This window comes from Aethalodelphis obliquidens, unplaced genomic scaffold, assembly GCF_003676395.1.
Source record: "Aethalodelphis obliquidens isolate GAN/ISIS:26980383/991018 unplaced genomic scaffold, ASM367639v1 scaffold38, whole genome shotgun sequence".
NCBI lineage: Eukaryota > Metazoa > Chordata > Mammalia > Artiodactyla > Delphinidae > Aethalodelphis > Aethalodelphis obliquidens.
Window position 1 is genome coordinate 7,589,799 of NW_020837982.1, and position 142,679 is coordinate 7,732,477.

At 46.0% G+C, this 142,679-nt stretch overlaps 5 protein-coding genes across 19 annotated transcripts in view; 1 reads left to right on the top strand and 4 right to left on the bottom strand.

The window, feature by feature from the left end:
* Positions 1-8,234: 8,234 nt before the first annotated feature.
* On the bottom strand, positions 8,235-26,818 carry SPATA22 (spermatogenesis associated 22). Of its 2 annotated transcripts, XM_027130676.1 has the most exons (9): positions 26,586-26,816; positions 24,914-25,029; positions 23,060-23,188; positions 21,125-21,185; positions 20,890-20,985; positions 16,207-16,543; positions 13,392-13,524; positions 11,385-11,482; positions 8,235-8,556 (listed from the first exon to the last, which is right to left on the bottom strand). In XM_027130676.1, exons 2-9 carry the CDS (start codon positions 24,954-24,956, stop codon positions 8,365-8,367), a joined length of 1,089 nt encoding a protein of 362 aa, XP_026986477.1. In that variant the 5' UTR covers positions 24,957-25,029; positions 26,586-26,816; the 3' UTR covers positions 8,235-8,364. The 2 variants fall into 2 exon arrangements, with proteins under 2 accessions (XP_026986477.1, XP_026986478.1); XM_027130677.1 differs by lacking the exon at positions 8,235-8,556 and having other exon boundaries at positions 9,716-11,482; positions 26,586-26,818.
* A 4,077-nt stretch (positions 26,819-30,895) lies between these two features.
* ASPA (aspartoacylase) lies at positions 30,896-50,107 on the top strand. Its single transcript, XM_027130678.1, has 6 exons — positions 30,896-31,295; positions 34,389-34,584; positions 36,050-36,143; positions 38,678-38,785; positions 45,446-45,555; positions 49,330-50,107. The coding sequence occupies exons 1-6, from the start codon at positions 31,060-31,062 to the stop codon at positions 49,525-49,527; spliced, it is 942 nt and encodes a 313-aa protein (XP_026986479.1). The 5' UTR covers positions 30,896-31,059; the 3' UTR covers positions 49,528-50,107.
* Positions 50,108-54,205: 4,098 nt separating this feature from the next.
* TRPV3 (transient receptor potential cation channel subfamily V member 3) lies at positions 54,206-86,310 on the bottom strand. Of its 8 annotated transcripts, none has more exons than XM_027130687.1 (18): positions 86,177-86,310; positions 83,730-83,847; positions 79,021-79,125; positions 78,734-78,823; positions 77,655-77,809; positions 76,711-76,887; positions 74,033-74,173; positions 71,326-71,606; positions 69,044-69,220; positions 67,940-68,098; positions 67,129-67,224; positions 66,006-66,079; positions 63,672-63,837; positions 62,212-62,278; positions 60,209-60,483; positions 59,062-59,174; positions 57,815-57,894; positions 54,206-57,571 (listed from the first exon to the last, which is right to left on the bottom strand). In XM_027130687.1, the coding sequence occupies exons 2-18, from the start codon at positions 83,843-83,845 to the stop codon at positions 57,474-57,476; spliced, it is 2,370 nt and encodes a 789-aa protein (XP_026986488.1). In that variant the 5' UTR covers positions 83,846-83,847; positions 86,177-86,310; the 3' UTR covers positions 54,206-57,473. The 8 variants fall into 8 exon arrangements, with proteins under 8 accessions (XP_026986488.1, XP_026986492.1, XP_026986489.1 ...); XM_027130691.1 differs by having other exon boundaries at positions 54,206-57,568; positions 78,734-78,820; positions 83,730-83,878; positions 86,177-86,308; XM_027130688.1 differs by having other exon boundaries at positions 54,206-57,568; positions 83,730-83,878; positions 86,177-86,308.
* Positions 86,311-89,343: 3,033 nt separating this feature from the next.
* On the bottom strand, positions 89,344-118,771 carry TRPV1 (transient receptor potential cation channel subfamily V member 1). Of its 7 annotated transcripts, none has more exons than XR_003437991.1 (16): positions 113,096-118,771; positions 112,185-112,339; positions 111,958-112,110; positions 111,440-111,580; positions 110,996-111,294; positions 109,951-110,130; positions 107,239-107,397; positions 105,866-105,961; positions 104,397-104,467; positions 101,676-101,841; positions 101,205-101,271; positions 98,042-98,364; positions 97,010-97,137; positions 96,284-96,399; positions 90,054-90,282; positions 89,344-89,443 (listed from the first exon to the last, which is right to left on the bottom strand). XR_003437991.1 is itself a non-coding variant. In XM_027130681.1 (16 exons), the coding sequence occupies exons 2-16, from the start codon at positions 113,461-113,463 to the stop codon at positions 90,110-90,112; spliced, it is 2,595 nt and encodes an 864-aa protein (XP_026986482.1). In that variant the 5' UTR covers positions 113,464-114,725; positions 114,842-118,771; the 3' UTR covers positions 89,344-90,109. The 7 variants fall into 7 exon arrangements, 6 of the variants coding, with proteins under 6 accessions (XP_026986482.1, XP_026986484.1, XP_026986483.1 ...); XM_027130681.1 differs by having other exon boundaries at positions 89,344-90,282; positions 113,096-114,725; positions 114,842-118,771; XM_027130683.1 differs by having other exon boundaries at positions 89,344-90,282; positions 109,981-110,130.
* Positions 118,772-125,718: 6,947 nt separating this feature from the next.
* Positions 125,719-142,679, bottom strand: part of SHPK (sedoheptulokinase) — an 18,885-nt gene continuing 1,924 nt past the window's right edge. Inside the window, exons 2-7 of the mRNA XM_027130705.1 lie at positions 140,613-140,754; positions 134,771-134,954; positions 134,092-134,244; positions 132,655-132,830; positions 128,759-128,959; positions 125,719-126,534 (exon numbers count right to left, since the gene is read on the bottom strand). Coding sequence (XP_026986506.1) covers positions 126,122-126,534; positions 128,759-128,959; positions 132,655-132,830; positions 134,092-134,244; positions 134,771-134,954; positions 140,613-140,754 — 1,269 coding nt within the window. The 3' untranslated portion in view covers positions 125,719-126,121. The remainder of the gene's footprint in view (positions 126,535-128,758; positions 128,960-132,654; positions 132,831-134,091; positions 134,245-134,770; positions 134,955-140,612; positions 140,755-142,679) is intronic.

The following is a 142,679-nucleotide window of genomic DNA, read 5'->3' on the forward strand; positions in this document are numbered from 1 at the left end:
TTAACCCTCCTTCCCTCTTTCAACAGTATTTTCAGTTATGTGAGCAATCAAGGTGTACTAGTCATTATAATGATATAAATTTTGCTCACTATCAAGTAGAATTTCATTTTCTTTCTTATACAGCTTTATGTTTTTCCCCAGAGAGAATAGTTACCTCAGTTGTAACTTATCTACTTTCTCATATACAGTCTCATTGCGTTCTTGAAGTCCTATTGAGTTTACTTTTTTCCTGGCAAAAAGCTTTGTCTTTTTGCTCCAATTTGTCCTGGTTGCTTTCTAGGTTTACCTGTACAACCATTATACAGGGATTTCTGTTTTGCTGCTCTCCTGGGCTAAACCTGTGCTTTTCTGGATCCCATGAACTCCTTGTTCTTGATGTAACCCTTGATTTTGCTGGGGCTGGTACCTCCAGGAGCTTCTTAAGAAAGAATGGAGACAACCTTTTTGAGTCCTTTCATATCTGAAAATGTCTCTATTCTGCCTGTACACTAGATTACCATTTCGGCTGGAAATTCTGGATTGTAAATATTTATTTCCACAGAAATTTGAAGGCATTACTCCACTGTCTTCTAGCAATCAGAATAACCATTCTGATTCTTGAGCTTTTACAGTTGGTTATATTTCTTTTCTTGAAGAGTTTATGATCTTCATATACAATTGATGTGAAATTTCTTTTTTTTTTTTTGGCTGTGCCATGTGGCGCATGGGAACTTAGTTCCCCCACTAGGGATCGAACCTGTGCCCCCTGCATTGGGATCATGGAGTCTTATCCACTGCACCAGCAGGGAAGTCCCCTACACTATCCTCTTATTGTTATTAATAGTTTCAATTGATTCTTTTTATGTTTCTGAGTATACATTTATCTCCATATAACAAAAATTTTGTCTCCCCTTTTCTGGTGAATGGGATCTTCTTTTCCTCCACAACATCTTTTAAGTCTTTGACGCTAGAATATAGGAAAGCCATAGCCTTCTTTCATTTCTTTCCCTCTTTCTTTCTGTATACCCGTACATAACACATTCTGCACACAAATATATCTTTCTTCCAAATACCTTACTGAATTCTTTAGTTTTTAGTGGATTTTTCAGGTTTTTCAGCTATAAATCATTTTACCTGACATACTGATAGTTTCTTACTTTTTTCTTTCCAGTTAACTGACCTGCCCCCTCTAAAGTCTTATAGCTTGGTCAGGCTCTCCAAAACTTTAAATGAAATTGATGAGAGTAGGGGTATTAATATCCGTCTCGACTTTAACAGGAATTCTTCTGGTGTATCACACAGTTTGAGATTCATTGTGGTCTTCCGAGTCTTTATTGAATTAAGGTTTCTTTGAATACCTAGTTTACTGAGAATTTTTTTGTTTTTAAACTAAGTAATTGATGTTAAATTTATCAGTGCCTTTGTTCATTTAACGAACTGACTGTTGTCATTGCGCATTGTTTAAAAAAAATGTAATCCTGGACTTAATCTGCTCGTATTTTATTTAGAAATTTTGCATCAAACGCCTTCACAAAGGAGACAGCCCGGGCAGTGGGAGCGGGCGCCTGGTGCTCGTGGGAAAGAATTACTTAGTTTTAAGGAAGAATAAGAGGGTCCGGGACTGTTTGCTCTCCAGTGGACCGGGAGGGTCAACAGGGACGTCCTTTCTTCTGAGCTTGGGGAACACTACGAAGGTAGGAAGCAGATTTTAAGTTTCTAATAATGACGCTGAGATTTCTGCCAGACCGCCACTGGATGGCGCGCGCAACCAGCGGAACCAGCGGGCGTCGCTCCGCGGCGTTTGGGGAAGGATAATTAGAGCGCTCCTCCGAGCTTTTCATTAGCTAGTTCTGCAGGAGTCCCGCCTTTCCGGTCTCCTCATTGGCTGTCGGCCCAGGAGGGGTGTGCGTCTTTGGTCAGCCCCTCCCGGGGTCTTGAAAGGGGTGAAGGGCCGACCGAGAGGTCCGGATTTACAAGGACCTATCAACCAGGGCCTCCCGTTGGTCAATCAAACAGGAGGCCCTCCCCCGCAAGACTTCCCATTGGCTTCTGCCCCGCGCCTGTCGCTTTGGCTTTGGAGTGGCTGAGGTTCTCCTTAGCACTTTAGCCGGGCTTCCTTGGCGGAGCCGATGCGCTTCGGATGGATTTTATCCCTCTTTGGTGCTGTTTGCCTTAGACCCCCGGCACACAGGGATGGACGAGCTTCGGGAGACAGCTGGAACTGGGGCGGAGTTAGGGGGCTCATCAGTGCCTCCCTCAGTAGAAAACGGCTGGAGCGGGGGGGAGCGATGTCTTTCCTATGGGCTAGAGATCTGGAGTATGGGGTAGAGTCCTGAATGGGGAAGGAGATCATTGTGGGCTGCTCCTACCCTTTCCTGCCAGAGCTGGGAAGGCGTGTTCCTTCACTTGTGTCTATCCCTAATAAACACATTACACTCCAAACTCCATCTCAGCAGCTGCTTCTGGAGAACGCAACCTGTGACACTGCCTTGATGGCATCATCGCTCACCACTCTAATTATTTCAGACTGCCTAAAACTGCATATACCGTGCTGTTTAAAGTTCCTGTGCTTTTATTCATACCATTCCCTTTGCCTCAGTTTTCCTTCTTACTTTTTTTTATCAACATAACTCCTTCTTCCTGTCCTTCCAGACCCAGCTCAGGGGATATCTCCTCCTTGGCTTCTGTCCCTTGGTTTGGTTTGCCTATCTATGCTCTCCCACCTCCCTGTGTTTACAGGATACTACTTACCTGGTGGGTGCAGTATGAGGTGTGTCTTGCACCCAGAAGTGATGGACTCTAGAGCAAGAAGGGACCCAGGACTGCCTGACAGGGTGATTGTGGTTCTGCAGTGAGAGCAGCAATAGTGTAACTCCTTTGGGTCAGGTAGCAGTGAGGGGGTTATTTGCCTGCAGGTGGGAGGGACAAAGTATGGAAGGTCAGGTTGGAGACAGAGAAGTGCCCTGAGTTGCTAGTGAAATCTGGGGAAAACAAGGAACACTCATACCCAGAGGAACCAGCTGCTGCAGTCCCTTATCCTGGTAAAAATTCTTATTTAGACCTAACTCTTACCGAAAACAGTGCAGAATGCATTTTAACTTCACCCTCACCCAAGCCAGTGATATACAGAGACAAAGGATAGTTAAATAGGGAATCTCAGCTACAAACAGAAGTGCATACATCAGGAATCACCAGCTATTTCAAAAACATAAAATCATGAAAGTGTGATGATGAATAGAGAACTAAACAAAAGGAAGAACTTACACCCAAGGAAATAGACCAAACTGAGGAAGAACAAGACCTCCAGATAATTGTAAGAGTATCTTCAGAGAAATATCGCAGGGTAGCAATCCATGAAACAAGGACAGTTGTGTAAAAGAACCAGTTGGAGTTCTTGCAAATGAAAAATGTAATCGTTAAAATAAAAAAATTGAATAAATGTTCCAAGTAGCAGAATGTTCAGATCTAACATCTGAAGTGAGGTAAAAGGTCAGCCTGATGATTTTTCCTAAGTCATGGCACATAGGAATAAGGAGATGTGAAATATGAAAGGTTCGAGGACAGGGAGTTCACTTCCAGCTATGACTTTGGGTCAGAGGGTGGAAACTTCCCAGGTTCCATTCAGGTCTTTTATTTTTCATGCACAGGAAGTCCAGTTCTACATCCCACTGAGATGAGTCCTCTGACTTCAACTCCTGGCTTGATGGGAGGTAAAGTCCCAAACCCCTAAGCTTCCCAGTAGTCCCAGAGGCCACCAGTTCAACTCCTTGCTGCTAAGGGTTCACTTTCCACCTCTGGTATCTGATCCTTTTTCCTTCTAGTCTTTCAAAAGACTATTTTTAAATTAAAAATATATCATCCAGATCTTCTTTGTGTTTAGAGAGAAAATACATGTGTTTCCCACATTTTGATCAAACCCAATGGCAAATCATACTTTCAGATCATTTAAAAATTAAAAAAATTAATTAGGAATAATTTCAAGCATACACTATAATATGGTGAATAATTTTAGATGCATATGTACTCTCTACAAAAATTAAATTATATTATTTTGTTACCTTATTGTGTCACTTCTCTCTCAAAAAAAATTTTAAATGTTATAAATACCACTAAAGCACATTCCAGTTCCTTTCTCAAAGGAGCCATTTTCCATTTGATGTGAATCATTTTCATGTATGTTTGTATTTTAGGACAACATATCTCAAACTTTTGGTTTCAGGATACATTTACATTCTTAAAATTTTGAAGACCCCCAAGAGCTTTGGTTTTTGTGATTTGTAAACGTATTTATTAATTAAATAAAAAACCAATAATGTGCCTTTTATATGTTATCATAAGGATTTTATTATTATTTTTAATAGATCTTTATTGGAGTATAATTGCTTCACAATACTGCGTTAGTTTCTGTTGTACAACAAAGTGAACCAGCCATATGCATATATATATCTCCATATCCCCTTCCTCTTGAGCCTCCCTCCCACCCTCCCTATCCCACCTCTCTAGGTCATTGCAAGGTGATCTCCCTGTGCTATGCTGCTGCTTCCCACTAGCTATTTTACATTCAGTAGTGATATATGTCGATGCTATTCTCACTTCGCCACAGCTTCCCCCTCCCTGCTCCACCGTGTCCTCAAGTGCATTCTCTATGTCTACATCTTTATTCCCACCCTGCCACTAGGTTCATCAGTTCCATTTTTTTTTTTTAAGATTCCATAGATATGCGTTAGCATATGGTATTTGTTTTTCTCTTTCTGACTTACTTCACTCTGTATGGCAGACTCTAGGTCCATCCACTTCACTACAAATAACTCAATTTTGTTTCTTTTTATGGCTGAGTATAAAAAGAAAGATTTTTATTTGTAAAAGAAAATATTCCATTGTATATATGTGCCACATCTTCTTTATCCATTCATCTGTTGATGGACACTTAGGTTGCTTCCATGTCCTGGCTATTGTAAATAGAGCTGCAATGAACATTGTGGTACGTGACTCTTTTTTTTTTTTTTTAATTTAATTTTTTTATTTTTTCTGTGTGGGGTCTTCGTTTCCGTGCGAGGGCTTTCTCTAGTTGTGGAAAGCGGGGGCCACTCTTCATCGCAGTGCGCGGGCCTCTCACTATCGCGGCCTCTCCTGTTGCGGAGCACAGGCTCCAGACGCGCAGGCTCAGTAGTTGTGGCTCACGGGCCCAGTCGCTCCGCGGCAGGTACAAGACTCTTTTTGAAGTATGGTTTTCTCAGAGTATATGCCCAGTAGTGGGATTGCTGGGTCATATGGTAGTTCTATTTTTAGTTTTTTAAGGAACCTCCATACTGTTCTCCATAGTGGCTGTATCAATTTACATTCCCACCAACAGTGCAAGAGGGTTCCCTTTTCTCCACACCCTCTCCAGCATTTATTGTTTGTAGATTTTTTGATGATGGCCATTCTGACTGGTGTGAGTTGATATTTCATTGTAGTTTTGATTTGCATTTCTCTAATGATTAATGATGTTGAGCATTCTTTCATGCGTTTGCTGGCAATGTGTATATCTTATTTGGAGAAATGTCTATTTAGGTCTTCTGCCCATTTTTGGATTGGGGTGTTTTTTTGATATTGAGCTGCATGAGCTGCTTGTAAATTTTGGCGATTAATCCTTTGTCAGTTGCTTCATTTGCAAATATTTTCTCCCATTCTGAGGGTTGTCTTTTCGTCTTGTTTATGGTTTCCTTCAATCATTCTTAAAGTCCAAAAAAGCATTAATCATTTTTAAGACTGCTAAATTTGCCTGCATTAAAATTTAAAATCTCTACTCTTCATAGATGAGTAATTTGTAACTTTTTTAAAGTGAAAAGACAGTTACAAATTAAGAGATTGGCATCGTACAGAGCTATCCTGGAGTATCCAAAATATATCCCAAACTTCTACAATCAATTAAAAACAAATACAAGGGGGCTTCCCTGGTGGCGCAGTGGTTGAGAGTCCGCCTGCCGATGCAGGGGACACGGGTTCGTGCCCCGGTCTGGGAAGACCCCACATGCCGCGGAGCGGCTAGGCCCGTGAGCCATGGCCGCTGAGCCTGCGCGTCCGGAGACAGGTATATAAAAATATAAGTAAAAATATATAAAAATATAAGTAATTTTTAATTTTGTCATGAGGTAACAAGGAATCTAGTCTTGAGAATGTAATAGAATATCAATGTATTAGAAAAGATCATTGCACAAATTGGGGCTAGAAACTACTCAGGATATAAGACAAAAATCAGAGATGTAGAGACTTGGTTGCACTATTATTTACAATGGTGATAAATTGGAAACTAAATACCCAGTGGTTAAGTGAATGTTGGCAAATGCAAATGATAGATATTAGAAAGTTATTATAAATTTTTTTTTTTTTTTTTTTTTTTTTTTGCGGTACGCGGGCCTCTCACTGTTGTGGCCTCTCCCGTTGTGGGGCACAGGCTCCAGACGCGCAGGCTCAGCAGCCATGGCTCACGGGCCCAGCTGCTCCGTGGCATGTGGGATCTTCCTGGACCGGGACACGAACCCGTGTCCCCTGCATCGGCAGGCGGACTCTCAACCACTGCGCCACCAGGGAAGCCCTGTACTTTTTAAAGTTAATTAATTATTTATTTATTTGGTTGCACCGGGTCTTAGTTGCAGCACGTGAGATCTAGTTCCTGGACCAGGGATAGAACCCGGGCCCCCTGCATTGGAAGCATGGAGTCTTAACCACTGGACCACCAGGGAAGTCCCTATTTTTGTACTTTAAATTCTGTTTTATTGTCCTGTCTATTCATGAACCAGTACCATATTTTACATGAATAAATATGCCTTCATAATATGTATTTAATTTTTTAATGCCTGCCATTACTTTGACACTCTTTCCTTCAAATGGTGGAGCCTAATTTCCCTCCTAAATGTGGTCCATACTTAATGACTCACTTCCAGCAAACAGAATGTAGTGGAGGTGATGCTATGTGACTTCCTAGGCTAGGTCATATAAAGGATAGCTCTACCTAGCTAACTCACTATTGGATTACTTGCTCTAGGGGAAGCTAGCTACCATGTCATGAGGACACTTAGGCAGCCCTTTGGAAAGGCCCACATAGTAAGACACTGAATCCTCCTTCCAGCAGAAAGCACCCACTTGGCAATCATGTGTATCAGCCACCCTGGAGGTGAGTCCTCCTAGTAGATCCCAAGCCAGACCTGCCTAGCCAGTCCACTTATGAAATCCTGGCCCACTGAAACTGTGAGAGATAATAAATGTTTGTCATTTAAAGCCACTAATTTGGTGGGTAATTGGTTATGCAACAATAATATATGTTTAAGGCTTTATAATATTCGATACAACTATCCTCTATTCTTCTTTTTCAGAGTTTTCCTGACCATTCTCATTTTTTGATATCTATAAGCTTTAGTATTCATTTGGTTAATGTGTGTGTGTGTGGTTTGTATACATAAAGAGAGAAAGAAATTATGTTATAAATTAATTTTAGAAAAATCAACATCTTTGTCTTCCTATCAAAGAAAATGATTTATTTTTCCATCTGTCCAAGTCTTCTTTTGTGTCCTTCATTAGTATGTATTTTAAAGTTTCGTTCATATACTTTCCACATTTATCACTTAGTATTGGTTAGTCTTAGATATTTTTTTAAATGATATCTTTATCCATTTCACACTCTAATGGTTTGGGTCATATAAATAACACCTCCTGATGATTTCTGCATATTAAAATAGTTTTCTATTTTAGTGCCTTTACCAAATTATCTCATTTTACAGTAGTTTCTTGGTTGATTTTCTTAGGTTTCCCATATATGCAATTATATCATCTACCAATAGCAGTAATCATTATACCCCAAATATTTCTCTTTTGTCTAATGTATTCTATGGGTCCCAGAATATAAATACCATAAATTCAGAGATTTTTGTTACTTTGTAACCTGCTTTGTTAACAAACAAGCACATGAAATAGTGCTTGGCACAGAGCATATGCCCACTAAATATCTGAAGTAATTAAATGAACTGCATGGACTAGGAGCTCCAGTATAGGGCACCCTGACCTTGTTCCTGACTTTAGTGTGAATGTCTCTATATTTCCCCATTAAGCTTGATGTTGGCTTTTAGGCTGACTCAAATGTACTATTATCCCATGTTAAATAAGTATGTGCCTATTCTTATTATATTGAGCATTTTTATCTGAAATGGTTTTTTAGTTTTAGCAAATGCACCATTTTTATAATAACAGTAAAATTATTTTCAAAAATTCTTTCCACATTAAAAGGATTTAAATATTTTAATTCAACAAGTGAAATACAGAAGAACAGTAGCCATAAAACCATGGAGATGGTAATTTAAACAAGAACAGAAAAATGCTTAATTTATACTATTTAAACTTCATCACTACTTAAATTTCACTCATTACTTTAGTATAATATCTCATTTCAGCATCTACAATTTTAACAAATGCTTGGAAAGTTTTTTGTTCAGAAACAGATGCTGGTCTGACAGAAACACATTTAAAAATATTCTTTTTCTGGTCATAGTTTCCAACACACCTATGAACTCGGCCTCTAATCAGTCTTGGAAGTTCACGATCCTGTTTTTAAAAAAATAAATATCAATAAAGTTATTTATTACTTCATTTGAATTTCAGTTTTTTAAATAATATGATCAACTAAATATGAATCACTCCAAAATGCTGTAATTCCCTTACCTCATTTAGGGCCCCACTGCAACAAGACCATAATAGTTAGTCGTAAATGGGTGCCCTGACACAGAAGACCTTCACTTGGGTAGGGCTTCTTACAAGCTAGTGAGCTGCTTCTTCTTAAAAGACTGAATAATTCCCAATATAATGGCACATGAATATTCACTTCTACTAGACTTCCAGAGTTCTACTTTCAGTAGATGACAGACTAGGTAGTTCAGACCAACTTTCCCACTGAAAACAACTAGAACACCTGGACAGAATATTTATTTAAAAATATCCTCATAGACACCAGAGAGATAAAAGGCAGTGAGGAGTTACAGAGACCCCATCTGAGAGAGGATAGGAGTTCAGAATGGGGCCTGATATTTGGGGATGCTTTACCCCCTGAGGTATCTGCTAATTACAGTCAAGGCAATTTGAGAGTCTTAAGAGACTTAGCAGAGCTTCTGACAGCTCATAGGGCTAGAGAAAAAATGGACTCCAGGGTCCCCCAAAGAAAAGAGATTCTGGTAACCACCCCGCCCCCACCCCAGGCTTAGGGTTGGGAGACTCAAAAGGGTTGTGCCCTAATGGGACTAGTGAGCCAGAAAAAGACCAGCCAGCTCCAAATCCTCTCAGTCATGAATAAAATTATTCTGAGATTTCTTTCGCTAAACAGTCATAAAAAGCACTAACTATAAAGGAAAATGTTGATAATTGCTAAAGGACCATACTAAAGTGAAGATTTTCTTTTCCTCAGAAGCCACTCCTAAGCCTGAAAAAGCAAACCACAGAGTATGAGAAGATATTTGCAATGTACATAATAGAGAAAGAACTTGTACTCAGAATAGTTTTTTCAAAAACTCCTATAAATCAATAAGGAAAAAAAATAATTCAACAGAAAAAAATTAGAAGAGGCCTGAACAGATTTTTCAAAAGAAGATATCTAAATGGCCAGTAAACATCAAAAGTGCTGAACCTCGTTAGTCACCAGGGAATTGGAGAGAAATAAGATAGCACTAAACTTACCCACTAGAATGGCTAAAATAAAAAACAATGACTACTAAATGTTGATAAGAATTCAGAGAAACTACAACTCTCCTATGCTGATTGTGAGTACGTAAACTGTTACAACCCTTTGGAAAATTCTTTGGCAATAACTACTGTGTTAGAACATACAAATGCACTACAATTCAGGAATTTTACTTCTAGGTATATACTCAACAGAAAGGCATGCATGTGCACAACAAGAGACATATGTAAGAATGTTCACAGAGTATTATTCATAATAAAAAAAAACCAAGAAACAACCAAGATGCCCACCAACAGTAGAACAGAAAACTAAATTGTGATATATTCATACAAAAGAATATTGTACATAGAAATATAAATAAATGAACTTTAGCTACATGCAACAACACAGATGAATCTTACGTTGTGTTGAATGAAAGAAACCAGACATAAAGCAAGACGTACCACATGATACTATTTATATAAAATTCAAAAACAGGCAGAATTAATTTATGATATTAAAAGTCACAGTAGTGGTTACTTGTAGGCAGAAAACAAGAGGGAGTGAATGGGAAGAGGCACAAGGACGCTAGGGTGATAGCAATGTTCTATTTCTTAACCTTGGTAATGTTCACTTTGTGATACCTTCATAGAATTGTACAGTTATGATTTGTGCATTTTTCTGTATATGTTATATTTTAATAAAAGTTTTTTTAAAACTTAGACTAGAGAAAAATAATAAGCTTTCAAGATATTATAAAAATTAATAACATGACAGCTACTATTTCTTGATCATCTGCTATGTGTCAGATGCTATACATTCATATATTTTATTATCTAATCTCCAAAACAACCTTTCAAAGTAGGAATTAGTCTCCCCAATTTACAGATTAAAAAACTGATGCTCAAGAAGTTTAAGGAGCTCACTCAAGGTCATACAGCTAATAAATGGTGGAGTACAAATTGGAATCCAAGTGTGATTTCAGAATTAAGCCCAATTTCAGAATTAATGCCAAACTATTTTACAAAGCATGTAAGTCTTATAAAGTTTCCAGCCTCCTTTGTTACCAAGCTCTTCCCTACGTCCCAGCCCACTCTCTCTGCATTCCCCCAAGTTCATAACCACTACCCTTACCCCCATCACTTACTAACTCTACACTCTGGTAATTGTAAACTACTTGCAGTTTCCTGAACAATCCAGGCTCTATCTGAGCTTCATGTCTTTACATGTGTTGCTCCCTCACCTTAGACTGTGTTCCTCCAACCTCTTCCCCCACCTCCCAACACTTTGGCTTAATTCATTAGACCTTAAATATCTAAGACAAGACTACATTCTTCAAAAATCTTCCCCTGATCTGACCCATCCTCCCTATCTACTTCTATAGCACCCTGCACACACCACTTGTCATACCATTTATCATACCACAGTGTAACATTTATGTTTCCGTCTTTCTACCTGAGATTATAAACTCTTTGAGAGAAAGAGCCATTTACCACTTTTATTCCACTTTGTATCCCCTGCATCTAGCACAGCGCCTGGCATATAGTAGCCCTCCATTTTAGTTGAACAAATAAATAATTTTAAAATCATAATTAAAACCAAACAAAATGTTGAAAGTACCACTAAATCATTAACAGAATTTCTACTACAGTTGAATTATAGCCTGCATTTGTATGTTTTTGTTGGCATAGGCTTTGCAAAGAATACTTAAACAGATACTCACTATTTCATAAAATACACAAGGCAGAGTATTTTTCCCATCTCTCAGAAGAAAAGTCTTTGAACAATATGGGCCAGGTGTAACAGCTGAATCGAGAACAGCTAAGCAACATTGAAATAGAGGGGGAAAAAATCAGTGTTGGTAAAATGCAAATAAAGTTTAACAAAGAGAAGTTGATATTTAAATAGCTATTCCCACACCAACCTCTCATAGTTTTGTTTATACATTGATAAGAAAACATCTTAAGAGGGAAAGATATTTCTGAAACTTTTATTCTAAGGAAAGCAAAATTTCCGGCCCTTTCCAACCTAGGATCAGGTTATATGACAAAGTTTATACAACTGACAATAGCTGGCCATCTGAAGCTTTTTTCTTTGAATGTGTTTGATGGAGTGGTTAAATCCTCAGACCAGTCTACTACATTATAGTAAACAAAATACACAAGTATAACAAATAAACATCATGGTTTAATGAAAAAAAAAGCATTGAATTAGAATCAGAAGTCATGCAATTGAGTCTCAGTTCTTCAACTTACTAAATCGAACAACTGTTTAACCTCTTTCAAATCTGTTTCATCTATAAAATTCAAATGATAATTCATGTTTATCTCAAGAAATTACTATCAAATGAGACCATTATTCATTCCTTTAATAACCATCTATTAGGTACTGATAGTGAACATTTGTTACTTTGAGGTCAGCCTCCATTTCCCCTAATAATACCCAGATTTTCCTTTAGGAAATCTCTCCTATGCCATTCTTAGCCATATGATTTGGATGGGATTTGTCCCCACCCCTAGACCCAGGAGTAACCTGAGACTGATGTAAGCCAGTCAATGTACCCCCTTCCTCAGCTACAGAGCTCAGGGTTGCAGTGATGGGCCTGTTGCCCAGACAGAAATGATGATATGCAAGGGGTCATTTGCTAGTTTCCGGGAAAGAGCAACCAGAAGAAACTATCAAAGAATGTGACTGTGGTATAAGGAAGAATGTGTGGTATAGAGAATTTGGTAATCTTCTTAATGTCATAAGGGAAGAGTCAGAAGCTGCTGGAGAGACCATAATTGGAGCCTCAGGATGAAGCCAACACTAACAGGATAGAAAGATGGTTAAATCTCAAAAACATAATGCTGGATGAAAATGTAAACTCTGTATTTTAAAACACATAAAACAGTAAATAAATATATATAAATTTATGAAATCAGATGTATAGAGTAAAATTATAAAAGCATGGAAAGGAAAGATACCATAGTGATTATCTCTAGAGAAGAAGAAAAATGGATAGCGGTTTTCAACGATATCTATAACAATAGGTAGGTGGATATTTATTCTCTGTATTTTTCTGTATGTTTAAAATATTTCATAATTTAAATTAAATATTTTATTTAGCCTATGGAAATAAATATGTTTTGAATCTCTACTTCTTGTTTATCTCTTCAGTCTAAGTAAAATTAAATTCCAGAAACATTTTATAAAACTCTCCTCCCTTTTAAATACTAATTTAGAAAACAGGCTAATTGTAGGGTGTTTACTCATATCAGTAAAGGATTCTTCACAAATGTTCTTTCAGAATATTTGATTTATAATTTAACTTATATACAAAATTACTACTGGATTTAGTGTAATATAGTAGAAAGAACACTCTGTTGAGAATAAGAAGACTTGGGGTCTAGATCCATTTCTGCTGCTAACTAGCATTATGATTTTTAGTCAAGTCTATTTTAATTATTTGCCCCACTTCCTCACCTACCTCAAGGGTTGGGTTAGATTACTTTTAAGAATCTTTCCATTTTTGACATTATGAATTAGAATTCTTCTACCATGAATAATCAAATACATCTTATGTCACACAAATCTATGACAGATACAGGAACTGAAGAAAATCCTAATAAACCGTAATCTCCTTTTATAAAATGTTATTTTTCTTTAAGATCCCCTAGGTATTCCTATTAACATTCAAAATTATTGTCCAAATGGTATTACTGAAGTATTTTTGAAGTAGTATACCTACCTAATATTTCAAAAAGAAGTACAGTTTTCTGTGCATGTGCACACCAGTACTTCATGCTTTCAATAACTGCAGATATAATTCTTAAAGAATTCTCTTTCTCCTTAAGCTTTAACTGATACAATGATGCTTCCTTCTGAAAAAATGAAAACATGGCATTAGAAAAACCTGTCATTTTTTTCATCATACTCATTCACTTTTCTATGTAAAGATTCTAGGTTCTTATAATAGGCAAATGTGTAAAATATGTTAAAAGACTATGTAAAATATGTAAAAGGAACTATTGACAATTTTAGTACAGTTACTCCCCTAAATTAAAGGCATCACTAGTACTTTATAAAGGAGGAGAAACTAGAATGCACTTGGAGAAAATTAATCAAGAAGAGGATTATTTTTTTTCTTTTTATCTCTGTTTTATATGGGCATTTATTCACTCATTCATTTGTCGATTCTTTGAATATTTTTAAAGCATCATGTGCCAATCCTGTGATAAACACAGGTGAGTAAAACACAATTCCTTTCCCTAACGTGCTCACACTCTGAGAGGGAACCCAGACACATTGATTCATTCATTCATTCCAAAAGTATTTATTGGCACCTACTATGTGCCAAACATAGCTAATGAGGAAACAGTACTGAACAAAACAGACAATCTATCTACCTTCAGAGACTGTACAGTCTAATAGGGGATTCAGAAAATAAATACAGAATGTCAGGAATTGCTATATCCTATGCATTAAAAAAATAAACAGGGTAAAAGGATAAAAAGAGACAGGGATTATTATTTTAAATAGGTTGTTGAGTGAGGACTGAGTGAACAGCAAGTGTAAAAACCTTGAGATGGGAATGTGTTTGGCATTTTTAAAGATCAACTAAAAGGGTGGAATGGCCAAGATGGCAGAGTAGGAAGACCCTCAGCCCACCTCCTCCCACGGGCACACCGAAATTACAACTATTTACAGAGCAATTATTGATGAGAAAAACCAGAAGACTAGCAGATAAGAAATTCTACAACTGAAGATATAAAGAAAGAACCACAAGACTGGTAGGAGGGAGATACAAGGTATAGTCAAGACCCATACCCCCAGGGTGGGCAACCCACAAATGGGAGGTTAATTGCAATCACAGAGCACCAGGACCTGGCCTCGCCCACCAGCCTGTTGGATCAGTACTGGCATGCCTCAGGCCAAGAAAGTAGGCAGGCCTACAAGAAAGAAAGAGGAAGGAAGGCAGGGAGGGAGGGAGGAAAAGAAAGCCTGATGACATAAGGTCATACAAAAATAAAAGTTGAACTAATTAAAATTTTAAAAGATCAACTAAGAATACAGTGTGCTAAGATACTAATTTTTGGGGAGGGGGCACCTTCCTTCATGAGGGCAGTGGCATATCCAAGAACACTTGATGGAACATTTTTTTCCAACTACAATTACCTTCCCTCCTCTTCCCATACCTAACGAAGATATGAATGCTTCCTGTTGAGGATTACTGCCATAATGAGCCACTGTTACTAAGGTGACTATCATATCATTCTTGTGTACAAGGAAACAAGGTTGAGAACCACTGTGGAACATGCAATATTAGATTTCCAGAAAAAAAAATTTACCCTAGATGGCTTATTGAAAAAACTGCTTACAGGTGTATGGGCAGAATAAACATAGGGTACTTAAGCACTCAAAGACTAACAACAATAAGAAACTTCTACCACTCCTAAGCTGAAAGGACAAGAGGAGGAAATAAAATTACCAAGCCTGTGAAATCTGGACTTACAGAGGGGCTACATCATGCAGGGACACAGCTACCACCTGAGACACAACACTTAAGCCGGGGTGGGGGGGGGAACCCAACCTCTCTCTCTACCCTTTGATGTCCTGCCTGGGACTTCCACTCCCACTGGCTGACTCCTAACAGAAGCCAGCTAATGGATCCCAGAATGATGCACTATGTAGGACCATTCAGCCTTCCAGAACACAGACAAGGGCAGAGGATAAAGAATCTATTAGACCAGGTGGCGCAAGGGAAGATAGCAAACAGCCAGAACATATATGAAAGACATTTACAAAGAATGACTAGAATGAGAGGTGGAGAGAGGAAATAAGGCTGAGGCACAGGTATGGGGAAGAATATAAACCGAAGCAGAGTCATATTAGAGTGCGTTTAGAGAACTGTGAAGAGTCTGAAATGGCTGGAGCGTTGAAGAATTAGTGAAATATGGAATACGAAGCTGTAAAAGTAAATAAGACCAGATTACAGAGCAGAAGTCAGCAAACTACGGCCTGCAGGCCAAATCTAATCTGCTGTGTTTTTTGGGTAAATTTTCATTGGAACTCAGCCACACCAATTAATTTATGAATTATCTATGGCTGCTTTTAAGGTACAACAGCAGAGTTGAGTGGTATAGTTGAATACTTGCAAGAGAGACAATATGGCCCATAAAGCCAAAAATATTTACTATCTAACCCTTTACAGAAAAAGTTTGCTGACCCCTATTAAAAAAAAAAAGAGTGACATATGAAGAACTTGAAGAATTGCTGCAAGCAATGGATAAACTATCATCATCTCAATAATTAGCAAACAGTGAAATTCAGAACCTGGTAGGAAATTCTAAAGCAACTCTGAAAAGCAGCAGCCATTCACAACCTCTAAGAAAATGTTTTGGACACTAACATATACCTACTCCAACAGAACTGGGTATTTGTGCTAATCAAGTAATGTATACCAGGGGAGTGATTTCAAATGCTCTTATCTCTGTAATTTTCTAAATACTTATCTCATTTTTTTAATGTAAATACAAAAATGCAAATAATATTTAAAAGTTTACCTTGAGGGTGTTTTCTTCTGGAAAACCATCCAACATTTTTTTCTTAAATTGATTTTGTTGAAAATTGGGCTTAAATGCCTGTAATGAACTGTTTTTGTCTAGACTTCTCATTGTGGAGCCAGATATTTTTGACGAATGTGTTTGTGTGAGTACTTCACTTTCTCTTTGGTGAGATAAGTTAGTAGATTCAGATACTCTTAATTGTTTCCATTGTTGAGCTCCCAAATTCACTGGACATGAATTTATTCCATTATTTGTCATTAGATTTGTTCTTTTGCACTGAGGCTTAAAATCATTTCTATCCCAAGTTTTTAAAGTGGTATTTTTGTTGCCGTCTCTGTAGCAGAAATAGTTTTGTTTTTTAAATTAGTATTAATTTTGTTTCTATATACTTTTTCTTAAGTGAAAGAAAATTATTAATGAAAATTTGCATTTACATGGTAATTTGTGGTTTATCAACTACTTTGTAATTACTGAACAGTTAGAAATTCCAAATACATCATCACAACAACCCTACAATATATTATACCTCTCTTGGTGAGGAAACTGAGTCTTGAGGAGAAGTAACTTGCCCAAAGTCATATAGCAAGTTACTGACAATCCAAAACCCAGAGAATCCTAGTCTCCCAACTCAAAGTCCAGTGCCATAGAGTATATTTCTAAATTATACAAGCCTTTATATGACAGTGGTTATGAACCCTCAGGGGCCATGGCAGTGAAAGCACCAAGTCCTAATCACCAGACCACCAGGGAACTCCCTGCTTCCTTTTTTATACATTTATTTTTAAATTTTCTACAAAGTAAAATTTTCAAAAGTTAAACTATTGCTCGTCAGTGATTTTAAATCACAAGGAAAATAGATATAGACAGGGTAGACAGCTGTTTGATTAGAAATTTTGTACTTTTACTGTGTAGCTTAAAAACTCTACTTATGAATATGTTTCAGCATTTTACTAGCTACATTAACCTAAGTGAGCTGTACCAGTTCATCAGAACATGATGTTAATGAGGCCAAAATCAAAAGTATAATTTCTGAGCAGGCTAGTTAAGAGTTCCACAGGGAAAAACTAGTCTAAGTCACAAATGCTTATTCCTGAATAATTTTCCTAAAAATACCACAAGTACCACAAGCGGGCAAACAATGCAACCCATACCTTGTTAGGGAAAATAATCCAAGAAAACGTTTAGGTTCCCTAGACCAGATTATATGGGACCTGAGGCTTATATAATTTAGGGAGCTTTCGTAAGTAAATTAGGTACAAAATTCAGTATGAAAATAATGAGAAAAGAAATCACCACAAATAATTTAAAATTATTTTAAGTTGATAAATACCACAAACATCACAATATCCAGGAAAAACTTATTATCATTAAGTAACTGCCTAATACACCTCTATAAAATTTTTTCCTACATTAATCACCTCTTCATATGGCAACAATTTTATATTCAACAGAGAGAATAGAAACATAATTTTCTCCTTCCTCATGGCTGTGGAAATTACTTTTATTTTCATAGTTTAGGAAAGTTTCTTTTAGCTTTACAACTCCTTATCGGTAACAATGCATCTGCAACTTTCTCCAATGTTTTCGTTCAGGAGGTGCTCCTAGCCTGGGGAAATGCCTTGATATTTCTGTTTAAAAATTAATTAATTGATTAATGGCTATCTCTGGATCAGTGTGACTATGAATAACTTTCTTCCATTTACTTTTTTTTCTAGAATGATTATATTATTTTTATAATAAGAACAGTAGGCTATTATAGAAAAAAAATACTTTATCTTCCCTTAAAAGCAATTTATTGAGCTTTCCTGGTGGTGCAGTGGTTAAGAATCCACCTGCCAATGCAGGGGACACAGATTCAAGCCCTGGTCTGAGAAGATCCCACACACCGTGGAGCAACTAAGCCCATACGCCACAACTACTGAGCCTGCGCTCTAGAGCCCGTGAGCCACAACTACTGAGTCCACGCATCACAACTACTGAAGTCCTCGTGCCTAGAGCCCGTGCTCCGCAACAAGAGAAGCCACTGCAATGAAAAGCCCGCGCACTGCAACCAAGAGTAGCCCCTGCTCCGCGCAACTAGACAAAGCCCACGCACAGCAACAAAGACCCAATGCAGCCAAAAATAAATAAATAAATTTATAAAAACCAATTTATTGATCTATCTAAACTTATTTGCCAGGTTGTGCCCAATTTCCAGTTTCTAAAGTCTTCACCTCTCCTCAACTGAGATTTCTTAACCATCAAGTGCAATCCCAATTTCTCTAAGACCAATTATTTAATTATAGGAGCTTTAGTATGAAAGCTTGAAGATGTTAAATCAGTTCACCTTGCTTATTGTCTAGTATACTAATTCTGGTAAATTAAACCTATCTTGACAACTTGTCTAATAGCTTAATACCTATAAGAACAGTAGTCTACATTGCTCTTGCAAATTCCATGTTTCAAGAGATTCTAGACAAGGGTTATCAGGTAAAATACAGGATGCCCAGTTAAATTTGAATTTCAAATAAATAACAAATAAAATTTTAGTATAATTATGTCCCAAATATTACATGTGACATATACTAAAAAATTATTTGTCCGTTATCTGAAATTCAAATTTTACTGGGCATCCTATATTTTTATTTGCTAAATCTTGCAATGTTAGCCTAGATTCTAAACCTAAGCATAGAACCAGTTAAAAGATCTTCAGCAGATTACTAACTGCCTACTTGGGTTTTCAAATGTCTTCTGCTCCTGGATTTTCTGTTGTTATATTCCAACTGTCTGACAGATCATTTATTATTTTAAATCGGAATATCCAATACTGGCTGCCTATCCATATTACAATCCGTTACCTAATTCTCTAATGTCTATCAGAATGCATTTTCTCCTAGCACTTGCAGCTGGAACTATGCCTCCGAGGACCATCTCAAACCACTGAATAGGCCTAGTTTGAAGCAGTGGTACTGAAGAAAGAACTGACTGGTCCTGAGGAAACTAGCATGAGTAATAAAAACAATACTAAATTTTAAAAAATAAAAATACTGTTTTGTTGTATTAACCACTTTATTAAAAGTTTCCCCCTTTTTAAAAAATATGGTATCTTCATCTACTAAAAGTGAAGGTTAGGGCTTCCCTGGTGGCGCAGTGGTTGAGAGTCCGCCTGCCAATGCAGGGGACGTGGGTTCGTGCCCCGTTCCGGGAAGATCCCACATGCCGCGGAGCGGCTGGGCCCGTGAGCCATGGCCGCTGAGCCTGCGCGTCCGGAGCCTGTGCTCCGCAACGGGAGAGACCACAACAGTGAGAAGCCCGCTTACCACAAGAAAAAAAAAAAAAAAGTGAAGGTTATGTTAACTTCACAGGGTTGTTGTAAGGATCATTAAAATAACATAACAAAGCACTAACCAATGACTGATATATGATCTGGGGTTGGGGTTGTTTTCCAATACTTTGTTTCCAAAATTATTTCTTTCAGTAGTTTGCCACTTACCCAAAAATACTGAAGTCCAACCTAAAAATAATAATCCATGTCCTTTATCTATTCATTTTTTTTCGTATTATTTAGACATTAAACTTAAGATATTTCTGGCAATGACCCAAAAGTACCCTCACCATCTTTTTTTTTTTTTTTTAATAAATTTATTTATTTTTGGCTGCATTGGGTCTTCGTTGCTGTGCTCAGGCTTTCTCTAGTTGTGGTGAGCGGGGGCTACTCTTCGTTGCGGTGTGCGGGCCTCTCATTTTCGTGGCTTCTCTTGTTGCAGAGCACAGGCTCTGGGCGTGAGGGCTTCAGTAGTTGTGGCTCACGGGCTCCTAAGCGCAGGCTCAGTAGTTGTGGCGCACGGGCTTAGTTGCTCCGCGGCATGTGGGATCCTCCCGGGCCAGGGCTCGAACCCGCATCTCCTGCATTGACAGGCGGACTCTTAACCACTGCGCCACCATGGAAGCCCTACCCTTACCATCTTAACATATGCTTATGATTTCATTCTCTGTCTTTCTTTCTTATTCCATCCTATTTACCTTGGAGCTGATTATCTTACTGGGGTAAGGCTCAGCATTCTATTTGGTTCTCAATACCTAAATATATCCGACATTCTTTTTTCATTTTTTTTTTAACATCTTTATTGGAGTATAATTGCTTTACAATGGTGTGTTAGTTTCTGCTTTATAACAAAGTGAATCAGCTATACATATACATATATCCCCCCCATATCTCCTCCCTCTTGTATCTCCCTCCCACCCTCCCTATCCCACCCCTCTAGGTGGTCACAAAGCACCAAACTGATATCCATGTGCTATGCGCCTGCTTCCTACTAGCTATCTATTTTACAGTTGGTAGTACACTTAGATACAGTTATTCTTGACTCTTTAACTATTGTCAATTAGATCATTAATAATCCACAGCAAAATCATAAATTCATGGTGATAAATATTTACAAAAATTTCATTATAACATGAAGTATTCTTTGGAAATATAATCACTGCCAAATTTACCTATTTTTAAAGTTATATATGGCATGTTCTCTTCTTTTATAAAACACAGCTAATATCACTATAGTTAGTTATTAAGTATATAAATTTCCTAAATATAATTCTGTTTAAGAAAGGAAGAATAGATAGAGGAGGAGGGAAGGGACTATAGGAGGAGATGGGAAGGAGAAGAATGAATAGAATAAGAAAAATCGTAAGTAGACTCACCTCCAACCACTCTTGCTTCTTTCAGCATTTAATTGAATAGATTTAGACACAGAATCTTGACTTCTCAGGGGATGAGAAACTGAATGTGGTATTTGCCTTTCAAGGAAATATGTCTTATTAACTATTGATAATTTGTTCCCCGATTGAGAAATATAAAAATATAACATATATATAGAAGAATAACATCAGTCTGTAACAGACACATACATTCATTGGTATATATTTTTCCACATACCCTGTGTTCACTGTTTTCGTTAAAGGAGGCAGCTCTGGATTCATAGCTTCCCAGGCCCAATCTCAAAAGATACAAGTAATATAGGTAAGAGTAAGATAGGGAGCATTTTTTGAAATAATTCTTTCATATTTATTTAATATATGGGGGGAGGCAGTTGAAAGTTTGAAGGAGAAAAGGACTTGAATATATGGACATGTTCTTCAATAGTACTTTGTTGTGGAATTTGTCATAGGCTGCCTTATTAATTTTTTAGATGTCTTTCTTTCCCACTGTATTCTAAGCAAGGTAATAGTTTAACCTGTATCTCTTCCACAGTCAATCCTAGTATAGCACCTTGTATTTTGTAACATAAATTCAGTGTAATCCATGTTTCTTAATCCCAACCCACAGCAAGAAATACATCGAAACCCGGAATATATACAGGCATGGTGTGCATGTGTATGCGCGCACGTGTGTGTCTGAGGGAGAATATAACAATTTTACTATCAATTCTTATTCTTACTATATGATATACTGACACTTTCTATTCTATTCTTTTCTATTTTATTCTCTTCTATTTATCTTTTAAAAGGTTGGTTATTTCCTAACCTACTAATGGATCAAGAAAAAAAATTTGAAGAACACTGATCTAGTCCTATCTCTTGCCCAATATAAGAATCTTGTTATATCTCTGACAGATAGTAATCCTGGTCAGAGTTTGAAAAGTTCAGTACTTAGGAGAATGCACACTTCCCTATGGAACAACTCAAATTGTGATTTTTCAAGATCATCTATCATTCATGCTACTTATAAAAATATTTTAAATAGTAGAGAACTTTTTAAATGACAGAAGATGTCCACTTACGCATATCCATGTGAATTTTTAATTTTTTATCCATAAAAATGAGAATAATATGAAATTCATACTTCCAATTCCTCAAATGTGGAAGAAAACAAAATAACTATAGATGTAAAAGTAGATTAAGGTCTATGGTTGCACAAGGATTTTTAAATTCTAGTTGCATAAAATCCTATTAAACATTTTTAAGTGTGCCCCCCAAAAATGTAAATGTATATAACCAGCATGTACCAAGTATATTTCAGACTGTCTGCCTGTCCATGCCTTCTTCCACAGAGAAGTAAAAAGTAAGCAAACATTAAGACCTTTCAGCACAAACCACCACAGCTAATTGTTTCAGATATGAGAGGCTAACCATAAAGATAAATTAGGATTTCAGTGACCTCATTTAATATGAGCTGAAGCAGAGGCTCTCTGTCTCTAGATTTTGAATCAAGAGAAACAGAGGGCAGCCAATGATGGACCCTGAGAACTAGAACTAAAAGGTTATGTTAACACCAAGCAAAAGCAATTTAGTTCACACGCCAGTCGAAGCTATAAGGAAGCCAATGGGATGAAAGAGTGAAAAGCCAATAAATGAAAAATGGCAAAAATTATGTAAGAAGAGAAAAAAGACTAGGGGCAAGCACTAGAAATTCCTGGGCTTCTACCCTTCCTAAGGTCTACTTTCTTCCATTTTTCCCGTGTTCCCATTCATACTTATCCTTGAGTTTCTCCATTCTTTATCACCAACTATCACCAAATTTTTATAACTCAAGGAACTTGAGTTTCTCCATTCTTTATCACCAAATGTTTAAGTCACAATATCTATACGTGTTTTGAAAGAGAAAAAAAAACCTTTACAATATAGGTTACTACTTCATTAGAACAAAGGCTCCAGATTTAAGATACTCCATTTAAATGCTAAGACACTCTTGTAGACAAGGAAACTCAAACTACTATACTGGAATGTTCAGAAAGAACCAAGTAATCCCTATAATTGGATAGTGGAAAGAAGAAAAAAATAAACTTTCTATTTCCATTATAATATAATAGAAATGGTAATTTTCTATAATCCTATTTCTTATTTTCTGAAAATTTTCACCTTATTTTCTTACCTGTTGGTAGAGGAGGGAAATCATAACTGTCAGAAGCAGTACTGATACCTGGATCATTTTTAAGTGGATTGGATGTTAATGGCTGTCTATTCCTCTTTTTCTGATTGAACAGTGGTACAGGCAAACAGCCTAAATTGAATGTACCGATAAATAAGTACATAATAGGCAAATAGTCAGATCTAGTTATGGACTAATTACTAGTATATAATAATTCACGATTTGAATTTGTCTGCTTCTATACATTAATTTTATATTTATTACAGATATATTTCTATAGATTTGGAATTTTTTTACACTCTTTTTAAGATCCCGAATAGCCTTATTTGTCTCTCTAAAAACTCCTTTCTTGTTCTATGTTGACACTGCCTTAATTCCTCTTGTTTGGCAGTAATTCCCATCTCCTCCCTCATCCCCCTACCCTTTCCAAATCCACTTTTTGTTTTCCTTACTTCCCTCCTGTGCTTGCTTATCACCATATCAACTGGAGGGGACACTTCAAGTACAATAGAGGTAAGGGAGAACCAAAATTTGACCCATTTTGCTTTCCAAAACTCTAACCACTCTCTGACTATGGTAGCATACCCTTTAAGGCCATGGTTCTCAAACTCTACTTTGACTAAGATTTATCTGTGGTTATGCTTAACATGCCAGTTTTTAGACCCCACCCTCATAGATTTTATTTCAATCGACTTGCTTTGGAAACCAAAACTCTGCAATTTCAACAAGAACTCCAGGTGTCTGTAATGCATATTTTCTGTGGATCATTTTGAGAATGGCTTAGAGTGATAGTAATAAATCCAAATGAGAATAAATACTACTCTAAACCCTCCAGTTGAGGGACCTGGGATCTCAAGTCAGGTCAAAAGTCAGAACACTAAAACTAGAAGGGATCTCAGAGGAAAAAGAAAAAGCTTACACATTGCCACAGTGAAAAAACCTAGATAGGGCCCACACTTCCTAACTCTCAGTTCAGATATCTTGCCACTATACCATCCTCTAGTTGGTCCATCAACACTTACACTTACATGAGCATATAGATTCTGGTTACTGTCTGATGAACGGCTGGGAAAATGATGTGGGCTCAGACTGTCTGAATTTGAATTACAACTTCAAAGCATGTTTCAATTAAAATTTAAAGTACAAACTACGGCTGTTTCCTTAAACTCATTGTGCCAATATGGCATATAGTGAGAGGCAGAATAATATAGTGATTAAAAGAATGGAGTCTAGGTTCAAATCCTGGCTCTTCCACTTCATAAATTACTTATTTAACCTCTTTGTGCCTTTGTTTCTCATCTAGAAAACAGGGATGACAATAATAACTCTCTGAGAGTAAATAAATTAACATAAAATTAAATGCCCACAATACAGTACACCCCCCATAAATAATAGCTATTATTATCTTCATTGTGCATTATCATCATTTCTTTGGTTCTCTTCATTCTTGCCCTCTGTCCTTATACTAACAAATTGGGAAAGCAGAAATGGCAGGGGAAGCTATTAGGGAAACAGAAGCACTTCTGAAAATATTTTAAATAGTCATAAATAAAAATTAAAATATTATTAATTTCATTATTTTCAGCTTACAAAGCACAAAACAACTCAAGCACATGGGATTTGTAGAAAGAATACAAGAGTAAATCCAGGAAAGTCTGATTTTACTTCCACCTAAGCCACTAAGTGTTTCGTCTTGAGTAAGTTATTTTACTTCCTTCGACCTAAAAAGTAAAGAGGCTAGACTATATGTTCATTCTTTTCAAAAGTTCCTTCCAAAATGTTGCATCTATATACTATATAAGGTTTACATAGTATATACAAACTATAGAAATTTTAAAAATAAAAGTCAGTCAATACCTGCTGTATTTCGAGTTGAATTTTCATTTATGTTTCTCTTCATTTCCTTCGATATCAAAGTCTATAATTTTTTCTTTAGCGCTCCAACTTTACAACATGAAGTTGTTCGACTAAACCTTCAAAGAAAGAAATTTATACCTTGTATTGTATCAACATCAAAATCAAGTTCTCAGCCTAGTAATTACTGAAATTATGGTTTAAACCTATGGTTTCAAACCCGATAATGTAAACTCTCTGCCAGACTCTTTTGCTTTCTGAGTAAGAATTTACAGCATAACCCATTTTTCCAAATCTGTTTGAAATAAGACTAGTGTGGCTATAATCTTGCTTCCTAAACATATGTGGATTTTCACAGAGTCTACATAATTTATTTCAGAATCAAGGACCCACAGTGAGAATAATTCTGAACCAGATCTACAAAGAGGGAGAGGGACTCCAACATTGGCAAATATACTTACAAGGCCAGGGAGGAAACATGCACAATTGAACTAGCCATGTGAGAACGTATTCTGTGTCTCACTTTTAAAACACTGTGCAGGGCTTCCCTGGGGGCGCAGTGGTTGAGAGTCCACCTGCCGATGCAGGGGACGCGGGTTCGTGCCGCGGTCCGGGAGGATCCCACATGCCGCGGAGCGGCCGGAGCCTGTGCTCCGCAGCGGGAGGGGCCACGGCAGTGAGAGGCCCGCGTACCGCAAAAAAAAAAAAAAAAAAAAACCAAAACACTGTGCAGATCATCTGCTTTGGCCATTAGTTTGAGATCCCTGGATTACATAATGCCAAAGACTAAGGCCTCACTTAATATCCAGAATAATTGTACTGATAAGTTTCCACTCCGTTTCTATAACTTAAACAAGTGAAATAAGATTTTTTTGTTTTTTCTTTTACCACAGAATTTCTGTTGTAGTTTTTTCCATGTTTAGCCTCTTATATTTTGATCCCAATTTAATTCAATAAATACTTGCCTATTTCATGAAAAGGTAAGATTCAAATCTAAATAAGATCATTTCTGCTCCCAAGTTCTCTGCCCCATGAGACAAACAGACATGAACACCACTGAGTAACAATGCAAATCATACTGAGGTACATATTAATTTCCAAATATCGTTTCTAGAAATAAAACTTGGGAAACATGAGGTCAGGGGCTGCCCCTGCTTTGTTTCCACAGATTGGTCTTGAACCTGGATATAGTATGCCCTTTAGAAAATATTCTTGATGCCGTTCTAGGAACCAAAACAGGTTATGTGACCTTTTCTCAGCCCAGAAATACCAACGCAACACACATCCTGAGCTTAGAGGGGGACGACAAGAGACTCAGGCAAACAAAAGCGCCACATCCTCCCCTGGACCACTGACCCTGGGGGCAGGGGCCCTGAGGTGCCCCCCACTCCGGCTTCCCACTGGACCCTAATTACATTAAGGCGGGTGGTGACATCGATGTGCAGAAAGTTTGCTCAATGCGCACACACGCACACACCCTGCCCCAAAGACCGTTGCCTCAGAAGGAGGCCGTCGGGCCTACTTGGGCGCCTCTTGGGGAAAAAACATCAAGCTCCAGTCAGGGCTCATGTTCTCTCCCAATGATCTCTCCTGACCCAGGGATCGCGGCAGTTTGGTAACTAGGGCCCACACAGACTCTTTCCCTCCTTGGCCCTCCTGTCATACGACACGCAACTTTAACCTTCAGGTTCCTCGCCTCCGTCAACCGCCACCGCGTCAGCCACCACCAGCCGCCTTCCCGCCGCCGAAAAGACGCGGAAGTCGTGCTCTGCGCATGCACGGCGCCGCCGCGCACGACCGTCGGCGCAGGCGCAGAGGCCACCACCTGGGGGCTCGGCGCCGTGTCGTCGTCACTTCTGTGGACAAAGAGGTAAAGACACGCACCCCTTTTCCCTGGCATGGAAACATGAACGCGCCTCCCCTTGCGTTCTCATACTGTTGGGTACACTCCCTTTGGAGTTTTGCCCAGAGAGGGACAAGCCTGCTCAGCCAACCTTCGCCCCAGCTTCATCAGGAAGTTAGGCCAGAGCTGGTCGCCCAACCCCGTTCCCACACTCAAAAGTCATTTCTTAGGTCTAGACGTCAGTTTGCGAGATGCTGGTGGCACCCCAGAGTGTGCCTAGAATAGGGTAACTCAAAGGCCACAGGCCTCGGGCTTCCCTGGTGGCGCAGTGGTTGAGAGTCTGTCTGCCGATGCAGGGGACACGGGTTCGTGCCCCGGTCTGGGAAGATCCCACATGCCGCGGAGCGGCTGGGCCCGTGTGCCCTGGCTGCTGACCCTGCGCGTCCGGAGCCTGTGCTCCGCAACGGGAGAGGCCACAACAGTGAGAGGCCCGCGTACCGCAAAAAAAAAAAAAAAAAAAAAGGCCACAGGCCTCAAAGCCAGGCCAGAGGGGTCTTTCTTGGTCTGGCTGAGAGTCTGAGTGAGGTCAAGCAGACGGGGCATTGGAGTCGCCAGGAGGCTGAGAGAGCTAGCCTGGGTTTAGATGACAGTCCCGCAAGGCCAAGCGTGGTCAGGAAGGCAGGGCCAGTGCTGCACAAGCTCGGGAAGAGAAGGAGTACATACCTTAGAGACCTAGGACCCTGGAGAGGAAAGGGAAGGTGCAGTGACCTGGGCTCTGGCTCTCGGCCATTGGACTGCCCCTCTCTGGCCCTTTGATCTCTGGCATGTTACCCCCGCTAAACCTACATTTCCTTCCTCAGTAAAATAGCAATAATAATACTTAATTGCCCTGAAGATGCTAAAAGAGAAAATGAACAGTTCTGACACACAGTAAATGCTCAATAAATGTTAGCCCTTATTTAATAACAGTAGCTGCCATTTATTGAGTACTTACTGGAGGCCAGGAATAATAATTCTACTTCTGTCTGGGTTCAAAGCCCATTTTTTATTGTTACCCTACCTTCTGACCATTTGAAGACTGGGGTAGGTGAAGGGAAGAGTTACGAAGGGACCCAGAGATAAAGGGAATGTTGTTAGTGAAGTCCTAAGACTATGAGACCATGAGACTTGTTAGTAGTTTCTTTGAAGATTAGGCCAAATAAAAGAGAATGTTGGAAGATAGGATTAGAGGTAAATTGAGACCAGATAATAAAAGATCTTGAATGCCAAACTAAGGAATAAGTCTGAAGGAATAAGATCTTCGTTTAATTTGGAAAAGAGAAGACTTCACACAATAAAATGTCTGAAAAAACTTGTCTTCATGGTTCCAGAGAGGAGGTTTTTTAAAAAATGAGTAAAAACTTCAAGGAAGCAGATTTTGACCTGATATATACATATGTACACACACACATATGTAACACCATCTACCCCCCAAAATAGATTTCTCATTGAAAGAAAAAGACTTTAAACCCACTATGAGAAACATCCCGAGCTACATCTGTAAGGACTGCAGAAGTGGAATCTTTGCTAGCAGTTTATAAACCTAGCTGTTCTATCACTATCTTGTTCTGATTATCATTTATTTATTTCCACCTAGAAAGTTATTCTGGATGGATGACAGCTATAGGACCACAGGGGAAGAAAAAATTAAAATAGTAATAGTAGTTTGATTACATGACTGCTGGACAACCACACTGTGTATGAGACGCTTTATGTGTCGTATTGGAGAGAAAACCCTCTCATCCCCCAATCATACTATTTTGGAAACAACTCTGCCTTGAATTTGTTTCCTACAAATTTTCTGACATTGATCAATTGGACAGCCATGACTATGAAAAATTTATTCTCCCTTTGTTTTAAAGTATATTATTTTACTAATAAATCAGGCACCAACATCCCTACAAAACATTTGTAGTACTGGAAGTCAGGCTTATATTTTTTAAGTCCTTCAAAACATTAAATATTCAACCTAATTGTGAGATAGTGACAACTAGAAAGGGTCTCACTTTGTATACTATGAGTTCTCTGAATTCTCGGAAAGAACTAGACTAATAAGAATTTGTATTTTTTATAGGGTGCGCTTTGGGAAACAGGGAGTTAAAAATCTTTCGGAAGTTAACTTGGTATAAGAGTATGAAAAGCCTCTGTTGCTCTAGTTCTAAGGAAATGCTCTCCTTTTTTTCTAATAAAGCTTTCCACAGAAGACAAACTCTGTACACAATAAACAGGGTAAGTATAGGACAGAATTACTACAATTCATTAACTCTCAAAAAAGTTATTCATTTTGACATGTAAGGGAGACTTTATTTATGAATGTTAGATGTGCTTCAGAGTGCTGTTCTGTTAAAATTCCATAAAACAAGCCTCGAAATGCAAGTCATTTGTGCCAGCTCCAAGTACATAGCTGAAGCAGCATTTCCAGAGAGACTAGGGCAAAGGACAGAGCTAACCACAAATTGGCAGAAAAGAAACAAAACATAATCGAGTGTTAATAATTCACCATAGTTACTGCTCTTAAAACCAAAGTAACTAAATAATACGACTGTCATCTGTTTACATTTATGCTTGTTTTCTGCATCTCTACAATGAAGTGTTCAGTGTACACGGATGTGGGCAGAAAATCAAAGGCTGCAGGGCTTTATCTGAAATTAGAACAGTAATTTTAATGTGTACGTTTTGATTTTATTATTATGCTTTCTCTATCTCTGCATTATAATCTCTTAAAGGAAGAACACAAGTATTGGTTTATTAAATATTTTGAAGCATTCACATTTTGTATTTCCATCATGTGTTTGTTTGTAAGCTTGTTTGTTTCCTGAGCACATTGTAGTGACTGTTCATGTGAATTCGGAAAGAGCAAAATTAGAACTTTGGGGAAAGCCAAAAATAACAGGGAACACCCTTTTGTTCTGTGAAAAACACTGGACTTAGATTCAGCAAACCTAGATCTCAGGCCTAGTTTTGTCCTGGAAGCTTGGGAAATTTAACCAAGTTATTTAACTTCTTTTTTCTCTACCTCTGCAATGGGGATGTCAATACCTAACCCATCCTATCTCATAAAGTGGATATGTGAATAAACTGAGATAACGTATGCGGAAAAACATTATAAATTGAACTACTCTGCAGTTGTAATGAATTACTCTTGTCGTACCCCTTTCAAACAATCTCCCATTACTAGCACATAGTGTTTTCAGTACTTGAACATGTTTGACTTTCTGGATGATTGAGCATGAAATCAAATCGGATTTGGCTCAGAGTCATTTCTGCAAAGGGATGTAATCATCTTAATACAGTATTCTGGATAGTTTCCCCTAATAAGACCCCCTCTTGAGTAACACATTCCAGTGGAGAGTCTCTGTTGCCAGTAAATTAGGCTTTGTCCATATAAACTCATATAATCTGGTTCGTATATATAGCATGCCCCAAGACATTTTCAGGCATTACAAAGTCTTGAAAATTACTAACAGTTGTTTCTCCTTTAGTATTTGGGCAAAAAGTGAGGAAGATCCCTAAGCAAGTCGACTTAGAATTACTAATAACTTCATGAGAAAGAAATGAAAGCATGTATCAAAGTAGCTTTTTAAGACCCAGTGACCATTGATTTGGTTCTTGCATCTCTGACCATGAAAAAGCATTCTGAAAGAAAGGATAGTGGTTCCAGAGGAAGTCCCTGAAGATCTGCCATTGGCTGTTTATAGAGATGAAATTCAAATGCCCTCAGATGATAAAAAAGGGCCTGAACTCGTTTCAGAGAAGAAATGGTTTAAAGTGGAAACATAAATATTGAATAATAACAGGCATACTATAGACCTTTTCTTTATTTTTTATATTTTTGAGGATAAGAAAAGTGTAATCTATTTTTACTACTACAAATAGTCATGAAAGCACCATTAGATGACATTCTAGCTGAAGAGAAAACAGAAGTTTTGCATTAGTGTGAGATGTTAATTTATTATTGCATTTAGGTCTACCGACCATTTGAGGGAGTTAGAAGTTAAACAGCTGTATCTCTAGTTGGTCTCTGCATATTTTAATCCAAATATGGTAAAGGGCAGGGCTAAATAAGGGAGTGTTCGTATAATAAACAGGGCTCAGAACTTGTAACAGAAGATTAAAATACACTCCACCCAAGTTCTCGCGTGGTTAACTTTGCACTTTGGTTAAAGTCTCATTTAGATTTAAATTTCTAAACTTTGCTTACAAAATTAAGTTTTCTTTGATCTCCTCTCTTCTGAATTGCAGAAATCAGATAAAACTACTTGATAAAATGATTTCCTGTCACGCTGCTGAAGATCCTATTAAAAAGGTTGCTATCTTTGGAGGAACTCATGGGAATGAACTAACAGGAGTATTCCTAGTCAAGCACTGGCTGGAGAACGGCACTGAGATTCAGAGAACAGGGCTGGAAGTAAAACCATTTATTACCAACCCAAGAGCAGTGAAGGAGTGCACCAGATATATTGACTGTGACCTGAATCGAGTTTTTGGACCTGAAAATCTTGGGTAAGACTATATGTTGTGTTGTGTGTGTATGCATGCACACGTGTGTGGATGTGGATGTGTCTGAAAAGTAGTGTGTGTGAGAGCATATGTATATACGTTTGATATTCATGTTTGTACATATAGTCGCTCTTGTGAATAAGATCACTTTCACTTTTGTTATACGCCATTATGAATTACTCAGTTCTCTAAACTGGGCATTCATGGGCTCTTTTATAAACTTTTATAACCATCAGACTGTTCTTAACTGATGTTGTTTTTAAATGTATTCTACACAGACTGAGACAACAAATAACAAAGGTTCTTATTTTTAAGTCGTATCTTTAAAGAAGCAGATTTAATAGTCTTTTGCATTAAATGAATGTTTGGCCACTATGCTTGGATACATATTTGTTAGCTTCTAGGTGATTTACTACTATGTGTTTTGCAACTATGTTTAAGGTAGTGCAGAAAGTTCTAGTTAAGAAAAGTGTAATGTTTTAGTGAATATTTGTTTAATGAAAGAGTGAATAAATGTCTATCATCAGAAAACATTAGACTGCTCTGTGATCTGAGGAGTAGATGTACTACCTTCAGTAATGGATTACTAAGACCTGAATTTTCTGAATTTAAATTACTGCTGATGATACATTGCATACAGTGTATGCAATCATAAATTTGCCTTTTTTTTACATCATTAGAGCTACCGCTGTAGATATATAGGCTTCTAAGCTTTTTACCACTTCTTTCTTTCATTTACATAAAACTATTATAAATTCCTACTCTTCATGGGGCACTGTGCCAGGTACTGTGGGAGTACAAAGCTATGGACAAAGTGGTTTCTACTTTCAATGGGTTGGCAGACTACAAGCTAAGATATAAGTCATGCACAGGAACAACTAATGGAGCACCGCTTTATGTACTCATTTTCTATTAAATCCTAATTTGAGTTTAAAGAGTTACTTAATCTCATCACAGATCAAAAGATGGTTACTACATTTATACAAATTTGCCTCACTTTATGGAATAAATTCTTCTGGGGCAATTATACATTAGCCATAGCTTGCGTATCAGGCCATGTTCTCACCAACATAAATTTTAATTTCAAAAATGCTTTATCTTCATGACTGAGGTTATGTCAACACAATTAAGGTTTATCTATTCACCTAAAACAGCTGTTAACTAACTCATATTACAAGTAAGGATTTCTTGAAGAATAACTTTTAGTTGGCATGTTAACTTCCCAAATAACTCTGAGATGAACTAGAGTGAGTTTTCTTATTATGACCACTCAATAACATGCATTTCAATGAGAGTAGTCTCTTTAATTAAATTCACTTTCTACTTCTTGCATTTAACACTTATCAGAGGCTAGACAGTTCTCTCTCAGGGTAGTTATGGAAACTTATGAAATAGATAAGTTAATTACATTCTCTCATCTTCCCTCTCCCAAATTTTGCTGCTTTTCCTCTATTCGTCATCTCAGTGATGTCATGATTACCCACCAAATCACCTACGGAAATCATCTTAGAACCTTCCCCATTCTTCATCCCCTATGTCTAGTGGGTTACAGAGTCTCCCAATTATTCAAATATTGAATAGTTGTAGGTATTTTGCAAATCCAGTCTTCCTCACCATTTTTACTGCCTTAGTTTACTTGTTCTATAGGTAGTTAGAATAGCGTCCTAAAGAATCTTCCTGCATCCAGCCTTACTCCAATCCTCCCTACCATGTATTGTCTGTATGGCACTAGCCATAGGGATCATTCTAACATGCAAATCTTGTCATGTCTTTCCCCTGCTAAAAATTCTTCAGAAATCTCCTATCCAGAATAGAGTTAAGTAATTTAGCATATAGATGTCATTCCCTTTAGGATATCGTTCCTGCCTATTCTTTCAGCTTTATCCTTTGGGACTCTTCCCGTGGGACCTGGATTCCAGGCACAAGAGCTCAAAGTGTCTATTATCTTTCAAGACTTCAAGCCTTGACCATGGGCAACTGGGTGGCTGTGGTGTGATTTACTCATATGGGGGAGAATGAGAAGCAAATCAGTTGAGGGAGGGGAGAATTCATGAAGTTGTTGCATGAATTAACTTTTAAAGTGCATATGTATCCTTTAGGAACTATGTCTGGTTGCATGTAATAGAAATCTGAAAACAGTAGCTTAAACAAATGAGGGTTTCTTTTTCACAAGTAATAAGTCCAGAGGTAGGCAGTCCAGGGCTGGTACAGTGGCTCAATGATATCATCAGTGCCGCAGACTCCTCCTATCTTCCCACTGCACCGGCCTTGATGTGCAGCTTTTGTCCCATAGTTGAAAAATGGCTGCTCCACTTTCTTGACTGATTTCCAGGCAAGAATTACCCAGGCGCAAACTGTAGGTCCTTTGAAGATACTAACAAAAACAGTCAGAGAATGGAAATAAATGGAATTAGAGAGAAATGTGGTTGAATGCTTTAATGAGGAAAAATAAATTTAAATTATCATGTACATTAAGAAAAAAATGTATCCTAACCACTGGGGGTGGAGCAGGTAGAGACTCATTTGAGAATTCAATAAAAACCGTCAACCGTCATCCCAGAAAATGCATGTATGCATATACCTGCAAATTTTTGTATTTTTGCAGGGTCTACACACTCTTCTCGTTCCTGGACATCACTTAAGAATCCCTAATTAGATGATGTGAGCACCTAACTTTGACTATTTTTGTGCACTAGAACTAGCTGTAGTGCAAAAAAAAAAGAAAAATCGGTGCATTTGATGGTCTAGTTCCATTATAGCCTAGTGCACTTAACTACTAAGAGACTGTTGATTAAATTAATGGAAGAATTTTGTTCAGAGTTGAAGTCAAATGATAAACTGAAATGTCCTTCTTGTGACCAGCCACATAAATGAACTATTATTTGCAAGCATGTCAATGCAACATTACATGGAATCAAATAGAAGGAAAAAATGTAAATTTTCGATTATAAAGTTTTCAAATAAATTTCCAATTCCTTTACAGATTTTTCATATTAAAGGTTTGGCAACTGGTTTCTTATATACTGTGTTCTTATTGTATATTTATGTTACCTTAGCCGCAGATGTTGTTAATCTTTTTCTCTCTGCTAATAACAGCAAAAAAATGTCAGAGGATTTGCCGTATGAAGTGAGAAGGGCTCAAGAAATAAATCATTTATTTGGTCCAAAAGATAGTGAAGATTCGTATGACATTATTTTTGACCTTCACAACACTACTTCTAATATGGGGTGCACTCTTATTCTTGAAGATTCCAGGAATGACTTTTTAATTCAGATGTTTCATTATATTAAGGTAATGTCAATGTTATTAATTTACAAGTTAGCATAGGATCCATAATTTTAAGTCACTTATAGATGTGAAACAAGCAGAAAAGGGTCAGGAGGGAGGGTCCAAGGGAAATGGGGGGCTGCAAGGAGCGCCAGAATAGAGGTAGTAGTGACAGGCGGGAGAAAAGGAGAAGAAATGAGTAAAACAATAAATGCAATGAATAAAATAATAAAACATATGGACCATTGTGTCTATAAAATTTTAAATCTTTTATCAAGACAGCCACCAAATCATAGGCTATGTGGTAAAATTAATACCAAAATTTTAAATGGTATGGTTGAAGTTGCTCAATTACCATTTTAGGAAGCTCAAAATATAGTCATTTAATGTTGACTAAAGACCAATGGTAAAAAGATTGGCTCTCTTTAGTCCTGCCCTTGTCTTCATTTGATTCAGATACCCTAACATACATCTGATCTTTCAGTACATCATATAGCTAATCATTTTAAGGCTCAAAAATCTACAAGATGAAAAAAATCAGCAATCCATTGCTACACCTAGAGAAAAACTGCTAGAGAATAACAAGCCAACAAAAACACACATAATAAACTGTATGATTACTTTTATATAAAGGATAGCCTTCCTTCCGGAGAGCTGGTAAGATCTAGTATGATTTAATGGAAAGAGTGTGACCCATATAGCCAGTGCCTGGGTTCAAATCCTGGCTTTCTCTCACTAACTTTGAACAAGATATTCAACTCCCCAAACCTTGCTTTCTTCATTTTATAAAATTGACATCATAACAATACTTACCCCATATGGCTGTTATAAGCCTTAAATGAGATAAAATATTTAATGCACTTAGCTGAATGCCTGGCAGATAGTAAAGATTATTAGTTTTGTTTCCTTGAATTTTTTGGCGTTGACTAAATAGTAGTTCTGGTAAGAGATCATAATGCAGCTATTCTTTGCTGCTGATTGAAGGGAGAGCTGAATACTTTGCTTGCCAGGCACAGAAGCAGCATGTTATCAAAACTGAGAGGGCTGTCTTGAATTCTCATTCAGATAAGTGGAGGTAGGGGGAGTTAGCCGACATCTGTAGGGACCTAGCCCATAGGGGTAGAAAAAGAATTCTTTAAGAGACCAATACTAAGCTACATAGTAAGTGTAACCAGTGGTGAAAACAAAAATAACCAAATCCATTCAGAAAAAGAATTTATTCATATTCTTTGTTTATGGTTCTGGGGAATTGTTTAATGTACATTTTATCCAGAAAGCTATGTATTATCCAATTTTATATGTAATTCATTTATGTGCTTTCAAAGCTTTAATAATACCATCGGATTTTAGAGTGTGTTTCATAAAGCTGTCTTACTAATCTTAGTTGATGAAGTGAAACATATTGAAGACATTATTGACTCTCTAATAGCAAAGAGAACAAGGCATATGGTCTTTACATAATAAGAAAAATGTTTTAAATTCTTTTCAGACTTCTTTGGCTCCATTACCCTGCTATGTTTACCTTATTGAGCATCCTTCCCTCAGATATGCAACCACTCGTTCTATAGCCAAGTATCCTGTTGGTAAGTCATATTTCCCACTGTCACAACTAAACAAAATATGTCTGAGATGAAACTCTGAGAAAATTAATTTAAAGACTATTTATAGCTACTTGGCTTATCATTATGGCTTATAACTGTCAAGTAATAAGCAAAATATCGCAGGCAGTCTCTAACTATAGCAGATTTCCTCAATTTCATTGAGCAGCTTTCTACATTCCAGGAAAAAACACTGAGCTGAGGGAATTTGAATCTTTTATAATGGACAGTAAGCAGCCTGCCTTTTGCTTAAGGAAGACACCATCCTTATCCTCCAAGACTATTTACTATACAAACATTCTTTAAAAATATAATCTGGAGCCAGGGCAGTCACTATCTTGCTGGCAAGATGTGCAGAAGTACAAAAGACCCATGGAAAATTCTCTCCCAACATCCCTCTTAGCACCTGCTTTGCAGTAGGGTCTCTGGTAACCTGTGTTTGTTATCCATTCACTTGTTTGCCCTGTCAGTCACTGGGCTGTGAATTCATCTTTACCTTCTGGTAACTTCCAACATGCAGGTTTGCACTCTCATACACCCTCCCAGACAGACAGTCTCTTTTTCTATATTCCATTCTCTTTCCTGAGTGACCTATTAGCGTAATTGTTTGCAGACCACACTATAATCATTAAAGTTGCTGTCACGACTTAAAATCTTTTTTGTCAGATCTCAGGTGGTTTAAATAAGAGAAATTTAATTTAAAAACAAGTTGTCAAACAATAGAAGCAAATTTAAGGTTATCTTGGTTATTCAATTATTGATAATTTTGGTGCATAATCAAGGGATCAGTTGAGGCAAGCTAAAGAGCCAAGTATAGGTAATTATTTGAAACAAACCAAATGCTTGACAATAACGGATAAAGTTTCTTTTTCTCTGTGACACCATATAAAGCATAGGATTTCCAAGTCTTGAGAGAGCAATCTTGGTCTATTACATTTAGGGGGCAATGCTGCTCTTAGGTAGAACAAATATCTACTGATATGTTTGGCTCGTAAAAAGAGAGCCAAATCTTTCAAAGGTTTCAATATGGGGGAGTATTAAGATCATCACAAGTAATAGAAATATTATATGTTCTCCTTTCAACTTTACTATTTTATTTGGAATATTTTTTATATCATCCAGCCATTGGGGGGAAAAACACTTAAGATCAGAGAGACACTCTCTCCAACTCAATGCTTTGTAATACTCCTATGACTTTAGGTGCCGCAAGATGTTCATTGTAATTTCAAGCATCATATGCCAACATGACAATATCTAGTGGAAGAAGGGAGACTCCCAGGAACTCCCCTGCAGACCTTCCATTATGGCCAGTTCAGAACTGGGTCACATATCCATTCTTAAATTAATTACTAGGATTAACGAGATTACTATGATTGACTAAAACTATTCTACATTTGCTCCTGAGTTGGATACCCCAACCAAAATCAGGACTCTGTCAGCAAGGAGTAAGACAGAATGAATTTTGGGTAGGCAACCAACAATGTCTTCTACAGTATGCATACAAGACATATCCATGAACACATTTTCACACATTTGTACAAATCATTTATGTACTGATACATACCTTAACCGCACTTATATCATATACTTAAGTATATCCAGGAAAGCTAAGCACAAAAATGAAAATGAGGATAAAAGAGAATACAGTAAGATTTTGTGAATTGAGAAATAACAGAAGTGGATGAAAATAGAATAGGTGGAAAAGACTGTATATGAATTGGTGGAAGAGAGTGGATGATGCTATACTTGGTAAATGGTTTTATAAATGGTTAAGATGATGATTGGAGTGATAACAGTGTGGGAGACTTGGGCAGGAGGGAAGGGACTAGATAAGTGGTTTAGAGAAAGAGTATTTTGTAGGTTTATGGATGGATGCTTGACAGCCACAGGAAATAGACCTGATAGTACAGGCAGAATTTTATTGGGGTGAGAAGAAATGAATACAAATTGTTTCTACAGAAAATTAAAACCATTGCACTATCATGTTGGGATGGGTTGTTATATTAAAGGCAAGAATGTTGCTCTAGGGTCACATAGATTGTCATTTGACTTAAATCCATGGCTCATTTAGTCTAGATTTCTATTACTAAATATTATAGATGTGTTTTCTCCTACAAGCTAAATGTTCGGTCCGTGACAGTTTCTCTTTGTGGCCACTTATTATTTTGTCAGTATGAATTTGTCTACTCCTTTTACTATATTATTACTTTTTAATATTTTGATAATATTGAAGGAAATTTAAAGAAAAAAGACCCCAAAACCTTGCTGCTATAACACAACTCTTTGATTTTTTTCCATGTTCTCTCCCAGTCTTTATTTACTATGCATATAACTTGTACATGTGAATGTTCTGCTTTATTTTTTGGCTAACATTAGGTCTCAAATATTTTCCATGGTGCTGCATGGTCCACCTCTTTAATCATTTTTAATAATGGGATTCTAGATCTTGATATATGAGAATGCTCGATCTTATATTCTAATACTTAGATGAGTGTGACTGTCTCTCCTTCTGTACCTAGGTATAGAAGTTGGTCCCCAGCCTCAAGGGGTTCTGAGAGCTGATATTCTGGATCAAATGAGAAAAATGATTAAACATGCTCTTGACTTTATACATAATTTCAATGAAGGTAAGTAGTAGGCAGAAATTGTTTCTTTAATTGTTAGCTTGTGTGTGTAAATAAATCAGAAAAGGAAGATGAGATGGAGTACACATAATGACTTAATCACTAAACATTGAAATAGCAATGGAACCTAGGTTACATTTGCCATGTTTGTGACATCAGTTGCTTTTTAAAAAATTTAATCACTTCAGCCATTCGTCAATGACCAGTGTAGACACATTCAAGAAAAGCAGCTACCAAATAAAGCTCCCCAAATGAAATCCTCATTTTCCTATTAATCTCCATTTTTAAAAGCAATGAAATACAAATGTCCAATAAACAGATGAAAAGATGTCCAGTATCACTAGTGGTCAAAAAGTGCAAATTAAAATGCAAAACCATTTTCTCCCATTAGATTGGGAAAATATTAAAATCTGATAATATTAAGTGTTGGTAAGGGTGTAGGAAAAGGAGACATTCTCCTTCCCTGCTGGTATAAATTGGTAAAGACACTCAGAGGATAATTTTACAGTAACCACTTTCTAATATGCACAGATCCTATGACCCAGCAGTTCCACATCTCAAAGAAACACAAACACATGCACACCTACATGCCACATACAAGGGTGGCCACTGCAGCATTGTATGTAAAACAATGTAACATTGTAAAAACAATGGAAATGACCTGAATATCCATCAGTTGGTTAGTTAAATAAAATAGCGTGGAAAGATCTTCAAACTACATCGTTAATTGAAAGAAAGCAAGTTGCAGACCAAAACATACAATATACCAATTTGCTTCAAAATAATAATAATAAACACTTGCAGGGATATACATAAATATATATGTTAGTACATAGGAACAGTTCTAGAAGAAAACATATCAAACTGATAACAGCAATTACTGGGGAGAGGAGGGGAAAACCAGGTTGATTTTGTTTTAATTGTGTTCAGGAAGAATGATGTATTCATGTATTATCTGTGCAATTACAAAACAGTTAGATGGGGCTGGTGGTGAGATGGGTACATGGATCTCTATGTACTATCTGCTCATTCATTTGGTAAACCTAAAACTGCAGCAGAAAAAATAATGAAATCTATTAATTATTTTAAAAATAACTTAAAATTTGTAAGAATAATATAATAAATAATATAATAAAAGTAAAATCAAAGAGGCATCTTATGTAAATAATTATTCATACAGGCAGAACTGAAATTATTTGTTGAGGAATGGGCCATTACAGTGACAGAGCTGGTGAATAGTTCAGTGCCTGTGGGGAGTATAATCCCTTAACCTGTTTGTGCATCCTACTGTGATCACAGGAATTTCTTCCGTGCCTGGGAATCCTTTGACTCCAAAGTCACAAAGACTGAAAATCAGCATTCTACCACCTTTGTCTGAGGACAGGTTCTATACGGTCTAGTGGACCTGGTGTTGGGAAGGTCATCAGTTATTCACAAGAAACCATTCAAATAGTGAGTGTGAGACTATGATGTTAAGAAACAATGCACCCAGGTAGAAGGCCACAGACCTGACTGAAAAAACACATGGTTTTCAAATCACAATCCATAGATTCCTGCTACCGGGTAGGGATTTAGTAGCTGTCCTAGTAGCTCCGGGACAGCCAGCCCACCTCTGCTTCAATCAGAGCGGTTCTATCTGTTTTATCCTTGTAACATTTCATTTAACCAAAGGATTCTGCAATTCAACATTGTAAAACCATTATTAATTTAGACTCTCCAGTTTGATGGATTTTTAACTAACATGGAAAGAGCACCATTATCCAAACAATGCTGGCAAAAGGATCATAACCGTCTGAAGAAAAGTCTCTAGAAATGTATAGAAGAGCTCCATTTTGGGCTCTGTGCTACTCAAAATTATTATTAGTGACTTGGATAAGGACATAAGTGACATGCTTATATAAGTGGTAAGTGACAGGAAGCTATCAGGAAAATATCTGGGTTCAAAAGGTGTATCCAAAAAGTTCTGACAATATTTAACAATAATCTAGACCAAATATTTAAGGTTAAATACATCAGAAACAAAATTTTACTTTCATGTTAAAAAATCCCAGAATGAAGGAGGTGATAGTCTCTTTTCTGCTTGGCTAAACAACATTTGGAGACCTCTGAATAAATTCCAAGTCCATATTTCAGGAGAAACATCTACAAAGTAAAGGTTAGCCAAGGAGTTAGTTGAGCACGTTGAAGAGTTTGAAAACCATAATAGGAATGATCCCAAAGACGCACATAGAACTTCAGTTTACAAAGTACATTCACATGTATCCTCGTGTATGTGACAATATGAGTGGAGACTGATAGAATCAAAGATACTTAGACTGGCAACAAGAAGTCTTAAGGCCAATTTTATTTCAGTTTCAGAAGTGTTATATTGGAAAGGAATTAGACATGTTTTCTGTGACTCAGAGGCCAGAATAGAATCGGTGGGATAGTGTTACCTAAAGACAGAAATTTCTGGGACTTACCTGGAGGTCCTGCGGTTAAGACTCACGCTCCCAATGCAGGGGGCCCAGGTTCAATCCCTGGTCAGGGAACTAGGTCCTGCATGCCTCAACTAAAAAAAAAAAAAATCCCACGTGCTGCAGCTAAGACCTGGTGCAACCAAATAAATAAATATTAAAAATAAAAAAGAAAGAAAGAAAGAAATTTCTAATTAACGAAGCTGACCAACAATGGAACAGACCACATTTTGTGAGGTTGTTTAAAAGCAGGAGCAAGATGACCACTTGGTCAGAAAGATACGGAGAATATTCAAGCATCGATGAAACTTAGGCATTTGAGACTCCTTCTAGCTCTGAGATTCTAAGTAGCAAAAACATGCTCCTTTGTGTTCTACCACTTTCTCCTTTCCTCCCAATGGACCTTCTGGTTTAAAGGTATGACATCTGCTGTTTCCATCTTCATCTTGGAAGGTGTGGTAAATTCTAAAAATGGCCACAAATTCTTCCCTTCCCTGCTTCCATGTCCTATCAAGAGATGGAGTCTGTTTTCCTACCACCTGAATCTGGCTTGGCCATGTGACGTGTTTTGTGCCACAGAAGAGGTTTGAAAAGAACTTGAACATCAGGGCTTGCTCTCTTGCTGACCTTGGGAACCTTGCACTGTCATTATGTGAATCAGTCCACCCTAGCCTGCTGGATAATGAGAGACTGTGAGGCTGAGAACTGAGACACCCCAGCCAATAGTCCTGCAGCTCCGGCTGACAGCCTGTCAAATACCAGATATGAGAGTAAAGCTGTCTTAGATCATCCAGCCTCCTGCTGACCTGCCATCTCACCACAAATGCAATGAGCAAGCCAATTAGAAATCAGCCAGTCCAGCCTAGACCAGAGGAACAGGCCAACCAACTCACAGAGTCATGAGCTAAATTAGGTGGTGGTTGTTTTATGCCACTAAGCTCTGGCATAGTGCGTTACGCAGCAAAAGCTAACTGATACAGAAGTAATCACGGGGTATCTGCATTCCAACCCTGGCTGCGCTTTCCGCGCCAAGGGGAAAGGAAGATTTTTCTTTGGATTGCAACCATAGCACACTAGGGGCTCTACGCTGGATGAAAGTTCATGCTATTTATTAAGAGTTTGCCTGGTATAAATGTAAACTACTGCTTTTCCAAGTTTCTGGGCATTGGGTTGTTTAATGCTGCGTCTTTGTTGGTTGGACTCCACTGTTGGCAGACTGCCTGCATCCCAATATCTCACTGCTCAGGAGCTACCCAAATGTTTAACATACTTAGTTAAGAGAAGGAGCACAGTGGGGAAGTCATCTAACCAGTTGAACGTCCTCCTGAAGTTATGCAATCACAGAGTGTCAGAGCTGGAAGAGTCCTTCAAGGTAAACTAATGTGAAACCTTCATTTGAGAGGTAAAGAAAGTGAGCTTCGAGAAGTTCAGTGTCTTGCTCAAGTTTACACAGCTAGGAGACTAGAGCCTAGGTATCATGACTCCCAGTCCTAGCCTCTTTCTCTCCCACACTGGCTTTTTAAGTTCCGTTTTCTACCTCTGTCCTACCTCGGTGTACTTGTGGACAGTGTGTCGGTAGGCATAATTTGAGAACATCTTTTGGTTTAGTGTTGTTTGTGAACATCCTTAACTAAAATTTCATGGAACCATATAAGACCCCGAATAGCCAAAGCAATCTTTAGAAAGAGGAACAAAGCTGGAGGCATCACATTCCCTAACTTCACACCATATCACAAAGCTGTAGTAATTAAACCATATAATATTGGCATAAAAGCAGACACACAGATCAATGAAACGGAATAGAGGGCCCAGAAATAAACCCATGTATATATGGTCATTTAATTTACAAGAAAGGAGCAAAGAATATACAATGGGGAAAGGACAGTCTCTTCAATAAATGGTGTTGGGAAAATTGGACAGCCACATGCAAAAGAATGAAACTCAACCACCATCTTAACCACCATACACAAAAATTAACTTAAAATGGATTAAAGACTTGAACATAAGAATTGAAACTATAAAACTTATAGAAGAAAACATAGGCAGTGAGCTCCTTGAAATAGGTCTTGGTGATTTTTTGAATCTGACACCAAAAGCAGAAGCAACAAAGGCAAAAATAAACAAGTGGGACTCTGTCAAATTAAAAAGCTTCTGCACAGCAAAGGAACCCATCAACAAAATGAAAATACAATCTACTGAATGGGAGAAAATCATATATTTGCAAATCATATATCTGATAAGGAAGTACTATCCAAAATATGTGAAGAACTCATACAACTCACAGCAAAAAAAAAAAAAAACAAAACTGTGATTTAAAAATGGGCAGAAGATCTGAATAGACATTTTTCCAAAGAAGACATACAGATGGCTGACAGATACGTGAAAAAATGCTTTACATCATTAATCTTCAGGGAAATTAAAGTCAAAACTATAATGAGGTATCCCCTCACACCTTTTAGAATGGCTGTTATCAAAAAAATAAGAAATAACAAGTTTGGTTGAAGATGTAGAGAAAAGGGTACACTTATGCACTGTTGGTGGGAGTCTAAGTTGGTGCAGCCACTATGGAAAACAGCATAGAGGTTCTGCAAAAAATTAAAAATAGGACTACCATATGATCTAGCAATTCCACTTTGGGGTATTTATCCAAAGAAAATGAAAACACTAATTCGAAAAGCTATAGGCACCTCTGTGTTCATTGTAGCACCATTTACAATAGCCAAGGTATGGAAACAACCTGTGTCCATCAGTGGGAGAATGGATGAAGAAATTGTGGTATCCATATACAATGGAATATTATTTAGCCATAAAAAAGAATGAAGTCTCGCTATTTGTGACAGCATGGATGGACCTCGAGGACATTATGCTGAATGAATAAGTCAAGCAGAGAAAGACAATTACCATATGATCTCTCTTATATGTCAAATCTAAAAATGAATAAATAAAAATTTAAAACCAAGCTCGTAGATACAGAAAACAAATTGGGGGTTGCCTTAAAGCAGAAACAGGTAGGGATGGGAGAAATGGATGAACTGTCTGAGGGGTTTTTTAATTTAAATAAATTGAATTTTTTTAAAGCCACTCTAACCTATTAGACAGCCTGGAAGTTTCATTTTTCAAGCACAGTGTAACCATGAAAAACTCAGTAAGACACAGACAAATCCAATAAATAGAAGAAACAAAGAAATCAAAGAAAATAAGAAATCGAGTGTTGGACTCTTTGGTGTACTGGATTGGTTCAGGATTATGAAACCTAAACTTCTTATTGTTAATAGAAAGGGTACAAGTCCTTTATAATATATTGTCCACTTACTCCATAGGCCAAGGAAGTTAAAGGCCTCTGGGACCTGAGATCTTTAGTCATAGAGCCAACGCTCAGCATTTTGGTAATGCTGGCAATAATGAAATAAGATAACACTAGAGCAAGAGCTGTTATGGCCAATGACATGTGCCTCTAAGGGTGGCTTTTTCAGCTTTAGGTTAGGACATTCAAGCACCAGAAAGAAGGTCCTGTACAGTGTCTCAGTGTTAGTGGTGGCAGAGCAGCTCTCTGCCTGAAGCTGTACAAGCCTGTGGAATTTCTCTTAATAGCCCCAAGTTGGAAATGTGCAAGATGTCTATAAACCATAGAAAGAATAAATAAATGATGGCATTTTCTCACAGTGGAATACTATACTGCAAATAAAATGAACAATAGCTACATACCACAATAGGGATGAATCTTCCCCAAAAGTTGATCTTAAGAAGACAGACACAAGATGCATATATTGATTGATTATATTTGTAAAATATTCAGAAGTAGGCAAACCTGAACTATATTGTGTGGGATTCATGCACGGGTGGTGAAGCTGTAAAGTAAAGCAAATGAGTCGTTACCAAAATTAGTGGTTACTGCTCAGATGGGAAGGCGGTGGGAGCATGATGGGAAAGAGACATGCAGGGATGCTGGTATGCAGGCAATGTTCTTGTCCTGGGTGGTGGTTCCATGGCTAATCACTTTACAGTTCATTAAACTATATACTTATGTTTCATGTACTTTCTGAGTGTTATACTTCACAATAAAATGGTTCAAAAGCAAGAAAATAGTGTGTTCTCCCTGTAACTGTCTGTCTTCAGTTTTCGTTCTTCTTCCTTCTTTAAAGTATCAACTTCCCTTTTTTCAGGAGATTTTGTTAGTTGCTATTTATACATATTGTTTTTGCCATAGGTAAAGAATTTCCTCCCTGTGCTATTGAAGTCTATAAAATAATGGAGAAAGTTGATTATCCCAGGAATGAAAGTGGAGAAATTGCTGCTATTATCCACCCTAAACTGCAGGTAACATTCACTATTTCTTTTAAATGTTGAAAATAATGATGCCCTACCTTTGAGTAGAACTTTACAGTCCATAAAGCACTTTACATGCATGAGCTCATTTGATGTTCTCAAAAACACTGCAGTCTAAGGTATTCAGACCGTCACTCAGTGAATATTTACTGAGTAAATCCTTTGCTGGCTCTGGGGGTACATCAGTGAACATGGTTTATATTCTTGTGGAATTTATAGTCTAGATATACTAAAGTCTAAACTGTGATCTTGAAATGAAGATAACCAGATGCTATAACAGAATAATGAGGTGGGGATGGGGGTCAGAGAATGTGAAATTCCTGTTCAGGTGCAATGGGTAAGAATTATTATATCTATTTTAATATAAGAAAACAGAGGCTCAAAAATTATATCCTTCCCATAGTCCTATAGTTATTGATGACAGATCCAGAACGAATGTTCTTTGCAGTTGACCACATTGCTACCACCTCCCTGTGATCACTACTGTATAAGTTAGAGCAAAACAATCAGAACCTCTTTCTTTGGAATGTTTTCTGCCGCCTTTTCCTGACTCCTCAAAACCTCAATATCTGCTCCTTGTGTGGTTTGATCAATAATGGCATAGTGAAGGGGAAGAAAAGGCTCATAGGAATGTATAGGAGGTTTAAAACTGGAAAAGGCAGAGATAAAAGCAGAGAGGAGCAAAGATTCCAAAAAGCTAAAACATCCATCTCCATGCACAATCTCAGACCTCAGAAATGTGGAAGTGATCCAGTGGGTTGTCTAGTCTGGTACATTCATCCCTGGATGCACATTGCCTAGAGAGCCTTTTGAAAAATAACAATCCCCCACTCTGGGATAATCTGATCTTATTGGCGTGGGTAATTAGGGTAGAAAACCACTGATCCAGTTCAGACTCCCGTTTAATGACCCTAATGATAGTTATTCAGACTTACAACTTAATAAAGTAGCCTGCCCAAAAATAGACTCGTGGAGCAAATCCAGCTTTGTGCCTTAGTGGGATCCGGGTGGAAACTTGAAGAAGGAGCCTTGGGCAGTGTTTTAAAGGACAGAAAGATAAAGATTGGGGGAGAGAAAAGAGGAAAGCACTACAGGTAACAAAAATTGCACATACAAGAAACAGAGGCCAAAGTGATGATGTCACAACCGGCTACAACACAGGATTTAAAAAAAAAATTTATTGGAGTATAGTTGCTTTACAATGTTGTGTTAGTTTCTACTGTATAGCAAAGTGAATCAGCTATACGTATACACATATTCCCTCTTTTTTGGATTTCCTTCCCATTTATGTCACCGCAGAGCACTGAGTAGAGTTCCCTGTGCTATACAGTAGGTTCTCATTAGTTATCTATTTTATACATAGTTATCTCATTAGTCATCTATTTTATATATAGTATCAATAGTTACAAATGTAAGTTTTACATTCCTCAAGGATATCCATGAAAAATACAAAAATCATCCTGGAGAGGCAGAGAGGTAAGATTGATGGGATCACTAATAAACAGGGCTAGTTGTAGGTCTTGAAAGTCAGGAAGGATCATTTTGATTTGGTAGACAATAAGGAACGGCTCAGTATTCTACAGGAGGGATTGACTGATTGACTATTTCAATAAATATATTTGAAGGACTTCTCAGCTTGTTCTGGGCCCTGAGATTCAAGATAGGGTCTCTCATAGAGCTTCCATACTAATAAGGGGAGAACAGATCGTGAATAAGTAAACAATACATCAACCACATGATTTCAAATTGTAATAAGTGCTATAAAAGAAATAAACAGAATAATATAGGAGCAGTTAACAAAGGGTTCCTACTAGATGGAGTGGTCAGAAAGAGCCATCTCTGAGATGAGGGCATGGAAGCTGGAACCTGGAAGGTGAGAAGTCAGCCGTGTGGAAAACAAGTGCAAAGGCTCTGAGGCTGGAGCAAACTTGGAGTGTTTGAGGAACAGCAAGAAGACCAGTGTCAACGGAGAGTAGGAAGTGAACAGAGACCCTGGAGCCAGAGACTCAGGCAGGCACCTGGTTATGAGTCCAGATTTTATTCTAAAAATGATGGTTCTTAATCAGGGGTGCTCACTAGAATGCTCCAGGTTCCCTCTTCCCACCCCCCAATGCTTGGAGCCTATCACAAAAGCACTAATACAGTGCTTCTCAAGCTCCAGCCACATGAGAATCACCTGAGGAACTTTGTAAAATCCTCATTCTCCGGCCCAGGGATTCTGATTTAATTTATCAGGGTGGAGACAAGAAGTCAATTAGGTTCACCAGGTGATTTTCATGTGGCTCAGGCTTGGGTAGCACTGCCCATCGGAATCTCTGCAGGTGGGGCTCGCAGACAGTGGGGAGGTGTTGAAGAAACCCTGTCCGTCGTTCTGGGGCACATCTCTGACTGAAAACCACTGGTCTGGAGCAGTAGTGCTCAGCCACCCTGTCCTGTAGCATCACCTGGGGCTTTAAAAAAGATACAAACAGCGGATTATAACAGCGAGTAGCATGAGGGAATTGGAGGAGGTGTGTGATGGAATTATGCTTCTTGATTACATGCTTATATGACCCTGTGCTATACATTTGTCAAAACTCATAGAATCATACCCCAAAATGGTTGGATTTTACTGCATGTAAATTTAGAAAATAGTGATGCCTGAGCCCCACTCTTGAGATTCCCATTTGATGTATCTGAGATGGGGCCAGCCTTTATTCATCTATATTTTTCAAACATCCCAGGTAATTGTGACATGCAGCCAGGGTTCAGAAAATCGCTGTGGTGCAACGCTTCTCAAACTTAAATGTTGCACCTGTGAACCTCTGGGGATGTGTTAACATGAAGATTTTGACTTAGTAGGTCTGCGGTGGGGAATCAAATTCTGCTTTTCTAACAAACTCTCAGGTGATGCTGCTCCGCTGCTGGGAACTGTTAGAAACACAGAATCTCAGACCCCCACCCCAGACCTATAGAATCAGAATCTGCGCTTCAACAAGATCCCTATGTGATTTGCAAACACAGCAAAGTTTGAGGAGAACTGCTCTAGGGTTCCTTTGGGGTGCCAGCACTGGTGTTTGAGGGCTCACAGGTCCAAACCCTGGTGGGGACCTCTCAAACGATTCAGTTGTTATCCTAATGTGGGGACACGTATGGGAAATATCCACGTCGTCTTAGAGTTTTCCCAGCCCACACCCCACCTTCTCCCACCAGTTCTCACCAGTATAGAACCTCCTAGCATGCAGGCACAACGTCACTCATTTTTTATCCCCAACAGTAGAATGTCTTATACACAGAAGGCTCTTAATGGATATTTCCTAAATTTTGCTGAGCAGAATTTAACTTCAGGTAGCAAGAGTTAGGATATACACCTGAGGAGACACTCATTTAGTTTTGCCTTTTGATATTATAAATCTCTTTGGCAATATTCAAGCAAACTATAATCACATGTGTCAGTTATAAGCATAAAAAGGGGAACTATTAAAACCGCTGCCCAAATTAACTGCTCAATCTGTTTAGTCAGATAACTCACATGCCTCTACGCTATCTCTTTTAGAATAAGACAATGCTGTCATTTTAGTTGTCTAGAGCCTGACATAAACATTTTTTTAATTTATTTTTTCTTCAAGTATAGTTGACTTACAATGTTGTGTTACTTTCTGGTGTACAGCAAAGTGATTCAGTTATACATATATGTGTTCTTTTTCATATTCTTTTCCATTATACAATGTGTAAAGTAGGCGAAAAATCTAATGTAATTTATGTATTCTAATTGTTTCCTGAGAGGATCAAGACTGGAAACCATTGCACCCTGGGGATCCTGTGTTTTTAACTCTTGATGGAAAGACTATTCCATTGGGCGGAGACCATACCGTGTACCCAGCGTTTGTAAACGAGGCTGCATATTATGAAAAGAAAGAAGCTTTCGCAAAGACAGCTAAACTAACACTCAATGCGAAAAGTATTCGCTCCTCTTTACATTAGAAATCACTTCTAGCTCACTTGTTATAGGGTACGTTGAAAAGTTCTACTAGTTCGTAAGCTCCTGAAGAGCAGAATTGTGCCTTATTCATTTCCACAGCACCTAGCCCAGTGCCTTGCACACAATGGACATTCAGGTAAATTTCCTGAATGAGTGAATACATTAATGAATACCTTTTATAGATATCGTACTTTATGTGTGTAACTTATTCAAAGAAGCACATTTCTTATTTCTGTATAGCTTTTTATACCTTCTACTTTGATAGTTTAACATTCTTAGTAAACAGCCTTTGAATTTAAATTTTAACATTGAAATAGATACTATATACACAAAAAAATAACTTGAGCATATAATTAAATGTTGTGTGTTTTCAAGTAATATAAAAATGCTGCTAGAAACTAATGGTATTTTAAATTTTTTCACATTTGACTTAATGATAAAGTATTAAGGATCCAGTCTGTCGACTTTAGCAGTAGTTGTGTTATCTGTAGATTTTTCAATGCTCTTTTGAAGATGAAATGTGAACAAGAAATGAGGGCTGATTGTAAAGGTGACATTATGAATAAATCAAGAAACTCTGAATGGTCCTTTGTCCACTGACAGCCACCCGCACAAAGCATCGCAAAATATCACTTCTCTGGCATGCCCACTTGTTCTGGGTTGACCTCAGGGAGCGAAGAACCTCCTTCAGACCTCTCACACGCCCCGCTAGAAGCTCACGTTCCTTCCCAACTTGGCAGGCATGTTGCTCCCAGCCCTCCCTTCTTACTTTGAAAGAACATGCTTGCCCTTCTTCCCAGCCAACGTGTAAGGAAGTCTTTGGGCTCCAGTAGCATAGGTAGTAAAGGCAGAAAGAGCAGAGGGCAGCGGACACTAGCGGAAATGTGACCCAAAGCCATCTCTGGTTCACAAATGCATTCTTTTAAGACATTCCCCCCTGGCCTAAATGCCCAAGTGCCTCACTCCCAGGATTCTTCTCCTCAAAGGTCCTCGGGCTAAAACTCTGCCTCTCTCCCGCTCCGATCCCTGCAGGAGCCTCCCCTCCCTCCTCATGGCAGCCAAGTAAAGAACACTTTATCCCATGATTTGGACCCCATGGAACCCATGTTTATGGTTTCAAATATATTTACAAAATCACACTAACATTATCTGTAACGTATATATGTCTATATATAGACAGTTCCATTCTTGCAAAGCAAATTCCATTAAGCCCATTTCATTCCATATTCACTGCTCTATAGCACACAATTAAACTGTTTCTAAATTTTCAGCATTTATTTTTGCACTTTACCAAAACTATTTTCATTGGAATAAACTCTCTTCCTTCTGAATTCTTTACTAAAGATTCGATTTATCAATCACCTTTTGTATATAACAAGTTTTACCAAGCTTCCTTCTCCCATAGAACATAGAATGTTCCTTTGTGCTCTATGTCTAAGTTCAATTTTTCTAGGTCAGTTTTTTTCCATACGTATATTTTGGCAAAAATACTTTACTCTCCCATCAAATTTTAGTTAGTTACAAAATTTACAACGTGCAACTGAGGCCACTGCGATTTCCGGTTTTGTATTGATTATTTCTATCAAGTCTTATTCTCTCTGACTCAATATTTATATCTTTAGAGTTAGTTAGGTGTGATTTTTTTTTTTTTTTTTTTGCGGTACGCGGGCCTCTCACTGTCGTGGCCTCTCCCGTTGCGGAGCACAGGCTCCGGACGCGCAGGCTCAGCGGCCATGGCTCACGGGCCCAGCCGCTCCGCGGCATGTGGGATCTTCCCGGACCGGGGCACGAATCCGTGTCCCCTGCATCGGCAGGCGGACTCTCAACCACTGCGCCACCAGGGAAGCCCAGGTGTGACTTTTTTTAATCTATAACTATAACATATTGCTGTGTGGCTTTAGCCACTTTCAGTTTTATTTTAATTATTTCTAACAGTCTGCAGACTCATTTTTCCCATTTATAAAATGGGGATAATCATAATAATAGTGTCCCTCTCATGGGATTATTGTGAGGATTAAGTGGGCTAATGCAGATAAGTACTTAGCAGGGTGCCTAGTGAAATTCCTAACATAAAAGGCCCTTTCTGATTTGCCCTTCCCTCCCCACAACCTCTCTAGACTCATCTGCTTTCAGGTCCTCTCTGTTCCGGTGGGCTTTGTGTTGTTTTATTCCTGCATGTCTTCACACAGACTGGCCTTTCCACCTAGAATTTTCTCCCTTCCCTTCCCTTCCTCCATCCCTGCCCCTCCCCCACAAGACCTCGTGTTAGCAAATTCCTATTTTTTTCTTCCAAATGCAACTCGACTCTCATTTCCTCTATAAAGCCTTTCTTGACTTGCCCCTTTGACCCTCTCTGCTTCCATCCAAACTTGGGGACATTACCAGTGTCTTTTTCAGCACCTGTAACCTACTAAATGCCTGATAAAGTTCAGGTGAGTAAATGAGTGTGCTCAACCATTCCTTCTCTACTGAAATGTCTTCATATTCCATCAATGTCTCTGCCTTCTCTTTGCCTTCTTGCCTTCTTTCCCAGTCACTTCCTGAGTGTCCCCATCACTCCCAGGTAGAATTTACTCCATGCCACACTCTTCAGACTGTCACTATATGCCAAATGATGGCGGATGGAAAATTACACCCTTTTAAGCCAGCAGCCCTTTGGGGAAAAAAGGGAAATTTGGGCTTTCCTGGTGGCGCAGTGGTTGAGAGTCCGCCTGCCGATGCAGGGGACACGGATTCGTGCCCCGGTCCGGGAAGATCCCACATGCCGCGGAGCGGCTGGGCCCGTGAGCCATGGCCGCTGAGCCTGCGCATCCGGTGCCTGTGCTCCGCAACGGGAGAGGCCACAGCAGTGAGAGGCCCGCGTACCGTGGGGAAAAAAAAAAAAAAAAAAAAGAAATTCAATAATCCCGTTGTGTGAAAGCTTTGGGTGGTTTCCCCTCACCCTTGATAGGAAATTTCAAAGCCTCCCCACAGCTGGATGTGTCCTATGTGCTCTAGCCTCTGCCTACCTCTGCAGCCCTTTTTCCCAGCAATTTGGCCACAAAAACTTCTCCATCCTCAAATGCACCAAGCTCCCTACTACAACATGGTCTTTGCCCATGTTGTTCCCTCTTATTGAAACCCTATCCCACCACCACACTCCCTTTACCTGGATTCCACTTATTCTTAAATGTGACTCAGGCTAGGGTAAACCACTTTGTTATGTGAGCTCATTGACATTACTGGACTAGTGCGTACCAGAACACCTCAGAGAACCTGGATCGTTGGCCCAGGAAAAAGCACTGTGACCTTTACCTGTCATTCCATCTTTCTCCAAGTCTCAATTTCCCCACCTATTGAATGGAGACAGAATACTCATCAAACCGTCTACAGGGACTTCCCTGGTGGCACAGTCGTTAAGAATCCACCTGCCAATGCAGGGGACACGGGTTCAAGCCCTGGTCTGGGAAGATCCCACGTGCCACGGGGCAACTAGGCCTGTGTGCCACAACTACTGAGCCTGCGCTCTAGAACCCGTGAGCCACAACTACTGAGCCTGCGTGCCACAACTACTGAAGCCCGCGTGCCTAGAGCCCATGCTCTGCAACAAAAGAAGCCACCACAGTGAGAAGCCCACACACCACAACGAAGAGTAGCCCCGCTCGCCGCAACTAGTGAAAGCCTGCGCGCAGCAACGAAGACCCAATGCAGCCAAAAATAATAAATATAAAAATTAAACAAGCCATCTAAAAAACAGTGGATGAAGATAACCAATATGAATGAAAGCACTTTATAAATAGGGAATCATACAATCTCAAAGGCTGAAAAAATTGCAAAATATCTTTTGGAAGATAATTTTTCACAGTATCAAAAGTCATAAAACTGTTTATCCTCATTGACCTAGGCATCCCACTCCCAGAATATATACTACAACAGGGGCTTCCACCCTTTTTCTATCAGTCTACCCGGAATGTTTCCGTGGATGGCACAATCCTAGATTATAGACTGAAACCTGTTTGAGCTAGGATCTGGATTGTGTACAATTCCCATTTCCTTGCCACTCGAGAAGACATATCCCAGTGAAGGGTGTTACTCTGGGAATCGTTTGGATTAAGTAATTGACCAAATGCAGCACATCACTTATTAATACATTGTTTGCAAGTTCTGCAACCCCTCAAGACACAGCAGCATCTTGGCATTCAAGTTGAGAACTGCCATTCTTTCAAAATACCTCAAAAGAATGAAAAAACGCACATGCATATATGTTGGGCAATAATGATGGTAATAATATCAGCTCTTTCCTGTCCATTCCCTTATTGCCTCCTTATCAATAAAGGTCCTGTGAGGTAGACAGGAGGGATTTCTATGGATGGACCCCCTGCTTGGGGTCATATTACCTGAACCTATGAGGTTTTCAGGCTGTGATTCCTTGGGCATGTCACTTAAAATCTCTAGGTCTCCTTTTACTCAAATTACTTCCAGAGTTATTGAGTGGTTAAAATGGGGTACTGGACGTGATATGCTTTGAGATGCAAAACGCTGCACAAAGGTGGCATGTCTTAGTGTGCTGAGCTGGGACCAATAATAATATTTTAGGTCCGAAAAGTGGCCTTCCCTTTATCCACTCATGTTAAGCAACACCCTACGATTTCTAGTCAGTCTTCACAGTGGCACACCTAAGACAAGGATAAAACATGATCATAACAAGGCAAAATAAATATTTATTAGAAATCATAAAAGCATTTCTTCAATGGCACTAAGATGTTCTCACTGCATTTATGACTTCTTTCTTGAACACAGAGTTTCACACACACACAACACTAAAAACAAGAATGTAAAAGGAATTTGCAAGGATCAGGCACATTCAATGAGAACAAGGTGAAAATTCTGTGTTTGGGACCAAGAGCACAGTAAAAACATATAATATGCAGAGATCATATCAATGCAGAGATCAAGTATGACTTACAGGCCCAGATGACGGCCTATCTACTGGGGCCCTACCCAGAGCAAAAGGACTTAGCTCACCAGGCCTTGTGGAAGGAAAAGAAGGTCAATAACCCTGGGCTCCAGGGCAGGCAGGAGCCCTCTACAAGCATAATGACTTCACAGTACGGCCTTGAACTCCTTCTCCCACCCCGGCAAGGAGGAAAGTAAGCACCATTTTTCTTCCAAACAGATATATCACATAATTTCTAAAATAATGGATTCTTCCTGAGGCAGAGTTTAGTTAAAGGAAAATTTCCAGCCAAAACTGTTATCTGAGTGTGGGAGATTCCACCCCTGGAAAATGCCTTCCCCTTAAATTACTGAAATGTGAATCATTTAAGATGTCCTGATACACCTGTGGATTCAGTGTGGCGTGGTGTGTGGTTTTGTACACACCTGTATGCACACACTTCCATTTTAAACCCATCGTGGGGATCACAGGGACAGTGCAGACTGCCAGCATGAATCCTCTGAGCAAAAAGCTCTCGTCCCCTCACATACGTCAACCACAAAGGCAGACTCAAATTTACCGAATAACTGTGCTAAAAAAAAAATCGTGCAGGGGGATATCTGTGGTCCAGAATCAGAACACTCCAGCTTCGACAGCTCTGATACGACCTCCTGCATGACTTTGAACAAGTCCACTTTCCTTTTGGAGCTTTAGTCTCCAGGTGTGAAATAAGAGAACTGGTCCTTTTAAGCCAATGCTCTTTGACTCATTGCTTTCCTTGGTAAACCTACCTAGGCTGAGACCATCTAGGCTGAAAACCTTTGGGGGATGCCACTGTCAGGAAGAAGATTCAGTATAGAAAATGGTCCTGCCAGCAAATTCCATCCAGATCCACAGACAGGTCTCCATACATGTAAGAAGGCAAAGATCCAGGTATTGATTTCTGTCTGTCTAACGTCCCAGCTTTCGTTCAAGTGGGAAATGGAGAACCATACGGCTTTATCCGTTCATATCCAGATCAAAACATATCTGAATTCCCAGCTGCATGGTGTAGAGCATGGTGCCATCGATCCAAACGGCTGCCCTTCAAACCGGGACATCTGTTCAGGATGAATGCAAGCAGGTAATTCCAGACACAGGATGCTAATCTCCAGGCTAAAAGGACCTTCAAGTTCATTGGACTGTGATCTTTAACAATATCCTTAATAAATGCTCAACCAGCTTCTGCTTAAATATCCCCAATATCTGGAGCAGTTGCTGGACTGAATTGAACTAAAATTTTTTTCCCTGAAATTTCCAACTTCTGGCATTAGCTCTGCCCATCTGGAACACATCTGCTCCCCCTGCCTCTGGGACAATCTCCCCACATCTTCCCTTCTCTGGGGAACATGCCTAGCCCCTTCCTCCCCTGCTCACACTTGAGCTTGGCCTGACCACTACAGCTTAGAGCACTGGTTGGCTCCCTGGGTCATCCGAGAGCACAGGGGCTGCTGCAGATCTTACGGCTCTAAGGCTACATCCTCCACTCGTGGCATCTCTCCCTGACCCAGCCCATCAGGGCCAAGTTTCTACCCACCCAGGTAAGCTGGTGCACAGAGCAGCCCAGAGTGGAGAAGAAGGCCGAGAGTGGACTGCTTGGCCTGTACTCCTTAGTTTGCCTCAAGTCAGATTAACTAGCCAATAGCCAAGTTATCTAAAAGCTGAATGGTTTTTGTGCCACTTAAAATTAAAATTCATGGTTAATAGCGTTATAATTCCACCTCAAAAATTCCCACATGAATCTATTACCAGATAACTGAGGCAGAGTGGATTTTATGGTTCTTTAGGCTCCGGTAACCTGGAACATTTCTACTATCTCCACTTCACCTCTGCCCCCAAAGTGACTCTGTGTGATTTCAGGGGGGAGAAAAATCAGAGGATGAGAATCTAAAAATAAGCCGCACATCTTGGCAAGCACTCCTTCCTCAAATGCCTTCTCCTCCACTTCAGACTTCACAGTTAACAAAAATATTTAATACCAGAGCATTTCAGGTATTTTGTTAAATTCCTCCAGTGAGAAATACTGATGTATAAGAGTAACCTCTGAGATTCAAGACCATGTAAATAGAGCAGCTGCTATTTCCGTTTCAGTCGAAGCCATGATCCCAACTTAGAGGCATGCACTGCTGCAGGGCTGGGACAAGGAAAACAGCCAAGATCTTTCACCCAGATGGTAGTCCCTGCCTGGCGTGTCTCTTGTGGAATTTTATGTGCATAAAGAAAAGCTTTTTGTCCTTGCTCTGGCCACCCCGAGGCCAAGTATATAATACTTACCTCCAGCCCCAAATCCTAAAATCTATTTCTCAGCTTTAAAATCACATGCTTCATTTGAAGTAATTTTCATTTAAAACTGCAAAAGCCTTTCTCTATGGAAAAGAAAAACCCTGTGTTAATTATGCTACTAGAAACGTCTCAGTTGGAGACAGTTGGAGCCTTGAGTACAAAGGCCACTCATTCCAAGGGTGTTTTCCTTCTCCCCGAAGGCTCCAGAAGCTCATTCTCCTCCAGTCCCAGGACACCCGGCTTAGCTCAGTCCCCTGCACATTCTGGGATGCATCAAGCGTCCCTTAAGTTCAGGAGACCCAGTTACAATAAGGGAAATGGTAGAATGCGCAGGCTGGGGCTGGGGACCTTGGCAGAAGACTCCTCTCCCTGCTCCTTGGGCCCCCGCCCCTGCCCTGCCACCCTCTCTCCCAGCCAAATCGACCTGCCGTTGGTGAACGCAGAGACTTCACCCAGGATTCAGGGACTCCTGGGACTCCCAGGCTCAGGACTGCTGGCCGTGGGTTTATACAAACTCTGCCGAATAACAAAGTCCAGGGTGTTTCCCACTCAAACCGACAACTGCCCCTCGTTTCAGCCACCCGTCCAGCATGAGGGTGCTTTCCTCGTCTCTGCCAGGCTCCATTACTCCGCAAAGCCCGCAGCACCAAGTCCAGGACCCAGCCTCCAGCCTCAGACGGCCCACATGCACACGAGCTCTGGGTTCTGCTTCTACACGGAGGTTTCCGGAACTTCATCTATGTCGTCAAATGCATTGAGGGTAGTTTTGCTGTTGTTCCTGGAAGAATCTTGGATTTTGTTGAAATCTGCTTAAAAAAACCAAAAAACACTATTTTACAGAAACAGCATTCTGCAAGTTGTACCTCCAGGTCTCAGTCCACCACCTGCCTTAGAAGTTATTCCAACTCAGGTTAGAAAACGGTAGAGCTGGAAGGAATTAATTCAACCCTCCCATTTTACAGATGGGGAAAATCACGGCCCTCCGACTTGGTGTGCCTGGGGTCACGTGGTCAGAACGGAGTGGGTGTCACGCTTCCTGACAGCAGCGGTACCTGACCGTCTCCCGGGCCCCGGATCTTCGTTGAGGAAAGAGACGTGAGTTTTCCATTCAGTCCACTTCACCTCGTTGATCCTGCGGGTGTGATAATCATTCTCACTACTCCCCAAGTGCACCTCATCAAATGCAAACAAGTAGCACAGCGTTTGGGGAGTCCTCCACAGGGATCAAGGGCATTCCTGCCCCATGTGGTCACATCAGTGTTGTTAAGGCTTGAAACCTGCCCGAATCTCCATTTTCCCAGGCCTCCAGGATCAGTCTCCTCCCAGGGTGTGGGACCCAGAAGCTCAGAGAGGTGTAAAGGGGACATCTTCAGCCAGCAGGGGCTGTGCCTGACTCGGGGAGGCAGCCCACAGAGAAGGAGGGAAGGAAGGAGAGTGGGGCAGGCTCGGGCTGAGAAGATGTGAGGGCGTGAAGTCCAGCTAGGGTTAAGGTTGCACTAAGAGAAGATGGTTAGGGGACTTGCCCAGCAGTCCAATGGTGAAGACTCCTCCTCCCAATGCAGGGGTTTGATCCCTGGTTGGAGAACTAAGGTCCCACATGCTGCGGGGTGTGGCCCCAAATTTTGTTATAAAAAGAGAAGAAGGTCAGGGTTCAGAACCCAAAAGAGTGGGCAGTGTCTAAGGTACTGGATTGTAACTGGAGAAGATAGTTTGGCTGAAGTTCACATTCACAGAACATCTCTAGAGTGAGGGTGTCAAAATTAGACATATTTGTTAGGGTAACTATTATAGTTGAAATGATGGCTCCTGGGGCAGAGCGGGGCGGAGAGGGGTTTCAGTCATAGAACTAGGTCAAGGTTCAATTATACTCCAAGAAGGTAGTCTGCAGGGTCAGGCAGTCAGACAGGGGGTCGGAAGAGGTAGACCCATCAGAAAAGAGGGTCAGGGCACGTGCAAGTACTTTTTGAAAAATCAAAAAGCTTGACATCTGTCAAAAGTAGCTGTCTCACTTTCCGTTTGCCTGTGACAGAATGTGCCTCTCAGAAGGACAAATAGTGCCAGGCTGGCAAATCTCTTCTAAGGCAGACACTGGGCAGGGGGAGGCACCTCCAAAAGGGCAGAGTCTCCTTCTCCCTTCTGAGGCTTAGAAACCCCGAGAGAGCAAATTCCATCTTCTGAGGAGGCAGAACAGACCGTGGTCTGGCAAGCAGATGGCAGCATCATTTCACTAACATTCACCAACTCATCTCTCTTCACCCACCCAGAAAGCATCACCAAAGGGCCCTTCTCCGTTTGTTACCGCAAACACAGTCGGAAATCTTGCTCTGCCACTTTACACAGCTCTCCCATCTGGAATCTGCTCTTCAGCCATTCTGGTAACATTTTCTCGAACTCCAAGATCGTCCTGGCTCTCTGGGGACATAAACGAGCCTAAGTGCATCTCTCAGGAGCCAGCCCAGGAGCACGGCTCCGTGTGAGCGTTGGATGCGCCCACACGCCTGCACACACACACATATACACACGTGCACACACACCGAACAGCCCACTCCACCTGCATGGAAGGCTTCATGCATAGATCCTGAGGACCTGGCTAACCTACAGAATTCAAAAACGAACACCCAGTAAGTTTGGGGAAGGTGTTCAAATTGTTTTAAACATCACATAAACAATGTTTCTGGAAGTCCAGAGCTGCCTAACTGAAAATGTTAGGATCCTGGGATCCCACCAGGGAGTTTCCAGGAGGACACCATGTGGTCCTAGCCCCATGTCAGGCTTAGAGTCCCCTCAGCAATTTTCCCGGCAATAATTTGTCCCATCTCTCCTGAATACTAGCAACAATGCAATTAAGAAGGCCCTGATCATTAGTAACTTCCTTGTGTCAAATCAAAGCTTTTTTCCCTGTTGTTGCCCCATATACCCCATTTCTGCCTCTTGGACCACAGAAGGAAGCTGCTCTCCCTTTCACAAGTAGCTCTGCAGATATCTGAAGGAACTATCACGCTCTTCTTACACCATTTATGTAGGAAGTGTAACATGCCTGGTCACTACCTCTGGATCATCCTGTGGGTTAGTATCCTCCGTGTGTAAGGCCCATAGCATGTGAGGAGTACTGGAGGAGAGCAGAACTGTCACCTCCTAAGGTCCTTATACCTAAGGACGTTGTCCTATACCTACTCCTCTTAATGCAACCTAAGGCCACGCTTCAACATCCACATATCACACCATCGACTCTGAGCACAGCACACCCATAAGCCTGAGCTCCTCTCACACGTGCTGTTGTCCAGCCACACTCCCTAGACCTTATACCCCAGAAACCTAGCTTCTTCAAACCTGGCCAAGCACAGGGAGCTTATGCAGATTTCCAGGCCCCACCCCAGATCCACTGGTGCCATGTGCTGAACTGAGTCCCCATGAGGGCTCCCATAGAAAGACTCTGCCAAGGTCACCTGTAGGCGCCAGATGCGCTCACTCTCCTTGGAGATGTTCTCCACAGTCTCCCCCATCAGGGCAATGAGCATATTGAGGAGGAGGACGAAGGTGAGGGTGACATAGATGATGAGCAGGATCAGGGAGAGGATGGGGTACTTGGAGTTCTGCTGGATCTTCAGGTCACCCAGGCCTATGGTGAGCTTGAAGAGTTCCAGCACCGTGTCGCTGAAGCTGCCATAGGAGGTGCAGTCCTCATTGTCTTTGGAACACTTCTCGATCAGCGAGGCCAGGGCTGGGAAGACATAACAGGGTGTTCTCTGCAGCCTCTCTGTCTGGTTAATTACCCAATAAACCCGTGCATGCCTGCATGTACACCGATGCCCACACACACAGACTGCAGGCCTGCTGCCTCCTTCTCTCCAGCTATTTAAATTACATCTCCAGCCTCAGCTCCTCCGGAAGCTTCATCAGGCTGGTGCTCTGCCTTGACAGAAAGGGCAGAAAGCCCTTTCTGCCTAACAAGGCCCAAACTCTTCTCTCTACCCCACCATTCAGCCCTTGATCTATCACGGGCTTGCACAGTCGATGATTACAATCTATAATCTGTCTGTCTCTGGCTCCTCAACCAGGCTTTGAGCTCCCAACTTCCTGTAGCTTGGGTTGTATCCCCCAAGACTGGGAAGTCCTGAGTCTCTTCCTAATGCTCTGTGGCAAGACCTCTGGTCAAGGCCTGGGACTCTTTCTTCTCTTCTCCCCAACGCACTACAGCAGTGGCTCTTTACTGAATGAATGGACGGATGGATGAATGAATGAATGATCAAATTAATCAGGGAGGAAATGGATGGATGAATAAACAAACAAGTGAAGGAGCAAATAAATAAGCAAACTGACCCAGAAAAGGTACCAGACAGATGGGAACAGCTGCCTAACTTCAAATGCCAGTGATAACTAGGGGAAGAAAAACTGGCTTGGGAAAATAAAATGATATCGCTTTATGCAGAGGTTAGAAATAAAATCAGGTTATGCTGTTCCCTCTGTTGTAAATGGAGAGGTTTTTTTTTTTTTTTTTATTGGAGTACAGTTGCTTTACAATATTGTGTTAGTTTATACTGTACAGCAAAGTGAATCAGCTATGTGTATACACACATCCCTCTTTTCTGGATTTCCTCGTCATTTAAGTCACCACAGAGCACTGAGTAGAGTTCCCTGTGCTATACAGTAGTTTCTCATTAGTTGTTTATTTTATACATAGTATCAATAATGTATATATGTCAATCCCAATCTCCCAATTCATCCCACCCCCCCTTTCCCCCTTGGTATACATACATTTGTTCTCTACATCTGTGTCTCTATTTCTGCTTTGTAAATAAGATCATCTATACCAATTTCTTCAGATTCCACATATATGCGTTAATAAACGATATTTGTTTTTCTCTTTCTGACTTACTCCACTCTGTATGAGAGTCTCTAGGTGTAAATGGAGAGGTTTTCAAGAGGGGTTTCCCATCCCTGGTCCCAGCAGACCAGAGGCTCTCACAGATATATCTGCAACAAACTATGACAGTAATGTGATGTGGAGGGCCAAAGGAGGTTATCTCAATGCATTACTCTACTCCTATTTTTCAAAGACCATCAATCAAATTTCTGCAGACTTTAGCTTCTCCATCTGTAAAATGGGGCCGAAAACCTGCCAAGCCTATCTGAGGCTGTGAGAGCCGCATGGGATGATGGACGTACAGGTGAGAGGCATACCACACAGGGTGGTTGGATAAAAGCCACCAGTGCAAACCCTGGAGTCTCTAAGCCTCAGTGCCCTTATGGCCAGGGATGATGATGACTCCCCCTTGGTCAAGATGTCACGAGAAGTAAAGAGATAATCGTTGGGAAATGCTAACCACGGAAAGTGTTCCACCGGTGGCCGATATAATTGTTACTGAGGCTCCTGTGTGCTTTGTCATGCTGACATCTGTGTAAAGTGTTTTACAAATGAGGGAGTTACTATTATTTATAAATCAATTACCTACTCCAAATCCAAATAAGAACACGATATATACAAACAAGAACTTCAGAACATCATGTAAAATGACCTACAAAGAAAGAAACGCAATTCAAGGGTAAGGTTTGAGCACAGATTCATTATACATTGATTTCCTGACTGCTTCCCACCCTCTCCTGGGTTCGCACTCTAACCATGCCCTCACTCCGGCCACTCTTCTGCGACCCTCACCAGGTCCTCCTGATGCTGTCTCCACAGCTCAGCGCTGGGCCCACCTCCTCCAGAAAGACTTCTCTTCTGTTCCTGCTCTCCACCCTCCTCCCTCCTAGAACACAGTCTGTTTCTGTCCCTGCTGATTCAGGCTGCACATGAGCACCTTTCCTCCTAGAAACTCACATCTGGAATCCTCACACTTCCTGGGGGACACAGTGTGCTGGGCCGAGCTCGCACCAGCTCACAAGAGCTGATGGTCTCACTTTCATGAATTTTCTGAGCTCGTTAAACGCAGCCATGACTAAGAATTAAATTGTGTAAACTTATAACTAACTAAATTGCGTTAGAAACAAAGATAATAAATGTTCAAAACGCATCACTTCCGACTGACTTTACTACATTTTATAATTATCTAGGCTTTTAAGCCTATTTATTTCTCATAACCATATGGTGGAAACACTATATAATGGTGCATTACTGTGCATCCCTTCCCAATTCTGTATTCAGTGACATCGCATTGGTAGCTGGAAGTCAGCCATGGTGGGAATATTTACACCATGGAAATTGGTAAAAGCTACAAATCAGAGATTGTTGATCATCTAGATCTAGACTTAAGACAACGATGGACAAAATGTTAAGGCAGATTAAACTTTAAAAATGTGTCCTATCTGTAGCTGTTAATAGTGGGAATAGCACAAAAACGTTGATGAAATATTCTTCTAGTATTTGAAAACTATTATCCAATTCAGCAGATAAATGGCTCAGCATCACTGACAAACAAATGCAGTTTCAACACAAGTCTTCATTGTTTCCCTTTCATCTTACTCCTTAAAGCAGAGGAAGATACCAGCATTTATGCTGGCAAAACACTCACTTGTCAATTGCAACCATAGGTTGGCAAACAGATATGAGTTCAACCAAAATCAACAAACTATTCGGTGAGACTCAACTAGCCATGTGGAATTTACAACAAAAGGCACTGTATATTTTATTATTGTTTGTAACTTGTGTGCTGCACATCCTTTATATGGTAAACATATATAATAAACATATCTACGTGTATATATATAACATATTATATATACATATTTTCCCTCCTAGAGAGCCTGACCAAAGGCAAAGGGAGACCACGGTATTTGGGAGAAAGAGCAGTGGCCTGTCTCTTGGGCAAGTCTCTTTTCCTCTCCAGACCTCAATTTCCCCATCTGAAAAATGGGCCTTCTCGGAAGGCCCTCCCTGCCCATCTCTGACGCTCGGCAGCCCCAACACACCTTCTGGATCATGACGCTGTACATGCCCATGGACTGGAATCCCCGCGTGTAGTAGAGCATGTTCGCCCAGCCCAGGGCCATGGCCAGCACGAGGCAGGCGAGGTACTCTTTGCAGGCAAACAAGTACAAGAGGACAGACAGTATCACAAGCAGAGCTTGGACAAAACTGTTCAGGAGACACAGGAGACAAGGGCCTTACTTACTTCTTGGCATCAGGGCAGAGATGTCCAAATCCTCCAACCTCCCTTAAATCCTGAATAGTTACCCTGGTAGCTGGTGCAGAAGAGACAGATAAGGCTGCCCCAGATCTGCTGGACCACGTCTAAAATCCAGCCTTGCAGACTGCATTGCTAGATGCAAGTCAGTGCTGGTTGCAGTTGACAAGGACTTTTTAAAGATACAGATCCCCAGGGCCCAGGAGATTCTGGTTCAGAAGGCCCAGGGTGCTGCCCAGGAGGCTGTATGTTTTTTAAATCACCCATGTGATTTCTGACCCCCACATGGGTTGGGGTACACTGGGGTAGACTGAGGATATGGTGAATAATTGCATTTTTAAGCAAAATGACAAAAGCTGATATCTATACTCAAAAGTCAATCATAACAAAAGTCCCCCATAACCTATTTTGAGAAATCCTTTAAAAAACTACAATACATGCTATATAATAGGTTTGCTAAAAGGAGATTGTGCAACAATGCGAATGTACTTAAGAGTACTGAACTGTACACTTAAAATGGTTAAGATGTTTTAACTTTTGTGTTACGTGTATTATACCACAATTTGAAATGTTTAAAGTACAATAAGTACCAAACATACAAGATCAAAATCTACTCCTAAACAGTGTGTAACACCATCAGTTATGCAGACATCTGGATAGAAACCCTCTCTTGCTTATAACATCAGGTGGTCTCCACGATTACAAAATATCTAACTAGTTAAAGTTAGGACACAGGCAACTTTGATTTCCTTGTGCAATGAAAAGCAAACGTTTGGGTGAGCAGGGCATTTGGGACTGAAGTGAGGAAGCACGTTTACACGTTCCTCTACACTAAGAAAACAACGAAGAAGCAGAAGAACAGGACGTGGCACTGGTGCCTTCCGTCTGTGCCAAAGCCAGTGGCTGTACAAATGGATTTTTCTCTGGAATCGTCACAATTTCTCCAAGGTGACAGACTCATATGTGACTTGCACCCTGGGCAGTGCTGCACCTGGCTTATTCATTCACCACAGTATCAGGGGGCCCCACCTGCCCAAAGAGATGAAGAACTTAGCTCATGCTTCTGGAAGGCAGGTACCTACTTAATAGGTATTTGGAAACATCAGGCCAAGATTCAAGGTCTTATAGACCCAGCCTCCCAAATGCTCAGAATAGGGCCTTTGGTGGGGTCTACAGAGCCATGGAGCCTAACATTCTTCACCTCAAGCTGCAGATCCTTTTCCATTGTTTATTTAGAGACAGGGGTTATGTAATCCTCTGCACATGACAGGGGTTACATAATCCTCCTTTCATTTAGAGACAGGGATTACGTAATCCTCGGCACAAGCCCTCATTCAGAGAGGCTGCTGAGCTGGACTTTCTGGCTAGAGCCTACAGGAGTCAACCCTGCACAAGCTTGGGATGAGGCTGACTGGGAAACTGGGCTGGCTTGAGCTTCACGACTGAAGCTCCGCCTGACTCGACGTGACTCACTTCCCTGCTCTGAGCCTCGGTTTTGTTTTGTTTTTTTTGCGCGGTACGCAGGCCTCTCACTGTTGTGGCCTCTCCCGTTGCGGAGCACAGGCTCCGGACGTGCAGGCTCAGCGGCCATGGCTCACGGGCCCAGCCGCTCCGCGGCACGTGGGATCCTCCCAGACCGGGACACGAACCCACGTCCCCTGCATCGGCAGGCGGACTCCCAACCACTGCGCCACCAGGGAAGCCCTGAGCCTCGGTTTTCATGCCTAAAGATGAGACTCAATGATTTCTCAAGTACCTTCCAGCCCTGACCTGCCAGGGTCCAAAACGACAGCCAGGAGGAACTGGCCTGGAGTGTCCCTTCATAAAAAATAAACATGCCTTCTCTGTGCTGGCTGCCGCCCAGGGCTCTGGCAGGGTGCAGTCGGCTATCCCTGCAACCGGATGGTGGGCACTGTCCTAGTGTTTTCTGGTCCTCTCCATGGGCATCTATGTGCCTCTCTTACCAGAAAGGAGAGAGGAGGTCCCTGGCCATGTGACTTGGCGAAATGACAGGGACAGGTGACACGGTAGGGTGGCTATTGCAGAGGGACACAGCAGCCATCATACAGGACTTCAGCCTTGCCTGTGAGGTGGTGACCAAGGGGACAGACCTACTTACAAGACAAAGTGAAACCAGGCATCCGAGAGGATGGACTGCATATCTGAGGGTCTCAGCAGGAAGATCGCGATGCCCTGAGGCCAGAAAGGAAAGAAAAGCTGCCCCCTCTTCATGCCCCTCGCTGGAGGATTTGGGGAAGGGGGGCGTTTCCCCAGGACTGAGACTCAGGAACAGGGAAGTATGTGAAGGCCCAGCCAGAGCCCAGGTGAGGGATATGGAAGGGGACTTGTGCCTGGGGGACAGAGGCAACCCCAGGGTAAGAGGGCATGCTCCCCCTGATCTTCTCACATCTCTTACTCTCACCCCCGTAATCACCCCAGAACGCACAAAGCAGCAGAACCATACAGTTACCTGCCATTCCCCAAATATGGCCTAGCTTTCCAGCCTCTGAGCCTTTGTTCATGCTGTTCCCCACACCTGTCCTGTAATACCTTCTCCCCAGTGTCCTCATGCCAACCCTCCCCTACCAGAATAAGTGCCATCTCTGCCTTCAAGCCTTCCTGGCCACCGTCCCCTCCCCACCCCCGCCAATAAAAGTCATTGCTCTTCTTCTGAGCATGGGTCTGAGCCCAATATCAGGTCTTTTCACAGTCTATGTTAAAGTCTAGCTATTTGTGTCCATCTGAAATCCCTACCAGACTATGAACTCAAAGAGGGCAGATTCCCTCCATCCCTATCATCTCCTCCAGAGCCCCACATTGAAGGTGTTCAGAATATACCTGCTGATTCATTGGTTGGATGGATGAATGGGTAGATCGACTGACAAACAGATGGAAAGATGGTTGGATGAAGGATGGAAGGACAGTGGGTAAGGATGAGTGGGTGTTTAAATGGATGAATGAGTGGCTGGGTTGATGAGAGAGGGCAGGTGATTGGATGGGTGGATGGAGGGGCAGGGAAGATGGGACACTGAGTGGCTGGGAGTGTAGATAACTGGCAGATAGATGGGCAGATGGATGGAGGAATGGATAGATAAAGTAGGTAGGATAAGCTTGCTTGTTTATGTAAATCTAAAGGTTAAAAAGGAAATGCCTCCCCAGAGTCTCCCAGCAGTAGTAGCAGAGCTTGCTGTCACCCTGCCTGCCTCACAGGGCAGTCCAGGAGGGCTTGGTGACCTACTCACCTCTTTCACAGAAATGCACATGGCCCAGATGAGCACAAACATCCTTCCTAAGAGCTGCAGCCACCCCATCTTGTTTGCTAAGGGGTGTTTCAGGGCCTGGGGAGGAAGGGACAGGAATGGATGGGTGCAGGATGGGGAGTGAGGAAGGTAGGGGTAGCGCCACCTCTGGGGCGACCACGCACATACACGTGCCCAACCCTCAAGCTGGGCCAGAGGCCAGCACAAAGCCGCGTCTCTGTACAGGGCCAAAAAGGAACTGCAGCCCCCAGCCCCTGCCTCCCCCGCCCAGAGCGGAAACCCAGAATTGTGCGGTGAGAAGCACGATCCAATCCACGCTAACAACCCTCTCACACCTCTTGGCATTTATCTATTCCTTCTGTATCCAGACACTCACAGGGCCTCATAACACACTTAAAGCCAAGGCTCCGTGCCTCGTGTAATGGATGGGGAACCGAGACCCAGAGTGCTGGGAATGCTTCTCCAAGTGACTTCCACCTCCTCCCATTTTCTCCCATGGCCCTCACAGCAAAAACACCCAACCAGCTCCAGATTTAGACATGGAGCCTGGGCAGGGCCTGGGGCTCCTAATTCTGCAGCAGGGGTCAGCCTGGGGCTGAGCACCCGGGGTTGAGCTCAACCAGGCGCTGGCGACGTATTCAGTGTCCAAGACACTGTTGAAGCATGAAAACTGGGGGACCCCATGCACAACTCTTGACCTCTCTGGGCCTCAGTTTCTCCATAGGCACATGGGGCGGCTCCAGGGTCCAGCAGTGCTGACCAACGCATCCCCCACTTCAAGGAGCCCACTTACCTCCTCCCCCCGGGTGTGGTAGTAAGAGATGATGGTCAGGGTGATGTTGTAGAAGAAGTAGGAGCAGAAGGACAGGAAGAACATGTACTTGGCAAACTTCTTCCACTTCATATGCAGCAGCGTGTGCAGGGGCTCCAGGGTCAGCATCTCATGCCGGTTCTGGGGGTAGAACGGCACAAGTCACCATGGAGATGAGACAGAGGAAGGGACCATTTTCGGAAGGCCCTCATTTCAAAGGAAGCTCTGAGTCAGCACTGCCCCTGGCAGAAGGAGGCAATGAACTGGTTTGGCTGGAAATGTTGGGAGAGGTAATTTCTAGCTCCTGAGGTTCCATTCCAGCGCACCCAGACAGCAACCAAAAGACACAGAGCTTGGTGCTTTTGCCAAGGGGATCTGAGGCACGGTGGGGAGGGAGGGCTAGAAGGGAGGCCAGGGCCACGACTGGTGTCTGGCCCCTCCTGGGCCCTCCTTCACTGTGTGACCCTAGGAAAACCCCTGACCCTCTCTGGGCCTCAGCCGCCTCATCAGTAAAACTGATCTCAATCCCTGCCCTACCAGTCAGGCTGCTGTGAGGGCCAGGGAGATCCCGGGCAAGGCAGGCTCTGGGAAGCACAACTCTTGGTAAAATGTGAAAGATGTGTTGCCTCACTTTCCTCCAAGAACCAGAAACTTCCCGCTGCTGATCTTCTCTTTCCTCCTTCAGCCTCACTGACTTCCCAGCTATGCCTCCTCCAGAAAGGCCTCCCTGATTGCTCAAACTGTGTACTCCCTGACCCTTATTTGGGGCCAGGTTTGGGGGAAGAGGGGATTCTAAGCCTGACCATATGGAACCAATAGAAGGAGTTGGGGGGAAACTCAACTTGGGGGTGGAGAAGGTCTACACCCCCCCAACCCTGCCCAGGATTTTGGGGCCAGGAGGCCCCCACCACAAGGTCAGCTGGGAACAGGTGACCCCAGCACCCACCCCAGGCCCCGCCCACTAAGGCTAAGGAATGGGGGCTGCAGACACGTCTGGCTAGTAGCAAGGGGTCTTCCCAGGGCCTCCCTGGCCTGGGGCCCAGCCTGCTACCCTCTGACCTTCCCCAGCCCACCCGGGAGACCCACATCGATGTTGGTGTTGTAGACGATGATTTTCAGCACCGAGTTGTCGGTCATGGTGTCCACGTTGGTGAGGTCGTAGAGCGAGGACGACACTGGCCCGTAGGCCCAGTCGGTGAACTTCCTGGACAGGCTCCGGAGCCGCTTCTCCTTGATCTCACGGCTGAGGATGTACTTCAGGATCTGGGGACAGGAAGAGTCACAACCATCAGCCGCTGGACAGGGTTTGGGGCGAAGACCGCTGGGCCTGCCCCAGGCAGACAGGGCCTGGGAAAAGGCTCCCACCAGGGATGGATTGAGTCAGGCCGAGTGCCTGTCACTGTGACCCCCAGCCCCCGCTTTATCTGTGGGATGGGCACAGAGCTCGCTGACCTGCCCGTCACACCAGGCATTGTGAATAACAGAGACAAGAGGCGTGAAGGCCTTTTGCACGCTTAAGAGGGCTGCATGATCAGCTCACAAACCCTTGCACCAGCGGGGGAGTCTGTTCCGGGAAGAATCCGGGAACTGACAATTTTGAGAAATAATTTCTGTTTGGCCTGGACTTGAGAAGCAGCTGGAAGTTTCTCCAGCTTCCCCATCCCACCCTCTGTCAGACCCTGCCAGCTGAGGCTCACTGCTCTGGCCAGTCAGGGGGTGATGCATGACACCAGCCTTTCAGAGAGGCCCGTGGGACCCACTCTCTAGGTCAGCGAGCTTGCTCTCTGCTACATGTTAGGGTCACTGGGGAACATTTAGAATTCCCACACCACTGACTAACTCAATCCAAATCTCTGGAGGTGGGACTCAGGAATCTGCATCTTGTAAAGCTTCCTGGGTGGTTCCAAAGTGCAGGCAAGATGGAGAGCTCACTAGTTCCCGAAAGCGAGCCCTGGGTACGATAAGATGGGGGCAGAACTTCCTGGGGCACCAACCCAAGGCCCAGGAGGAGGGTCCTAATGGGCAGGACAGTGTCAGAGCCCTGATCTCATGTGACCCAGTGGGGTTCCCATCTCATCTCGCACGGGAGCCTAGTCTCTACAGCCCAGGCAGGGAGCTCCTAGGGATAAGGCACGTCTCCCCTTCCTGCTCCCCAGGCTACAAGAGCCCGAGGACATGGTCTGTGTCTCAAGTATGGCTGCACCCTCTGCTCCCAGCATAGTGGCCAACTTGGGCAGCATCCGGAAAAGTTTCCAAAGAACGCTGAATGAAGGAGAGGAGGGGCCAGGAAGGGTGCAGGCGGCTTCCCAAGACTGGCAAGAAGTGGTGGGTGTGGGTGGAGGGACACATTATCCCCTGGGGAACCAGGGGTCAGGGGGCCATGCTCCACGCAGGAAGCTTCATCCCTGGGCCCTCCCCAGGGACAAACACATGGCGCAGCGGTCCTTGGAGAAAGTTCTGACTTGTGACCACAGTCTGACTCTCCTCAAAGCCCCCAGGAAGCTGTGTCCTTGGGGTGGGCAGGAGATGGGCGAGGCAGGCACACAATTCCTCCTCTGTCAAAGCTGTTCTGCAGCCCTTCCTCCTCCCACAAGAGAATGAAAAGGTCCCTTGTGGGCACCAGCCCTGAGCACTGGGACGGGACCCAAGGCCCTCGGGGCACCACCTCCCTCATCAGTTGCCCTGAGGTTGGCACAGCTGTGATGGCTCCACAGTCCCCACCCTACCCAGTGCCCTCCTGCAGCCTCCCAGGAGCCACGGTCCCCTCCCAGGGCTCAAGATATGAACGCTCGGGGGCAGCTTTGCCATGATGAGTCCTGACCTTGAAACCAGACCAAGCCGTGGCTCCCACCACAGATAGAGATGGGAGCCCACCCCAGCTGAGTCTTCACCAAGCTCCCAGTTAACTTGAGCTCCTCGGCCACATCACAAGGGCACAGAGAGCCACGAGCAGCCACATACTCTGCTGGGGACTTGCCTCAATGTTTCAACCTGACAGACAGGCTGGGGTCTGTCCAGCGTCAGGGACCAGCAGCCAACTGGCTCTGGATCCAGAGCAGACATTCAGGGACTCCCGTCCTCATAAGAGGCTGAAGGCCCCCAGGGTCAGACAGTCAGCCTCCGCTTGGGTGCCTCACTGCGCAGGAATCCTCGGCCGCAAAGCCTGAGTCACCGCAGCCTTAAGACTCCTCCACTCTGGCCCCGGCAAGGGGGTCCCAGGGCAGGAGACAGAAACCCAGAATGTTAGGGCCTGAAGTCCAGAGGGTGTGCCCACGTGCTGCCTGTCCGTGGTCCGTGCAGTCGGCCACTCAGAAGGGCCCCTGGGGAGCAGGCCTCACGCCCTCCCGCCGGCCCCGGGCCTCACCCACCTCGGCCTTGCCCATCTTGGCGGCCAGCTGCAGCGGCGTGAGGCCGTTATTGTTGCGCATGGTCTCCAGCTCCCAGTTGCCGCTCCTCAGCAGGATCATGTCGTACATGTGCTTGACGAAGTCATTCTGCGTCTTGAAGTCCTCAGCCACCGTCACCAGAGCATGGAGGATGTTGTTTCCCCGTGAGTCCTGCGAGGTGATGTCCGTCTGCTCGTTGCCCATCAGCAGCTCCACGATCTCGGGTTGGTTGGTGCAGGCTGCCAGGGCCAGGGGTGTCTCGCCTGGGGGAGGGGGAGCACAGGGGCTCGGTTCTCTCCTGGACCAGAGTGGTGATTCCCCAAGTTCTAGGAATGGGGCTTATCCTGCCCATCTCAGCAGGAGTGGGAGACTGAAGCTGGATCATTGCAACAAACTCCTAACCGGTCTCCCTGCTATTACCCTAGCCCTCCAACACTATCCTCAACACAGAAGCCAGACTGATCCTATTAATACATAAGGCTCACCTCACCCAGAACAAAAGCTCAAATTCCAATGACAGCCTACAAGGCCCTACATCTTCTGACGTCACCTCCTCCTCTCCCCCTCACTCACTCCCCTCCAGCCACAATGGCCTTCTTCCTTTTCCTCGAGCACACACAGGCACTTTTCTGCCTCAGGGGCTTTGCACAGGCTGTTCCCTCTTCCAGTAGTGCTGTTCCTTAGATACCTGCATCACTCCCTACCTTACCACCTGTGAGTCTTTGCTCTAATGTCACCTTCTCAATGAATCATTCACCTTAACTACCCTTTTAAAATGGAAACCCAGCTCCTTCCTGGCCCAGAATTCCTGATCTCCTTCCCCCGCTTTACTACTTTTTTTTTTTTTTTGAGCTGTTTTTTTTTTTTAACTTATTTATTTTTTTATTTTACTTATTTTATTTTTGGCTGCTTTGGGTCTTCGTTGCTGCACACGGGCTTTCTCTAGTTGCCGTGAACCAGGTCTACTCTTCATTGTGGTGTGCGAGCTTCTCATTGTCATGGCTTCTCTTGTTGTGGAGCATGGGCTCTAGGCACGTGGGCTTCGGTAGTTGTGGCACACGGGTTCAGCAGTCGTGGCTCGCGGGCTCTAGAGCGCAGGCTCAGTAGTCGTGGCACACAGGCTTAGCTGCTCCGCGGCATATGGGATCTTCCCGGACCAGGGATCGAACCCTTGTCCCTGCATTGGCAGGCGGATTCTTAACCACTGCACCACCAGGGAAGTCCCCCCTGCTTTACTTTTTATTTTTTTCAATAGCACTTGTTATTTTCTAACATATTACATAACATTCTTATTTGTTATATCCATTATTGATGGTCTGTCTCCCATCTAGAATGCAAGTTCCATGAGGGTAGAGATCTTGGTTTTGTTCACAGATATATTTCAAATACCTAGAACAATGCCTGGTACATATAGTAAACAATCAATGTTAGTTGAGAAAAGAGAAGGCAAGTGACTCACACTGGGTCACACAGCAAACCGGGGACAGAACCAGGGCTGGACATCAGGTCTCCTGCTGCTTCCCCCCCCAATCTCCATCCTGTTACCTCTCTTCATCCCACCCAACAGATGTTTCCCAGCCAGGTCTGACTGGACAAGACCCTGTCCTCAAGGCCACCCAGACCCATTTAGTCCTGCTGACTAAAAAACCATCCAGAAGAGAAAACAGGTCAGTGGCCATCAGTCAGGGCCTGGGCAAGGAGGAGGAGTTAACTACAAAGTTGTACCGGGCAATTTTTTGGTGTGATGGAGCTGTTTGTCCCGTCCTGATCACAGTGATGGTTATACAACTGTACGCATTTGTGGAAATGAACAGAAGTGTACATTAAAATGGGTGAACTTGGGGCTTCCCTGGTGGTGCAGTGGTTGAGAGTCCGCCTGCCGATGCAGGGGACACGGGTTCGTGCCCCGGTCCGGGAAGATCCCACATGCCGCGGAGCGGCTGGGCCCGTGAGCCATGGCCGCTGAGCCTGCGCGTCCGGAGCCTGTGCGTCCGGAGCCTGTGCTCCACAACGGGAGAGGCCACAACACTGAGAGGCCCGCGTATACAGCAAAAAAATAAATCAATAAAAATTAAAAAAAAAAAAAGGGTGAACTTCACTGTATCTAAATTATACAATAAAAAAATTTTTTTTCACCCGGGATGGCCTAACACCAGTTGCTTTTGGACCCCCTAAAGTGTCAGTCAGGGAGTTTTTGTCCCCTTACTTTTGACTCCTGTTTGCAGCCCTGAGAGGCACTGTACACAGGGGACAGAGGCCAGAGCTGGCAGGCAGGATGCCTACATCCGTTCCTTACTACACTGGCGCAAGTAATTTCCCTTCTCAGAACCTGTCTGCTCTTTGTAAACTAGGGCGCTCTCCTTGCTCTCCCTCCCAGGTCTATGTTCCCAACCGGGGGCTGCTCAGGTGAATGTCTGTGTGTCCTCTAACACCACCAGGTGACACTCCCCGAATTCAGGCTCCCCATCCTCCCAAGTGCCGGTCTCCAGCCTGGCGGTCCTGTTCAGGTGGATCTGCCCCTGCCGCCACCCTGGTCCCGGCTCCGTCCTCCAGGGCCTCGGACACAACTGAGCCAGCAGAGATTGGCAGTGGGGTCTCCCCTGCCTGCTAGCGCTTCTATGGGCAGAAGCCCCGCCTCGCCCTCCGCCCCTCTCGCCCCCAGACCCCAACCCGGGGCGGCGGCACCCACCGAAGTAGAAGCCTTCGTGCTGGTACTTGGGGTTGAAGAAGACGCCCTTGGCGTGGGCATTGACGTCGGCGCCGGCCTCGATGAGCACCGCGGCGATGTCTCCCTGCCGCCGCTCGATGGCGATGTTCAGCGCCGTCTGCCCTGCGGACAGGACAGGGGTGGGCGGTTGCGCTCAGCGGCTGGGACCGGGGGGTGACACACCCTCTCTGGCCTATTCCCCTCTCTGTCCTCTGTATCCTCCACCGAACCGTGGAGAAATGCTAGCTGCCTGCCTGGTCTGCGTCGCCCAGCTTCATTCTTCGCTTCATTCATTTTTGCGTGGAAGCAAGGATTATTCGTGGAGCGTCTGCTCTGTGCCCCACAGCCAGGCAATGGGGACACAGCAGGACACGGGATGCAGTTTTGATTCTTGTCCTCAGGAAGCTCACAGTCTCCCTGCGAATTGAGCCTTATGATATGGGGAGGTGCAGGGTCTGTGGTATCCAGAGGAGCTCTTAACACAGCCTAAGGGGTTGGGAGACTTCCCAGAGTGGCCTCGAAACTAAGGGGTAAGTTTAGCCAGGCTGGATGGGGCTGACTCAAGGCCTCGTAAGCCAGGTTAAGAGGTTAGAACTTTATCCCAAAGGATATGGGAAGGCACAGAAGGCATTGAAGCAGGGCAGTGACATGATCAGAGTTTGGGGTTTTGTACATGTGTATTTTCAAAGCACTCTGGCTGCAAAATTGGAGGATGTGTTAGAAGGAGCTCAGACTTGTGAGGAGCTGTCCATCCAATGGACCCAAAGATCCTTGGGAAGAAAGAGTCCTCAGGATGGTCTGTTGGGGATGGGGGACAAGGGCTGTCTCAGGTAAGGTCCAGGCATCTGGCCTGGGTGCTGGGTGGGTGATACTCTGGTGACGGAGAAACAGAACAGGGGAGAAGCAGCAGGGAGGGGGGTGGGGGAGGGACATAGACACAGTTGGTGGAGCCTACAGAACCTCCAGACAGAAGAGACCAGAGGGCTGGGGGTGCGGGGGCCGGTGTCTCAGAACATTACACCAGAAACAGCATTTTCCAAAGAGCTGCTAACATGCCATACATAAAAACAAAGTCCTGCTGGATCAAAGAACTAAGCATTTTTTAAAACTGGAAAATTGTGAATAACTAACCTTTTTGGAGGGAAAACCCTCTTAAGACTTCTTAAGCAAAATCCAAAATTCTGAAGCCATAAAGAAAACACTCACATATTTGCTTCCATAAAAATTGAAAATTTCTGTATTTCAAAAGACATCTTAAAGAAAGTTAAAAGACGAGCGATAGGCTGGGGGAAATATTTGAGATGTATAAAAGAGGCAATGTGCATTTAAAAGTCCATAATGCGGGCTTCCCTGGTGGCGCAGTGGTTGAGAATCCGCCTGCTAATGCAGGGGACACGGGTTCGAGCCCTGGTCTGGGAAGATCCCACATGCCGCGGAGCAACTAGGCCCGTGAGCCACAACTACTGAGCCTGCGCGTCTGGAGCCTGTGGTCTGCAACAAGAGAGGCCACGACAGTAAGAGGCCTGTGCATGACGATGAAGAATGGCCCCCGCTCTCCGCAACTAGAGAAAGCCCTCACACAGAAACGAAGACCCAACACAGCCAAAAATAAATAAATAAATAAATAAATAAAAAAGTCCATAAAGGATTAAGAGCTCCTACAAATCAATAAAAAGACAAACAACCTAAAAGAAAATTGAGAAACTATTATTAACAAGCACCTCACAGAGAAGAAAATACACACAGACAATACAGGAAATGAACGATGTTTGGAATTACTGGTAATCGGGAAGATGAAAATTTGAACCTAATGAGTTCATACTTTTCACCCACCAGACTGGCAAAAACAAATAATAATGGTAATAAATAAGTACAAATAAAATAACTTTCTCCCACAAGAAAAGTTAAGGGCCCAAGCCAGACTCCCACCTGCGAAAAGCTGAGATGTTTAGCACCCTCGGCATGTCAGTAAGATGGCATCCAGTTATTCTCGGGCCAATCATTTTTGACACAAGCGTGTCATAAGATCCTAGTGGGACGTTTACTGACTCCAAAAACTCAAAGACACACCTTACTGGTTATTCACAACAGACTTCCTGAGTTTGGTCTCCCTGCCCCCTCTCCAGACCACCTAAGAGAGAAGCCACAAAACTGAGTCCCAAATGGGGCTGTTAATAGTGATGAGGATAATGGCGATACTAATAGTTACTTATGTGTTGGCCCTGCCCAGCTCTCCAGCCTTCTTGCCATCACTCAGCCCTGTCAAGCTCAGTCCCATCTCAGGCTTTCGCCCTTGCTTTGTTCTGGATCCTTCTCATCGTGCTGGCTTCGGGTCAAAGCTCACCTCTCTGACCATCCACACTAAAGTTGCCCATCCCCAATTACTTCTGATGACATTATCTTTTGGTTTTTTTGTAATTTTCTTTTCATCAATTTTTAAATTGCCTTATTTAGAAGATCAGCCTTCATCTGTCTTGTTCACTCCTGTGTTCTGGGACCAAAAACACTGCCTGGCACGCGGCCAGAGGTCAAGATTGTTTGCAGAATGAAGGAAGGTGCCGGGCACCACACTAAGTGCTTTGGGCTTCCGCAACAGCAGTGCCTGTGCCCCACCACCGCCAGAAATCGCCGTCTGCACAGCCCCTCCCGCAGGCGGGTACCTTCGAAGGCCTCCTCCGTGTACTTGGCGTTGATGAACCTGTCTAGGATGTCGTTTTCCTCAGCGAAGGCGAGCAGGATCCGCACGATCTCCTTGGTGCTGGGGTTGATGTTCAACAAGGCCTTCATCAGGCAGGTCTTCCCCGTGTCCAAGGCCGTCAGGTTGCGCATGAGGAAGTCTGCAGGCAGGGTCGCAGGATGGAGCCACTGCACAGGGGGACCCCTGCTGCCCTTGGTCCTCCCGGCCCGGAGAAAGGGAGGCCGGGCTGTGGCGGCTGCAGCCACAGACCTCAAGAACCTGCCGCGGGCTCTCCACGGAGCTCCCTGCCCTGAACTCCGCGCTCCCCTCTGCCCTGTCCATCTCTTCCTCCTCCCGCCTCCTTGCTGGCTCCTCCCCCTCGGTGAGCTGCCCAGAGCCTTATGAGAGACCTTTTGCTCTTTGCCTTCCCACCGTCTCCAATCCCACCCACGGCCTGGCTTCCCACTGTCCAGCTCAGAAATCTCCAGGCCACCACCCCACACCCCGGTTTCCTGCAAATAGACTTCACCCCCTTCCATTTAACTTTCTACTCTCCTGGTCCCCAAGACAGCTCGGGCCCCACAAGCCACCAAGTCTCCCAAGTCCAAATGGCACCGCCATGGACTCACTCCTCACGTCCTGGAGTCCTACCAGTGCCACTCCCGGAAGGGCTGTTCCCCCCTCCCCAGCCCTGCCACTGGAGTCCCAACTCCGCCTGAACGGCGGCCTTCTCCAGTTTTACCCCCATCCTCCACCGTCACCTGTCTAAGCCCTTCCATGGCTCCCCCTTGCCCTCAGAATCAGGTTCGAAGTTGCCAGCCCAGCAGTTAAGGCTGGAGGGCGGGGTGGGAGGGCAGTGGGTAGGTGGACAGCAGGAGCCGAGCAGGACCCCCAGCCCTGCACCCTCTGCCAGGGCCAGCCACTGACCAGGCACCTCCAGGCTGTGGCGCTGCTCGCAAAGCTCTTGTAGCTCCATCAGCAGCTCCAGCAGCTGCTGCACGCAGCCCTCCGACACAGCCGCAAAGATGTGCTTCTTCAGCCGCTTCTGTTTCTGCCTCTGCTCTTGCTTGGCCAGGTTTGCACTGAGGCCAGAAAATGTTTCCAACTCACCACACGTGCACCACTGTCTCCCGTTACCCCTCCAAAGCCGCTGTGCCTACAGGGGGCTCGGCGCCAGCCCCCACCATCTGCACGTGCCTGTCACAGTGCCTGAAATCCCCTCCTTTAGTGCTGGGGGGTGGGCGGAGGTGCTGGGATTCATGTTGCCCTGTGCTGCTCCGCTTCTAACCCAAATGCAAGCACATTTTATCAAACTGTATCTTTGGATCCACATAGTAATGATCAGGAAAGATACGTGCCGAACTGTTCATCCTGATTACCTCGAAAGAATGAGATCAGAGGAAGGGGAATTTCGCTTTCATATTTTGTGTTATTTGAATGTTTTTCATATCTCTCTCCCCACCCCTACACTCCAAATAGGCAGCCACGGGAATGCGTGATGTGTTTCCTTTTGTTTGTGTGTGTTCTTGCAAAATGCACATTGATGTTTGATGGCTACACGCATGTATGTTTTTCTTTAAGTCTTGGTTGAATTTGTTACAACATTCCTTCTGCTTTATGTTTTGGGTTTTTGGCTGCGAGGCTGTGGGATCTTAGCTCCCTACCAGGGATGGAACTGGCACCCCTGCATTGGGAGGCGAAGTCTTAACCACTGGACCGCCAGGGAAGTCCCCTACATGCATATATTTTTAATTTACGTATATGGCATTGCGTTAAGTTCTCATTCTGCTGCATACTGTTGTCCGGATGTTCTATAATGAACGGGTATTACTTTCATAAAATGTAATACTCCCTTCCCCCCAAAAATGACCTACACGCCATAGCTATGGGCCCAGACATTTGCACCCCAGGATTGGCCTCTTTCTCTTTCCTGCAGGGTCCTGGTTCCTGTCCCTCTGGCGCCTGCCTGGTGGGCACGGTGGGAGGAGGGGAAGGGCCAGGCTCACCTGGGACTGTTGGGATTAAATGGGGTCTCTGTCACGTCATCCTGAGGAGAATGTGGGGAGTCCATGTCATCACAGCTGCCAGGGAGGCTACTGGGGGAATGGGGAGGACAGAGAGAGGGACAAGTTTTTAAATGGACAATGGTAGTATGCCCCAAGCAGGTCTGGCTGTGTGGCCCAGGGCGAGTCACTGCCCGCCCGCGAGAGTTGAGGGCTGGGCCAGGGCAGGGGTGGCGGGCTGGCGGGCCCCAGTACTCACCACTGCCGGATGCTGGGGTCGCAGTACTCACCATTGCCGGATGTTGGAGTCCATGGGCTTGGAGAAGATGAGGGGAGAGGTCTTGGTGACAGTGGGGCTGGGCTCGAACCCTTCTATCTCCAGGAAGAAGTGTGCACTGGGGGGACACCCAAGCAAGGCCATTAGAGCTGGGACAGGGCCTGTCCACCTGTGTGTCCTGCAACCCCACTGTCGAGGGTGCCCATCTCACGGAGTGCTCACTTCCAGGCAAGCCTGGAAGGCTCAGAGCTAGTCCAGAAATGCGGCATAAATGGCATGAGGGCAAGGCTCCCTGATACATTGGCCCCCCCACCTGCCTGTCTCCTGCCTATCAAGAGGAACCTTCTGACTTGACCTAAAATCAAATCATTCTTCCAAAAGAGAAGACAAAGGGAGGAGCAAACCCCTAGCTGGTAGCCCGAAGCCTGGGTTCTAGTCTGGCTCTGCCTCTGCCTCTCCTCTTGTGTGACCCCAGGAGGTCACTGGCCTTCTCTGGACCAAGTGTCCTCACCGGATAGAAAATGGTTGGGCTACATGATCCTTAAGACCTGGACTCTGGGGCTTCCCTGGTGGCGCAGTGGTTGAGAGTCCGCCTGCCGATGCAGGGGACACGGGTTCGTGCCCCGGTCCGGGAAGATCCCACATGCCGGCTGGGCCCGTGAGCCATGGCCGCTGAGCCTGCGCATCCGGAGCCTGTGCTCCGCAACGGGAGAGGCCACAACAGTGAGAGGCCCGCGTACCGCAAAAAACAAAAAACAAAACAAATAAAGAAGACCTGGACTCTGGAGCCAGTGCTGCTCTAGGACTGTCTACTTAGGGACCGTCCAGCTGAAATGGGCATCAGAGGTCATCCTGTGAGATCACCTTTCCCTGCACCCCGGCAGTACCCCAGAACTGCCACCCCAAAGTCGTCACCATACCACTATGGCAGCTCTGACTCAGCGACTAACAAACACATCTACTAGCAAAACATCCTGGTTGAGATTTGCTGACTATCTCCAGGCAGAGCCCAACTCCCACACCTGCAGGTGTTTCCCCAGGACAATAGGTCCAGCTCCTGCCCTGACCTCCATCCCACCCTACATATCTGGGTTCAGTAGTGCATTTACTCAACAAATATTTACTGAGCATGTACAACGTGCCAAGCACTATTCTAGAAGCTGCGGATACAGTGGTAAACAAGTAGACAAAAATTCCTCCCCTCACAAAGCTCTTGTTTCAGTGGGTTGGTAAGAACTGGCCCCAAGGATCAGACCAGATTATAGCACAGTAAGGCTATTGCTTCTCTTGCTCTAGACCAGGGGTCCCAAACCCCTGGGCTCTAATGCCTGATGATCTGAGGTGGAGCTGATGAAATAATAATAGAAATAAAGTACACAATAAATGTAATGCGCTTGAATCATCCCGAAACCATCCTCTCCCCGGTCCTTGGAAAAACCGTCTTCCACAAAAACAGCCCCTGGTGCCAAAAATGTTGGGGATCGCTGCTCTAGGCAATAACACACTGTCCCTTGGCTGTAAGTTCTTCAACAGCAGAAACTACAATTGCATCGTCCTAATTCTCTAGAACCCAACATTTGTCGTGACGCTCAGAAGACCTAACAATGGCTGAGTGTAAGGATGGATAGGTGAAAGGTAAATGAGTGGAAAAAAGAATGGCTGGTTGGACACATGAGTGGACGGATGAATAGATGGGTAGATGATGGATGGTTGGAAGGATGAATGGATGGATGGATGACTGTCTGAGGAATGAATACTTGGGTGGGTAGATAGGTGATAGATGGAGAGACAGATAATCAGACAGACCAACACACCCTTAAACTGTAAAAGTTGTGAGGTTGCATCCCTCAACAGGAAGTTGAGGGCTGTGACTGAGGAAGGAGGACTTCAGTGGCTGGGAAGGTGGATGGTGAGCGCTGAGCTGGAAAGGACCCAGCTGTATGTAAGGACCTAACTCCTGGGACAGGGAGCTGCTAGACCACGAGGGCCTGTCCCCTGCCTGCCCTACTTGCCACTGCATGTGCCACGTCTCATCCACCAGCATGAGCAGACAGCAAGGTCTTGGCCAGGTGACATCCCGGCTCCTAACTTGCAGCAGGTGCTGTTTGTTTATTCCTACTTTGACCCAGCCAGAAAGGCACCACCACCTAGGTGTTGTTAACTCAGATGCGCAGACAGACAGCTCTGTACAATTCCTCCTGCATTTCTGTTCCTTTGAAGGCAGAGAACAATCCCCAGGCGGACTCAGGCCTGGGGAGGAGCTTATCTCTCCTACTTTGTCCAAAGAAAAGCCCGAGTGCTCTGAGCTTCAAGGCCAGTGCCTCTGCAGCCTTCATGGCCTGTGTCTGTGTCCCTGGGCAAGGTGACGCCCAGGGGGAGGTAACCATAGCAGCCACTCACAGGGAGGGGCATGATGCTTCAGAAAAAGCTTCAGGTCCAGAAATTTCTCCCCAATCTAGATTTCTTGGTGCCTTCAATTCCCCCATTAGTACATATTTCCTCAGTGGTCAGAACTGCCTTCTGACATATAATATTTTCTTTTCTTTTTCTTTCTAAACCTGAGTCCTATACTCCGTTCTGAGGGAGTTGCCCAAACCTTTGGGGTCTGGGGAGAAGTAGGCACATGAGGTCCCTCAAAGAGCCTTGGGAAGGAGAAGGGACCACCAATTCATGAGACAAAGGTCACACCTCACACCAGGCCCTTAGCTGGGCGGGGGCCGTTGGCAGAGCTGACCCTGGAACTAAGTTCATGAGCCAGGATGGGCTCAGAAGGGCAGCCCGACTGCAGGAAGAATCTGGGATTTTCCTGAAACTCTGTCCTCAGTCCTTCTCTGAGGTCCAAACCTCCCCTGGGAAAGTGAGAGGGGAGGGAAGGGGGAAAGGAGGCAGGAGGACAGTGCTGGTGGCTTAGATCCAAGATATCTCTGCTGCTGCCCAGACAAGCCCTCCCAGACCCGGGCTTCCCACATGGGCCCCTGACACCTGTCTGGTCTCCACATCCACCCAGTTTTCTCTCCTGCGCTCCAGGATGGAGCCTCCACCTGAATGAGCCTCTGGAACCTCTCAGCCAACATTTCACACCTGAACTTGGCTCCTTCCTCCTGCCCTTGTTCCTGCTCCTCTGAAGTGCTCATGTCAGAGGTGGCCCCATCACCCCTCCAGGTCCCCCCGCCGGAGGAGGGGATGTCTCTCGGTCCTCCTCCCTCCCCTCCCAGAGTTGATCCGGCAGACTCCACTATCCTAATACTTCTCTGATCTGTGCCTGCTTCTCCATCCCTCACCGCCAGGCTCACCACCTATCACCTGGGCAATAGTCACAACAGACTCCCCTCCAATCCATCACCCACACAGATCACCCAGAGTATCCTTTCTAAAATGCAAATCTTGCCATGCCCTCCCTCTCACACAAAATCCCTCCATGGCTCCCCACTACCCCCAATTGTTCAATGTCCTTAACTGACTGCCAAGACCCAGCCCCGGTGGGACTTATCCCCCCAAAGACACCCTCACCCACCCGGCACTTTAGTCCCATGAGATTCCTCAGTGGTTCCTGCCCCAAGCCTCTGCCTTCTCCCTTCCTGTCCACCTGCCACCATCCACTGTAACAGCAGCTCCTCAATGACATGCCCACAGGATCAGAACGACCTGCCCCTCCTCAGGCCCGGCCCCGCCTAGTTCACCCTCTCTCCAGGCCACTCCCCACTTTCTCCCTGGGGGGCCCCTCACCATCCAGACTGTGAACAGAGGCAGGTGTTCTTGCCCAGCCTGGGCCCAGCCCCCCGCCTCGTGCACAGAAAGCCTCAGCAATTTCTACTCAAATCAAGAGAAGGGAAAACACCAGGCTCACCTCGGCCCAAGAAGGGGCCTGGGACAGGGGCCGAAGAGGCAGGGCAAATGGGCCAACCTAGACCCCGGGGGCCCACCCGGGTCCAAGGGAAGTGCCGCGGGGTTGGAGGAGGGGCATTCAGGCTTGAGGGACACCGAACCGGCTCAGGAGGGGACTGCGGTGGAGACAGCTCAGGGGCCAGCTGTGACCCCGGAGAAGGACTTTCTCTGCTCCCGCCACCTCCGTGTCCTCAACTGGGAAGTGGTCATAACTGTCCCAGCCCTGTGCAGTTTCCAGGGGCCCTGGGGCATGACAGTGACAACGACAACAATGAAGACAAAGTTCAAGGTAACAAAACATCATCAGCGCCAACATGCGCCGTGCCAAGCACGTTGTCGGCACAATTGCAATTAACTGTTACTCTGTGGGCTGGTGCCGTGGCTGGTGTCCCTCTTACACAGGCGGGGCTGGAGAGCCTGAATTACCTGGCTAGGCACCCAGTGGATATGAAAGCCCCCAGTGGACTTGAAAAATGTATGCTGTAGGGGGTCCCTGCTACCTGGAATTTCCACCCATCTTTCTGCTCCTCATCTCGGGCTCCAGCAACTCCCCACCTCCCCCAGGAGCCTTTCCGAATGTTTCTGCCTTGGTGTCCCTGGGCCCCCAGGGAGGCCTCCCTTGATTATTCCAGTCATACTAACCTCCCGAGCTCAACCCCAGAGTATGCAGTACTGTCCCCCCTACACCCCCCATTATACCTGGCTGGGCACCAGGCCACCCCAGATGAGACTGAGATTCTCAGGTCCACCCCAGGCAAGGGGTCCCTGAAGGTGGGTGCCAGGCTCCTCCTGTGCCCCTCACAGCAGAGCACCCAGGCCTGAACCTGCTGGTCCTACCTCTTGGTGGGGGTGATCTCTGCCAGCCTCTTCTCCTGCAGGATGGCAGCGTTCCCACTGGGCATAGTGGCTATTCTGCCCATGAGAGGCACCATCTCCTTCAGGTGGGCATCCATGGCTGGAACACAACCACAGCACAGATGCTCAGGCTGAAGGGACAGAAAGGAGCTTCAGACCCCCCTGGAGCACCATATGGCCCCTGCTCATACCCCCCGGGACGGGGAGCTCACTCTGCCTTCCCAGGCCACCACCCCTTCTCAGGGACAGGGAGACTGTCCCTGCAGCTTCCCCTGCTCCCCGCTTCAGCACCCCTGCTCCTCTGGGTCCTAGGAGAGCCCAGCAGACCTTCCAGGTAGAGGTCACCATGCCCTTGACCTCTCTCCAGACATCCTCTCCAGCCCCACCAATCTCCAGGTGGATTCCTGAGAATTAGCTCTGCTTTTTCAATGTCCCTCTCAGGTTTTGTGTTTAGAATTCTCCTCGACAGAGCAGGACTGTCACCTCCTTTCCTCTAGACACTATGCTCCTAGTAACACAGCCTCAGGCCGCTCCGGCTTTTTAATTTCTCACCCCCTGGTGCTCTCTGCCACTAACACACTGATCATCTTTCTCCCCCACAAAGCCGAGTGTAACAAGCTACGTGGCTATCTGTCCACCTGGAGGGAGCAGCTGAGCCCCAGCCCCCTCTGTCCAGACCTGCTTTACTGATGCTCGGTAAGGGCTGGACCCCATGCGGGGCTTGGAGGGAGGTACTGGGGAGAGGAACTGATATGTCTTCCAAGGAGACTGAGGGGAACTTTGAGCTTTCTGTTGGAGGCAGGGCTGTCCAGGCAGAGGCGACAGCCTGAGCAAAGACCAGGGCTCAAGAAAGTTTGGCGAGTGGCAAGGAGCTGGTGTGGCTGGACCCGTGGGTGGTAAGAGGCTTGGGAAGAGGTTGGGCCTGTAGTAGGAGCTGTGGCTGAACCTGGGGACAGTGGGGGCGTGAGAGGGACCCAGGTCCTACAGGAGATGGCACAAGGGGGATGGAGGAGACCAGAGGCCAGGACGAGGTTGCCGTGGGGGCCAGCGGGGAGGCGGGCTGGCCATAGAGGAAGAGGTGGGCGGGGGAAAGGGCTGTGGGGACAGGAGGTGACTCTGCAGTGAGCGGGGGCCATTCTCAGCTTAAGCCACCCTCGGAGAACTCCCTCAGAGTCACAGGGAGCCGGGGCAGGGGTGCGGGGCGGTGATTTCCATAAGAAGAGCCCACCTCTTCTTCTGGGTGGAGCTTGGGCCATTGGTGATCCTGACCCAAATAGGAGAGCCCCCCGGAGGCAGTGTCTGGACCTGGCTGTCTGCAGACTGCAGCGAGACTTGGAAATGGGAGAGCCTCCTCCCTCTGCCCGCGCGCCCCACCCCACTAAACGTGAGCAATCTTGGGAGAGGAGAGTCAACCCGGGGGTGCCCCGGCGTTAGGCACCTAGAGTTAGGGAGCTCTGAGGAGGCCTTAAGCATCCTATTGGGAGAGGATCCTCAGCACACAGGCCCCAGGCCGTATCCAGTCACAGCCTGATAAGGGTGGGCTGCCTTTACCACCTGCCTCAGCCCAAAATGACCTGTGGGGCTAGAGGCTGGGCTGGGCCAACACTGGAAGAGAGGGATGGAGGGCCTGTCCCTTACCGCTCCCTGGGCCTCTGTTTTCCCTTCTGAAAAATGGGTTGAATGGTCCCCTACATCTCTCATCCATGACCACTGGCTGCCCCATTTTCTCTGCCCTGCCTGGTGAGTACGGGACAGTCCTGGGCTGCTGGAGCAGGAGGGGGTCACAGAACTCTGGTCGGGGACTGCAGCAGCTCTAATTAGCTCCCTGAGTCACCCCATAAACCTGCGTTCCCACCTGCTGGACTCTCTTGCAGGCCTGGCCCTCACTCTATCTGGGATTGGGCGTCCTTACCTGGGAAGTGCCTCCCAAGACCTGGTACTGACTGGAGTGGCCTTTCCTGGGAGACTGACCAGGCCCGGGGGCCACAGGGCCCACGCTCCGTCCAGGGCTTGCTGACTCAGTTCCTATGAGCCTCCTGGGCCCTGTCCATCTCCAGCTCTGGGGCCATCTCATCCCATCCTGAGCTCCCATCACACTGCTGCCCTGGAGAGCCACGTCCCTGGGGCCTGTGGGGGTGACAGGAGCCTCACCTCTGCCCTGGGCAGCTACGACTGTCCTCGCACCCCAATATCCCCAAACCTCAGGGAGGGGAAAGCTTCCCACATCCATCATATCCCGTGCTCTCACACACTCCCTGTGGCCAAGAGCTCACGTTCAGCTTTGTTTTCCTGGCTAGAGACCCAAGCTCCCTCCCAGCCCTCCCCTGAGGCCAATTGGCAGAGGGACACCTGAGGTCCTCGCTCTGGGCACCCTGCGGCCTTGGAGGGCACTGGCTACCTCCAGTAGCCAAGACTTCGGCAAGACTCACCTGGTGAGGTCCAGGAGGCAGTGGTTGTTCTCAGATCACCGCATGTGTAGGGGCCCAAGGCCCCCCAGTAGGATGATAGCTGAGGTGGTGAGAGGCTCTTATCAGAGACAGAGGGATGGCTGGAATGAGGCGTCAGAGGCAGAACTTGCTGGGTCACCTGCCCTTGATGTCAGGCAGGTCACGCCCACCAGCCACAGCTGCCACGCCCGCCCACCGCCCACCTGCCCTGCCTGAGTCAGCCCCACACCCCCAGGGCAGCCTCACCCCGGCCCAGGAGAAGGCAGGGGAGGCAGCAGGGGCTGAGCCTGAAGTTTTGGTCCCAACGCTTCCCTTTCCTGTATTTGATGCTTCCCATCATGGGCCTCATAATAGCTGCTTCCCAAGGATGCTGTGAGAAGCCAGAGATCCTGCTGGTAGGCGGGACAAATGAACGGTCGAGTGCTCAGCCCCGACCCCCGGGAGGCAACGCCACAGCCCAGGGCTGGCCTGGTTGACCTCACAATGGCCACCCCCAAGACTTGTTTTCCGTCCTTCAAAGTCTGGGATCAAGTCCGCTCAGAGACAGAAGAAGTCCCCATTCAATGCTTCCCACCTGTGGCCAGTAAGGGGCAGAAAACCAGGCTCCGGGGCCAACAGGCTTCAGGTGTGGGTAAAGTAGGGGGCTGCTTTTGCAGTTTAAGTCAAAGGAGCTTCAAAGTTCCTAAGCGCACATCGCAATCTCACCACTGCCTGAAACTCCATTAAAGCCAGGTGTTGGACCAAACACAGTCCGCCCTCTATTGCTCCATTAATTGCCCCTCCTGACTCAGCCCCTCACCCCTCCCTGCTTGCTTTGGGCTGACTGCCTCTGAGCCCTAAGGGTGAGGCTCTTGCCCAATCTTGGCATCTGTATTTTGCCTTGTGTTAGCACATTTTCTCAATAGCCAGGCTGGCTAAGAAGGCCTCTGTTTCCCACCCAAAGGTACACAGTGTGCCCAGCAAGGAGAAAAGGGAGCCCCCTCTGCTGTGTGTGGAGCAGGGGCTGGTCTGCATTCAGTCCTATTGAATCCAACACATCATGAGAGCCTACAGTGGGAGGCCAGGCAGGGAAGCCAGGGGCCAGCGTGGGGTTCCGAACCGGGGAAAGTGGTCTCTACCCTCAAGGAGCTGTGAGCCACGCGGCAGCCAGGCTCGGGCAGGAACTGTAACCCCACGGGACAGGTTACAAGGACAGAGAGGACTCAAGCCGCCCAGGAGGAGGAAGTGCTTCTAATGGGAGGTGGGGGAGGGGTTCAGAGAAGGGCATTTGGGTTGGACTTGGGAGGAGGGAGGACAGTCTACACGGGGAGAGCCACGGAGCAGGCACTCAGAGGCAAGAGACACAGGCACGTTCAAGCTGTGGTGACGATCTTGGGCAACATCTAAACTCAAGTCCGGCTGCAGCCAACTGAGTGGCCCCAGGCCACTGAGTCAGCCCTGACCCCTTAGGGAGGACACACCAGGCAAGTGTTGAGAAGACCCCCCCCAACACACACACCTCCCAAGCCCTGCAGACATCAGGCCGGAGATGCAGGCCCACAGGTACCCCCTCCTCCAGGAAGGAGAAGGGAGAAGGGAGAGGAGGGGTCTCGGGGGAGGGGGTGCAGCCAGGGAGGGGCCGATCTCTTGACCTGCTCTAGAAAATGCCCCACTTGGTGCAGTGAGCAAGGAGGGGGGACCAGGAGCCAGGCAGAGCTCCATCAGCAGCCTCAGGCCTGAGCAGACCCACCCAATGGTCGGCAGCGGGTCCGTCAGCATCCCAGTGGCCACAGCTGTCCCTGGTTTAGCAGAGCTGAGCAGCCCGCCCATCAGGGATTCTGGGTGGTGACTCATGCTGCCTCCGAGTGATGGAGAGTGGAGGACATGGGAACTGAGAGAGATCAAGAGACAGCGACAGATAAAAAAGACCAAGCTAGTTGCAGGTGTGTCCTCCTTTAAACAACCCGGGTTTACACAAAGGTTGTAATCATTCATTTTACAAAAGAACACCCACAAGATTCCTTCCAGCGCTGAGTTTGGAGGTTTGATCCAATTTGCAGACATTTGAAAATATCTAATGTCTGCACATTTTCTGAGGAAGGCCTACGGGTAAAGTAAGGAGTCCCAAACCCAAACAGGAAGCAGAAGCCCGCACGTCTCCCTTCCAACCCTGGGCTAGGCTGTCATGCCCCAGCCCGTTCTCTGCCATGCAACCTGGCACCACAGTCAAGTTCTGGCTTTGGAGTCACATTTGCCTGGGGTCGGACCCAGGCATTACTGTTTACTCGCTGCGTAAACTTACTAACTGTTCCAGTCTCAGTTTTCTCATCTATAAAATGGAGCTAATAATAGCTCTTCATGGGCGATTAGGAGGCTTACAGGATAATGAACATGGAGCACATCACATAAACACTCCCTTCGTTCTAGCCGTCAGTGTTCTTCTGCTATGCTCATTTGCCATGGTCTGGCCATGGCTCACTACACGCCTGGCCGCTTTGTCAACCAGACTCAGGATCCTCTGCTGGGCTTGTGTGTGGAGGTAGACGTGCTGCTGGAGAACTTGGAGGAGGAGGGGGTCCCAGTGTTCCCTCCGGATAGACTTCTCACAAAAGGGCTGAAGCCCGGCCGCAGCTAATGTCATCCTTCATCTTGGGAATCAACATCCAACAATTTCACGACTAGGCAGCTCATTCCACACGCCACAGACATAACAAAACCTGCCAGTGTTGGGGACAGAGGGCTTTTCTAAATCATTCTTTCTTACATTCTAGTCTGTAAAGCAGGGATCCTCAAACTTTTCCATAAAGGGCCAGAAAGGAAATAGTTTAGGCTTTGCAAGCTATTCAGTCTCTTGCAACTGCTCAGCTCTGTGTTGTAGCATGAAAGCTGCCAGAGACGGTACAGAAATGAAGGGTTGCCTTGTGTTCTAATAAAAGTTTGTTAACCAAAACAGGTGGCGGGCCAGACTTGGTCCCTGGCCCACAGTTTGCTAACTATTGTAGGTGTATGCATGCAGGAGTGCCCTCACACACGGGTAACAACTAAAGCATGACCAGAGGCTCCTAGCCATACAAGGTAGTACACACACGCACACATACACGCATGTGCACACACAGAACACACAGAGCCAATGAGCTACGCCGGCTCAATGACTGACATGGAGTTCACACTTGATATGACAGATGTATTTATTTCTGTACTTATCTGATGGACGGCAGGATGGGTAGAGGTGGAAGTAGGTATCCCTATAGGCGAGCAGGATTATGGCCACTACAGAGGGAAGATCATTAAAAAAATTCTTGCCACGTGGCTTTGGGACATGGTTCTGTACTTTCATTTGAATAGCGATAGAGCTAATATTTTTGGAACTGGGATGGATCACACAGAAGGAGGGAGTCACTCCGGAAACACCTGATTCTGACAGAGCTGGGAATGGGGCCAGGTTCCCCCACCTTCTCGGAGGAGCAAACATCGTCACCCCCAGACCACTCTGGACAGGGGAGATATTAAGGACAAAATAGACAAGGGCTTCGGCATTCTATCTCAAAGAAGTGTTTTGTTCTGAAAGGTGTTTCCCTGGGCATCGCTGCCTTTCACTCCCAGGAATATAAAATCAAAGGAAACTGGGGCATCGCGTACATGCACGTGGCGATTTCTCATTCGCCATGTTTGATAAAGTCAGTAAAAACTGGAAAGCGATATCCTTTTGTGTTAGGAGAGTCAGCTGGGGACAGTGAGGGTGGCGTGACTAGCTCTACCCACGCATCCAGCAATGCCTCGTGCAGCTTGTTCCGTGCGGTCTAGGAAAGGGCCTGCGAGGAGGGTGCTGGTAGGGCCAGGCTGCTGAGGCATCACTGGTGGCCCCTACACACCCTCTTACCGGAGACAGTGGGCTTTCCTAAGGCCCACAGGGTTGAGAGCACCCTGTGTGGTCCCTCACTTCTCCCCTAAAGCAGCAGAATCCTTGATGATATTGGCATCTTCTGGCTTGAGGGACCCTGCAAAGTGCTTCAGATGAACTTCCTCAGGCTGGGCAGGGTGTCTTTCTCGAGTACTTGCATCTCTTAAGAGGGGAACCAGGGCAAAGTTCTTCCAGTTCCTCCCTGCAGCTGAAAGATGAAACACTATTACTGCTTTGGAAGCAGCAAAACGATACCAAACAGTCGTTTGCTGGCCTTACCACCCTCCAGATAAAAGGGGGCACAAGCACATCGGTGCTTCCGGAACACAGGGATCAGTGCCATTTCCTCTTTCCTCACCTGATCGAGGAGGCTCATCTGCTCTGGCAGCTCCTAAATTCTCCTCCTCGACCCCACCCTGACTTGCTTGTGGCCTCAGGATTTTCCGGTGCTGCTTTCAGCCTCAGTTTCCTCCCTGCCCATGTGGGAGGGAGAGCAATGCTGGGGCTGCCCTGGGAGCAGCTCCACACCAGGTCAGCTGCAGGGTGATGAACCCCAGCCAAAGAATGAGGATTTGGGGTTCAGGCCCCACCAGGGAATAGCAGATTGGGAACAATGCCAAGGGAACCATGGTGACACTGGGCCTTGAAGTGGGCTCTCATGTGTGGCCTGAAATCCCAGGAAGCCCCTGAGGAGGACCCACTGTCACCCCCAGAGCAATCTCCAGCCCCTCCCTCCCCCCAGCAACCTCAGAGAAGTGACAGCCAAGAGGAACAGCTGTACGTGCTCTCCTTCTGCTTGCCTCTGGCCGGCCATCTTGGGTCTGATCTTTCTAGAAAACCAGCCTAAATTCACACCTTTCGCCCTCAGGCCACAATTCAGGCTCCTCTGTTGGTGTCCTGCACTGGTCACATCCCAAAGGCATCAGGAATGTGGGAGGCTGGGCCCATTGTGACCTCCCAGCTGAATTCTCCAGGCCTCGGGTTTCCCCTGGGCCCGCAGGCTGACACTGGCCTGCCCCCGTTCACCACAGCCTGATACAAGCACCAGGAGGATGTTTCAGGGAAGGCATAGAAGCAGGAAGCCTCCACGGGGAGACAGGCCAGGTGCTCACTGAAGATACCATCTTCTGGCTGGATGGATGGTGGGGATACCCCTCCTCAGAGACCGCTTGGCCCAGCTCCAGTCCCTGGGCCCTCAAAGCAGGCATGGGGCTCCCAGTGCCTGCTTCCCACAGTCCTGATACGAAGACCCCCTCACGTGCTCTCCCTAGCTCAGCTACTGACCACTTTCCTCCCTGCCCTTTCTCTCTTGCGCTCCCTCATGCCTTCCCAATCACTAGTGCTATGTGGGTGGGGAGAGTTCCTTGTTACCTGAATAATCTGATTATTCATTATGGGAGTTTCCACTGTTACGAGGTTGTATAGGAAAGCAAAATCCTCAGGAAATACTCCCTACTTAAGCATAGGTGTGAAACCAGGGATCCTCTAACCATCTCCTAGCCCCTCCCCAAGTAACATGAGTGTGTGTGTATCCCTGTCACTGGATCAATGTCTTTATTAATAGCACAGTGAATGTGCGATGCCTCAAACAGCCAACAATGTCATGCAAACACAGTGCAAATCAACTGCAAAGTGAAACAGCAAATCTTGTAAAAAGGTGTGTGGTTTCATGAAATCAATGAGGGCAACGTTGGAAAACTACTCAAATCACTTGCGAAGCCATCTTTGAACGGCTCTGTGGTGAAGCTGGACCAGTTAACAACCGAAAAAGAGATAATAAGTGTTATGACATGACACGGGGAGTGCTTCTAATGAAACTTGTGGGGAAAGTATAGGACTGCAGAAGGCCCTTGGGAACACTGATGAAGCCCTTGAGTAGTTTTCCAAAAGTAAGCCTCTTAATAAAATAGATTTCCACTTCCAGCTCTGATGGAGTATCTAGTACTGGGCTAGCCATCCTGCTATAAACAATCATAAAACTGGACAAAATACATGCAGCAAATGTCTTCAGGCATAAGACAACAGACTGAGAAGCTGCAATTGCTGAGAGAAGTGAGATTCACAGGGTGAGCCCTGTGATCGCCCTAACGTATTGCTTAGGGACAAGTTCTCAGACTACAGTGCAGTGAGCTGGAGTCTAAGCAGAGTGTAGCAGTGCCTCTGAGCTAAGGAAGAAGGGAGCAGCCGAAGTGGCCGTGCCTCTGAGCAGCCGAAGCAGCTAGAATCTGTGGGACAGGGTGCAGGAGACGAGGAAGAAGGGAGCTGTAGGGGTAGAGGTCCAGAAGTCTTTGGGGTGGGGTCCCCCCAAGTCCTTGGCTCACAGTTGGGCTGTACTTGCACAGGCTTCTCAGACAGCGGATGCTATGGGGTTGAAAGTGGGACAGAGACACCAGAAGTTGAGCCGTACTGAGGGATATTGGAGATCCAGCCCAGCCAGTGGAGAGACTTCCTCACCACCCTTTTTCTACTCTGAGGATCAAGCTAAAATACCAGAAATACCCTACGTACTGTACACACACTAAAGTAAGATCTACTCAAGACCCACCCTAAAGAGCCTCTAACCAAGCCCCGACAAGATCCACAGTGGAAACAGTTTGGAGGTTGAGTCCTACAAGTTTGATGGGATTGGCAAATACCTTGGAATTTCCACAGGCCTCCCGCAACAAAGGTTAAAACTAAGCCTACACAAGTTCAAGGTGATTCATCAGTAACTGAACTGCCAACTAGGATAAAAATTCAATCAACTGTCTCTACAACATATTATTACGATGCCCAGTATACAATTTAAAGTTACTAGACACACAAGAAAGAAAGAAACGTGACTCACAGCCAGGAAAAAAACAGTCAATAGAAACTGACCCCAATAGAAATTCCATAACCAAGAGCCTAACACTTGAAGTGTAATATTCGCTGGACGGGCTTAATAGCAGTTTAGAGATGACTGAGGAAAGTGTCAATGAATTTGGAGACAGATCAATAGAAATTATCAAATTTGAGAAATAGAAAAAAATTGAGGAGGAATGAACAAATGAAACCCACAGGACAATATCAAATGGTCTAACATGCATGTAAAAGGAGCAGATAGGGAGAGTAAAGCAAAGTGTATATAGTTTCCAAACATATTGATGTACAGATCCAAGAAGCTCAGCAAACCCCACGCAGAATAAAACCAAAGAAAACCAAACCTAAGCATATCTTAGTCAAACTGCTGAAAAGCAAAGATGAAGAGAATGTTTTGAAAGCAGCCGGGGCTGGGGTTGGGGGCGGGGGCGGGGGGGAGGGTGGGGAGACACACTACAGACAGGAGAACAGCAGTGCAAATTATGGGTGAATTTTCATCAGAAACAATGGAGGCCAGAGGACAGCAGAGAATCACAGTTTAAGTGTTAAAATTAAAAACAACAACAAAAAAAAAACCCCTGTTAACCTAGAATTCTATATCCAATGAAAATATCCTTCAAACATGAAGATGAAATCAACATTTTCAGGTAAACAAAAGCTGATATTGGGCTTCCCTGGTGGCGCAGTGGTTGAGAGTCCACCTGCCAATGCAGGGGACACGGGTTCGTGCTCCGGTCCGGGAAGATCCCACATGCCGCGGAGCGGCTGGGCCCGTAAGCCATGGCCGCTGGGCCTGCGCGTCCGGAGCCTGTGCTCCGCAACGGGAGAGGCCACAACAGTGAGAGGCCTGCGTACCGCAAAAAAAAAAAAAAAAAAAAAAGCTGATATAAAACTAATCTATACTGATCGAAATTAGATAGTTGCCTGGGATGGGGAGGGTGGAATTGACTACAAAGGGGCATGAGGGTCTTTCTGGGATGATGGAAATGTTCTGTATCTTGAGTGGGGTAGTGATTGCCTGAGTGTGTACATTTGTCAAAACTTATCAAACTGTTCATTTAAAATGTGTGCATTTTATTGTATGTAAATTACATCTCAATAAAGTATACTTTTTAAAGTTTGTGAAATATAAAAAAATGAGCTTCTCTATGAAGCAATATCAAACACGCAGTGTCATGCTAACAGGCAAGTTTGCCTGAAAAATCATGCCCTTTCCCCGAGCAAGCTAAAAAAAAAAAAAAAAAAACTGTCAACACTTGATTCATTTGTTCATTTAAGAATTAGCAACATTGGGCTCCCTGGTGGAACAGTGATTAAGAATCCGCCTGCCAATGCAGGGAACACAGTTTCGAGCCCTGGCCCGGGAAGATCCCACATGCCAAGGATCAACTAAGCCCGTGCGTCACAACTACTGAGCCTGTGCTCTAGAGCCTGTGAGCCACCACTACTGAGCCTGCGTGCCTAGAGCCCGTGCTCTGCAACAAGAGAAGCCACCACAATGGGAAGCCTGTGCGCCGCAACGAAGAGTAGGCCCCGCTCGCCGCAACCAGAGAAAGCCTGTACACAGCAACCGAGACCCAACGCAGCCAAAAATAAATGAATAAAATAAATAAATTTGTTTTTAAAAATTAAAGAAAAGAATTAGCAACATCAGCAAATTGGCAAAGTAGGCAGCTCTAAACACCCATGCCTCCACAAAAACATTTTTTAAAAAGGCAGAAACTTTAGAACCAATGCAGTCAGAACTCTGTGAAACAGTCCAAGGTTTATAGCAACTTAAAAATGTTAGGGAGCTAAAACTACAAAACTCTTAAAAAAAAAACTAATGAAAACAACACAGGGGACAATCTTCCTGACATTGGATTTGACAATGATTTATTGGATATTACCCCAAAAGAATAGGCAAAAATGGAAAATAATAGATAAATTGGGCTTCATCAAAATAAACGTTTTGTACATCAAAGGGCAACTCACAGAATAGGAGAAAATATTGACAAATCATATATCTGATAAAGAATTAATATCCGAAAGTTACAAAGAACTCCTATAAAAAAAATTTTTTTTAATGGGCAAAGGGCTTGAATAGGCATTTCTCCAAAGAATATCTACAGATGGCAAATAAGCACATGAAAAGATGTTCAAAATCATTAGTCATTATGGAAATGTAAATCAATGAGATACTACTTCACATCTATTAGGATGGCTATAATCAAAACGAAAACAGGAAATAACAAGTGTAGGTGAGGAAATGAAACCCTGGTACGTTGCTGGTGGGAATGTAAAATGACTCAGCTGCTTTGGAAAACAATTTGGCAGCTCCTCAAAAAAGTTAAACCTAGAATTACCACATGATCCAGCAGTTCTACTACCACCCAAAAGACTGGATATTTGGAAATCAAAAAGAATCTTGTACACTAGTGTTCACAGGATTATTCACACTAGGCTAAAAGGTGGAAACAATACTAATGTCAGTGAACAGATGAATGGATAAATAAAATATGGTATATATATTCAATGGAGCAGTATCGAGTCAGACACAAAAGGACAAATATTGTGCGATTCCTCTTATACGAAGTACCTAGAATAGGGAAATTCCTAGAGACAGAAAGTAGAATAGAGGGGCTGGGAGGAGGGCGAAATGGAGATGACTGCTGAATGGGTACAGAGTTTCTGTTTGGAAGAATGAAAACATGTTGGAAATAGGTAAGGGTGATGCTTATACAACACTGTGGATATAATTAATGCCACCAAATTGAACACTTTGAAAAAAATGATTGAAATGGCAAATTTCATGTTATATATATTTTACCACAACTTAAAAAAAAAACAGACTTAGTGCAGGGTTGTAATTATAACTCAAAATGTGTTCAATATAAGACTAGGTTTGCCTCATTTTTAGGTAAATATCTTCCATTGGACCTTTCATTTCATGTCCACTGTTAAAATGTTTACTATTAATGATGAAAGGACTTTTTCTGGTAGTGATTTTCCACGGGGCTTCTCTGTTCAAGGTGTATATTTTCTCCTCCCACTCTTCCCTCCTCTGCCTGCCTGGATGTGTTGGGCCGGGTGAGAGTCCCTGTTTGTGTCCGTAAGCCTCACGGAGCTGAAGGCAGACGCTGGGTGTGAGGACTGGGCAGGAGGAGACAGGGCACCCACAGAGAGGCTGGACGTGGGCTGACGGCTTCCTCTGGGGCACTGACAACCAGGGGTGTGTGCAGAGCTAGCGGGCACGGGCACACGGAGCAGCGGGCTGCGCAGGCGTGCGAGAGAGCACGGGAGCGCCCATGACTATGTGGGTGGCTGACACCTGGGGCTGCTCCAGGAGTGGGGGACCCCAAGGCTTCAACTGCCCACCTTCCCCTCACCTCGGCCCGACCGCAGGGAGAAGCTCAGTGTGCGTTTGATGCCCTCACAGTTGCCCGGGTCTTCATTGATGATGCCCACGTTGGTGTTCCAGGTGGTCCAGTTCACCTCGTCCACCCTGCAAGGGGAGGAGGTGAGGGAGCAGGGAGCTGGTGGTCCACGGCCAGCTTCCCCGCCCCGCAGGCCACGCCCGTAGACCAGGATGGGGAGACACAGCTGGCGAGAGGAGGCGCAGAGGGGCCTGCCTTTTGGACACCACCCCTGAAGATGAGTTCTCTGACCACACTGTGGGACCCAGGAACTTTAAAGATTGGATTCCTGGTTCCGATCCTGATCACTAGGTGACCCCTTCTGGACACCTCATTTACCAGTATTTCATGTCTGGATCCCACCATCTGGGATCTATGGTGGGGCCCCTATGCTCACAGTCAACCCCTAGGGCAGCCCCTGAACCTACAGCTGCCTTGGGAGAGTCCTTTATGTTCATGACTGGGCCCAAGAGACCCTGAGAAAGGCTTATGTTCCCACAGTTGGTTCCAGGTGGGTCCTCCATACCCATGCTAAGCCCTGGAATGGCCCCTGTACCCACAGCTGGCTCTGGGTGAATCCCCAGGCCCACAGGTGAGCCCTGAGTTAGGCCTCTGTACCCACAGCTGATTCTGTTGGGTCCCAATATCCATAGCTTAGCCCCCAAGTTCCCCAAGCTTTGATTCTTGCCTGGGAATTACCTGAAACACCACCTGTAGTCGTCCTTGCCGTCAGCTGTGTACCCCACCTGCAGCAGCTTGCCTGAGCGAAAGGCCTTCCTCATACACTTAAGGAAGCTCTTCTCCGTGTCCAGGATGGTGATGGCTCTCTGCAGGACAACACAAAGGGCAGAGGGGCAGAGGGTTCATCCAGGAGCCGCCCCTGGCTGCCAGTGTCACCTGCCAAGATCAGTGTCTGCAGGGTCTCTCCCCGTCCCTGCGCCTCCGAGCCGGACCTCCAGAACCCTCTGCACCAGGCTGGTTCCCACAGCCAGGCAGGTGCACATTCCATGGATGGAGCTCAGACCTGCACAGGCGCTGCTGGTGCCTTCCGGGTCTGGGCAGGGCAACCATGGGTTAGATGGAGTGTGCCAGCCCCAGTTCCTCCCCTGAGGAGCTCACAAAGGGCAACGTGGTATAGTGGCTAAGAGCAGAGGCTCGGGGGTGAGACTGCCTGTGCCGAGTCCTGGCTACCTTGGACACAGATACCTAACTTCTCTATGCCTCGTGCCTTCACCCAAAAACGGGGAGAGTGAGAGTGCCCTCTTGGTAGCATTACTGTAGGATTAAAGAGAACATGTACGTAAGACACTTAGAACAGTACCTGGTGTACAGCCAGTGCTACTTAATAACAATGATGCTTTTATTATTAGTTGGAAAGGCAGATGTAGACCAGGTGTCTCAAAGATGCAGCTCTCAGGGCCCATCCCATATTAGCTGCTTCCCGAGTCTGGTCTCTGGTGCCCACTCTAGATGGAGTTCCTCTGCGACAGGCACCCCCATGGGGCTGAACCCTCCATCTCCTCCCCGCAGGGACTGCCCAGCCCACAGTAGACACAGAGTCTGCAAACACCCGCTGGTGACCCTGGGCAGGGACCCCTGTGGGAGGAGCCAGGGGGAGCCAACTGAGGGAGAGGCTGCTGCCTGAGCCCGCGGCCTGGCTAGGCTCTCTGCACCCTCCCCAAAGCGTGCAGGGGACCCCCTCGTGCTGCACACACCCCGCCAAGCACCCACCTGCAGCTTCCAGATGTTCTTGCTCTCCTGTGCGATCTTGTTGACCGTCTCGCCCATGAGGGCAATGAGCATGTTGAGCAGGAGGATGTACGTGAGAATCACATAGGCCAGTAACAGGATGACAAAGACAGCCTTGAAGTCATAGTTCTCCGTGAACTCCAGGTCACCCATGCCGATGGTGAACTTGAACAGCTCCAGACACGTGGAGTACAGGCTGTTGTAGGAGCTGTCGGACGGCCGGCAGCCAGGACCTCGCCACCTGTGCGACGTCAACTCAGCCGACACGGAGCCATTCTTCCCATCCTCAATCAGTGTCACCACCGCTGTAGGGCATGGGGAACATGTGGCTGGATGGAAGTCAAGACCCCAGGTTCCCCAACACGCACACCCACTACCCCCAGGATGGGTCTGCGGCAGGAAATCTGGGTTGGCTGTGAGGCACCTTGGTGTGATTTTTGTTTTTAAAAGCACTCCCTTCTTCAAAACTATCAGTTTGTCATAATATACTGTTTTATTAATAGAAAAGTTTTATCATCATCTGCTAGGGGAAAAAATGCTAAAATAAATATATATGCACAATGTGATACAGCCACAGGTGTGCAGTGCACAAGCTGCCTAACCTTACATGTCAGCCTTGGGTCCACATCTACTTTCTCAGTCACACCTTTGTCTGCCTGTGCCCCTTAGAGGGTAGCCCAGAGCCAGCCCATTCCAGAACTATGGGGGCTAAGCAGCTCACATCAGAATGGCTTCTTGCTGCATTCTGTACTCTTCTTTGGGAGAGGTACTCCGGAGCCTGAGAGCTTCTGTAGCAGTTGTGCCCCATGGTTACTGCATAACCCCCTTGGCCTTATCCCCTCCTGTGGCTCAGACCAAGCGCCAGAGCCCACACTAATCCCTATGAGATTCCTTCCAGTCAAAGCTGCCCATCACTCCCAGACAGGATACCACGTGAACCACGTAACAGTAGGACTCAGATGGGGATCAAAGCAGGACTCAGTTGCTAAGAAAAGGATGTGGTGTGTCAAAAGGGCACAGGAGCCAGCTGCAAGGGACTCCTAATGACTATTTCTCGGAGAATTTGAGCATGAAAAGAAATGATAATAGTAAGGAGTTATAACCCACTTAACAAAGTGAGAATCCACACACACACAAAAGAATCAAAGAGGCCCTACTGATGTAAATAAATAAATCAATGTAGGAGAATGGAAACCCCTTCCATTACGTTACTGTAGGGAAAGCTCTTCCAGACAGTAGAATGCCAGCTAACAAACGTAGAAAGAATAAATTAGAAAATTATCATTTGGCAACCATCACAGCATCAGGTGATTCAGGTGGGAACCATCAGTGGATGCTAAAACCACTGGGTGAAAGTTTGATGAGAAACAGGATATTTACAGTCTCAAAGCATCACCTCACAAATTACTTATCAATTACAAAGGGAAAGATAATAACTTGACAGCGGATAAATCTGGTAGACCTACCAAAACCAGGTAACCAAAGTTAACATCACCAGAGGGAATGTAAATTGGTGCAGCTACTATGGAAAACAGTATTGAGTTTCCTTAAAAAACCAAAAATAGAGCTACCATATGATCCAGGAATCCTACTCCTGGGCATATATCTGGAAAAAACAAAAGTTCTAACTCAAAAAGATACATGTACTCCAATGTTCATAGCATCACTATTTACAATAACCAAGACATGGAAGCAACCTAAGTGCCCACTGACAGATGAATGGATAAAGAAGATGTGGTATATATATATATACAATGGAATATTACTCAGCCATAAAAAAAGAATGAAATATTGCCATTTTCAGCAACATGGATATACCTAGAGAATATCATACTAAGTGAAGTAAGTCAGACAGAGAAAGACAAATAGTATATGGTACCACTAATATGTGTAATCTAAAAAATAATATTAATGAATCTATAAGCAAAACAGAAACAGACTCACAGACATAGAAAACAAAACTTACCATTATCAAAGGGGAAAGGGAAGAGGGGAGGGATAAATTAGGAGTATGGGATTAATAAATACAAACTGCTATACATAAAATAGATAAGCAATGAGGATATACTGTATAGCATAGGGAACTATATTCAATATTTTGTAATAAACTATAATGGAAAATAACCTGAAAAAACATACATATATGTGTGTAACTGAATCACTTTGCTATACACCTGAAACTAACACAATATTGTAAATCAATTATACTTCAATTCTAAAAAAAGAACCACAAAGTTATCATCGGAAATGGGACAGACAGACATCACGGGACTCCTGATATAAGGAAGACACACATTACTTCACTGATATTCTGACCAAACATGTATACCGAAATCTAATTGTGAGGAAACATCAGACAGACACAAACTGAGAGACATTGTAAAAACTGGTCTTTACTCAATAAAAATGCTAAGATCACAAAAGAGAAGGAAAGATTGAGGAACTGCTCCCAACTGAAGGAGACCAAACAGACTTGACAAGTGAATGTAATGTGTGATCTGGGATTTTCATTTCTGTAAAAGATATTTTTAGGACAATTGGTGAAATTTGAATAAGGCTGGAAATGAGCTAATAGTCCTGTATTGATATTGATTTCCTGATTTTGATCATTATGCTGTGTTTATGTAAGAGAATGTTCTTGTTTTTAGGAAATACACACTGAAGTATTTAGTGGTAAAGGACTGATCATGCCTGCAACTCACTCTGTTCTTTTAAGTATGGTGTAGTGTGTGTGTGTGTGTGTGTGTGCGTGCGCGCGTGTGTGTGTGTGTGTGTAGCTGGGAGAGAAAGTGATTTTTTAAATGTGGTAAAATTTGGGGAATCTGAGTAAAGACTATAGAGAAGTTATTTGTACTATTCTTGTGGCTTTTCTGAAATAACATCAAAATTTTTTAAAAGTTTAATTGAGCCAAAATGCAGCTATACTATAGGTAAGCAGCACTTCATACCTCTAAAATGACTTAAAATCTTTTATGAATCAATTTCTAAGTTCTCCTACTATTTCAGTGTATTCACTGTCCATCTGCTCTGTCACCTGCAGACACACACCCCGGTGGGCCTCTCCCCACCCAGCCTGGCAGGGTCCTCAGGAAGCTGAGGTCAGCGGGACCCCCTGCGCCCCACCAGCCCTGACCAAGCCCGTTACCTGTGGAAAACCCAAATAAGAAAACGAGATAAACAAACATGAAGCGACACAGGTCTCTCAGGATCATCTGCGGGAGAAAGCAGGCTTGTCAGAAGCAAATCAAGGCCCGGGAGGGGCCAAGGGAAGGGCCAGGACTGTGTCGGCCTGGGGGCTCATCTTGAGCGCAAGTGGAATCAGAGGACAGACAGGTAGGTTTGGTTTGGTGGTTTTCAGCTCAGGTGTCATGAGGGAGTCACCACAGCTCCCCCCGCCCCCCGCCCATGGGCCTTTTTCTGGTGGGAGAGGGGGGCCTGGCATGTGGCAGGTCAAGTTTCAGGGGAGCCCCCCAAACCTGGGTCAAGGCCAGATTGCCTCATTGTTGGGGAATTCTCTGCAAAACTGGGTCTTAAAGCAGCACCTCCCCAGACCGGGTCCCACACACTCAGGAGGTAAACGGGCTCTGCAGAGAACCGCTCCGGCACCGGCACCCACCTTCTCAATCATGACAGCATAGATGCCCATCTGCTGGAAGCCGCGGGTGTAGTAGAGCATGTTGGTCCAGCCCATGGCCAGGGAGAAAACCATGGAGGCCACGTACTCCTTGCAGTGGCAGAAGTATAGCACGACGGTCCCCAGCATGAACAGCGACTGCACGAAGCTGACGGGTGAGGGACAGCAAGCCCTGTCCATGGGCACCGGGGGGCCTGCACCCTCACAGACAAGACCCCAGATGCCTGGACCTCTCCTCAGAGGCACAGCCCCAGGCCACGGGTGAGCTGGGGATGGCTGTCCTCCCTCCTTCAGCCCATGAGTCTCAGTGGGAGGAGTATCGCTCCCAAGAGGCAAAAATCGGTTCGGGGGGCAGGGGGAAGGGGTGTTGCATGTGCAAAATCTTATCCTTTTTACACACAAAACACAGATACAAATACAGGACATAAACGCATATATAGTACATTTGCAGTAGGAGATTTCATGGGGGGGGCAATTAGGAAAAAAATTTTCTAAAAAGGCAATAATGAAAAAAGGCTGAGAAACAGGCTCCAATAGCCTCCCTGCCCAGTCCCTGGGAACAATAACCTCACAAACAACAGAGAACCTAGGAGGCCTAGGCCTCTGAGGAGGTCTAGGCTGTGCTCTCTTAAAGAACCACAGGTAGAGTCTGCTGGTCACACCCTCAAACTCAGGTGAGGAGCCAGGGAAGATGTCCTTTCACTCTTTAGTCTGGTGAGGGCTGCCCTATTCGGAGCCTTGGACAGGCTGGAGGACGTCTGGATGATCCTATGATCATTATCCTACGACGATCCTATGACAGGGTCTGCTCAGTGGTCCCTTCTTTACTTATTCGTCCCAGGTCTCCTTGTTCATCATGGCCTCCTCCCGGAAGTGCCCGCCCAACAGCTGCATTAACACAGAAGCCTGCACTGACCACCCAACCTCCCATTTGTGTGTGAGAACCCAGCAAAAAGTCACCGCTGTGCTGATGTGAGTGTACTGAAAACTAGTGTCCTTAAACTGGCTCGTCAATTGGAGTTCTGCTGCAAAGAAAAACTATTCCTCGGCATCTGCAGACCCTTGGCCAAAATAAGAACTGACGCCAGCTGACATAAGCAAATGGAGTCCCCACCTAAGAATTCTGGAAGCTGGGACGTAGTGAACAAATGGAAACTGACCTAGCAGACCCAAGAAAGCCAAATCCAAATCCATAGTGTGGAGACCTGAGAACCAACTCGTTTCATCAAGGAAACTCAAAAGGCTTTCGAGGGGAGGTGAAGAGACCTGACGTGAGTAAGAGTGGAGGTGTTGTCTCTGAAGAAGATAAAGCAGAGGGTCTTTGGACCCGGTTTCATCAGACACCCAAAAAAGCATTGGTATTTTACCCAAAACAGGAGATTGTGTGATTTCTATACAAGACATTACGTACAGCCCTCTTCTCCACTCAGCTCTCAGGAAGCTGGCAGCTAGACTTCTTCCCTCCGGATAGGAGATTGAAAAGATGCAACAGATTGACTTTGGACATTCTCCAACAAATTGTTTATCTAGACCAGACTATAATGCAGCTAACAATTGATAAGCACCGGGCTTCCCTGGTGGCGCAGTGGTTAAGAATCCACCTGCCAGTGCAGGGGACACAGGTTCAAGCCCTGGTCCAGGAGGATCCCACATGCCACAGAGCAACTAGGCCTGTGCACCACAACTACTGAGCCTGCGAGTCACAACTGTTGAAGCCTGCATGCCTAGAGCCTGCGCTCCGCAACAAGAGAAGCAACCACAATGAGAAGCCCGTGCACTGCAACAAAGAGAAGCCCCGGCTCGCCACAACTAGAGAAAGCCCGTGTGCAGCAACAAAGACCCAATGCAGCCAAAAATAAATAAATAAATAAACTTATAAAAAAAAAAGGGGGGGGGAACAAATAGAATTTTTTTAAAAGAGCACTTAGGAATTAAAAACATGATATCAAAAATAATAAACTCACTAGAAAGAATGGAAATTAAAATTGATTTGAACCTCCCAGAAAGAAGAGCCAAAAATAAAGAGAACACAAGTGAAAAAATGTAAGAACTAGTTCAGGACGAAGTCAGGAGTTTCAATATACAAATCACAGGAGTTCCAGAAGAGAGATCAAGAAGTAATTCAAGAAAATATACAAAAAAATAAAGGACATAAATTTAGAGATTGAAAGAGCCCACTAAGTACCCAGAATATTGGATAAAAACAAATCTGCATCAAGAAACATCAAGTTTCCAAACACTAGGAATAAACAGAAGATACTATAGGTTTACGAAGAGAAAAACCAAAAGAGGTCTTAAAAGAGGATTCAGAATCAGAATGGCTTTGGACTTGTCGCCTTTCATATTGAAAGCAAAGAAAAAATGGAGAAATATCTTCACAATTTTAGAAGAATTTTATAACCAACCTCGCTATCAATCAAACGTGAAGGTATAGTAGAAATATTTTCAGATGTGCCAGATTTAAAAGAAATTCCCTAGCACCTGGAACATACCTGGCACAGAGTGGACCCTCAGTATTCCTCACCCGACAAACGTTTATTGGGTGCCTTCCATCATTCATTCAACATGTTTGTGAAGTCCTACTATGTGCCAGGCCCAGCGGATGTGAGAGAATGAGTGAGAATGAGCTGATTGCTGTAACCCCAGGTCTCATGGCCAAAAGATGCTATCTGCTACAGAGGCATAAGAGTCAGTATCACTTACAAAAGCATTTCACTGTAGCTGTCCACAAATAAGGTCTTCAGTGATGGCCGTCTCTGCAGGAAATATTGAATCTGCAGGTAAACAGAGTAAGATCCCAGGAAAGGTTAAATGGTGAGCGCCCAGAATGCTTCCTAAATGGAGCCACGATGGACCATGAGAGTGCATCAAAGCAAAGATAATGAAGACAGTGAAACAGGATGGGTCAGGCTAATGGGGTAATGTTATGTACTCGGTCAGGAAGATTTTTTTAAAATAGAGTGGAATTACAGCTATACCTAGAAGCAAAGATGGGAAGGAAAACCACCAAAATGTTATTAATTGCTGTGCTTGAATTGCGTGATTTTTTTTCCTTCTTTTTAATTTGTACTTTTTCTTCCTAATTTTCTTAAAGAAGTTTGAATTACAGTAAAAATTCTTTAACCATCCTCCACCGAACTAACTCCCCAGGATAAACCAGTGCTCTCCACCCCCCGAAAACATTCTGACTGATGCCCACGGTGCATGCTCCCCTCCAGGACACCCACACCCGCCTTGCCCTCCCACTGGTTAATCCTGTTTGCCAATAATGCTTTTTGCCCACTGCACTTGCTACTGCAGCTTTGTACTTTACTAAAATATAAACTAGGAGGGTGAAAATAAACAGAAACAGTTGTTTCTGTGAAGACAGAGTCCAGTGATTTGGAAAGACTCCTTAAAGGTGAGTTACTGAAAAAAAAAAAAAAAGAGGTGTAGCTTAGATCAAAAAGATTAAGGGGCGGCTTCCCTGGTGGCACAGTGGTTGAGAGTCCACCTGCCGCGGGTTCGTGCCCCGGTCCGGGAGGATCCCACATGCCGCGGAGTGGCTGGGCCCGTGAGCCATGGCCGCTGAGCCTGTGCATCCGGAGCCAGTGCTCCGCAGCGGGAGAGGCCGCAGCGGTGAGAGGCCCGCGTACCGCAAAAAAAAAAAAAAAAGATTAAAGGAAAAAAAAATCACAATAATCTCAAATTCTGCATTCAGGTCCCTTTGTACATGCAACAGTGGTTCCACTTATATTAGAAGAATGGCCAAGGAATATGCATGTTTGAGTTTTTAGTTAAAATAAAATGGTTCCAGTTTACATATAGATTTCTTTCATTATTCAGAGCTATAATGGGCTGTTTCAATTAATTAAACAACTACTAGTCATGATCCTGTCTCTTAAGAGGCTTCCACTCTATCTCTGTAATTAAATATTACATTCAGTGGAGAGCCCTGACTGCCTGTCTTCAAGCATGACTGCCCTGGGTCTGCAGGGACCCACTGGGCAAACCTGCACCCTCCCACAGCTGTGAATGCCTGAGGGATCTCATCTTCACCTGTGCGTCTTTAAGCTCCTCTATCAGGGCCATTACGTGGCTGATGAATTAAAAAGTGGGTGAGCGCTGAGTGAGTCTCTTGACTTTTTGTTTTGGTGATAGTGGAAACTCACGGAGTTGGAAGGAATGCTTACCCCTCGGAAAAAAAAGTAGACTCCCCCTGCTACAGAAAGAATCTCTCCAGTGACTCGGAAATAGCCCCCAACGGTGTGTTTCAGCTTAAAGGGAGGCTGCAAAGGGCAGAGAAGTTAGTGATTCCATTCAGTCATTCATTCATTCAACAAACATTTACCTGGTACAGAGCCCTGCGATTAAGACCCAGCCCCTTCTGGAAAGGCTCAGCCTCCATCAGGAGAGAGAGACACAAATAAAGACAATGCATAATTATGGGGACACCTGCAAGGAGGCCCCTCTGTGGGACCTGATTTCCAAAGTGGCAGCTTCCAGCTGCTAGGAGGAGTGTCCTTACTGTACTGTGCTCTCTCCTGGATGATGTCCTAACCTGGAGCTCTGCTTGGCTGGGAGGACGGTGGGTGGTGGCATTAGGTGGAGGCACCCTCACAGATCCAATGTCATGTGCTTCCTGCTGTTCCCACAGCCTATGGCGAACGCCTGGTCTCCCAGAACTGTCAAGGTTCCCCACGGATGGTGGAGGGAGAGACGTCACCGTCACACACACACACACGCACGCGCGTGTGCGCCCACGCACGTGTGTGTGTCGTCCTTGTGTTTCAGCCACAGTTTTCCAGAGTGGGTTTCCTTCCAGCCTATCACCCATGTTTCATAAGCACTAGTTCACTAGCTTGTCTCATGAGCACACATTTCGTTTCTCTTAAAATAAAGTCATTAGATGGCCTTAATAGTTGTATAGAAATTGGGTTTCACCTAACTAGGAAGTTGAGTTTTTCAACCAAATTTATAAGCAAGGCAACCTGGAGATAAAGGCAGCAAGTTAAGTGCTTGGATACTGAATGGAAAGGACTCAGTTCAGAAACTTGAGGGAGTCTATGGCTCCTGGTAGCGGAAAAAGTCTGGTCTTAAGTTAATCTGTTGCATAACCCAGGGCCTGGCTTAGAGGAAGCCCTCGAAGTATATGTCCAGGGAATGAATAATGTGCAAGTGAGTGAACAAAAGCAGGCAGGTGAGAGGGCTGGCAATGTGCTCAGGGATGACGCCACCTGGGACCCTGAAGACACCCAGACGAGCGGAGAGGTGCTTCTGGAGCCCCAGTTCCTGCATCCTTTCTAACCTAGTACCGCCCCTCTGCAATCAGGGACCTCAGCGACCACAGGCTCGGCCTCTCAGAACCCGGAGGCTAAAGGAGGGGCTGAGAACAGGAGAGGGAGGTGAGACGACCAGGAGAGGGAGGACGGAGCACAGGGACGTAAGATCTCCAGGTGACTCTTCCATGTCTCCAGGGTCTGGCCTGGGCCCGTGGTCTCGGGGTCTTATAGGAACGCCCGCCCCCTCCCCTCGTCCCCCGCAGAGGCCCGAGCCTCAGGCGCACCCGGCCTTCCACAGGCCTGTAGTAGGCGGCCGTGGTGAAGATGATCATATACAGACAGTAGATGAAGAAGTTGAAGTAGAAGATGCGCTTGACGAATCTGTCCCACTTGTCCTGCAGAAGGCGGTTGAGCGGCTCCACTAAGAGCATGTCATGGCGATTCTAAGGGGAGCAAAGAGGAGTGAGGCTCACCCGTCCCGGACCCGTCTCACAGGACCACATCACACCCACGTCTCTGCAGGACCACGCCCTCAGCTCGGGTGGCAGCGGAGGGTCACAGCCGGCTCCCCACGTGGCCCACCCTGTGGGCCTCAGTGTCTCTGTTGTGCAGTGAACAAGGGGTGACATTGGACACGTGACCCTAAGAGCCCCTGACACTCAAGAGCGTACCAGTGTCACCCGACATTCTACGCCCACGCTCTGTAATAACGCTCTCCCAAGAGCCTACATCCTTGCTGTTCCCACAGTATTGGGAAGAGGCTGGCACAGGCAGAGCTTAGCATGAGGCTGCTGAGGGAGAGGCCTTTGAATTCCTTAATTCTCCCATTTCCGGCCCTGAGTCAGACAGGCTATCCAGGTGGGAGTGGCAATTACCTATGCATGAGACTGAAGGGAACGGGGAAGTCTTTCCTGCCGTGAGTGGGCCCAGTGCCTGGGATACCACCATTACAAGTATTGCTTTGGGGCAAAAGTCTCACATCAACGAGCTCTCTGTAAAGTTCAAGTATTCCTAGGATGTGGATGAGCCAAAATCAGGTCATCCTAGCCTTTTTGGGCCATTGAGTGCAACTCTGACCCAAGCTGGAGCTCCCCAAATAAGGACCATGTTCAGTGTCTTCTTGAATACCTTTGGGGATGGGAAGCTCTCTGCTGCCCCAAGAAGCTTGTTGGGAAATCCTGCTCTCTGGAGTAAAGTTGGTCTTCTCTGCTTCCCACCAGTGGTCCCCGCTCTGCACTCGGGACCCCAGTACTGCATTCCAGCCCTTGAAAGCCTCCAGAGATGTGCAGATGGCAGCCGTGGCCCCAGAGCCTTCTCTCTAGGCCAAACACCCCAGTCCTTCTTGAGATTGTTTCCTACCTGGGCCAGCCCTCTGGGAACACTTACATCAGGGATTCTGAGTCAGAGGCCCAGATTCAGCATGGCAGCCCAGGTGGGAGCTGACAGGACAGAACAAAGCAAGCCAGGCCTCTCCCTCCTCTGGATTCTGCCCCTGTAAGTGCAGCCTCTGTCCTGTGAGACATCATGGCAGCCCATCATCACCAACAGCACAGACTACAGCCCCCAAAGTCAGCCTCAGGGCCTGGAGCACCTGTCACCTTAGAAAGATGGGACAGCAGTGGTGGCAGGATAAACTTTTCCTTAAGTGGCATTGGGACCCTCATTTGCAAACAAAATAAGTAAGACACCTACCTCACACATACACAAAAATCAATTCTTGATAAATTTAAAAGCCAAACATAAAATACCTACAAAGGAACTAAATATAAGTATTGGAAGATGTATGTGCAATCTTGAAGTGGAAAAGGCTTTCCAAAGCAAGACACAAGTCACAAAAGCTATGAAAGAAAAAGTCTAACCAATTCGACTCTCAAAATGAAAACTCTGTATAAGCAAATGATGCAAATGAAGTTTGCAAGAGACTAGGAGACTAGGAGAAAATAAAATATCTGAAACATGTGCAATAGAGAAAGGATCAATTCATTTCATAACAAGAGCATCTACACACTAAAAGAGTAAGGCAAACAGTCCAGTAGAAGAGATGGCAAAGGACAAGGAATAGGAAATCTACCAAAGAAATATGAATGGTTGAAAACACATGAAAAAATTCTCAGCCTCACCGTAAGCAAGAAAACAAGAATTAAGACATCAATGAGATAGCATTTTGGGCTCCATGGGCTTAAACTAGGTTAAAAAAGAAAGATTGGTAATACCCAGGTTGGCAAGGACACAAGTAGATGTGTACCCATGGGTGGTGGGCAAGTACATTCATGAAATCTTTTTGGAGGCCATACTTTCTGACTTAGCAATTCCAGTTCCAGGTGTCCTTCATAGAAAAATTCTCAAACCCATGCCAAGTGGCCGGTAGCATTGTAGTAGGAAAAAAAAAACAACGAAATAACTCAAATGTCATTCTGTGGATATTTACACCCCATTCCTTCTATGGAATACTTGCAGTAATTTTTTTTAATGAAGCAGACTCATATGTGCTGATATAAAACTATCTACAGGGACTTCTCTGGCGGTCCAGTGGTTAGAACTCTGTGCTTCCACTGAAGGGGGCCCGGGTCCGATCCCCGGTCGGGGAAGATCTCGCAAGCCGAGCAGCGCAGCCAAAATAAAAAATTTAAAAATTTAAACAATAAAACATGCCACTAAGTGAAAAACATGGTTGTTCTGTACTATATATAGTATAATCCCATTTATATAAACAAAATGAAGCTACATGTTTTTATATGGTAGAAAAGGAGGATTCTTTTCTTTATGTATTTTTGAAATATTTAAGTTTTATGGGAATATTATCATATATTGACGTATGATGCAGGAAGACATTCGGTGGGAATGAATGGGGAGATGAGACCGCAGGGTGTAGGCCCCGGGTAGCAGGTTTCCATTGATGGGAGGGGCCAGAGCCAGATTAGGGAGTGGGAGTAGGGGCTGGGGTGCAGTGAGGCCCGAAGCCCTTCCTGGCTGGGTCCCAGCCTCAGCCCACTCACAGGTGTCTCACTGCTGCTGTAGGCAATCACCTCCAGCACTGAGTTCTTCTCACAGGTGTCGATGCAGGACAGGTCGTACAGTGAGGAGTGCACGGGCCCGTAGGCCCACTCGGTGAACTTCCTGGACAGGTGCCTGCACTCGGGCTCCTGGATCTCCCTCTGGAGAATATAGGCCAGGACCTGCCGCAGGGATACAAGAGCCTGTTAGAGGCCAGCCTGGGGCCCTGCACAGGCTGCATTCCCTACCAGCTCTGCTCCAAGAATAATTCTGCTTCCCAGCCCATTGGAGACCCCACCCAAGCCCCAGGAGAGCCCCACCCCCATCTAGCAGCCTCCCGACCACCATCAAGATCAACTTCCCACTGCCTCAGACCCCAACTGCAGCCACATCGGACCCATCACCTGATCACACCTGGCCCCCCATTTCTCCCATCTCACAGTGAAGGACTGCAGTGGTCCACTCTAGAAAACCTCAAGCCAGAAGGAAATAAAATCCAAGAAATAAAACCAAGGTTATAAAGGTTATAAAACCAATGTTCTCATCCTAAGAGACTCAGTATGAACAGAGTCAAGCTCCCAGAATCCTCTGGTACTGAGAAGCCCCTTCCCCTCCAGTTCCCAGTTGCCCAGCCCCACCTTCAGCCTTCCATGGCCTGACATCGTCCACAGGCTTGGGCCTGCCCCACCCCATTAGGACCCCATATCACCCAAAAGTCCTATCTTCCATGAAAAAACACCAACAGCTTCTCTTTCCATTTCACCCTCAGATCAACCCACCCCCATCCCCAGACCCCAGCGCCCCACCCCCATTCTGTGTCTTGTCGGTGATGCTCAGAGTTGGAAATCAGAAACGGCCACGTGTGAGCTGATGAATTCTGCTCGGCATCTCACAATTCCCCTGGCTGACTCTAATGCCCCCTGCCCTCCCTCTACAGGCTGGTGGGGCAGCACCAGGGCTCTGCGTGGTGGCGATGTCAGAAGCTTAGGAAGGTAGGCAGGCCCCTCCCACAGCACCCCCTGCTCAGGCATGATGCCCCCTCCCTACCCCGATCTTCCCACTGCTGGCGGCCAGAGCCAACGGCGTCAGCCCCTTCTTGTTGGTGAGCTCCTCCAGCTTCAGCGCAGGGTGCAGTCTGGCCCCCAGGATCAGAATCTCATTGTACATGCTCGTCACAAACTTGGTGTTGTCGGCCGTGTTGTCAGCCACCTCCACCAGCGCGTGCAGCACAGTGTTGCCCACTGAGTCCCTGGCGCTGATGTCGGCCGACTGCCAGGAGTTCTGCAGCAGGAACTTCACGGTGCCCAGCTGGTTGGTGCACGCAGCCAGGGAGAGGGGCAGCTCACCTGCAGCCAACACAGGCAAGCGGTGGGCTTCCCCAGGAAGAGACTGGCCCTTGCACCACCCAGCCTCCAACTCCCCCCGTCTCCACCTCAAACCTCCCCTTAGCAATCATCAAAAAGCCAAGTGTCTACCACGTGGTCTCCCCACCAAAATAGAAGCCAGGCCGCCCTTTGGTTTTCTTAAAGAAGTCCCCATTGGCCGCGGCCTGGACGTCGGCCCCGTTCTCCACCAGGAGGGTCACCAGTGCCATGTTCCGTCTCTCGATGGCAATGTGCAGTGCCGTCTGGCCTGTGGAGGACGCGTGCTGTTGGCTTTGTGCTTGTCGTCCTGCGGGGGCTGCCCGGACAGGTGCCGGCGGTGGGCGTGGGCAGAACATGCAGCATGACCCCCCACCAAAGGAGGACCAAGGAGGCCCTGAGGCAGGAGTAGAGACCCCCAGAACAGGGAACACCAGACTGGGAGCTGAAGGAATCAAAATGGCCCAAGTGTAAGGAGCACCGAACCATTGTGGGGGTGGGGGGTGCAGGGACCCCCAGGACCAGGAGATCCCAACTCAGTGGCTGGACAGGGAGTAAGGAGCTCAGAGCCTTTCCCGGGCATGACGGTGCCCTCCTGGATCCAGGCAAACTTGTGGGCAAAGCCATGCCGGCCCGGGCCTCCCTCACCCTTGTAGTAGCCGTCCGTGTAGCTGGCGTTGACCAGCTCCTTCAGGCTGTCTGTCTGCCGGGCGATCTCCAGGAGAAGGGGGATGGTGTCGTTCTGCCCGTCGTGCAGGTTGAGCATGGCTTTCAGCAGGCAGGTCTTCCCTGTGTCCGGGTCTGCAAGACAAAATGGGGGTCAGAGCAGGCAGCACGGCAGGGCCACTCCCGGGACCCGGCGGCTTCCGGGCCACCTTTGAATTCGCTGTCCGTGAGATGTTTCTTGCTATTCTTCAGAAAGAGCAGCAGGCTCTCCAGCTCTTCACAGTTATTCTGAGCCACTGCTTCGAAGATCTTCCTGCGATCATAGAGCTTGAGGTTCTCGGCAGCAGAGTCCTGGGATGGCTGCCTAAGGGCCAGAAAACACCTTCGTCTCATACTCTGGTCTCAGCCCTGAGGCCTTCAGAGCCTGTCAGGGGGCACAACTAAACCCCGAGGCAAACCAAAAGGGGAAAAAACACGATACAAAACCCACCGCTCAGTCCAGGCTGTAACAGGGAACAGTGGGGCACGTGTACCCCTGTTGTGTCCCCACCCTGTGTGTAGGCATCATCTAGAAAGTCTTTGCAGCCTCCACTTCCTCCAATACCCAGGCCACTCACTTCTCTGCCTGCTCAGAGGCTGGGGGAGCCTGGAGGGGATGGAGGGCAGGGGTTTGGCTGGCCTCTGCTAAGTGAAAAAGCATCCTCACAGGGCCACAGAAGTCATCCAGCCCTGTGCAGTCCCTGTCCTGCTTCGGAGGAGGTGGGAGGCCTGGTGCGCTCTCACTGGAACTGTTCTGTACTCTGTCTAAAAGCATCCTGCGCCTGAGCCTTCCAACTTAGTCCTCATGATTAGGGCTGGTGAGCGTTCTAAGCCTGGACCCAGAGATCAGCCAGCAGCTAGGATCAGCATATATGCCAGCATGTGTGGCCACATGTCCTGAAGGTCCTATGAGTACAGACGCTGGACCAGGCGACCTCTGGAGGCCCCCCAGCTCCCTAGCTCTATGACCTTCAGCCCATAAACTCGAGTATCACATGGTGTCTCCATGGCTGGGGCCTCAGCCAGCTGGGCCAGTTAGGCTCCTGGTGGAGAGGGAGGCTGAGCTCCAGATGCAGCTTACCTGGCACAGGTGGGACCATCCCCAGGCCTCTGGACGGTGACAACAGGGCTGACTGTGATGGCCGGGCAGGATGCCAGCTGACCTTCCTCATAAGAGCAGTCCATGAGGGATGTGTCCTCCGAATCACCCTTTCCAAAGAGCCGGCTGCGGCTCTTGGCCACAGGGAAGCTGTGGGGCTTGGCTGGAGCTGGCCTGGAGTTAGGGTCTCCATCTAGGGGTTCTGGGCAGGAGTCCTCTTGATGCAGGTCCTGAGATTCCCGTAAGTCTGAGCTCCCCCATTTCTTCATCCTGCCAGATCCTCTGTGGCCCGAGAAGCGGCCTGCGGGCAGCCACCAAGATCGGGTTTGCTCCCAGCTGGAGGGCTGCATGACTCCAGCCCCCACTGCCCTTGTTGCAAAGGCCCCTGTGAAGCAGGACAGCCCAGAAGTCCGACAGCTCCTGCCCCCAGCCTTCCAGAAAGGAAGCTTTCAGGGGTGTTGTACCTCCCACCCCAGAGGCCTCAGGGGGAGCAGTCCTCGCAGCCCCATGGCCAGCAGCCTCCAGGGATGAATGAGCCCCCAGCTTGGAACCATCAGGATGGATGGTTCCTCCTCTTCTCTGGGCCTCAGTTGCCTTGTCTGCAGAGTAGGAATGATAACCACTGCTCTGCCTCCCTCCAAGGTCAGAATACGGGAAACAGGAGGAGAGGCTAATCTCTTGCTGTGCATCTGGGGAGGAGCTCAGGACGGCTCAGCCCCAAAGAGCCGAGCAGTCTGCGTCCCCAGGAGCAAGGTGGCTGCTGGCAGAGACCGGCACTCACACTCCACACTGCATGGGCCCTTGGGTGCTGGGTGTCGCCCCCCCCCACCCCCATCAGCCACGCACTCTCCTACCTTTGCTCTTCGACCTGGCTGCTGCAACTGTTGAGTTTGCAGGGGATTTTTTGCACTTTTTGTCATCTTTGTGAAATTAGTATATTTCAAGCATCCTGGCCCTGAACTTTTAGGCTTTAAGTGATTCAGCGCCGGTGGGCCTTCTGGGCCTGAACACCTGGACTTACACTGGCAGCTGGTGCCAGCACCTATGGCTGTAAACTGCTGTTGATACTGTTTTCCACTCTTTCTTAACCTCCTTTCCTACTCTTCCCCTCCCGACTGGGCACCATCACTCCCTGGTACCCAGCACTGTCCCCCATCTCAGGGACCTTGGCCTCCACAGTGCCCCCACAGGGGGTGCTTTTTCCTCCTTCTCCTCTTGTCCAAACCGCACCACCACTCAGATGCCACCTACCCACTGATGCCACTTCCTCCACGTCCCCTAATCCCTGCACTCATCGTGCTGCTCCCCTCCCCCTCCAGAGGGGCCCAGCTCATTTCATCCCTCCTCACAGCCCTCTTAGCACCATCCACCATGCAGTCTAGCAATTTCTATGCTTAACTGTTATCTCCGCACCCTGCCCCGTGAACTCCACCTGGGCAGGGCACTTACCAGATCCACGTCTTTACGAAAAAAAAAGCTGTGCTGGGAAAGGAGTGAGATCAGATACAGACCCTTCTGGCTCCCATTTCCATAGGAAGTTAGAGAGATTCATGTTCCGGCAGTGGCCGGATTCCAGAAAACAGCCATTGAAGGAATGGGAGGCTTCTTAAGCCTGCATGTTCAAGTGAAAGTTCAGGCAGTGAAAACTCAGAGCATGTGGCTGGGCTGTGACAATAACTCGGCTATGATCTGATGCCCAGATCCACGCGGAAAAAGAGGCAGCCTTACCATTTCGCATCCTGTGAATAGGACAGACGATGACTACAGGCTCGTTTCCACTCCTGCCTGTTGTTCTGCATTCAGGAGGGCCTGAGTCTTTCTCTGATTCATCCATTAGGTGGAAACCCTGCTGCAGGAAGTATGCCCGGCCACAGAAAGCCCCACTTCCAACCAACACCCATGTGTGCATCCCATCATTCAACACCCATCCACTGACACTACTGGGTGCCCAGCCCTGTGCTGGGGGCACAGAGAGGACTGAGACCCCATCGGAGACAGAAACCAGGTGCTGGCTGGGGCAGGGGAATCACAGCAGGGCCCGGGGTGCTGAAGAAGTCTTCGTGGAGGAGGTGACAGATGAGCTGGGCCTGGAAATGGAACAAGGCTGGGCTGGGACTAGGGAAGAGGATGGAGACCCCCAGAGCAGCTGATGAAGAGGAAGTCAGTGGGGTCAGAACCAGATGGCTGTCAGCCCTGAACGCCAAGGAACAAGATGTGGACATTACTGCTCAGATGGCAGGAAGCCATGAGAAGCTTCCCATCGAGGCCTGTTCATAGGATGGGGATCGTATTGGCGATTAAAAGGCACAGGAGGCTAATGAGAATGAGAGGAATTGATGTGTTTGAGCCCATGCTGTGCAAAGGAAAACACTGTTCTAACACTTTACAGGCATTCACTCGCTTTATTTTCACATCTCTAAGAGGGAAATATTTTACGGATGAGGAAACTGAGGCACAGAGCAATTATATTACTTACCCGAGGTCACACAGTTAGTAAAAGGTGGAACCTGGATTTGATCCCAGGCAGCCTGGCCCCTGAGCCTCTCTAGCACTCTACCACCCCCACCGGAAGGCTCAGGGCTCTTTCTCAGTCATGAAAATCAGCCCCAGACCTCACACCAAGAGCTGGGGGCCAATCAGACCAGGCCCTCCCAGCCGTGGGGCCAGGCAGGTGGGGACAATGCCCTTTCATTCAGAAGCCCCAAACCTGTAGCACCCTCCTGCTCAAAACAAGCATCCCAGGAAGCTCAGAACCCCACAACAGACACAAATCAGGTCCAGGCCATACGCCAGGCCTGGCTCTCCCAGGAATGTCTCCCTCTGGATAAGGCTGGCTGCAAAGCCAAAAATAAACCTGCTTCCCAACTAGCAGCTCTTAACAGTCCAACAAGAGAGCACCTATTAGCCAGGAGCCTCAACAAACCTTTCAGTGCTGTTCTTTCTTGCAGCTTTGCCTCATTCTCTGACTGGTCCAAATCTAACCAAACTCAGTAAACATGAAGCAGCCCACACAGTGCTATCAGTCAGTCAGTCAACAAACCCTGGATCTGCCCTGCAGGCCCTGCACCTGATTCCCTACTGGAAACCAAGCTTCTTCCAGGACAGAGGGAGGGACAAGGACTAAGAGGCCATTTGCTCTAGGCTGCGGGGGATGAACAGGGACAAGATAGTCAGCACTGCCAGGCCTGAGGTGTGCCCAGCACGTGCGCCCCATGGCAATGCACCTGTCAGAGCCAAACATTCTACAGAGTTGGGGGAATTTCCAACCGCGATTTGGGGTGTCTGATGGAGATGGTGCTTCTGTTTTACATAAGATTCACAAATTCACCCATCTGGACTAAAGGATGGTCTCGAGAAAAGACTCTGCCCAGCAAAGGCCTGGTTTGGCCTCTGGGTCTTTCTCAACTCTAGAGCCAGGAAGGACACTGCCCATCACCTGGGAGAGGCCTCCCTTCCCCTCTCCCCAGTCCAGGTGAGACATCCTGGGGTACAGCTCTCCTCCTCCCCTCTCTGCCCAAAGCATCCATCTGCGTCTGGCTTCCGTTCGGGCTTTTGGGAGCTGGTCTAGCACCCGGCCTTGATCATTCTCGTCTCCTACTGAGCATCTCCTAAAGAGGGATGGAGAGCTGGGTTTGCAGCCCGTGGATGAAGAGCCAGAGGAACACTGCCAAAAACAGAGAGTGGAGGCTAGACGAGGACCCAGGGCTCCCGCCTGCTGGCCCAGCGCTCCTTCACTCCAGAGAGGACTACGCACTGAATCCTCCAGCCACGAACCGCTGGCCTCTGCAGCAGCCAGAGCTTCTTCACCCCAGGATGCCTCTGGTGCAGATGAGACACAGTGATAATAGCAACCTCCACTATCCCTTACCAAGCGCTCACGATTAGCTAGGATAAATGCCCTGCGACTCCGGTACCACTTAAGACTCACCATGGGCTTTGAGGAAGCCACTGTTATTATCCCCAGGTTTCAGATGGGGTGAGTGAGGCGCCGAGAGGCTAGTTGAACAGCCCGTAGTCACACAGCTGGGAAGAGGCATACCCCAGCTTTTGACAGCTCACTATGCTGTCCAACGCTTTTAGATGTTTCTGAAAGCGAACATCCAACTACAAAAGGGACTCACCAGCTAGACGCAGGCACACCCCAGACCCAGCAGGCGCGGCGAGCTCGAAGGCCGTTCCACTCGAAGGGAGAGTGGAGCTGCTGTGGGGAGAAGAGGTGCCTCCCCTGCCTCCCTCCGTGAGGGTCCACGGCCCCTCCCCGGGCTGCGGCTGCTCCGCACTGACAGGGATGGGCTGTGGGCGCCCTCTGGCACTCAAGGAAAACGTTTCCAGCAATGGTAGCAGCCGCTGTTGCTGAGGCTCCGATTCCCAGAGGACCCCAAAGTCTTTCCCATCATTTTTGCCCTTTTTTTCAGAAACCACTTAGTGCTGGGGCCACAATGCAATTAGCCACACGCAGCCCAGAACCAGCCAGAGCTGGTGACCTCAGCTCTCAAGGAAGAAGGGCGCTGCTCAGGCCTCCCAAACCCACCACTCTTGCAGACAGGGTGGTCTGGGGAAACAGCTCAACAAATGCACTTTCACAGCCAGAGATGTAAATGGAGCACCGCTCCATTTTCAAAATGCAGAAGGAATGGAAAGGGTCACCCATCATGCAATCCTGGCCTGGCAATTAGGGACCTCCTCGTTTTGAGTGCTGCCTTTGCACCAACTCTGTGTGACCTGGAACAAGTGCCTGGCTCTCTTGGGCCTCTCATTCCCTGTGTGCCCAGATCTGGGGCAGGGATGATGGTGGGGGCACGTCTGCATCTGCCAGTTCCGGCCTTTCTCAATTGGGGTTCCTCACGGAACCACAGAACACAGAAAATGATGAGGGTTTATTTTCTAACGCTTCCTAGTATGACCCTAAAGGAACAAGGGAAAAGTTAATTCATCACTTCCAATAGGGCTTTGATGAGGGTTTATTTTCTAACGCCTCCTAGTATGACCCTAAAGGAACAAGGGAAAAGTTAATTCATCACTTCCAATAGGGCTTCATTCCCTCCCGGAAACTGGTTGAGAAAAGTCTCAAAGTCTTTTCAGGCGTGCATACAGGCTGCCGCCCAAAATGCCTGAGAAGCTGACCTAGCAGCTGCCCCTGGGAACTCAATAAGACTCCAATAAGCTGAGGGTCAGACACAGCCTGAAAAGAGCAGCCACATGCCAGAAAGGCCCATTGTAGCCCTGCCTGGAGTAGCTTACGAGCTCCGACCCCTGAGTCAGACACTGAAGTGCAGACACCACATGGATCCGGCATGTCTTTCTACAGTTTACAAAAAGATTTCACCACCCACTCTCCTAGGCCATGCAACAACCCGGCACAGTGGGAGGGTAGAGACTGTCATAGCCATTTTACAGATGAGAACTCTGTGACATCTAGCAATTAGATGATTGCCCAAGTCACACTGCTGGTTGGGCCAGGAAGCCGGGCCCATTCCACCACGCCATACCATGTCCCCTGCTTGCACACCTTTTCATATGTGTGCCGTTTGATATGTGCCTAAAATTGAAGCTAAAATGCTTCAATTAAAATGAAACTTGGGGGACTTCCCTGGCGGTCCAGTGGTTAAGACTCTGAGCTTCCACTGCAGCGGGCTCAGCTTAGATCCCTGGTCAGGGAACTAAGATCCCGCAGGCTGCACAGCCAAAACAAAAATAAAAAATAAAATAAAATGAAATTTTGGAACGACTAAGAACCTACTGTATAGTGCAGGGAACTCTACTCAATACTCAGTAATGGCCTATATGGGAATAGAAGCTAAAAAAGAGGGGATATATGTGTATGTATAACTGATTCGCTTTGCCGTACTGCAGAAACTAACACGACATTGTAAATCAGCTATACTCCAATAAAAATTAATTTGGAGGGGTTCCCTGGTGGCGCAGTGGTTGAGAGTCCGCCTGCCAATGCAGGGGACACGGGTTCGAGCCCCGGTCTGGGAAGATCCCACATGCCGCGGAGCGGCTGGGCCCGTGAGCCACAATTACTGAGCCTGCGTGTCTGGAGCCTGTGCTCTGCAACAAGAGAGGCTGCGATAGTGAGAGGCCTGCGCACCGCGATGAAGAGTGGCCCCCACTTCCTGCAACTAGAGAAAGCCCTCGCACAGAAACAAAGACACAACACAGCCATAAATAAATTAAAATTTTAAAAAAATATTTTAAAAAAATTAATTTTTGAAAAAATGGAACTTGGAATTCGTTCTTTTTTTTTTTGAAATTGTGGTAAAATATGTATAACTTAAAAGTTACTGTTTTAAGCATTTTTAAGTGTACAGTTGAGTAGCATTAAATACACCTCGGTATGGAGACAGTGCTGTGCAGACACTGGGTCAGGCACAGCCCCTGGCTCACACGCTGCCTGGGCCAGGCCGGGGTCTCAGCCCTGAGCTGCCCCCAGGCACAGGGAGGGAGATATCTGAGGAAGGCACTGAGAGAACCGGCCAGCCCAGGAGCAATGTCCAGCAAAGTGGTGGGTCATACTTCTCCACCAGGACCGTCCCCTTAGCCTCCAAGGTGATTTTTGCCTCTGGTGAGGACAACACTTGTCACTAAATGTGTCCCCTTTGTAACAGAGCCATTGGGGCTGACAACATCCCAGAGTCTACCTGGTACCGCACATGCTCCGAGGGCTGCAGGGGAAATCCTGGCCCTTCTCCTCCTTCCCCGACAGCTCCACGTTGGTCTCCTTGGCTGCCTCTCCTCGCCAAGCCTTTCCCCTCCACACAGGTGCTCCTCGGGACCCTTACCTCCTCCTTCCCCTCTCTGAGACCCTCACTCCTCCAAGAACCCACCTGACATTCCCAAGCCAGCGACTCCTTCACCCAGGCGTCCAGCCCTGCCCTCTCCCCTGGGCTCCATCCCTGCCTCCCGGGATCTCCAGGTAAAGACCGCAAACCCCTTCCCCTCAGCACATCCCAAGATGGACCCCTCTTCCCCACATTCCCTCCCTTCAATGCCCCTGCCTATAAAGGCACCAACTTTCTTCTGGTCACCAAGTCCGGCATGCTTTGTCCTCTCGACCCTCTTCTTCTCTGTCCTCGCTGTCTGGGCTGTTTCTGTGGCTCACGTCCATCCCTCACGGCAGCTAGCAGACAGTTCTCACCAGAAGCCCCAAAAGTGCCTCCTTTTCCCAGTCTAGGCTTCCCAGCCTGCCACCTCCCAGTCCCTAGTCCTAGAACATTGTCCTGATCGTGGCCCCCTTACCAATCAAGGCCCCACCCCTCCACCTGGCACCCTGAGACCACATCCCCGGTCCCCTCTCCCACCGTGGCCCACCTCCTCCTGTCACCTAGACACATGTCCTCCCCAGCCACACCCACGGTGCCTGCCTCCACGCTCTTCCCCCCGCCCTCCCTCTGCCCAACATCCATCCCACTCAACCCACCGTTACGGCCCAAGTGGCAGGTGAGACCTATGGACGCTGAGATCCTATCATTCAAATCCCACCTCCTCCAAACGATGCCTTCCTGGGCCTACTGGTACATTTGATCACAATGACAACAAGAATGGCAGACAGAGTGCCAGGTTCTGGGATAAGCACCTTATAGGCACTATCTCATTGGACCCTTGCAAAGTTTCACGAGGTGAGTACAATTTTGTCCCCACCTTACAGATGAGGAAATGAAGAGCAGACAGGCTATGTAACCTGCCCAAGAACAGTGACAACTGTACTAGTCTCAGCTGGAGCTTCCTAAAATTTGTATCGGGCCTTAACTTCTCTGATGTTTGCACCCGGCTTTGCAGATTTTAACGGTTCCTGGGCGACACAGGCTCCGGCGCCCTCCGTTTCCCTTCTCCAAGCCTAACTGCGTGCCTTTCCCAAAGGTGCACGCTGGCCCGGCTTTATCTGAAGAGCACCTGCCCTGAGTGGTTCCACTAAAGTTCAGAAAACAGTGTTGGGACGGGATCTCAGGGCTGGGCCTCACCACCATCAGTGTGGTTTCTGGGTCGTAATTTGAAACACTGTGTTCTTGGATCTATGTAATGACGTGCCCATTAAAACTCTTTGTAAGTAGATCATGTTTTAATGATGACTTCTGGGAAGGGGCACTCCCTCCAAGCTCTGATGGGTACCAGAGGCAGCACGGGAAAGCGCTGGAGGTCTCACAGCAGGTGGTTGGGCCCCGTCTGGTGTGACCTAGGCTAAAACTGCTAACGTCAGTAATGGCCACAGGTCTCTCTCTCTCTCTGTGTTACCACCGTGGGGCACACTGACCCTGGCAACGGGAGCCTAATAGATTTTTTTCATCCACCTGGGCTCTTCTCAGATTGGAAGCCAGACTTTCTGGCACAGCTAGAAACCAGCAAACTCCCATGTGCTGAAAAAGGCTGATTACCAAAGTCGGGAACACTCATCCTGCCACCTCGGGAGGAACCTGGTGGGAAGCAATCCGTGCTAGACCCAGCCCCAAGGAGACTGGTGAAGACACGACCGCAGGTGCCTGTAACGCCCACGCCCCCGCCAAGGACAGTGAAAACACTACTAGTTTGTCTTGAGCTTTCTAAATCTTGCACTGAGATTTCTAAATCGTGTCCTGATTTATGCGTCTTGCCTCCCAAATTTTAAATGGCTTCAGGGGTCCAAGAATCAGATGGAAAACAGCAAACCTGGAAGAAAACTACTTTCCTTTTCGCATTTGGTCTGTGCATGAGTGTCAGCGATACTCACATGAGTCAGCTCCCGTGGAGGGGAGGGCTCTGGGAGAGGGGTCTGTGTGCTGCAGAAGCAGATGAGCTGGCCATCTGAGCTGGGGAGGCATCCACTCAGCACCCCATGGCTGAGCCCTGCTCTGCAGAGCTGGGACCCAGAGAGAGGGACCAGAACAGAGTGAGAAGTGGTTGGCGGGGTGCAGGCAGAGAATGGAAGCAGGAGTGAAGAGGCCCAGCTGTGTCAGACGCCAGCTGCGTGAACTTGGGCGGTAGCTGAAGCTCCGGGCCTGCTTCTTCATCCACAACACAGGTGAGAGCACCTGCCTGGCCTGCTTTCAGGGGCTTTGCTGGGGATTAGCAAGGATATGGATGTGAATGGGCTCTGTGAGCTGGTAAGTCTCCAGGCAGGTCTGGGGGGTTGTACATCTCCTCATTATTTCAGCTCGCATCTGCTGACTGCTGAACTGTATCCGGCCATTAGCTCGAGGTGGTGACTAATTGTTTTCTGATGAAAAAAACAAGATTTCCTTAATGTTCATGAGTCATGCAATGAGCATCTCTATACCAAGAACATCTCACTTTCAAAGATGTGGCCTATTCATCTAATCATGCCTGAGAAGTGGTCAGGTGTGACCCACCCTCTTTCCTGAGGCCCACTGAGCACTTTGCAAATCCAGAGCGGTGAGTAGGGTGAACAGGGTGGTCTCTGTCCTCCAGGAGGCTGGGATGGATAAGGAGGAGGACCTGCTAGGCTCTCTCTGACGCTTACAGGGGGGGGCTCCCTATAACAGGCACAAACCAGGAGCCAACAGGCCGTGCCGACAGCAAACATTGAGCGAGGTCCTGGATGCAGTTGTGATCTGGTGGCAAATATGCTGCAGGGGGACTGCAGCTGGCGGATGGCATCAGAGTCAGGCCTTGGACAAGGTGTAGCGTTCTGCCTTGTGAGGTGGACATCAGCCCAAGTTCAGATGCAGGAGGAGGACGGGGCAGAGAACACCTAATAGGGACCCTGCCCCCAAGGAGCTTTCAGTCCACTTGAGAAGAAAAGGAAAACAGAGAACATGAAAGCCACGTAAACATCATATGTATGTAGTCAAAGGCCAAAGGATAGTGCGTGTGGCCGGGACAGGGGAGCGAGCCGGAGGGCTGGCGTTCACTCCTCTGCCCCTGGCTGGTTCTAGCCTCACCATCTCTCACAGGCTGTTTTCTAGGTTCCTCTAATTGGGACCCTTCTCCTAACATCCATCCTCCAATCCAGAATACACACTGCCAGCTATTCTCCCAAAGCCCAAGAATCCCCAATGCCCTCCCTCCCCTCCGCTGCCCACAGGAGAAAGTCCAAACTCTCTGGCATCCACCACCCTTCTCCGTCTGCCCAACATTTCCAGCCACCACTCCCACAACACCCTTGCACCTGCCCTATGACCAAGTGACACCAGACAATTCACACACCCTGGTCAGGCCAATCACTTTAACATAAACACATTTGCCTAACCTGACCTCGCTGCCTAGAATAACAAAGAAAGCGGGCTCGGAATCCTAGAGTCGTGATCTTACATAAGTTACTTAACGTTTTTGTGTTTCGGTTTCTTCATCTGTGAAATGGGGATAATATACCCACCTTCTAGGATTCTTGTGAAGATAAAATGAGTTCAAACAAGTAGAGTCCAGATTAGCTTCTAGTCCATTGTAGGTACTCAAAAAATGCTAACTTGGGCTTCCCTGGTGGCGCAGTGGTTGAGAGTCCGCCTGCCGATGCAGGGGACACGGGTTCGTGCCCCGGTCCAAGAAGATCCCACATGCCGCGGAGCAGCTGGACCCGTGAGCCACGGCCGCTGAGCCTGCACGTCTGGAGCCTGTGCTCCGCAACGGGAGAGGCCACAACAGTGAGAGGCCCGCGTACCGCAAAAACAAACAAACAAAAAAAAAAACGCTAACTTTTGTTAGTAGCAATGGACTGAAACTTTCTAAGGTTTCTTTTTTCGATGTCGCTTGCATGAAGAATGAATTGCTCCTCCTTCTTAGCATGTGGGTAAATCTGTTTTAGTGTTTATTTCATTCTCTAGTGAGGGGAATTCAACAATACATCACCGTGCCTGATAGAACACCCATCTCCTAGTAGATGCTTCATAAATATGATTCACCTGGGTCTATGCTGGGACTTCTCAGGCACAGTGTCTACCATGGCTGTAGCAGTCAGAATGAACTAAGTTATCCTGTGGTAACAAACAGCTCCCAAATCTCAGTAGCATCAAACATCAAAGGTTTATTTCTCAGTCACACTATGAGTCACTCGCTGTTTGGTGAGGGCTCTACACCACATTGCCCTCATGTGGGACCCAGGGCAGCAGAGCCTCCTCTCTGGGACACCCCAGGTCACTTACAGCAAAGGGAACAGAGTGTGGCAAATCTCACATTGGCTCCAAAGGGCTTCTGCCTGGAAGCGACAAACTTCTGTTGACGTTTTACTGGCCAAAGCAAATCAGGTGGGGAAGTGCTAGCCTACCATGTGCTTAAGATCAGGGTATTGGCAAACAGCCCTAATGACCCAGCTCCTCATCTGAGGATCAGAATGGTACCTCCTGAGAACGAGAGCAGAAGCAACGAGTGGTTTATGACTTCAGGCTGGAGAAATGAGGCCCTGGCAGCTGTACTCAAACCCCTGCAGAGGCTCCAGGCCAAGTGCAATAGAAATGACAACAGGACCACCAGCTGGCAAGCTTGGACCGTGCAAGGCTTAGCCCTCAGAGGTAGTGTGGACATGCGGAAAGGGGACAGAGAGTTATGGTGCTTCGCAGGATACCCATCCAGCTCCTAATGTATATTTAGACTCCACCCACAGCATCCTGGGAATGCAAGACAGGCTGCCTCCCTGACATCGGAGGGCCAGTTCCTCCTGATGGACAGGGCTCTCTGCTATCCTTTGGCCCATCCCGAGGTGACTTCTCTCTCAAAATATGGTGTCAACTCATTCTGGCCAAGAGAACAATTACATGACGTTCCTGAGTGATCTGCAGCTGCTTGTCCCGGCAGAACCATGGGGCAGGCAGGGCTTCTACAAATGATCCCCAGAGTTATGTCCAACCTCCCAAACCCTGTGGCAGTGCCAGATTTATAGTCTTCCCAATGCAGAGAGGTGTGTTTTACTAAAGGGACAAGGCTCTGGAAGAATGAACTTTAGTATCTGAAATTCAATCAGCACAGCCAGGCAGATTAAGAGTTTCAGACAATCACATAACGTGGCATTCACAAAGAGACATGACTGCTTCCCAAACTCACAGTCGCCCAGGTGCCTCAGAGTCAGGGACCTGGGATCACCCTTGGGAGTGTGGAAGTAGACACAGCGATGGTGGCCCTCTCCTGGAAGCCATTCCATGGTCATCCTACCAACCACGGGAAGGTTTAAGATGCTCTGGGATCCCTGCAGAGATGCCGACTCAAGTGGGATGTTTCTGCAAGCCAGGCACACATGGCGGGCCAGCAAGGCCCACACCAAGAGAAAGAAGAGCTGGGGCATTTGGGACAAGGGATTCTCTCTGCTTTCTCTCTAACAGGAGCATGCGCAGCTGCATCCCTTCCCTTGGAAGGCTTCCCAGGGATGCACAGGGGCAAAAACACACTGCTGCACAGACACACTCTTGGAAAAGAGTCTTGCTGGTGTCTGGTCAGAACAACATGGGAACAACATGTTGGGAACAACATGGGAACAACATGCCTGAACGGTGGCGTTATGCAGCATCTGTCCCCTTGGCTGGTCATGTCATCCACATTTTCTTCTCTGTTCTGTGTCTTCAAGCCAGCTGTGGTGTGAGGAACCATGGCAGCACCAAGCAGGCTCTCCTTGGAGGGGAGGTACATGGCAAGAAGGCCAGCATCTTCATCTCAGCATCTTCATCTCAGCCAGCCTGCATCACTGTCCTTGGGTCACCTTCTGCCCCAGCTAGTTGGCTGTGGCCAGAGAAGAACAAGATTGGGAAAGGGGCCTCAGGGTCACGTGGCACAATCCAGTAGGGAAGACTCTTCCAACAGTACATGTGACCCATCTTTCCCTTTCTCTCTGTCTCTCCCACATTTACATTTGCAACCAGCTCTCAGGTGAGTCTCTTTCAGAAGGCACTGATTTGGGATCTGGTTGATGACTCCTGGCTGCATTATTAGAGTGTGCCCTGAAGATTGGTTCTTGGTCAAAATGATGGCCTGAGAATAAGCATTGCTTAAAACTGCCCACAGAACTGTCCAGGAAAAGCATGATCCCAAGATAAGGAGAGGAACATTAATTAGATAAACTTTGCAACAGTCCTTTGGCCAATGAGTGTGCTAATACTCCTGCTGGTTAAGGTTTCTCTGGAGCATCACCAGAGCGGCCCCTACAGCTGCATCCACATCCTGCCCATAGGACACTGGAAAGGGGAAAGCCCTCTGCACCTCCTGCTTCAGCACCTCGTTCCTGGACAGCGCACTCCCACTGCCGATCACCCGCTCCACGCCCCACTCTTGGAGCTGCTGAAAAGGAAGCATTGAGTGCAGGTTCTGAACGATGCCTCTGCACAGGGCCCGGGTCACGTGCCCCAAGGAGAGGTCAGAGGAGGAGATTCTGGTCACTGAGGCCAGCTGGTCTGGCAGGTGCCTCTCACCCAGCACTGTTGGAGTGATGGTTAGGCAGGTGTCTTTCTGCTGTGCAGCAGCCTGGATCATGCGTGAGTACACAGTGGATTCTTCAGCCTCCAGGCCTGCCAGGAACAGAGAAGGCCTGTGTGAGTTCATGCACCCCCTCGCTGCAGGCTATAGAGTTACCAGGGGCCAAGGATAGGTTGACTTGCTGCCTCTCCTCACTGTGGCTGGCTGCTTCCCAGCTCAGGACTCAAATATTCTGGCTAGCTGTGCTCTGCTCCAGACCCCAGCCACCTTTCTCACTACAGACCCCAGCCCAATCTTCAAGGAGAGAGCTCGTAAGCGCTGCTGTGAGTCCTTACCATCCCGCAGCTGTGGGACTCTTGGTCCTAAGTGGACCAAATGCATACACTGATCAATGAGTATCATCACACCTGTTATTAGTGTCACAGGAATCCCAGGACCACAGTGCTGATCACAGTCTAGCCTGCCCCTCGGCAGAGGTTACGAACAACCAGTCTAGACCAGAGCTCAGAGTTGAATGTGCATGTGAATCACTCAGGGATCTTATTAAAACACAGCTTCTGATTCAGTGTGCCTGGGGTGGGGCCTGAGATTCTGCATTTGTCATCGGCTCCCAGAGGAAGCCAGTGCAGCTGGCCTGAGGACCACGCTTTTTGAGTAGAAGGTTCTAGATCAGTGCTTACCAACACTTGAGAGCATCAGGATCACCTGAGGCACTTTTATAAAATGCCGTGCTCAGGCCCCACTCCTCTCCCCCAAGCCCAATAATCAGCTTTTCTGGGGGTGAAACTAGGACATCAACATTGTTTTTAAAACTCCACGAGTATTTCCAATGTATGGCCAAAAGTCCCCAAGGAGTCTCAACGTCAGCACATTTAACTCATACAAACTCAACTATACACCCTCAGGAATGAGAAAGAAAAAAATATATTCTTTTCAATCAAATGAAACAATGTAGACATTTCATAGGAGGTTAAGTTATATAAACTACTAGCCTTCAAAGCACCCTCTGTTTCATCAAAATAAGAACCACGAAAATGTAAAAGACTTTTCTTTTTGAAAATCTTAGAGAAAACTTAAGTATTACGTACTCTTTCAGGGCTGAGCAAAACAGTCACTTCTGTATAAATAGAAACACCAGCCAACTCAGTAAACAGTCGACAGACTCAACCCAGTTAAAGAAGTATCTGAGTAAAGGGCTTGCCTGAAGGTTCTGATGACTGGTTCTGCATCTTTAAAACCTTTCTTGATTCAAGGCAAAACAAGATCAAAGTTCTGTTCTTTAAATGCAGCATTCCTGAGGGATTCCCAGCCAAGGGGGCAGAACTTACCCGCAATGCTGACACCCCCAGCCAGCCTGGAAGGACTGACGTGGGTCAGCAACACCTGTCTGCATGACCAGTATGAACTTCCCAGGTGCTCCCTGTGGCCTGTGCCCCACCTAGTTATTCTGTTGGATGTTTCCTGGAATGACCTGATTTTGAGCTCCTACAAGTGACCCATGCATCTGATAAGCATGATCTCCCTATTTCTAGACAGCTGGCCAGAAATTTCATTTCTACCCTAAGTACTTAGAAAGGGAACCTCTCCTGGAAGAAAGAGGTTACATCTTTCTCTGTAAATGCAGAGCAGAGGAAGGCCTGATCAACTCCACCCTGAAGAGAGCAGGAAGACGTCAGAGTTTCCAGGGACCCTTCCAAGAAAGGAGGAGAGGTGATACTTTCCAGGAATAAGTGCTACCAGTCTTTTCACTCATTCATGTTTGATCATTTTATTCTTCGCTGTCTGTAGCCAGCAGAAGGCAAACCTCAAATGCAAGGTTACTGACAGAGAAAGTAATAGCGGGGCCAGGGAGAGCCAGGAGACTATTAGGATACTCCACAGTTAAGGCTAGAGGAGAAGATGCGCCTCAAAAAAGAGAGTATGGGCTTCCCTGGTGGCGCAATGGTTGAGAGTCCGCCTGCTGATGCAGGGGACACGGGTTCGTGCCCCGGTCCGGGAAGATCCCACATGCCGTGGAGCGGCTGGGCCCATGAGCCATGGCCGCTGAGCCTGCACGTCCGGAGCCTGTGCTCCACAACGGGAGAGGCCACAGCAGGGAGAGGCCCGCGTACCGCAAAAAATAAATAAAAAAGGGTAGGTGATGGCAGCTCAGAAGATGAAAGGCTACAAGCTCAGATCCCTAAGGACAGAGGGAATGTGCTAGAATCTGGCTGGGTCTGAGACAAGAATCTAGAAACTTACAGCACATTCAGCACCAGAACACTGCCACATAGAAAGGACAAGCAGAGAACACACCACTGTGTGGGCCACCCTTACCTAGATCCGCCATCCACTGGACCAGCATGTGGACGAACATGGCCAGCACGTTGCCCCCATTGAGGGATGCTGCCACCGCCAGGTAGGTCCTGTCAAAGTACGGGAAGTAGGCGACTGGAGCTGCAGGGTCTGGAGTCTGCACTGGCTGGAATCCTGAAGGCATGGAGGCTACCAGCTGCACCGAGGTGCTGATGTTGAGAACTGGATGTGGTCCAAAGAAAGCAGAGGTTAGGCCTGTTGGGCTAACTCAGAGGCCACAAGTCACAACAGGGTCGGAGAGTGTGCCACAAATTCCTGGATACTCCTCCTTTCAGGAGGAAGAGCCTAGTCCTCCACCCCTGAGTGTGGGCTGGACTCAGTGACTGGCTTCTAATGAAGAGAGTAAAGCAGAAGTGACAGTGTGTGACTCTGGAGACCAGGTCATAAAAGGGCACTGCAGCTTCCATCCTGATCACTTGCTCCAGGGGAGGCAGGTACCACGTCGTGAGCAGCCCTGTGGAGAGGCCCACTGGATGGTTGCTGGCATAACTGACCCCATCTTGAGCCCGTACGGTCCCTCCTGTCCTTCCGCTGACCCTACCCAGGACTGTACTAGGTGGTGAATCACTTCTCTGTCGTCAAGGGCTTTGTAGTTAGTAGATATTGTTTAACAATGGTTAGGGCCAGGTGGCCTCTATGCTCTGTTAGTTCCCAAACTATGCTGACTTTTGCTGATGTATTCCCAGAGCCCATGAGACTAGTTACCCATTCAGTCATCTTAACTTAGGAGTGTATGTCCTGTTTCCAGGCACCCACCCTCATGTCCTAGGTTAACTATAAAACTGTCCCAAAGGCCCCTTGGTGGTGCAGAATGCAGCTGCCAATGCTTCCAGATCATTGTCTGCCTGATCCCACTCTGTAAGTTACCCTAGAATAAACTGACCCATTGATTATACGGAGCCGCCTGCCTCATTTTTCAGTCTCAAGATGCATTCTCATTTCGGTGGGTACTTTTCATTCCCTCCGTCCTCCAACACCTACAAGGAGCTGAGGCCAAGAGCCACACGAGTGAGCTGAGAAGTGGATCCTCCAGCCCAGTCAAGCCTTCAGATGACTGCAGCCCCAGCCGACTGACAGGGTGATTGCAATCCAGCCACACCTAGACTCCTGACTCTCAGAAACTGTGTGAGATAATAAGTGTTTGCTGTTTTAGGCTACTAAGTATTGGAGCGATTTGTTACACAGCAATAAGCTACTATTCACAGAGAGGCAGACCTCAGCCCAAGTGTTTTATTCTTTGGGAGGTTTCATTCATTTTTGGTGGGTACCACCTCCTTCTCATTTCCAAGGTGTGCTTCTCAACCTCCCTCCACCAGCAGGGGGGATGCTCCCAGACCTAGAACAGAGGGGATGCTTTTCTCCTCTAGATGGAGGCCAGAGCCTACAGACTGTCCCAGGAGTCTCTCCTCCATTTCTCACAAGACCTGGCCAGAAAGCCTGTTCCTCTCAGTCTGTTGGGGCTAAACTAACTGAGGTCAGCATCCAACTGTCCTACCTCCTGGGAGGCAGAGGCAAGGAGAGTGAAAACAAGTCTCAGAAAGTCAATAACCTTGACTTCCTGCCACATCAAGACTTTCACCATGACGATAAACCAGAAGCATCATGCCCTCCACCTATCCCCTCGGGGGGAAGTGTCAGTGAAGGGGGCCGACCAGCCTTGCCCATGGACACCGCACAGCTGGGCACAGGCCAGCGGCCCCAGTCTAGAACCAGAGACCACAACCAGCTCAGTGAAGATGGAGCCTAAAGCTTAGCTTCTTCCCATTTGACCACCATCTAGAAAGGACATTTACATCCAGGCACATGACAGCTCTCTGCGGAGGAAACAGCCTAAGATTTGAAGACTACCAGGTAGGAGGAAAGAGCCAGGCTCTTTACAGGCACCGTCCCAGTGCATCACAACAACTGCCCCATGAGAAAGGCATCATCATCCTCATTTTGGATGGTGACAAGGGCTCAGGGAGAAAATTCAGGAGAAAAAGACGGGGTTTTTGACCTTAAAAGATTTTATCACACATTTGTGCAAACAAAAGTGGCAGAATCTGGATATATGTATATGTATAACAGATTCACTGTGTTATACACCTGAAACTAACACAACATTGTAAATCAACTATACTTCAATAAAAAAAATTTTTTTAAGTGGCAGAATCTCACCTTTCCCTCTCACCTAATCTTGAATTAAGAGGAATTACTACCAAAAACAAAACAAAAAGTCACTTGAAATTTTATTTTTTAAGAATGTACTAAAATAGGAATAAACTACTGCTTCAGAGGATAGTGCTGGTCAGAGTTTTTAAACTCAAGGTTAAATTGTAATAGTTCTAACTGATGGAGGAAAAAAAGATGTGATGACAAAGAAAATCCGAGTAAGATGAATGACTTCTCTGTTCCCGTTGATAACAAGGCGAGGCTCTCAAAGTGGGCCCACTCAGCCAGGCTGCCCTGAGGATCAAATGAGACACACAGCCTGCAATCACCCTGCTCGGGGAGGCAGACCCAAAGTCTACCCCAGCCCCAGGAGGGGCCAACGACAGCCCCCAGGCCACATCCAGCCTGCCATCTGTTTTTGTATGGCCCAGGAGCTAAGAAAGTCTCTTCCATTTTTTTTTAAATGATAGCTTTATTGAGATGTAATTCAGAAAATTCACCATAAAATGCACCCTTTTAAAGTGTACAGTTCTGTGCTTTTTCGTATATTCACAGAGTTGTACAAACATCACTGAGATCTAATTTTAGGACATTTTCACCACTCCAGAAAGAAATCCCATACTGGTTAGCAATCAACCCCGTGTCCCAGCCCTAGACAACCATGAATCTGCTTTCTGTCTCTATGGATTTGCCTGTTCTGGACATTTCACAGGAATGGAATAATACACTATGTGGCCTTTCACTTTCATTCACATGTTATAGCATTTTAGCTCTGCGGATACACCACATTTTTAAAATCCATTTATCAGTCGATGGGCATTTGGGTTGTTTCTACATTTTGGCTATTATGAATAAGGCTGCTAGGAACATTTGTGTACAAGTTTTTTGTGCGGACATGTGTTTTCAATTCTTTTGAGTATACACATAGGAGTGGAATGGCAGGGTCCCATGGTAATTCCACGTTTAGCTTTTGAAGAACTGCTAGACAGTTTTCCAAAGGGACTGCACCATTTTACAATCCCAGTAGCGTGTTCTTACCTTTTTAAAAGGTTGAAAAGAAATGAAGAGGAGAAGAATATTTCATGACACATGAACATTTTATGAAATTCACATTTCAGCCTCTATAAATAAAGTTTTATTGGAACACAGCTACACCCACTCACTTATGCATTGGCTATGGCTGCTTTCCTGCCCCAACAGCTGTGAAGTAGTTATGATAGAAACAAAATGGCCCACAAAGCTTAAAATATTTACAATCTGGCCCTTTACCCTGCCCTGGATTGCTGTCTCCCCTTCACTGTGACTCTCTTACATGGAATACAGGGACGTCTGCGCTTCTACTCAGATCCGAGGAACTCTCGTTGACAAACACACAATAACAAAACCCCTAACCTATTGAATAATAATCTATTTTCTTGGTCATGGAGACACATAGAAACCAGCCAACTAGAGAGAGTCATTTCCCTCACCTGTCTCTAGAGAAGAAAGGCACAGACTGTGGTCAGGACAGAAATTGCCCTGCTGAATTGTAAGCTCCCGGGGCAGGGGCTTCACCTGTAGGGATGAGGGTGTTTTTCATGTTTGTAACATAATGGTCAAGAGGACGCTGCGACTGCTGGCTACGTGTGCCCCTCGGACCCTGGCACAGAGCTGGGGCTTAGGAGGCCCCAGTAGAAGTCTGAGGAGAGAACCAAAGACAGACTTACCTGCGTCTGTCCTTTGGGCCATACAGGAATAGACAGAGGCCTGCAAATCCCCCAAGGCCACGCCCACCTGCGTCCCCTTTGGGATCTCAAACCAGGCCTGGGAAGTTCTGCCTGCCACGTTGCCAGGCTCGGTGACGTCCGGGAGTAGGTGGACGGGAAAGCCTGCGTCCCTCAGTCTGCAAACCAAAAGTGGACAGCATATCTACCTGGTGCTTGGTTTTCTGTTTTCTGTTGTTTCCAGGAAACTCAGCAACGGAAAGCGCAATAGGATACACATTCAAGAAGGGAGGGCAGAATCCAGTGTTTTCACAGAGGGTCTCTTTGGCTTTTTTTAAACCATGAGGGAAAGCCTTGGGTTATTTAAAGAGTGAACCCTGGCTTTCAAGAGCTTGGGATGGGCCTCTTGGAGAAGAACACAACCAGTTTGAGCAGAGGTAGTCAGAAGAGACTGGATAAGAAGCAGATTTCATCGGCATCCAGCCTCCTGCATTTGAAGGGAGAGCAAACACTGTGCAAAGGGAGGAAGCTGGAGTTTTAGAGCAAAGTCACAGCTGGTTAGCACAGGCCAAACCAAAGTCAAACCCATCAGTCTCCTGAATACCAAATGCATCCATCACTCGCGGTTAGTGAACATGGGGCTGCCAATTTTATAAAACATGCTGGAAAGTCCTTTACCTGAATTACCAGGTGCTTTTTGTTTTATTACAGAGCTCAGAATTTGGACCCTGAAGGCAGTGAACTTATAGGGCACTGGACTGCTGGACCTGAAAAGGCAAATGATTGCTTAAAGGGAACTTAAAAGGCATCCCTTAAGCCTACTACTTCCATTTCTTAACCCTATTTTAAAATACATTAGGGTGGGGGAGAGAGATAGCTAGGGAATTTGGGATTGACATGTACACACTGCTATATTTAAAATGGATAACCCACAAGGACCTACTGTATAGCACAGGGAACTCTGCTCAATATTATGTAACAACCTAAACGGGAAAAGAATTTGAAAAAGAACAGATACATGTATATGTATAACTGAATCACGTTGCTGTACACCTGAAACTAACCCAACATGGTTAATCAACTATATTCCAATATAAAATAAAAAGTTAAAAAAATAAAATAATATGTTAAAGAATGAATGTTGTTCTTTGGAATCTACGGGCTGGCTCAGGGCACAGAAAGAACTGGGGAGCCCACCCTAGGTCTGGGCAACAGTGGAGGAGCAGGCAGCATGGCGTGGTGGGTGGCGCCCCTCCCCAAGAACTTCACTTACAGTTAGGCCCACCCATGCCCGGGGACTGGAACAGGCTGGAGGGTGTTGGAACCTGATCTTGGCCTCGTGGAATCCTCCATTATTGCCAGATGGGAAAGCCCCACTGAAGCTCCTGCTTTAGAGGTTCTGCCCTTCAGCCTCAAGCCAGCCTGCACGGTTATACTCACATCTCCAAGTTCCAGCTTTGGCTCCTGGTGTTGAAATATCCCCAGCTAGCGGCATTCTGGTCGGACATCAGGGGTCTTGTCAAGCCACACAGCATGGCAACCACATAGTCGTGAATAGTGCCAGCTGCATCGTAGGACTTCAGGAACTCTGGGCTGTTTTTCATACCCCAAACAATTCGACGTGGTTTAATATTGACTTGAAAGCATGTGCTGCACCTAACTGTGGGCGGTGTGGACTAGACATGGCATAGCTGGGTAGCAGCTGTGGATCCCCAGCAGCGGAACCTCCCAACCCCTCCAAGCCAAGCTGGCCAGAGTCAGCCTTAGGGGAGGGTACTCCTAGGAGGACACACCGTGCCTGGGAAAGCAGGACATCAGCCGTTCTCAGCAGCCCTGACCCCACCGTGAACCCATCCTGTGATCCTTGGCAAGTCCCTGGCCCTCTTGGGTCTCTTCTTTCCCCCTCCAGGTGAGAATCAGATTACCAATAAGAGCCCTCTGCGAAATGAAGCAGTGGTAGACCAAGTCTAAGTCTTGTGACTATACCCTGTGCTGGGCCACACTCACTGAGGGGCAATCCAGCACGTGGAGTGATGCTGGCCAGCTAGAGGTACAGCTCCCCAGACACTCTCGTTCCCCTGCAAATCCGTCACCCAATTCAAACAACAGGTGTCCGTACCTATTTTTCAAAAGCCAGAAGATGGTTGCGCAGCCAAACCCCGTGGCCACACTGAGATGAGACTCTGGCCGGGGCAGAGAAGCCAGGAACTTGCTGCCACACCGGCCATCCTGCCACGTTACCAGGTGGCTCACGGCTCTGGGCTCAAACACGGGGGCAGCCCCTGCCTCTGTCCATTCACAACCTGGAACGAAGGAGATGACCAAAAATGGAGAAAAGAGCAACGGACTGGCACCAGCATGTCCTTGAGACTACTCTGCTAGTGAGGTTATAGGACAGACTTTATCACCCATGACAACGCTTCACTCACACTCAGGGATTCTGGCCAGTACCCTGAAGAGCAGGGAGTGGATGGACCTAGAGATTGTCATACTGAGTGAAGTAAGGCAGACAGAGAAAGGCAAGTGATATCATATGATATCAATTATATGTGGAATCTAAAAAAAAAAAAAAGGTACAAATTAACTTATTTACAAAACAGAAATAGAGTCACAGATGTAGAAAACAAACTTATGGTTACCAGGGGGGAATGGGGTGGGGGAGAGATAAATTGGGAGATTGGGATTCAGATATACACAATGCTATGTATAAAATAGATAACTAATAAGGACCTAACTAATAAGGACCTGGCGGTCCAGTGGTTAGGACTCAGTGCTTTCACTGCTGAGGGTCCAGTTCAATCCCTGGTCAGGGAACTAAGATTCCACAGGCTACAAGGTGTGGCCTTAAAAAAAAAGAAAGAAAGAAAGGAAAGAAAGGATCTACTGTATAGCACAGGGAACTCTACTTAATCCCTCTGTAATGACCTATATGGGAAAAGCAGCTAAAAAAGACTGGATATATGTATATGTATAACTGATTCACTTTGCTGTACAGCAGAAACTAACACATTGTAAATCAACTATACGTCAATAAAAATCATCAAAAAAAAAAAAAGAAGAGCAGGGAAGCGGTCACAGATAATATGCACCTGAAGCTTATTAAGTTTCACCCAGGAAGAGGGAGTAAGCTGGGGATGGGGTGGTCCACCCTCACAATTACGTTTCTGCCTAAAGCTGGGATTCTTATCCCAGCCCTAAAGCTGGAAATCTGAAGCTTTTTCTTCAACCCTTTTATCTGCTTCCAAAACTCTTTTGACCCTTTTTTCTTCTTTTTACTTTTAGGACTATTATCTTTATTTTGTTTGTGTTATAAAATAAATACGGAGTTCCTACCATGTACCAGGTATTGTTCAAAGCACTTTAAAAATATTAATTTTTTTAATCTACATATTAGCCTTACAACATAGGTGTGATATTTATCCCCATTTTCACATAAGACATATGAAACTCAGAGAAGCTTTAAAAATCTTGTCAAAGATCACATAGCTACTAAGTGGTAGAGGCAGGATTCAAGTCCAGACAGTCTGTTCCAGAATCTGGCCTGATGGATGTTCTTTCTCTCACTTTCTTTTTTTTGGCAAAAATAATAATCATTTAAAAGTTTTTTTAATTATACAAATGATAAGTGAATGCATTCTCAATATAAAATGTTCAAATATTACAGATAAAGCAAAAGGCCTGCTCGACCATCCCCATCAGAGTCCCAGCCCCCTTCCTGTCACTGTTAGCACTTGTAGAGTTTTTTGGGGGTTTTTTATTTTTTGGCCGTGCAGCACGTGGGATCTTAGTTCCCTGACCAGGGATCGAATCTGCACCTCTTGCACTGGAAGCGCGGAGTCTTAACCACTGGACCGCCAGGGAAGTCCCGTTGTTGGGTTTTTATACTCACACAACATACTCTCTTTGGTTTGGTTGATTTGGGCTGGGTTTTATTATATTTTGGTTTTGTCTGTTTTTTAAAAACAAACAGTACTATACTGTATGTATTTTTTTAGTGGTTGTTTTTATCATCCAGCAACATGTCCTGGAATTCTTTCCACGTTAGTACATGTGAGTGCACCTTATTCTTTGCAACTACTGCATACCATTCTACAGCGTGGGGTACCAACATTTATTTAACCACTCCCCCATGAGGAAACGTCACAGTTTTCACTACAATAAACAAGGATGCCATGAGTGACCATGATTATGCCTCTTTTGCATATACGTGTTAAAGTCCTTTTCCTGAACAGATTTTAAGTAGTAGGGCCACTGAGTCATAGTAACTCTTATTTTTACAGTGTATAATTTAAAAGCTTTATCCTCACCCCCGGCAATTAGCAAATGGGTTTCATATTAGTTCAGCTGGAAGTTTTCTTCCTGTAGTTGCTATAACTCTCTTATCTTTTTTTTTTTTTTTTTTGCGGTACGCGGGCCTCTCACTGTTGTGGGCTCTCCCGTTGCGGAGCACAAGCTCCAGACGCGCAGGCTCAGCGGCCATGGCTCACCGGCCCAGCCGCTTCGCGGCATGTGGGATTTTCCCGGACCGGGGCACGAACCCACGTCCCCTGCATCGGCAGGCGGACTCTCAACCACTGCGCCACCAGGGAAGCCCACCAAACACCCTGCCAAACTGCCCTCTGAAACGGCCAAGCTAATATATACTACCAGGAGTGATATTTTAAAAAAACAATTTTCCACCCCCTTTGCCAACTCTTGACATTCTCAAACTGCTTTCTTACAATCCAGTGGGTGGAAAATGATTTCTCGTTGTTGTTTTCCTCTGCATTTTCCTAACTCCTAATGACACCGAGCATCTTTTCATATGCTTATTAGCTATTTGTATTTCCTCTTCTAGGAATTGCCTGTTGGTTTCCTCTGCCCATTTTTCCACAGGGCCATTGGTCCTTTCTTTGTTCTTTATATGCACCCATATTCGTCCTTTGTCTACTATATACTAGTGAATAATTTCTCCCTGTCTGCTGCTGGCCTTTTAGCTTGATTTTATGATCCCCACTTCTCTCCTGCTATTACTGAGCCTGAAAATGGAATGTGGAAACTGGTGTAACCACAGGCCTCTCAGAAGACACTAGTCACTCCCTCTCTTCTCCAATTGGCGCCCTTGTGGAAGCACTTAGCTCTCCGCTCAGGTTACTGGTGCCTGTCTGTGTTGACTGCCTTGAGCGAGCCCTGGAAGACGAGGGCTGCATCCTGTTTCTATGTCTCCCGCGGGGCCCAGCACAGAGCCTCATATATTGTAGGTCCCGAAACCAAACTGAATTACAGCCACTATTAAAAGCAGAACGACTTGATCTCAAATATGATTTCACTCACTCTGCTAAGCAGGTATCATCGTCAAACAGTGGCTCTCCTTCCCAGAAACTGAAACCAAAACAAGAAGGCATGCAGGTGGGCCCCATGAAATATTAAGCAGCTCTCTCCACCGATGTGGGCGATGGTTTGTGTGGTCGTTACAGAGGCCAGGAGACGGGCAGAAAGGAAGGCGTGTGACCGGAGCACAATCATTAGATCTCTGCTGTCCTCTTTGGGAAGGGTTTTAGTATTAAAAGGACGTTTATTCTCGTTACTTGCAAAATTAAGGAGTTTAAAAACTTTTACAACCTAGACTCCCCCTGAGAGGTCAGCTCTAACACCAGAACTGGCCTTTCGCTCCTGCTGGGGATTGGAGCCGAGCAGCTCCCGTGGTCCCAGCTGGCCTGACGACAGGCAGACAAAGGGAGAGGAGGAGGGGGAGAGCCTGGGTGGGCTTTGGCAGTCACCCAGGCCCCCCCTGGGGACTGATCAAAGGATGCACCACCAGACCCCTGTCAAGCCACCAAGAGGCAAGTCACCACTCACTTGGCCCAGGGGAATCGGAATCACTGATCCTCTAGGCAGAGAAGGGGTGAATCCAATGTCCAACCTCCTTAACTACAGCCTCCACCCCGCAAAGTAGCCATCCATACTACGCTTAAAACACCTGCAGTGAAAAGTTGATAGTTTTGAAGCTGGGTGATGGGTATGTGTCAGTTCATAATGCTGTTCTCCCTACTTTTATGTCTATGTCGAACCTTCTATAATTAAAAAAAAATTTTTTTTTAACACTTGCCGTAACAGGAGCTCATAACTTCCTACAGGAGTCTAATCCTGCCTTGGACATTCTGTTGGGAAAGTCCTCCCTTCATTGAGCTAGTGTGTCCTCCCGTGACTCTGGTCCTCCTGGGAGATTTTCAAAGTTCAGTGTCTGAAGTCAGACAGACTTGAGTACAAAAGCTGGAGTCACGGGACTTCCTTGGTGGCGCAGTGGTTAAGAATCCGCCTGCCAATGCAGGGGACACGGGTTCGAGCCCTGGTCTGGGAAGAACCCACATGCTGTGGAGTAACTAAGCCCGCGAGCCACAACTACTGAGCCTGCGTGCTGCAACTACTGAAGCCCGCGCTCCTAGAGCCCGTGCTCCGCAACAAGAGAAGTCCCCGCTCGCCGCAACCAGAGAAAGCCCGTGCGTAGCAACAAAGACCCAACGCAGCCAAAATAAAGATTAATTAAAAAAGAGAAAAGCTGGAGTTGCTACTTGCTGCCACATGACCCTGAGCATATTATTTTATCCTCTCTGAACCTCCAGGTCTCATCTGCACAAGAGGGAGAGTAATGTAACCCATGTCATAAGGGTGTTGGGAAAATTCAATGAGATCACACAGGTAATATACTTAGCTCAGCACCTGGCATGCGAAGTGCTCACTGCTGTTTTCCTGGCTTAATACTCCTCCTAGAGGCCAAACAGAACAGGCCACCCACCTCTGCACTGTGGCAGACCTCCTGAAAGAATACGACCAACTAAATGATGCTTAGCAACTGTGCCCATGAAAAGGATGTGCCCTGGAATGGAAAAATCACAAATATCTGTGATTATGTTAAACAACAAAAACTATGCCTAAATTCAGAAGAGTTTCCTCTGCGTCTTGGAATCTACAGCTACACTAATCTCTTGGTTGTTGGCACTGATGCTCCAAGACACTGGCACAAAGAAAGAGGAGGCTGTGGAAAGTCCACTCCACTGAACCCAACAGAGAATCAGAGAGAACTCACTCTTCTCCTCTCCCTGTTCATGAATAACGTGTGAGTGGACAGTTCACTTCATTACCTCCTTTGAACAGGACAGGATGTACACAAAACGCAAGAGGCAGCAGAATAACCTCACCCTTCACAGAGAGCCCTTGGCAGCCCTTTTCTGGTTCCAGGGGAGGCAGGAGATAGAAGGGCCCCAGGCTGAGCAGCTGGAGTCTGTCCCCTGCGGACAGATACTCCAAGATGAAGGTAATAGCGGAGCGAAGCGTTGAGGGCTGTCCAGATAAAAGATAAAGAGACCACATATTCCTCATTCTCAAGATCAAGGAGCCCTTCCCAAGTACACGTGCACAGAAAGGCTCCTCGGGGGTCAAAAAGGGAAGGGGTGCCACTCCATAGTAGGTGATGTCAACCTACCCGTAGGCCTCTTTGCTAGAATCCATCTTGCCTAAGAGATGTGCGCACACACAGGGGAGGACCCTGAGATAAACCAAATACGGACTCAGAGCCAGTCAAAGCAAGAGGATTGGCCAAGGGAAATCAGAAGAAATGCCCCATATAAGTGATTCAAACTACCACGAGGGCACGAGCCTCTGAGAGCCTCTGCCCCTCTGAGCCTGCCTGTGTGTCTATACACACGTACCCTTTTTCCTCCTAATAAACACTTTACTTGTTTCACTACTTTCTGTCTCTTTGTGGAAATTCATTTCTACAAAGCCGACGGGCTAGAGTCTTATCATTGGCCGCTGGTCCCTGGTGGTCTAGTGGCTAGGATTCAGCACTCTCACTGCTGCAGCCTAACCTCAGTCTCTGGCCAGGGCAACCAAAACCCTGCTTCAAGCCGCTGCAGGCCGAGGCCACCTGAGATCACAGGGTGACTGTTAACAGCACGTGATCACCCCCAAGCTCAGCATACCTTGGCCTGTTTTCCAGAACATGACTCCGTGCATCTGTCCTGACACTCCGATGCCACAGACCTTGCAGAGCTGCTGCCGGGGAAGGGCAGCAAGGCACTCGTGGAGGGCCTGGATGATTCTCCTCACATCCTGCTCTTGCCCCTGGAAACAGAACAGGATACGTTGGACAGAGGTACACACACAGGCAGGGGAAGGAGGGCAGAGGCGCCAGGGACTTCCTGGGTGGTGGCTGCCCACCTAATTCCACCGAGGTCACTTCCAGGACCTGCTGAGGGGCCTCAAGGAGGGGATGTGGGCCTGAGGGTTCTCCACCACCTCCAGCGGGGCCTGAAGTAGGAACGTGGTGGGCGAGGTCCCACTTCTCCCTTCACAGATGAGGTGCTTCTGTGGGTTAAGGTCAGCCAATGGCCTGGGCTCTGCCCGCTGCCGTGGAAGAGTCTGAGCTGAGAAAAGCACTGCCCTGCCCTACAGGAGCTTACTGTCCAGCAGGACAGGAAAACACAAGAAAGACCATGCTGCAAGAAGAAATAAGGCAAAGGTCTTTGGCAAGGCACATGAAGCATTGGGGTAGAGGAAGGATGGAACCCAGCAGGAAAGGTGTAGGCAAGAAAGACTTCCTGGACTAAAGCACCTGAGCACCAGCCCTAGTGTTTGCTCCAGTTCATCCATCTGGCAAACATTTCCCGAATGCCCTGAGGGCTTGCATGTGTTCCGGGGGCAGTGAAGGCCTCCCCTCCTTGGAGTTAAGCCTTCATTTGTCAGCCTGCTGGCCTCGGGCTGTGGCAGTTCTTGGCTCCAAACAAACATGATGGAAGGAGTAGAAAGAAGAAAGGTGAGGAGGGGTAGGGCTGGGGAAGGAGAGGAGAGGGAACACAGAGCATTTCATTGAGGAGGCAACCCTACATCCTAACAAGACTCTTTATGCAGGAGAGACTATAGTAGAACTGAGCGGGCAGTAAAAGATGGGGCAGAGAGGAGATGCATGGCTATGCGTGATCCCCCAGGAGGGAAGAAATAAGACAGCGGGCAAAGGAAGAAGGAAGCAGGGAAGAGGCATTTGTTTACACCAGCCCTGTCCAACACACCAGTCATCTGCTACACACAGCTAGTCTGAATTGAAATCTACACACCAGATTTCAGATTTAGTACGAAAAAAAAGCACAATATCTCATTAATAATTCTATATTGATTATTACATATGGAAATGATATGTTTGGATCCATTGGGTTAAAATAATAAGCAATGAAACTTAATTTTACGGTTCCTTTTTACAATTTTTTGATATGGGCACCAGAAAGTTGAAAATTACGCGTGTGGCTCACATTTGCACTGCACAGTGCTGGTTTAAAGAGTTCCCACGTGGCATGAACCCAGATGGTACATGAACGCAGGACAGAGGAGCTGCTGTTTAAAATGGGCCTAGGGTGGGTGAGCTGTGTAGGCAAGGACAGCGGAGGAGTGAAACAGGCCAGAGGGGAGTGAAGGCAAGGAGGCACTCAGTGTGTGGGGAGTTTTAGTGGTGAGTGTGATGGCGGAGCAATTCTTGGACAGACAGTGGATACACCCACAATGTCACAGGAAAGGCGCTGCCCCCATTCCTTGATTCAGAATATCAAGTGGTCTACATTCAGATCAGATGCTAGAAATTCAGATTTGAAAAAAGAATTTAGGAACTCATTCAACCCTCCTCCCCCACACCCCTTTTTACAGATGGGGAAACTGAGGCCCGGACAGGTAAAATTCATAGCACAGAAAGGGTCACAGAGCTTCCCTCAAAAATCTTGGTATTTTAAAGTTGCAAAGAGCTAAAAGTCTGACCTTTCACAAAGCTGCCAAAGTTGACCGTGGAGTACACAATGCTTCTAAAGAGTGAGAAATATGGACATGAGGAAAGAACAGAGCCACCAGGTGTTTCTATGGATCAGCAGTGTTTACCCCAGGGATGATTTTTGTCCCCTCGGGGGCATTTGGCAATATGGAGGCATTTTGGGGTGTCTCAGCTGGGGAGGAGGGTTCTACTGGCATGCAGTGGATTAGAGGCCAGGGATGTTGCTGAACATCCTACA

Bases quoted from the DNA above. Each gene is read 5' to 3' on its own strand.
- SPATA22 (XM_027130676.1), bottom strand. From the start codon at position 24,956: ATGAAGAGAAACATAAATGAAAATTCAACTCGAAATACAGCAG. The intron at 21,186-23,059 runs GTAAGAAAATAA...GTATCTTTTGAG, and splicing joins TTTCCCTCCTCTACCAACAG to ATTGGGCCTGGGAAGCTATG. The intron at 8,557-11,384 runs GTGAGTATCTGT...TTTTAAAAACAG, and splicing joins CTTGTGTATTTTATGAAATA to GATCGTGAACTTCCAAGACT.
- ASPA (XM_027130678.1), top strand. From the start codon at position 31,060: ATGATTTCCTGTCACGCTGCTGAAGATCCTATTAAAAAGGTTGCTATC. The intron at 36,144-38,677 runs GTAAGTCATATT...TTCTGTACCTAG, and splicing joins TATAGCCAAGTATCCTGTTG to GTATAGAAGTTGGTCCCCAG. The intron at 45,556-49,329 runs GTAACATTCACT...GTTTCCTGAGAG, and splicing joins TTATCCACCCTAAACTGCAG to GATCAAGACTGGAAACCATT.
- TRPV3 (XM_027130687.1), bottom strand. From the start codon at position 83,845: ATGGATGCCCACCTGAAGGAGATGGTGCCTCTCATGGGCAGAATAGCC. The intron at 79,126-83,729 runs GTAGGACCAGCA...GTGTCCCCCCAG, and splicing joins GAGATCACCCCCACCAAGAG to TGCACACTTCTTCCTGGAGA. The intron at 71,607-74,032 runs GTGGGTGCCGCC...CCCCTCCCCCAG, and splicing joins GCACGAAGGCTTCTACTTCG to GCGAGACACCCCTGGCCCTG.
- TRPV1 (XM_027130681.1), bottom strand. From the start codon at position 113,463: ATGCAGCCCTCCAGCTGGGAGCAAACCCGATCTTGGTGGCTGCCCGCA. The intron at 110,131-110,995 runs GTAGGGAGGGGG...TCCCTGCGGCAG, and splicing joins CCAGCAGTGGGAAGATCGGG to GTCCTGGCCTATATTCTCCA. The intron at 101,272-101,675 runs GTGGGTGCCGGT...TTTCTCCCGCAG, and splicing joins ATGCTGTCATGATTGAGAAG to ATGATCCTGAGAGACCTGTG.